This window comes from Neoarius graeffei, chromosome 9 (assembly GCF_027579695.1).
Source record: "Neoarius graeffei isolate fNeoGra1 chromosome 9, fNeoGra1.pri, whole genome shotgun sequence".
NCBI classification, from domain to species: Eukaryota; Metazoa; Chordata; class Actinopteri; order Siluriformes; family Ariidae; genus Neoarius; species Neoarius graeffei.
The window spans coordinates 68,003,821-68,126,955 of NC_083577.1; the positions used below are offsets into that span (position 1 = coordinate 68,003,821).

The following is a 123,135-nucleotide window of genomic DNA, read 5'->3' on the forward strand; positions in this document are numbered from 1 at the left end:
TAAAAACAATATTCATCTCATCTCATTATCTCTAGCTGCTTTATCCTTCTACAGGGTCGCAGGCAAGCTGGAGCCTATCCCAGCTGACTACGGGTGAAAGGCGGGGTACACCCTGGACAAGTCACCAGGTCATCACAGGGCTGACACATAGACACAGACAACCATTCACACTCACATTCACACCTACGGTCAATTTAGAGTCACCAGTTAACCTAACCTGCATGTCTTTGGACTGTGGGGGAAACCAGAGCACCCGGAGGAAACCCATGTGGACACGGGGAGAACATGCAAACTCCGCACAGAAAGGCCCTCGCCGGCCACGGGGCTCGAACCCGGACCTTCTTGCTGTGAGGCGACAGCGTTAACCACTACACCACCGTGCCGCTCAAAAACAATATTCGAACATGCAAAATATACAAAGGGATTTGGATATTTCACCCTCTACAGTGCATAATATCATTAAATGATTCAAGGAATCTGGAGGAATTTCAGTGCATAAAGGGCAAGGGCACAAGCCTAAGCTGAACACCCATGATCTCTGATCCCTCAGACTGTGCTGTGTCAAGAACCGCCATGTAGCTGCTATAATCACATGGGCTCAGGAGTACTTTGTAAACCTTTGTCAAGCACTACAATATGGCATTACATCCATAAATGCCAGTTAAAACTTTACTATGTAAAAAGGAAGCCTTATGTTAACTGTATCCAAAAGCACCATCAACTTCTCTGGGCTTGGAGGCATCTGGGATACAGATACAGTGGAAACATGGATTGTGGTCAGACGAATCAGTATTCCAGGTCTTTTTTAATGGAATGGATGCCGTGTACTCCAGATCAAAGCGCTATCGACTTCTCTGGTCTCAGAGGCATCAGGGATGGACCATCACACAATGGAAACAGGTATCGTGGTCAGACGAATCAGTATTCCAGGTCTTTTTTTTTTGGAACAAATGGATGCTGTGTGCTCTGGACCAAAGAAGAAAAGGACCATCCAGACTGTTACCAGCAACAAATCCAAAAGCCAGGGTGTGTCATGGTATGGGGTTGTGTCAGTGCCCTTGGCAAAGGTAACTTACACTTCTGTGATGGCAGCATTAATGCAGAAAAGTAAACTGAGATTTTGGAGCAACATGTGCTGCCTTAAGGATGACATCTTTTCCAGGGAGATTTCAACAAGACAATGCAAAATCACATTCTGCACATGTTATAAAGGCATGGCTGCGGAAGAAGAGGGCACCTGTCCCCTCTGTCCCCAATAGAGAATGTGTGGTCAATTTTGGGAAGATAGATAGATAGATAGATAGATAGATAGATAGATAGATAGATAGATAGATAGATAGATAGATAGATAGATAGATAGATAGATAGATAGATAGACAACCCCATATTGTTGCACACCTTAAGACCAATTTGCAGGAAGAATGGGACAAAATAACACCTGAAACACTTCATTACTTGGTGTTTTCAGTCCTTAAGCATCTTTTAAGTGTTGTGAGAAGGAATGGCAACATTACAAAGTCGTAAATGCTTTACTGTCCCAACTTTTTTCAAATGTGTTGTAAGAATCAAAATTGAATTTTTTTTTTTTAATTTAAACTTCATGAGGTTAAACATTAAATAATGAACTGTTGTATTGTTTTGAGTGCAATACAGGTCAAAGATTATATATAAATCATTGTTTTCAGTTTTAATTTTAATTTCAACATACTGTCCCAATTTTTTCTGATTTGGGGTTGTAATATCACCTATATACAGTATTATTTACATTACACTGAATAAACAGCGGGGCGGCACGGTGGTTAGCACTGTCGCCTCACAGCAAGAAGGTTCTGGGTTCGAGCCCAGCAGCCGGTGAGGGCCGTCCCGTGTGGAGTTTGCATGTTCTCCCCGTGTCCGCGTGGGTTTCCTCCGGGTGCTCCGGTTTCCCCTACAGTCCAAAGACATGCAGGTTAGGCTAACTGGTGGCTCTAAATTGACCGTAGGTGTGAATGTGAGTGTGAATGGTTGTCTGTGTCTATGTGTCAGCCCTGCGATGACCTGGCGACTTGTCCAGGGTGTACCCCGCCTTTCGCCCGTAGTCAGCTGGGATAGGCTCCAGCTTGCCTGTGACCCTGTAGAACAGGATAAGCAGCTACAGATAATGGATGGATGAATAAACAGCATATGAATGTAAATACTGTCAAAAAGTATTTTTATGAAGTGAAAACACTGTATCTGATTTTATCTGATTGCTGGTAAGTTGATAGTCAGTTAATCATAGGTTGGATAACCATATCATCTCAAGATCCTGAAATATATTTTAGATCTTATAGACAGATGTAACTAATGCATCTTAAATTAACACACAAATACCACCTCCAGCTGTAACTTCTTAAAAATGGGGACAATTGAGAATACAGTCTTTATCTTATTTGGGTCTCAGTCCATTATTTTGCTATTACACTTGGGAACCCCTTGGCCAATTCATTCATCATTATATTCTGAGTTTTTATATGCTGATGGCGTTCAGATGTAGTACGAAATGTACCAACCTTTTTACTCGGCTCCCTAATTGTACATATTTCTTGTTTAATGATCTGTGTAAATGCCAATGATAATTTGATATTTGCAGCCTAAATTCCAGGTTTCCAAATTTTGCATCAGTATTGATGATGGGCTTGTCAAACATTCACAAGTCATAATTCACAATGTCACCAAACACTCAGAGCAAACTTGCTTCTCTAGGTGTTAGGTAATTCTGTGCTATATTATTTAGGAAAGAAGTATGCAAGCATATAAGGATCTATTAAAAATGTAGTAGTAGTACTGGTGGTAGTGGTAATTAGTGCTGTAGTACTTGAGTCTCAAGGTCACTTTTTGAAGGTCTTGGTCTCGTCTCGGAATCAACCACATTTTTACTCAGTCTTGTTTCAGTCTCGAAAATAGAGGACTCAAAATTTTATTTCAAGACCGGTCAAGACCACAACTGTAGGCATATCACTAAATTGCCTGTGCATTGTTTAGTTTATTTGTTAACATTATTACCATGATTGGATGTAAAACGTCCTGCTTCAAATGCAACCAATAACATGACACATTGCTAATTTGAAATTTTTGTTACTGTTAATGGCTCTCACCCCTCCCCAGCCCCCTTCATAAGCACTCCAAGAAAGTGAAGGTGGGAGACAGGAGAAGAAGCAGTGGATGTCTGGGAGCGGGAGGACATACCAGCCAAATCTTCTGTAATAAACTTGAGAAGTGCTTATTGCATGTTCCACATCTCATCTCATCTCATCTCATCTCATTATCTGTAGCCGCTTTATCCTGTCCTACACGGTCGCAGGCAAGCTGGAGCCTATCCCAGCTGGCTACGGGTGAAAGGCAGGGTACACCCTGGACAAGTCGCCAGGTCATCACAGGGCTGACACATAGACACAGACAACCATTCACACTCACATTCACACCTACGGTCAATTTAGAGTCGCCAGTTAACCTAACCTGCATGTCTTTGGATTGTGGGGGAAACCGGAGCACCCGGAGGAAACCCACGCGGACACGGGGAGAACATGCAAACTCCGCACAGAAAGGCCCTCGCCAGCCACGGGGCTCGAACCCGGACCTTCTTGCTGTGAGGCGACAGCGCTAACCACTACACCACCTTGCCGCCCCGCATGTTCCACATCTTATCGTAAATGTGTCATGCAGTGTGGGACTCACAATGGTCTGATTGTGGTCTTGATGAAATCTTGCCCTGCGTGGGTATTGGTTTTGACTTGGTCTCAACCCCTTAACATCTTGGTCTTTTCTTGGTCATGACTTGGTCTTTATTTACGTAGGTGGTCTTGACTACAACACTGGTAGCATTACTGTAATATTAGCAGCAGTACTCATAATAGCAGTAATCATAATAGTAGTACTGTATTAGTAGTAGTAGTAGTAGTAGTCATCATAGTAATAGTATCTGGCTTGCTCATTAGGGATAAGTTTATACATTTAACATTTTTATGCAGAATTTATACATTTCAGTAAAGCTGCTTTGTGACAATGTCCATAATTAAAAGCACTATACAAAAAAAAGTTGAACTGAAATTGAATTCAATTAATAGGAACAGTTGCAGTAGTAGTCATAGTTTTAGTAGTAGTAGGTGGCAGCACGGTGGTGCAGTGGTTAGCAATGTTGCTTCTCAACAAGCAGGTTCTGGGTTTTAACCCGTCTGTTGACAGGGGCCTTCCGGTGTGGAGTTTTTATGTTCTCCCCATGCCCGCATGAGTTTCCTCCCACAGTCTAAATACATGTGGCTTTGGTCAACTGGCTACTTTAAATTGCCCATAGGTGTGAAGGAGAGTGGGAATGGCTGTCTATCTCTGTGTTAGCTCTGTGATAGATTGGTGACCTGTCCATGGTGTACCCTGCCTCTCACCCAGTCAGCTAGGATTGGCTCCAGCTCATCCATAACCCACAATGGATAAGCGGTAAAGAGAATGGAGGATAATAATAATAATAATGTTTAAGGCAGCACGGTGGTATAGTGGTTAGCACTATCACCTCACAGCAAGAAGGTTCTGGGTTCAAGCTCAGTGGCTGACGGGGGCCTTTCTGTGTGGAGTTTGCATGTTCTCTCCATGTCTGTGTGGATTTCCTCCGGGTGCTCCGGTTTTCCCCACAGTCCAAAGACATGCAGGTTAGGTTAATTGGTGGCACTAAATTGACTGTGGGTGTGAATATGAGTGTGAATGGTTGTTTGTCTCTATGTGTCAGCCCTGCGATGATCTGGCAACTTGTCCAGGGTGTACCCCACCTCTTGCCCATAGTCAACTGGGATAGGCTCCAGCTTGCCCACGACCCTGCACAGGATAAGCCGCTACGGCCAATGGATGGACGGACTACACCACTAAAGATGTATCCATTTGTCACATGAAAAAGGGTCTCTGATTTTACTGTGGACTAAACAGGCATCTCAACCATCTTCATGAATGTTTATACTAGAGTACCAGTCAAAAGTTCTGACACCCCTACTCATTCGTAGGTTTTTCTGTATTTGGACTATTTTCTACATTGTCAAACAATACTGAAGACATCAAAACTATGGAATAGCATATGGAACATACAGTATAGGGCATTGTGTGGTAAAGAACTGACCATGTAATTGAAGCTCGAAAACCTGACTTGGTGGTCTTTAAGAAGGAGCAGAAGGAATACCTGATAATTGATGTGGCAATACCAGGTGACCATAACATTGTCACCAAACAGGCAGATAAGATTACCAAGTACACACTACTGAAAGTCGAGATCTCAAAAATGTGGGACCTGCCAGAATCAAAGATCAAGGTCGTTTCATTTGTTATTGGCACCTTGGGTTCAATTCCAAGGATGTTAAAAACATACTTAGACATTCTGGATGTGAAGTATGACATTATGGCCTGACAAAAATCAGTGCTGCTCGGAACTGCCCACATATTGCGAAAGGATCTGTCTGTCTGAGGTCCTTGTTCCGACTTGACAGATAGCTGAAAACTCCAGTGCACTAATGTCACCACAATTTCGTACCATGCAACAATGCGATAATAATAATAATAATAATAATAATAATAATTATAGGGTGGCACGGTGGTGTAGTGGTTTGCACTGTCGCCTTACAGCAAGAAGGTTCTGGGTTTGAGCCCAGTGGCTGATGGGGGCCTTTCAGTGTGGGTTTCCTCCGGGTGCTCCGGTTTCGCCCAAAGACATGCAGGTTAGGCTAACTGGTGACTCTAAATTGACCATAGGTGTGAATGGTTGTTTGTCTCTATGTGGCAGCCCTGTGATGACCTGGCAACTTGTCCAGGGTGTACCCCGCCTCTCACCCATAGGCTCCAGCTGGGATAAGCTTGCCCGCGACCCTGCACAGGATACGCGGTTCACTGATTCTTGGGATTTTGGATAAAACAGGTTTTAATTTTGAAAATAAAAAGTTACTTAAATTACAAAATCTAAAGGTATATCATGATAGGACAAGGCCTTGGCTGTTCAGCAATGTACCGGTGCAAGCTCCTCATTTTGTATTTTTTTCATAAAATAGGCATTTTTTCAGCTATTACTTTGTTTTTGTCAACACCGTCAGACACAATAAAGAGCAAATTATTTTGTATATATTTGGTCTAATACAGTGGTGCTTGAAAGTTTGTGAACCCTTTAGAATTTTCTATATTTCTGCATAAATATGACCTAAACCATCATCAGATTTTCACACAAGTCCTAAAAGTAGATAAAGAGAACCCAGTTAAACAAATGAGACAAAAATATTATACTTGGTCATTTATTTATTGAGGAAAATGATCCAATATTACATATCTGTGAGTGGCAAAAGTATGTGAACCTCTAGGATTAGCATTTAATTTGAAAGTGAAATTAGAGTCAGGTGTTTTCAATCAATGGGATGACAATCAGGTGTGAGTGGGCACTCTGTTTTATTTAAAGAACAGGGATCTATCAAAGTCTGGTCTTCACAACACATGTTTGTGGAAGTGTATCATGGCACAAACAAAGGAGATTTCTGAGGACCTCAGAAAAAGCGTTGTTGATGCTCATCAGGCTGGAAAAGGTGACAAAACCATCTCTAAAGAGTTTGGACTCTGATCAGTTCTGATCAGCACACAGATTTAACGCATTGCACTTCTACCAGAACTGGACCGTACCATTTCGCAAAAGGGGGAGGGTTAAATGACTATGTTGAAGAACTCAAGAAATAGACAACCTTGTTCAATTAGCTCATTTTACCAGATGGAATATTGCATTGTTGTTATTTCAAAAGTCTTATTAAAATCATTAAAAGCATATTATCAGCCCCTTAAAGGGCCCCATGGCAGTGCTGGGCCCCTAGAATTGTTCTAACCTTTCCCCCCCTGGTGGCGCCCATGGTCACAACCATAGCATGTCAACACTGTCACTTTTGTATAAAAAATATTAGGTTAGATTATGACATAAATGTATACTTTTTAAGAAGAGGTCTGAAGTAGCTAGCAACAGAGGGAAAACAAGATGGCTATTGTGAACAACTCCTGCATATCATGTGAAAGAGTAGATTTTTGTCACCACCGTCAGACGTCATCACCGTCAGGTTTTCTGTCTGACGGTGGTGACAAAAACCTCCAAATGGCCCTCAACGGAGGCTAGAACATAATTGTTGATCACAATAAATACCAATATGACATGTGATGTTTCATTAACCTCTTTTATATTTATGTAATTCCTCCTATATTTCTTCCCTTTTGTCCAACCCTTAGGGGATGTAGTGTGCCTCTCTCTCTCTCTCTCTCTCTCTCTCTCTCAGTTCACTATTATGCCATGTTCATTTGGCTTATGTCATTTGGGATGCACCTAGGGCACCTACTACCTACCTATATAGCACATAGTATACAGTGTCCCTTCTCCAATGACTAAAGCCAAATGGAAATGGAATGACCTTTAACCAAATCCAACATTCATAACATCTCCCTCAATTTCATAGTCATTACACTCAACTTTGACTTTATGCATTTTAGGAAGTTATGGCTAGGCAGCAGCTATCAGTGGAGGAGAGAAGGAGAAGAAACAGGGAATATCAAAAAAAGCACAGAGAGAAAATACACAGTGATGCAGAGCTAAAGGAGGAATACCTCAGTATGGAAAGGCAAAGATGGAAGAAGAGAGTGGAGGAAGGGAAGATTAAAAATATCAGTGACTTGAATGAAAGGGAAAAGAGAAGTCAGAGAAAGGCTTGGAAACGTAGGCAACAAGTATCAAGAGAACGTAAGAGAAAGGTCTCAGATCACCCAGAAACTCCCCCAGACAGCCCAGTGTTTTGTGGTATTTACACAGAATTTCTTATTGAATGTTTGCTCACAATAATTTAGTTATGTTTTTAGTTAATAACAGATATAGTTTGTTCTTGTTTTTGTTGTTTTGTTATCTGTTCACGTCCAATACAGTATACAGTCCAGTTTACAGAAGAATCTAATGTATTATTTTATGAGTAGGGGGCACTAGATGACAGTTTAAGATGTTAGTGATGCACTGTACATTATTCCCATTGGTAATAATATTATTTCTTACTATGATTTTGATATTTGATGATATGGGGATGGAGTACTTTTAAAAATGATATTGCTTAATTGTACCTTAGGCCTATATTCCTTGAAAAAATGTTATTACTGTACATTGCTCAGGATTGTTATTTTTTTTGGATGAAATAGTTCGAACCCAGGACCTTCTTGCTGTGAGGCGACAGCGCTAACCACTACACCACCGTGCCGCCCTGCGTACAGTCTATGATCGCTAAATATGAAGAGTGGCTGTCAAAAACGTAAAGAAAGGCAGCTGAAAGCTGAGAGGGACCGGAGAGGCAGGCAACTGGTCACTCAGTTTTTCCCAAAGAAAGGTAGCTATCGCTCACATGTGTGTTCAAAATATTAGCGAATGGTAAATGAACAGTATGAACGTGGTTGGATTAGCCTATCAAGAGAACACTTTTACAGTTTGTACAGTGACATTTTTTCCATTTTAATAACTGAACTGACTTGTGTGATAAACAAGATGAAATATTACGTTATGCTGGTGCTAATAACTAGTAGTCTGGCTAACGCGACTCCAAAGCTCTGCGAGCATTTGGTCTGGCAAAGATATTAAGCCCAACTGTTTCCCAAAGTGCGTGGTTGACCCGCCTCCCTGAAATGCCTCAGTTTGCTACTGGTCGAAGCCAGAAAAGGCTATGACGAAGCTTAAACCAATCACATCACTCTTTCCTCTGACGTAAGTGACGCGACGGAAACTGCTTGAGTAACAGGAAGATGATAAATACCTCCAGGGCTGCTCTTTGCTCCGTTTTCAATGAGAACTTCCCGTTGAATGCTTTCAATACAGCATCTACCGCTGTGTCAGAGGCTTGCCGCTGCTCCATGTTCATAATGTTTCTAGTGAATGAAGCACTTCCGGCATAGATTCTGTAAACAATCTATGGCTTCCGGTTGCAGTTCTACTACGTCACTGCCTTGAACACACCTCTACCCAGGGCCATTGGAGATGCTCAAAGTTGATTGGCTCCCGATTTTTCGGGAGCTTGGAAGAGCTGTAGATAGCTTGCCTTGCCAGACTAAGCTCGCAACAGGCCCTCGTGTTGCGTCACGCTTAGGATGGGCGGGCCCAGGCTAAATAACTAGTGCTAATAACCAGTTTCATCACCTAATGGGGTGCCCTAAATATGCACAGATTCAGCCTCAGGGGGACCTCCGCCCTACCAAACCACTGAACCCCCCTTTGGAGAAGGAGGTAAGCAGCAATACAACCCATAAATGCTTTAGGATTGAAGTTTTTAATGAGCGAGCACCATATACAGTTTGCTAGATTAAAGTGTTGCTAATAACGGACACCAGTCAAGTGTTTGACATGGTTACGTGTGTGGAATGTTCACACGTTCTAAACCATTGGTTTCAAATTGAGGAGCTGGAGAAAGCGCAGCACACAGAAAAGAGGGATAGAGTTTTCATCTAGTCCCTGGTAGGTTAATACACAAAATGTAATAAAGTCATAAACTCAAGGTCCATGGGCTATCAAAAGTCAAATAATGACAATAGTGCAATTGTGACGAGGGTGGGCAAAGTTGGGGGGCCCAAAATTCTAATCTTTCATGGGGCCCAAAATTTCTGGCGGCGCCCCTGGTTGTGACTGTAGCAGTGTCCAAAAATATGAACAAGTTTAAGAGAAAATACCAAACTTAAAGGAGCTTCAGTAATCTCGAAGCATGCAGTAGAGCTGAAGGTTTGAAAAGAGGGTCCTCAGGAATATAGTTGACCTTGTAGTTGCCTGATTTTATTGCTTTTTGTAAATATCTGACAGTGGTGACGAATATGTGGGACACATTTTGAGCAGCCACAAAGTAACAGTAAACATTGTTCAAAACTCACTGTTTGCAGTTTTAAATACATATAGCAATGTATTCTTTCACGTAGTAAAGGTATTATTCAATTAAATTATTACTTTTTGTTTTTTTTAATCAAGTTGAAATGATTAGCTCCTATCCGAGGACAACTGATTTTGTAGGCAGTGGCCAGCATATAATCATTAAATTAATAAAAAATAAAAACAATCCTATAAAAGAACCTTACATATGTGCAAAGGACCCCCTGATTATAACTTTAATTTTTTTTTTATTTATGAAAATGTTATTAATTTCCAACAGACTTAGCACTTTCCTTCGTGGGACACGTTTTTGCCAAAGTTTCAAGAATCAGTGGGTTATGGATGATAATAATAATAATAATAATAATAATAATAAACAATACGTTAAATTTCTATAGCGCTTTTCGATATCCCAAGGTCGCTTTACAGGAAGAACAATGTAGCAGTAAGAGAGGAAGAGAAATGTTCATGGAGGAGATTTAAAAGTAGAGAAAGCAGAGCAGTCATAGAGAGATTGAGGAAGAGAATTGGGGGAGTTTGGGGGCAATGGCACTGAAGGACCCCCCCCCCAGGGTGGAAAGTCTGGTGCGTAGGACAGCAAGTAGGTTGTTGCTTGAAAACCTTAGTGAGCAAGCGGTGGTATAGGGGATCAGTCATTCCCAAAGGTAGATAGGAGCAAGATAATGCAGTAGTCATTAGGGTGCATCAGTTGCCCCCTAAAAATGAAAAGTTCCTCCGATCATGATGCATTTTTGTTTTTATGTTCCTTTTGGTAAGAAAACACACTGGGTGAAATATTTTGGCAAAATTCAAAAGTTTAATGGTGGCACCAGGAGCTCAAAGTTATGGAAAAAGCTGCTATTTTATGACTTTTATGACAAAATTTCGATCACTTTTCATGAAACATTATGGCACCTTATAGAGTATACCAAATATCTTAGATACACATTTTTCGTACATATTCTAAATATATTATCAAGCACAGTTTGAGTTTTAGCTGCTCATTGAATCATTGTTCAACCACTTTTAAACAATACAAATGTATTATGAATCACATTAATGCTTCTCAATCCCTTGCAAAGGTTCTTAACATGATCTCTGGCTCACAAGAAATCAATAAATGGAGCCCAACATTGTGATTCAAACCTTACGCGAAAACATAAAATAAGCGTTTTTTGGCAAAAAAAAAATGAACCTCATGGTGCCACCATGAGACTTTTGAATATGGTCAAAAAATTTTACAGGATGTCTTTATTGATGAAAAGGAACACCCAAACAAAAATGCATCAGATTTTATGAAAGTGAGGGCAACTGATGCACCCTAGTAGTCATAGTAGGAATGGCAGTAGTACTCAGTCATAGTTGTAGTAGTAATAGTAGTCTTTAAAGCTTTGGATTAAGAACAATTAATCAAAACCCCAAAACAAATTCCATGGGAAGTAATGCAGTGAGACAATGAGAACTCTAATATGAATATAGAGAGAAAAGTGAAATCCCAGCAGTGCCATTGTAATTCTTGATGGAGTGTCTTCTCCTGCCACGTCTTTTATTCAAGCTTTTCTCTCATTCCTTTATTTACTTTAAAACACCACCCATGTCAGCAACAAAACAAGATTTCTTAGTTAGCTCAATAGCATCTATTACACCCACACTTTGTGCAGTGTCTCATCAATCTTTTAGCAGCCGCAGCCCTTACGGCTTAATTGAATCCATCGTTCAGCACTTGTTTAAATGACAGACAGCCTGATGCAGTTTTACAACAGGTAATGGTGTGAATATTAATGCAACAACCACAAAGCCAGGGCAAAATTGAAAAGGTGAGGCATGTGGAATACATGCAGTGTATTTGCAAAAGAAAAGAAAAAAAATGTTGTTTTAATCTGTGGTATCACACTGAATTTTAAAGTAAACCATGACCATAAATGCAGATTTAAAATAAAATCATAATACTCGGCTGCACAATGTGACACATTTTAATCATATTTACAACTATAATAATGTTGTTTATTGGCCATTTATGCTTTGATACACTCATTCGTCATTTGATATATTCATTAGAATTAAACATGAGCAAAGCTGTGCAGGTTTAGGTGCCATAGATACCAGGCAATGCTTATGTAATAGCTGTACCGTGAATAAAATATTTGCAAAGCAATAAATAGGCAGTGGGCATGTGTGCAAATAGTGACATGACTTTGAGTACCATACACAGCACTATGCAAATAATCAAATATTTAATATCTGTACGGTTCAAAGTTTTATCTGGTTAATTAGAGACATTGCTTCGAAGTCATTCCAGTGTCCTTGCTGATTAATTATACACTGGGTGATGTGTATTGTATATAATTTAAACCACAGCTCTGTTGAATTTGATGGGCCAGTTGGTGGTGATTATTATTTTTTTTTATAACAGCAGCTCTGATAATAGCACTGATTGTAAGTCACAGGTTTATATTAATGTGCTTGTTTTAATATGTTATCATTGCCATAGTAACAGCTCATTCACATGATGAGGATTTGTCAGAACGATGCTCCCTATAATCTAATATGAATAATAACTTGATGAATAATGCATTATTTAATGAGAAAAAATGGATAACTGTTGATATGGTGACGCTTTCTGTAACAGGACATTTGTGTCAACAGAAGGAATTGCAAGTGTTTGGGCTTTTTAATGGTCACTAATAGTTTAGGCTTATTAAACCTATTTTTGGGGAAGCCATGGCCAAATGGTTAGAGAAACAGCTTTGGGACCAAATGGTTGTTGGTTTGATTCCCTAAACCAGCAGGACTGGCTCAAATGCCATTAAGCAAGGCGCCTAACCCCCAACTGCTCTGGCATACCTCGTGTCTGATTAGCCAGAGAAAAACTGATGTGATTATCAGTTCGGGCAAGAATGCGGCCCTAACTAACTCAACCTATTTTTAGACGTTTCTACTGAATTCAAGCTTGAAATACTCTTGTTGGCACATAATTATTCGAATTTCAAGCATGTAGTTCTTGCAAGAAGAAAATCTAAAGCTTGAAAAGTGTAAAAGTGTCTAAAAACAGGATGACTAACGTTATATTTGATTTATGATGTCAGAAGAAATATTATATAGACTCACCCCATGTAAGATATCTTCACTGTGATTTAATTTTTATGACAGAGTACGAGTTGGATGTTTAAAATGGCATTTGAAGCATTCAGTGTTAATTCATGAAACAATTTCCTCATGTGAGCACGAATCACAGATCAAATCAAGAGCTATAATGCCATGTTGTGTACATACACATCCACACACACAACTAATTCCACTGCAGATGGATGAAGTAGCCTACAGGAGTCCAGACTAAGATTATATGTCAAAAGAGAATAATGAAGTATACTTTTTATAGACATTGTGTATTTTTTGGGGGGTTAAATAAAAGGATATATGAGTCATGGTTCTGTAGGTTTTCTCCATACTGCAGTGAATAATGCCTGCATTCATTTGTTTGAGACAGTTGCGTGCTGACGGTTTGGAGTAAAACAGTGCCCTCTTGTTGCCAGCTGTAGCAGTTCAGGAATATAAAATGCCTGTTTGCCAGCCAGGTTTTTCCATCCGAGCAATTCATCCATCTATTATCCATAACCACTTATCCTGTGCAGGGTTGCAGGCAAGCTGGAGCCCATCCCAGCTGACTATGGGCGAGAGGCGGGGTACACCCTGGACAAGTTGCCAGGTCATCACAGGGCTGACACAGAGACAAAACAACCATTCACACTCACACCTACGGTCAACTTGGAGCCACCAATTAGCCTAACCTGCATGTCTTTGGACTGTAGGGGAAACCAAAGCACCCAGAAGAAACCCACGCAGACATGGGGAGAGCATGCAAATTCCACAGAAGAAGGCCCCCGTCGGCCACTCGGCTCAAACCCAGAACCTTCTTACTGTGAGGCAACAGTGCTAAACACTACACCACCGTGTCGCCCTCTAGCAATTCATTCAACATTTTAATAAATAGTTTGAGGTTTAAAAAAAAAAAAAAACCTGCAATCAAAGATTTGAAATTTTACTGTCATAAAAATGCTTATTTGACCAAAAGACCTGCCTGAATGTAAACATTTAAGAATAAATAAAAGAACAGAATGTATGCAATACATACAGTTGTGGTCAGATGTTTACATACAGTGACTGGAATGTCATGGCAATATTTGGGCTTTCAGTCATTTCTTTGAACTGTTCGTTTTCTGTAGCAGAATGATTGTACAGTATACATCTTTAATTAAAAAAAGCGCAAGAATTTGGTGCACAAGTTCTAATTTTCTTTTGGTTTTCTGAAATCAACACAGGGTCAAAATCATACATACAGGGTCAAATTTATATACGCTCACTTAGATTATTAATTCAGAGGTGCTGAAACTTCCAAAATGTCTCTTACCTTCCCATTAGTGATCATGATTGACTACAGCTGGTAGCTTCTCTGTGCCTTCATAAAAAGGGTTTGTTTACAGCACTCATTGGATTGACCAACACGCAATACAATGGGAAAGTCCAAGGAGCTCAGTGCAGATCTGAGAAAGAGGATAGCAGATATACACAACTCCGAAATGCCTCTGGAGCCATTTCTAAACAACTGTAAATTCCAAGATCAGTTCAAACAATTGTATGCAAGTTACTGTGAGGTGTAGTCACTTTGCTTCAAGAAAACCCAAACTGTCACCCTCAGCTGAAAGGAAATTGGTTTGGATGCTCAGGAACAACCTGGGAACCACCATGGCACAGCTCTGCCATGAACTGGAAGCTGATGGATCACTGTCTACAGTTCAGATCACCATGGACTAAGAGGCTGCTATCCAAGAAATAACCCCCTGCTCCAAAACTGACACCTTCAAGCTTAAAGTTTGCAACTGACCACATGGACAAAGAAAAAGCCTTCTGGAGGAAAGCTGGATGGTCAGATGAGACAAAGATTGAGTTGTTTGGCTACAATGACCACCATGTACAGAGGGACACTGTACCAGCTGGTGGTGGTGGTGGTAGGATCATCATGCTCTGGGGCTGTTTTGCTGCCAGTGGAACTGGGTCATTGAACAAAGTGGGTGGATTAATGAAGGAGGAGGACGACCTCAGAATTCTTCAGCATAAACCATCAGCAACTTGAACGTGACTTGGGAGTTACAACAGGACGATGAACCCAAACACGCATCAGAAGTGGTTGTGGAAAATAAAGCAGGCTAACGTTTAGCTTAAAACAATTCCTGACTTCAACCCTATTGCTAATATATGGACCGGGCTTAAGTTAAGTCCATGCCAAGAAAAGAAAAGGAGAAAAAACAAGATGAACCCAAACACGCATCAGAACTGGTTGTTCACGCATCAGAACAAGACCGAAAATTTACTTGAACTCTACCAGTTGTTCCATGAAGAGTTGTGAAATATCCAACCAGAATTCTGCCAGAAGCTTGTTCATCGGAAACAAAAATGTTTAAAGGTGAATCTTGCAAAAGACATTTTACCCAAATATTAGGTGTGCTGTATGTATATTTTTGACCATGTGTTGATTTCAGAAAACCCAAAGAAAATTAAAACTTGTGCACCAAATTCATGTTCTCATCTCATTATCTCCAGCTGCTTTATCCTGTTCTACAGGGTCACAGGCCAGCTGGAGCCCATCCCAGCTGACTACGGGCGAAAGGCGGGGTACACCCTGCCACAGAAAAAGAACAGTTCAAAGAAATTACTAGAAGCCCAAATATTGCCATGACATTCATGTCACTGTATGTAAACTTCTGACCACAACTGTATTTAAACCAAATTACTATAAAGTGTCCTGACGTCATTAACTTGAACACAATTATGAACTGTAAAAATGTTATGAGAATCATACACTGGGACATGTTTGCCAAGTCCAGGAAACCTCGCACAATAGAAATACCAGATAATAACAGAAAATTGCCCACAAGGGTTTCCGGGATAAAGATTGTTTCATCAGTATTGCACCTGCTTTTACAGGTTTCTGCAAGGACAGAAGAAAAGCAGGCAGACTTGCCCCATCACACACATCTAACGGCTTGCTGAATCTATCAACTAATTATTAATAAATGTAATCATTTAATACAACCCCATTTCCAAAAAAGTTGGGACAAAGTACAAACTGTAAATAAAACGGAATGCAAAAAAAATTCCATATTTTATTCAGAATAGAACATAGATGACATATCAAATGTTTAAACTGAGAAAATGTATCATTTAAAGAGAAAAATTAGGTGATTTTAAATTTCATGACAACACCACATCTCAAAAAAGCTGGGACAAGGCCATGTTTACCACTGTGAGACATCCCCTTTTCTCTTTACAACAGTCTGTAAACGTCTGGGAACTGAGGAGACAAGTTGCCCAAGTTTAGGGATAGGAATGTTAACCCATTCTTGTCTAATGTAGGATTCTAGTTGCTCAACTGTCTTAGGTCTTTTTTGTCGTATCTTCCGTTTTATGATCCGCCAAATGTTTCCTATGGGTGAAAGATCTGGACTGCAGGCTGGCCAGTTCAGTACCCGGACCCTTCTTCTACGCAGCCATGATGCTGTAATTGATGCAGTATGTGGTTTGGCATTGTCACGTTGGAAAATGCAAGGTCTTCCCTAAAAGAGATGTCGTCTGGATGGGAGCATATGTTGCTCTAGAACCTGGATATACCTTTCAGCATTGATGGTGTCTTTCCAGATGTGTAAGCTGCCCATGCCACACGCACTAATGCAACCCCATACCATCAGAGATGCAGGCTTCTGAACTGAGCGCTGATGACAACTTGGGTCGTCCTTCTCCTCTTTAGTCCGAATGACAGCGTCCCTGATTTCCATAAAGAACTTCAAATTTTGATTCGTCTGACCACAGAACAGTTTTCCACTTTGCCACAGTCCATTTTAAATGAGCCTTGGCCCAGAGAAGACGTCTGCGCTTCTGGATCATGTTTAGATACGGCTTCTTCTTTGAACTATAGAGTTTTAGCTGCCAACGGCGGATGGCACGGTGAATTGTGTTCACAGATAATGTTCTCTGGAAATATTCCTGAGCCCATTTTGTGATTTCCAATACCGAAGCATGCCTGAAATGTGATGCAGTGCCGTTTAAGGGCCTGAAGATCACGGGCACCCAGTATGGTTTTCCGGCCTTGACCCTTACGCACAGAGATTCTTCCAGATTCTCTGAATCTTTTGATGATATTATGCACTGTAGATGATATGTTCAAACTCTCTATAATTTTACACTGTCGAACTCCTTTCTGATATTGCTCCACTATTTGTCGGTGCAGAATTAGGGGGATTGGTGATCCTCTTCCCATCTTTACTTCTGAGAGCCGCTGCCACTCCAAGATGCTCTTTTTATACCCAGTCATGTTAATGACCTATTGCCAATTGACCTAATGAGTTGCAATTTGGTCCTCCAGCTGTTCCTTTTTTGTACCTTTAACTTTTCCAGCCTCTTATTGCCCCTGTCCCAACTTTTTTGAGATGTGTTGCTGTCATGAAATTTCAAATGAGCCAATATTTGGCATGAAATATCAAAATGTCTCACTTTCAACATTTGATGTTGTCTATGTTCTACTGTGAATACTATCAGTTTGAGATTTGTAAATTATTGCATTCCATTTTTATTTACAATTTGTACTTTGTCCCAACTTTTTTGGAATCGGGGTTGTAGTTACCAATAAGATTTGTTTCCTTTTCTGCCTGAATAATTTGCTTTCTATAATAACTTGAAATGAAATGCCTTGGAAAGACCAAAAGAACCAATGCATGGAAGTAGGGAAAAAAACAAACAAACAAACAAACAAAACTAATCTCACCACTGAAAAGCATTTCTCAACACTCAAAATGAATGAATGGTTTATTACGATGAAAACACAGGAGACAAGCAAATCTTATTCTTTGGTGGTTCAAGCCTTGTATACTGCAGAAATGAACTCAAATCATAAAAGGAGGGCACAATTTTGTAGAAACATTTTTTAGCCTTTATTGGAATGTTTTAGGCATCGCATTTACAAATCCAAACCTGCTGTAATTCGGTGTTCAGTGAAATATAAAAGTCCACTAGGTTAGCAATACTGGTCCGATAGTCATTCCTGTTCAAGCTCACTGTAATCCTATTATTGATAAACACATTTCCGTCCTGCTAGAGAGGAAAATGTAAATATATAATGATATGATCAGAGGTAAAAGCAGTCACATATTTAAAATTAATTTGATGAAAATGCAAGAAAAAAGTACATATTTTAAACTGATGAAAAAGCACAAGAATCAAAAGCTGTGAAACATTTTTGTTTCTTTTTTTTTTTTTAAACCTGGTCCAAGATTTCCCCCTGCTTTACCTGCTAAAGGACATGAAAATCATCCCAAGTTGCATCATACTTGAGAACAGCGGAAGAGAAGACTGGCATGGTCAACTTATTTAGGAATAAATTGCTTGAGTCGCTTTTTGCTTTAAAACATGAACACCAGCAGTCTTCTGCAGCACTACCATAATGAATGTCAATAGAATTGTTTACTCTTTTTTAATTCAATGGGGGATTGCTATTTATTTATTTAAGACACCCACAGATTGCTGAGCAAATGCAGAGAAGAGGTGGAGTCATTTTGGTGTAGTAATCGCATTTTTCCCTTGTAGTGGGAATAACATGAACAAACAAACGAACAAACATTCATCATCTGGATCCAGCAGACAGGTTTGGTGTTAACCGAAATGAGCTCTCCCCCTCTCCCTCTCTCTCTAGTGGCCTGCTTTTTTTTTTCTTTTTAAATTCCCCAGCCCCGACCACCCGAACCCCAATCCCTCCGTGTATACGCGCACGTCTGTAGGTCTGTGGACTCTAAGACATGACACCAAACACAGGGTTGTGGCGACAGATGCTGGGGCCGATTTCCTCATAATCCTTCTTGGTGTGACACACCTGGTAGAACTCAGGCTAGATGACAGAGAGGGGACACACACACACACACACGTTATAAAGCGATCTTGACTTCCCAGTGGGGAGCTGCAAAACGTGTCAGAAAGGTGTAACATAATGAATCTGCATCTTTCTCGTATTCCAAACATTCATATCTGAAATGAGCATGGAATAAAGCGAAAGGTTTTTTATTTTTTTGTGCTTGCTCCTTTACCACCCCCCCATCCAAATATGAGCATTTATCATCAACGTGCCCCATAATCACTGGAAAAATCCAGGAGGTAGAAATGTCAGCAAATTGCTATCAGGTCTTGTGAATTCTGCAGGACTGCTGCACCGGTCTGCCCTATGGTCTAATGCAGTGTTTCTCAACCACTGGGCCGCAGCCCATTAGTGGGCCACGATCCCCCGCCCCCACCTAAGTTAAATTTTATTTGTACGTAGTAGAGTACAATTGCTGGGTTGCATCTGACATCACATCCATCTCATTAAGCTACGGTCACATTACAGCTTGTGATGCTTTATCGATGAATATGAGGCATTTTGGTAGCTATATACATGTGAGCTAAAAGTTGTGGTCACTTGACTTGACGGTCATGCCTTTGCGCACTTGAACCTGGCGCAGTTCGAGTGGCCGCGTGCACTCACGGAGCACTTTGACTACGTTCAGGCTGCACCCTGAAACGACCCATATCCGATTTTTTTGCCCATATGCGACCTGTATCCTATCTGTTATTGACAATCTGAACGACACAGATCTGATTTTTTCACATGCGACCCAGGCCGCTTGGACATGTGGTCCTAAATCCGATGCATATCCGATATTTTCACATGCGACTGCAGTCTGACCGGACAGGTCGCATTCATGCGACCTACACGTCATCAACAAGAGACAAACGTCACTATTCTACGTTGGCTAATCCCGCCTCTTTGGTGGAAAACAACAACATTTATACAGTTTTCAGAATTTAAATAGACTTTTATAGAATTGATCAAGCTAATGGTGGATTTGGTAGGGACCTGGATGTTGATCTGTTAGCCTGATTAAATAAAACAGTTTCTATAACTGATTTATAACTTAAACCATCCTGTATTACAAGATTATAAGATTGTTCTGGAAATTTCCAGTAATTTGACACCTTCGGTCTCATTAGTCTGCTGCCCACATTAATCAGATTATTGTGTGAGTTCCGCCGGCGCCACAAAAACCACATCGCCAGGTCTCGCCTCATCTCCATAGCAAACTGCACTGGCGCTTATGCACCTTGAGCCAGCGCTGAGAGAAGTTGCAGAATTCAGCTGGCTATAAACAATCTAAATAAATATTTATAAAAATGTAGAAAAAAAAAGTTTATTAATATGACGAAATAAATGTGCGCAAATTATTAAGCCTGAATTAAGAGTTTGGTAATACAGCGGCCGCATCCCAAATGACTGCCTACTGAAGCTCGAGTGCACTATATAGAGTTTAAAAATCCAGTACTTCCTAGTAACATGTAGTGCACTTATATAGAAATTAGAGAGACATTTAGGAGTCAACCCTCGTTACCAGGCTACACGTTTTCAGTTCAGTTCAGAAACAAAAACACACACGAGACCTCACACTAACACTAACCAGATAAACAAACAAACAAAAAAAAAAAAATCATTAAACTTGAAGAGTGCGCTTTTTTTTTGTTTACGTATTACGTAGATGTGCTTATTACGTGTCAATTTGCGCATGCGGGACACTTTTGGGTCGTTTTCCGTTCATATTGGAGATCGCATACAAGTCTCATATAATTGGTAATGTGAACGGCCTAACAAAAAAATCGGATTTCACAACAAATCGGATATGGGTCTTTTCAGGTTGCAGTCCGAACGTAGTGTTTGTGCGCGTGCTTGGGACTCGGTCGTTATGAGAAAAACACCTGACACTGATTTGAGTGCAAACACCACGCACAGATACGGATGCTGTTTTCAGAGGCTTTGCGAATCATCATCACGTTTGTTTCTAACGCTGTTTAAATATTCTGCGTTGCTTTTGGAAATATTGCGTCTGCTAATAAAAAACTCTTCCTGCACTGAGATCCATCTACCGCCATCTATCTTGCCACATATAAAAAGTTGCGCTCCTCCATGCTCTTCCAGCTTTTCATCTGTGTGTCCGTGTAGAACAATGTCTGCAGCACCAGGTAGTTTGAGATGTCGGGGAACTCAGATGGATAATTTTCCAACTTGTAGAAAAAAAAAAAAAATCAATCCTTTTGTTAACGTGTAAGGATCCATCCCACTGAGTGGTTTCTATATCAACTGCTTGAGTGTACTGCTTGGTTTTCAGAACTTGCTTGTTTGCTGGACACAAACATGGCAATAAGTTCTTGTGTTAACGGACCAGACTCCACTTTTGGATCATTAATCCCTTTTGGCTGAGAATGCCCTGCACGCATGGTTTTATGTTGGCTCCTGGAACATCCATACAGTTTTAAATGCAATACCTGCAATTAAAAACGGTTTGTTTTACTGCATTTCGAGCGGGGAAAATAAGTATTGAAAGCATCGACATTTTTCAGTAAATATATTTCTGATGGGCTATTGACATGAAATTTTCACCAGATGTCGGTAACAACCCAAGTAATTCACACATACAAAAATCAAAACATATACGGTCATAAATTAAGCATAATAAAAGTGGAATGACACAGGGAATAAGTATTGAACACATGAAGAAAAGGTGCAAAAATGCATAGAAAGCCAAGAAACCAGCTGAAATCTATCAGTATTTAAAAAGCAATCCTGCCCCCCATCAGTGCAAATTAATATCAACTGGTTTAGTCCTAATTGATGGCCTATAAAAAGGTTTCTTATTACCCAGGTGTCACACAAGAAGCATCTCATGATGGGTAAAAGCCAAGCGCTTGTTCAAGACCTTCGCAACCTTATTGTTGCACAACATACTGATGGCATTGCTTACAGACGCATTTCTAAACTTCTGAATGGTCCAGTGAGCACCGTTGGGGCCATAATCCAGAAGTGGAAAGAACCTCATTTCGCCATAAACCAGCCACGACCAGGTGCTCCTCGCAAAATTTCTGACAGAGGAGTCAAAAGAATAAATCAGAAGAGTTGTCCAAGAGCCAAGGACCACTCGGAGAGTTTCAGAAAGACCTGGAACTAGCAGGTACAGTTTTGTTTTGCCCCCCCCCCCAAACACTACACTCAACTGCCATGGCCTCTATGCACTCACTGCACAAGATTCCATTGCTGAAGAAAACGCATGTTGAAGCTCGTTTAAAGTTTGCTGCACAACATTTGGACAAGCCTATGAAATACTGGGAGAATATAGTCTGCTTAGATGAGACCAAAATTTAACTCTTTGGATGTCCACCATGTTTGGAGGAGAAATGGCACTGCACATCAGCCCCAAAACACCATACCAATGGTGAAGTTTGAAGGTAGGAGCATCAGTGTTGGGGCTGTTTTTCAGCATATGGTACTGGCAGACTTCTTATAATTGAAGGAAGGATGAAGTGTACCAAGATATTCTTGATAAGAATCTGCCAGGATGCAACGAGGGTGGACATTTCAGCAAGACAGTGATCCCAACCACACAACCAAGGAAACTCACAACTGGTTTCAGAGAAAGAAAATAAAAGCTGCTAGAATGGCCCAGTCAATCACCCGACTTGAATCCAACTGAAAATCTATGGAAAGAACTGAAGATCAGAGTTCATAGAAGAGGCCCCCAGAACCATCACGATTTGAAGACAGTTTGTGTGGAAGAATGGGCCACAAGAGACACCCCTGAGCAATGCATGCGACTAGTTTCTCCATACAGGAGGCGTCTTGAAGCTGCCATTCCCAACAAAGGCTTTTCTACCAAGTATTAAATAAATTTCAGTAAGCATGTTCAATACTGGCAGCACGGTGGTGTAGTGGTTAGCGCTGTCGCCTCACAGCAAGAAGGTCTGGGTTCGAGCCCCGTGGCCGGTGAGGGCCTTTCTGTGCGGAGTTTGCATGTTCTCCCCGTGTCCGCGTGGGTTTCCTCCGGGTGCTCCGGTTTCCCCCACAGTCCAAAGACATGCAGGTTAGGTTAACTGGCGACTCTAAATTGACCGTAGGTGTGAATGTGAATGGTTGTCTGTGTCTATGTGTCGGCCCTGTGATGACCTGGCGACTTGTCCAGGGTGTACCCCGCCTTTCGCCCGTAGTCAGCTGGGATAGGCTCCAGCTTGCCTGCGACCCTGTAGAACAGGATAAAGCGGCTAGAGATAATGAGATGAGATGTTCAATACTTATTCCCTGCGTCATTCCACTTTATTTATGGACATACGTTTTGATTTCTTTGGGTTGTTACCGACATCTGGTGAAAATTTCATGTCAGTAGCCCCATCAGAAATATATTTACTGAGAAAAAAAAAATGTTGACGCGTTCAATACTTTTTCCCTGTTGTATTTAATTCCTGGGCTCAGGAACAGGGAGCGATGTTGCATCCCATTAATACACTACAGTAGATTATTAGATTAATAGAATAGAAGAGCCAAAATAATCGGGGATCTTTTTTAATGGGCCCCGACTTGTTACAAGTATGAACAACTGTGCCTCAAAGCAGAAAAAGGTTGAGAACCCCTGGCCTAATGAATTTGGTCGACTCCCAAAATATGAACAAACCAGTAGTGGAATATAAACCGCAGCAGCAGCCTGGCAGAGGGAGTTACTAAGGATTTTGGAAATGCATCTTTGTCCAGAACATGTTCTGTATCAGTTTAAAACCCATCGCTTTATTCTGAGTAATACATCCCTATTGTGTCGTTATGTTTGCTTAATTGGTGTGTGTAACTCACTGTTGAGGCCAGCATGGATCCTCCGAACCACACGGCATAGCGCTGCATGTGGTGAGTGATGACCTGCACATCAATAGGTTTGGGCTGCAAGAGAAAATAAATAAATAAATAAATAAATAAAAAACACCACACGATAATGAAAGCGCAACACTTCAACTTCTGTTCTTTATTCTCATGCTGGAGTTCTCCATCAGACCTTCAATTTGCCACCGCTGAGTTCTTCGCTCAATTTGAGACGAGCGTCCACGGTTCTCTTCAGATCTCTCTGCAGGCGCCGGCCGAAATCACGGAACATGGTAGAACCTCCTGACAGAACAATGTTCTACAAAAGAAACACAAAAAAAGACCCACAAAGATCAACTGCGAGCGACTGCTCACTTACGTATACCCTCTGCTCTCGCTGATATCAGAATGCAAGCAACTGGACACTTATTATGAATGCTGACTTCAAGAAATAATTAACCCTGAAACAAGGAAGTAAAGAGCAGTGTCTCTCCCCAGGGATTTCAAATAGCATCCTGGGAAACTGTCATTTTGAAAATGGCGTCAAAATCCATCCTACAGTACGTGTTTCATAAATCCATTCAGTCAGTAAACAGGAAGTCGATGTGCGACAGACCTGAAAAACGGTATACGTGGTTAGAGTTGCAAAATTCCGGGAATTTTCAAAGGTGGAAACTTTCCATGGGAATTAACGGGAAAAGACTGGGAATTTTGAAAGTGGACATCAATTAAGTAAGTAGAAAAAAATATTGTAGCATAATCTTGGTTAAAAGAGGCAGATTTATGGGAATAAAGTTGTGCATAGCACGCTGTTACTCACTCACATGGACAAAACATGTTATTTTCTCAGGAGCCATTGAAGCCAAACCCCTTACATACATTTTGTATCCCTCTATCACATGCACAATAACTTCTAGAATTCTGAAGAGCTAGAACTGTTTTAAATACAAACTGCCGAGATCACACATTACAGACAAAGGACTACATGCCATCAAGTAAGTTTTGAGGATGTTTGAGGATGATTTTTTATGTATTATGGTATTTAAGTAAAAATGAAAAGGTATAGTAGAATAAATCATGCTAATTTACTTGTAAATTAGAATTGTGCCATTTCATTGAAGTAGTTAGCTTGTGATGCTAGTTACAGCAAATTGTGCTAGCTTAATGGGAAACCAGATAAGCTAAATGAAAGCTTCCTATGAACATTTCATGTAAGAAAACTTGCATTGATATCAAAGTCTTGCATATTCAAGACTTTTTTTTTCCGAAGGGGAAAACATTTTTCATTGTACATTTTGAATTTGAGTTTTTGAGTCAGAGAGTTACATTCTGTCTGTTCTGTCCCATAAGTGGGAGCTGTAAGCAACATATTGGCAAACGTTCATGTTTTGTTCAATAAAAGAAATAAGCATTGATAAAGTTCTTCTTACAAATAAATCAGAGTCATGTGTTTTAATTGTCTCCATTTTTGCAATAATGTCTGCTGATGACAAAATAAAATGTTTATATTTTTGTTTATGACTTAATAAATGTTTATGTATATTTTATATATATATATATATATATATATATATATATATATATATATATATATATATAAAATTATTCCCCTAAATTCCTCCAGTGCTTTTTTTTTGAAAATTCCCGTACCAAAGTTTCCATGGAAACTTTCCGGAAATTTTCCGCTCCTTTGCAACCCTATACGTGGTACAGAACCCCAAGCTGAAGCTTGGTACCAAATATCAAGCAGTTGTGATTTGTAGTTGCTGAGGAAAAAAAAAAAAAAAAAAGTGTTACGAAAATTTTGTAAATACATTCAGGTCAGTAAACAGGAAGTCGACGTGCGACGGACCTGAAAACGGTCTAGAACTCCAAGCTGAAGTTTGGTACCAAGTGGCTATGATTTGTGGTTGCTGAGAAAAAGGGTGTTTTGGACTGACGGAGATCAGTATGGACAGAGGTAAACCAGTATACCCCCCTCCTTTGGAGCGGGGCTATAATGGTGGTAATAAACAACCGAGAGTGAAACTATGGCCTTGCTCAGAGTCATGGGATGAGGGAGGAGGTTCTCAAACTTTCTGGAGTCAGGTACCATTTTAACTGTAAAATATAAAAGCACAAACCGTCTCAGCACAGATTTATTTTAACAAGAGGACCTATTCAAATTGGAGGCCAAATTACATAAACATGCCGTAACATCCTGGTTTGTTATTGGGGTCATGGAGCCTTTAATCCTGAACTTTACCTCAAAAGAACGCAGTAGGTTAAATTATTTATACAGGCTACTTGTTAGAGGGTTATTGAGGTTTATATTAAAACCAGTGTTGTGGTTTCCAACACTATAAGAACAGAAAAGAAGAAGAAAGAAGGGGAGGGGAAAACCCCACACACACACACGGCCCTAGGAGGTAGCAGACCGTTGTAAACGTAGTTTTAAAAAGTAACAAAAACTCATCCAGGAACCGTGTGGTTCTTGTTCTAGCTGCTGAAAAAAAAAAAAAAAAAAAAGTTGTTTCCCCTGAGGTGCCATATGACCGTTAACAGAATGAACGTGAACGCATTGTAGCAAACAACTGCTCCTCTTCTCGACTCACCTTATAGAGGGGACGACGCACATCAATGGGACAGTTCTGAATAACCTCATCAACCACTTCCGAGATCGGCTGAGTGAAGTCCGGATTGGCAAACTGTCAGACACAGAGTAGAAGAGTAAGGTCTAATACACAGTACTGTTTTCAACGTGTGCATTTTTTCCCCCCTCAACTCCGAGTGCATCTCAATTTAATCGATTAGTCCTTGATTCCGTCATTCTTTAGCCCGTGACTCAGAAATTAACTAAATCGCCATCTTTAAGCACGTATCCAATCTTTAAATGCACTCAGAGGAATCCAGGAGAGAGAGGAGATCGGAGGCTATTGGATTATGGATACACAGGTGCTTCCTATGAGAATTTCTTTTAAAATAATTGCAACACATAAGGCAAGTGTATGGTATAAATGCTCCTCCTCTTCATCTCATCTCATTATCTCTAGCCGCTTTATCCTGTTCTACAGGGTCGCAGGCAAGCTGGAGCCTATCCCAGCTGACTACGGGCGAAAGGCGGGGTACACCCTGGACAAGTCGCCAGGTCATCACAAGGCTGACACATAGACACAGACAACCATTCACACCTACGGTCAATTTAGAGTCACCAGTTAACCTAACCTGCATGTCTTTGGACTGTGGGGGAAACCGGAGCACCCGGAGGAAACCCACGCGGACACGGGAAGAACATGCAAACTCCGCACAGAAAGGCCCTCGCCGGCCACGGGGCTCGAACCTGGACCTTCTTGCTGTGAGGCGACAGCGCCAACCACTACACCACCGTGCCGTCCCTCCTCTTCATTTAAACATTAAATTTTAATAAAATAAGCACAAATACAAACTTTGAATAAAAATCAAATATCTGGAAAAAAAAAGTGCGCATATGAGAAGTAATTTTTATAGTATAGACTATAAATGTTTGTGTGTGATGTAATGTTTTCTACCACCCCGTACATCAATAATGAAGTAATTTTACAGCAACATTTCTTTGAAAAGGATGTCTTTTCAGCAAATACATTTGCCCTCGATTCCTCCTGTTCCCGTTTCCATCCTTTCCTTACATCCTCAGAGGGAGGAGATAGAAAGCGAAAAGAGGAAATGAGGCATTTCAATTAAAGAAATGAGTCGCATGCGCGCGCGTGTGTGTGTGTGTGTTACAGACCTCAGGATGGAAGAAGATCTCTGGGCCAAGGAAGCGCTCATATCCCACATCGATGGTAAACTCTTTTTTGCTGATGGCATTGATGCCGGTGTACTGCTTTATCCATTTCGAGCCATCTGTGTCGTACTTATTAAACTCCTTCACCAGGTCGGGACACACGTAACTGAAGCGCTCCTACAGAAAGGATACACGTACAGTTGTATTGCACGGTATTTTGAGGTCTAACTCCTGAAATACATTCTCTCGCCGTCTGCCAGTGAAAGGCCGCATCAGAACTAATGGCTCATGTCAGAGTAATGACTAGAAGCCCAAGGGAACAACTTCATTATGCGAAACTAAGCGAAGCTCATCCAAGTTAAGCTCCCACACAATCTTCCAACTGCACGCACAGAAAGAAAAATATAACACCCTAGCAATTCAAGACAGACAAAATAATTGATGCTTACACAAAACGAACACCAAGGCTTCAAATGAAAAATATCAAAACATTTAAACTAAAACAGAATTCAAAGGCAAAAACATTAATACTTGCGTGAACACAAACAAAAATCACTTTCACATAAATTGCCTATTTTGGTCTACGTTTAATTTCTTCAAACTGATTTATTTATTTATACGGGAATTGCATCATTAGACCCAAAAACACGAGAAACGCGCACCAGCTTGTTTCTAGGAGCTAAATGCCCTTCAAGAGAAGAACATAAAATTTAATTCAATTATTAAAATTCGACTTGAAGTTTTAATAAAAAATAAAACCCACCCAAGATGTTCTTATTTCATTCTTTGTTTCAATTTTCATATGCAACTGTTACTTATGCAGCTATGGGATTTCTAGGTCACATTATACCCATTAAAAGCGAGATGGCCTTTCGATTTCATTAAAAAAAAAAAAAAGATTGAAATCGAGTCAGTCATTGTGATATGTTTATTTCTATAATACCTCAGAATATCAGGCCATTCAGCAGCTAGGAAGTTATTCACTTTGAGGGGATTCCTGAGCAAATAATGTGCATGAATAATGTTCACTTCGCGCAGTCAAGCAGACAGAGGAAGCCCGTGTGCGCATGCGCAGGTTTACCTTGACGGTGCACTGACAGTTGCATCATTCTGTCGCTAAACGAACAGCTGATCACACCGAGGTCCTCGCTGACCACCGATATTTATTAGTTTGGTCCTGCATTTCCTTTCCTTCGCAGCATAATGTCTTACCGCATTCCGTTACTGTAATCCGTCTTTCAGGTTTCATTCGCACGCTCGCATCCGCCATTTTTCTCTCCGGTTTCAAATTTGTATCCCACAAACGGGGAAAGCCCACAACGTGATACATGACGTAGGATCTTGAATTGGGTCACGGTGAAGCAGGAAAGGCAGGTTGGGGGAGGAGAATTTAGGGCCACAGGGCCCTAAATTCATTAATTGTTCTATTTTAAATAAACAAACCCTAATAAAACTGGAAGTATGTGACTTGAATTCAGTAGCGTTCGGTCCACTAAACAAAAATAATTGTGTGTCGGGGAAAATTCTTTTTATGACCTGAACTTGAAAAATCTGAAAGGCAGTCTAACTTTAGTCTGGCTAATGCAACTTCAAAGCTCTGCGACCATTTGGTCTGGCAAAGCTATTAAGCCCAACCGTTTCCCAAAGCGTGTGGTTGACCCGCCTCCCTGAAATGCCTCAGTTTGCTACTGGTCGAAGCCAGAAAAGGCTGTGACGAAGCTTAAACCAATCACATCACTCTTTCCTCTGACGCATGTGACGCGACGGGGCTAACCGGTAGATTAAACTCTTACCGAAGCCGGTCGGGAGCAAGGCGAAAACGTCCTTCCGTTCAATAAATACCTCCAGGGCTGCTCTTTGCTCCGTTTTCAATGAGAACTTCCCATTGAATGCTTTCAATACAGCATTCGTGAATGAAGCGCTTCCGGCATAGATTCTGTCAACAACCTACGGCTTCCGGTCGCAGTTCTACTACGTCAGTGCCTTGAACACGCCTCTACCCAGGGCCGTTGGAGATGCTCAAAGTTGATTGGCTCCCGATTTTTCGGGAGCTTGGAAAAGCTGTAGATAGCTTGCCTTGCCAGACCAAGTTCGCAACAGGTCCTCGTGTTGCGTCACACTTAGGATGGGCGGGCCCAGGCTAGTCTAACTTGAGGTTCTCCGCAGTAGTGTGTATATACACAAAAACTATTTTCTGCACTCGTTCAAGTCTTAACAAAAATACTTAAATCACAATGTTTATTGAAAACCGATTCTCCCTAAAACACAAAAATCTGTAATGCTGATAAACCTGCTATAAACGTGATACGTAAATAAACTTTTGAATACTGCCGTGTGTTCTCTCGGAAACGTTACATGACCTGATATGCAAACATTGCCGCTGATGCCAAGCTCCGTTGCAAGCGATGAGCCACTTTGCAAGTCAATACGAGTTCCATTGTGACCTGTATAATGCTGGAGCTGCCCTAAAGCGCTTTAGGAGATTTACATGAAGTTTTTTTTTTTTGCCTGAAAAAAAATCATCCACAGAATTCTCAACTAGGTTTTACAACCAAGTCTGTCCCACAGTCTAAAAGCCAGATTAGAAAACATCAAATTCAAAATGAAGGGATTTTTGTTTCAGTTGGACAGGTCTTGATAGCTCAGCTTCCCAGCGAGCCTTCAAAAAGAATATAGTAATTCAAGACTAAACTAATAAATAATTCATAGACTACAGCGACTAAAATAATTCAGTTACACAAGCGCATGCTTACCTTGACGGCTTTAGCAGTCTCGAGGGACTGCTCAGGTGGAATTCCCACCTCTCTCTCCCTCAACAGTTGCTGTGTGAAGTAGGTAATGTCACGGCCTGCAATGGGGATGTGCTTTATGCAGCTGCCAATCACATAGCCTTCTGCCTAAAATACAGAAATACAACAAGGCAAAAACACCTTAACATACAAAATCACAACCTGCTTTGCAAATCTAGCCCAGCATCATATATTTTTACACGTTTATCTTGTAATAAATGGCCATAGTGCATTAAATTACAGTCGCCATTGTTGTCACTGCTGAACCTGATCCAGGCTTGAGATGAACCATGTTTGGTTGACTTGGCCAGAATTGCAGCAGTAGGGTGACCAGTTCCTTTCTGCACGCACTCGCACACAAATTCACACCTACATGCATGTCTTTGGGGGAAACCGGAGCACCCGGAGAAAACCCACACAGACATGGGGAGAACATGCACACTCCACACAGAAAGGCCCGTCAGCCACTGGGCTCGAACCCAGAACCTTCTTGCTGTGAGGCAACAGTGCTAACCACTACACCACCATGCCGCCCTTAAATTACAATACAAACTCTAACAAGAGTGCTCTGAGAGCACAGTATCCCCCGCTGGCAACTCTACCATAACTCTGGTAAAATGTTAGCCTGGCAAGCCAGACTAAATGTGAATATTTAGTCTGGCCTCGCTCGTAGACATTTCCGAAGGGGGTGGGAGGAACAAACCGCTGTCTTTCAAGCTGTCTCTGTGCGTATAGGTCAACGCTCTGACCAATCAGCGCAACAGTGACTGGTGACGTAGTCAGAGCGACAGAAAGCAGTGGGGGGAGACCTTGAAATAAATAATTTTTCAAAATGTGTATTAATTAATAAACAGGTTCTAGATATTAAGAAGTTTGGAGATAATGACCACAAGTTTGGAGTCTGTACCACATACTTAACATGCACTTATTTTTTTCAAGGGTTTGCTTAAACTGTTTGAGAGTTTTTATTTAGTGCTGTTTGGTGAAATAATTTCCCTTAAATTTAAAATAACAGGAAAATAAGAAACAATCAAAAAGTAATGTTTCAAAGCTGTTTATTAATTCTTCGTACTGCACAAACTAGCCCCATCCTTTTGGCTACGAGCGGAGCCAGCTGGTAGATCAGACTTTTGTCATAGCCGGTCGGCAAAACAGCGAAAACGTCCTTCTTGAAAAGGAATGAGCGGAGAGCCTCTTCCTGCTCATGTTTCAACGAAAACTCCAAGTCTAATTCTTCTAAAACTGATTCCAAAGCGGAGTCAAACGCGCGCTGTTCACTAGCCGTAGCCATCTTTCCTGCTGCGCTTTCTCCAGCGTCGCGCAGCTTTGTCGTCACTCCTGCAAAAGCCCGCCCAAAGAATCCAAACAAAAACCTTGCGTTGTGATTGGCGGGCATGATTTGATGCCCGGGGTGTTTTTGTTTATACGGTGCGAGGCTAGACCCACTCGCTAGGCAAAAATATTTTTGGCCGCTAGGCGGGTGGGTCTAGTTTACTAGGCTAGTAAAATGTGACCTAATTGAACGAAATTGCAATATGCGTATTACCACAAAGAATCCTGTCAAGTTTCATGAAATTCCTCCAAAAATTGAGAGAGGAGTTGATTTCAGAAGGTGAGTACCCTTCCGGGGACAGACATCACTACGACAATCCCCCTTCGGGCCTTTCAGCCAGCAAGGGATAAAAACTGTGAGGGAAGTTGATTTCAGAAAGCAAGGACACCTTGATGAAATTGCCAAAGTACAAGTTTGTTAATAATCAAGGGCATAACTCCAGTAAAAAAAAAAAATTGCCCAGATTAAACAAAATTTCAATATGCGTATAACTGTCATAACAAAGCCTCTTGCCAAGTTTGGTGAAATTCCTCCAGAAATTGAGAGAGGAGTTGACTTCAGAAGAACAAAACACCCTTATGAAACTGTCAAATTACAAATTGTTAATGAGCAATTCCAGCGTTATGGACGCGACACTTGAACTCAAAATGGCAACAAATGACCCAGTGCATGTTTTATTGTCTCCCAGTATTTAAACAGGTGTTGCATATTTTAAGGCTGTACCATACTGGAGAAGTGATAGAACAAGAACAATTCCCATAGTACATCTAGGGCATGCCAGAAAACGCCAATAAAAGATGCGTTATGGATGCGACAGAAAAAGTATCACTTTTCTTGGGTGACTGTACATTTTTATCAAACTCTGTGAAATTGTAAACCTAATGTCGAAATGGATATATCCATTTGATAGAGGGGTCCAAGGTGAATATTAAAAAAATCTTTGTTTAAAATATTTTGTATTTCATGCAGAGCTTCGGAAGGAAAAGTCAGCGTTATGGATGTGACGAAATTCCGTTATGGATGTGACGCGTCTGAAATAGACATGGCATACGTTTAGAAAAATCAGCAATTTAACCACCATAACCCTTTGAAAAACTCTCTAAATATCAGCTAAAACTATCAAATTTCTTAAATAATATTTAGGATGGCTATTGTTTTGCTGTTTTGTGGATTTTAGCATACATTTCTGTGGCTTGTGGCAATAATATAGAATTGTACATGATCAACGTTGATTTTAGCTTGGGGTTTACATTATAAGAAAGAAAGACTGACAGTAACATTAGGTTGGTTACAAAATTGGTTCAACTTATGTACAATTCGCACGGGATAAGTATTACCTATGGACCTCTGGTAATTCGCAATCACCCCCGCACCTCTGTGTTATTGTGTGGCGCATTCGGACGGGATAAGCAAAAGTCTGTAATTCACTGAATTTACAGACATTGTGACCGGATTGTGACAATCAATACAGTTGTAGCATGTTGGAAGTGCCAACATATTACTGTAGTACATTAATGGTGCATTAATAAGGTAGGATGAAAACGCAGTAGGCATAAGAATAGCACTGTATCCAAATTAAGAGAGGGGAAACGCATATGATAGGGATGCAGTACGTTTGCTCCACACTCTCAAAATGAGAAGGCGGGGTCACTGCAAATGAAAACAGTCTCGAGATGACAAAGTAAGTGAACAGGCAGTTTATGGTGCTGTTTACACATAGCCGGGTATTTTGCTAAACGAACATTTGTCTTCCCTCCGTTGACCAAAATATCTTCGTATTGCTGTGTCATGGGGGTTAGCGTGGCTCCTTACCATATGCTGCCACACAAGCCATCCAGCTGAAGATTCTTCGTGCTTTCTTCTTGGAGCTGTTTCTGCTTATCTGGTTCAAATACGGGATAGGCCTACCACCACTTGCCCCTGAAATGCTGTTTATCAAAATTTCGCCCGTATCCTCCATTATTCACTCCAGAAAAGTACAAGAGACGCGCGTTTAATACTTACAAACACAGACATGCGCATTCACACAGGACTTGTATTACCACTGGACGTCCGTGTTTTGCCGAAACACAGTAGGTAATTCGCGGCGGAATTATTACTTGGCAAATTACAGACATGGCGCATTCGCACGGGACTAAGAACTCAGACATTCTCTGCAATTATTCCGAATTACCAAAGGTCCACAGGTAATTCTTATTCCGTGCGAATAGGGCTTTATTCACATCTGTAAAATACAGGCCTAGGTGAGATCTCTGGGAGTGGTTTTGATGCATTACATGTTGCTTTATTTTTGCATGGTGAGGTTGACATTTACATGGAATTGCCCTGATCAAGGGCTGTAACTCTGGTAAAATGCGACCGAATTTACAATACGCGTACTATCGACATAACAGAATCCTGCCAAGTTTCGTAAAATTCCTCCAAAAATTGCGAGAGGAGTTGATTTCAGAAGGCGAGTACCCTTCCCGGGATGGGCGGATGGAAATCGCTACGACATAATCCCGCGTTGGGCCTTTCAGACAGCGGGGGATAAAGACTGACTTTTTTCCTTCCTATATAAAAACTTTCTAATCTTCATTGTGAATAAGGATGAACAGGAAATCCAAGAAGTCTGTTTGTATATGCGCATGCATATATTCGACTGACCACAGGGATGACATGAGTGACTCCATCTCCACTGTCAATGACTGTACCGGTCAGAGTTCTCTCTCCAACCTGCCGAGAGGTCCAGGACGCTGCTAGAGCCAAGACTGCCTGAAAACACACACACACAAAATGTACCATTATCACAGTTAAGAAAAAGAAGGAACTCTGATCCATATATTGCTCCAAGGCCATGCAAGACAATGCAATACTTCATAATGTTCTGGCGAACAATACGAGACCAATATAATAATAATAATAATAATAATAATAAAAAACAACTTGTGTGTACCTGCACAGCAATATAAAGGCCTGGCACATTGAAGGACTCAAACATGATCTCTGCGGTGTATTCCCGGTTCTCAGGTGTGTTTAGAGGAGGCTCGGTCTGTAACAGATTCACACATCCATATAAAGACACTCGTACAAGCACACAACACTCAATATTTATTTAAAAAAATAAAATTATTTTTCACCCTACCTCCAGCACAGCACCCCAATGCACTTGTCCAACTACAAAATCTCAGTGAAACTTTCCTTGGCAATTTATACGGTCTATTTACTTACAAATGCATGAAGTCATATCACTTCATTAAAATATCAGCTTGCTAGTTAATGGGCCAAGAATCCAGTTATAAACTAGCAAGCCCAAAAATAAACCAACCCTAAATAACAAGATCAAACTTACATCATACAACTGACGGCTGTACTGTATTGCTGGGCTTCAGTCACGTGACACTTCTTAGCGGTTTTACCAGAAGTGAAACAGCTGGTGGTCTAAACGACTGCCGTAGTGCAAACAACTAGCGATAACTTATCAGAGCACGCTTGTAATCTAGAAGCCACTGCTCGCTTTAGATATATTCAGAAGATTGCTGTGTGCAATGGAATCGACCCGTACAGTCTGGGAAAGAAGGATGTGTCATACGATCTCAAAAACTACCCTTCAGTCGAGTTCCCTGACATCTCAAACTATGTGGCGTTCCAGACGTCCTTCTACACCGCAAAACAGATGAAAGCATGGAAGAGTATGGAGGCTTACAACTTTTTAATATGTGGCTGGGTAAAGGACCTCGCTATCAAGTCGCTGCTGAATGAATACTGTATTGTTCGCGTCTTTACAACAAAGCGCTGCAAGTTGAACTGAAACAGTTCACTTGATTCTCACTTGTGTTGGCTCTTATCTCTCAGCTAAATCATTCACAAAGATCATCAGAAACCCCTTTAAAGACCTGGATCTTAGTTAAACAAGACGGAGAAGTGATCACGGCGCATTGCAACTGTACGGCTGGGGAAGAATTTTGTCGTGACCTTCATGCATATGGACTTTGAGGAGTAAACAAAGAAACAGCTGGGGGCTTTAGCACTTCATAACTAAAAAAGTACCGTAAAATAACGACACATAAGAAAAGTACTTGGAAAACACTAAGGCCATAGCCGAGAGGAAGAGACAAACCTTTCACCAAGTGATCACTGCAAACTCGAGCAGGCTTCGACTCGGCTCCCTTCGATTTCAACGAGAGGTTCAAACGCCACCTTTCTCGACGTCTTTTTGTCAAATCCTGTCTTCGTTCACCTTTAATAGTTCACGGGGAACCCTGAAGAAACTTATCAGTTTCATGGTTTGATCAATTTGAACAACGCAAGTCTAAGGCATTTTTCATGTAAGCAATGCACTCTGTACAAACGCTGTCAACTGAGCTTTGGTCGACCACCAGCTTAAGTTTTGAATAACTAATGAGGTGGATGTGACATGTGAAACCCAGCAATAAAAGCCAATTTTTTCATTCATTATTCTTCTTCTGTAACTGCTTTATCCTGGTTAGAGCTGCGGTGGAATTTAGAAAATCGATTAATTCAAGTAGTATTACTCATTTCTACATTTATACAGGGTGCAAGTAAGGAATAAAATCACAACAGGGTGTGCAGTCATGAGAAAACCATCAGTGCTGTGGTGTGCCTCAAAGCAAAGTGAAATTACTGCTACTACCCAGATGCTTATTCTGGTCCCAAGATAGCACGTCCTGAAGTGTTTTACTTCTCTTGTACCACAGCAATTTGCCAATGCCAACTTTTATTTATTAAACAACAGCACTTAAACATAACACTGTTAAAATTTAATTATGTGGAAAGTCCATGAAACGAGTTAGCTTTTACACAACATCGTGACAGTCACTCATATACTAGTCTCTTATTTTAAAAGTTAAAAAGACAAATGCTGCTTAAAGAGGAAACCAGAAAGAATGACCAAAACACAACCATGTTGGAAAACGTAACAGCTTAACCTCGATTCAATTCAATTTTTTTTTTTTATTTATACAGGGCTTTTTTTTTTTTTAAAGATTTTTTTGGGGCTTTTTTCACCTTTATTGGATAGGACAGTGTAGAGACAGGAAATGAGCGGGAGAGAGAGAGAGAGACGGGGAGGGATCGGGAAATGAACTCGGGCCGGAATCGAACCCGGGTCCCTGGATTTATGGTATGGCGCCTTATCCACCTGAGCCACGACGCCCCATTTGTACAGTGCTTTTAACAGACACCGTCCCAAACAGCTTTGCAGAAGTCTGGAAATAAAATCTCTCTAATGAGCAAGGTCAGAGGCAATGGTGGCAAGGAAAAACCGCCTCAAGACAAGAAGAAACAGCCCTGAGAGGAACCAGACTCTAACAGGAACTCATCTTCACCTGGCTGATACCGGACAGAACTATTAGAAATCCTTTTTCTTCTATAGCTGTACACCAGTGTTTCTCAAACTTTTGCAGACCACTTTGTCCATTTAAAAAGAAAATAATTAAATAAGATATTTGCAGACCATCAAACCCCCTAAATATCCTGAACACCCCCCCCCCCCCAAAAAAAAAGCCTATTTCAACAGTATATTACAAATTACACACTAATGAAATGACAGTTTTACAAATAGTAGTCAACTCGCTCATTGTTATCCTTATCTTAATGGGAAGAATGGTGCCGCTTATTCTGATACATCAGTGAAGGAAGGTCTGGCTCCAAACTGGGCAGTTTTAATCTCAGTGGGGGCCACGTTGATCCGGTTGTACTGCTTTGTTTTCTCAAGCAAAGAATCATCATGCCTTTGCACTTTGTCCTTGCTCGTGTCGGAAGTTTCTTGTGCTTTTCTTTTGACCGACCCGGTCTTCAGCCGCCAATCCGTTATCTTTGACAGTTTGATGGCAAGTCTAATTTGGTTATTCATAGTTTCTCCGTATTCCACATTCCCTCCGCATTCAGAAGTGACCTTGATACAAAAGTCTAACCGAAACTGCCATCAGCAGTGTCGCAAAACCATTGGCTTGCTTAAAAGAGAACTGAAGGCAAATTTATCATCAAAATTCTCAAATAACAATAACAAAGAATTTTGATAACAAATTTTTTATTATCAAAATTCTATTTCTCTCATTTTATTAAATATCGGAATGCATTTTTGATTGCCATTTTGTCACTGCTATAGCAAGTTGAGTGTTTGAAATACGCTACGTAATACATCAGTCCATATGTCAAAGCGATGGCCGTAAATGAGATTTGCTGAGACCTGTGCAAGACTTTGTAGGACGGAAGTAAAACGTACAGCGGAAGTCAAAGTGACCGCCATCTGCCAATGTTGTCAAAAGACGCGCGTGCACTCTTTCAAATGCTGACGTAATCAAGCTGGAAGTTTTGTTTGTTTTGATAGCAATCAGGAAAGTCTGAAAAAAGTAGGCAGTAATAGTCATTTAAACTCATTTTTGTGCAATATTTCGTTTGGAAAATAGCTTTTAGAATGGCAGCAGTGACACCTGGGTGACACTTGACGTTTCGAAGTCTCGCGCAAGTCTTGTGAAGATCGCACGGATAAGCAACGCCTGCCGTCGACCAAACGAACTAAATTTAACACGGCTAATATTTAATTACAATTAGTTGCCAATACGAGCCACGATATAAGGTTACGAAAACCGAAACCGTAATTGAAAATAACATTAAGAAATAAAGCAAGTTTAAAAAATTCCTTCCGTTCCCTTTTAACGTCAGACAAATTCAAATAAGCTACTATTTGAAATTACATCGGACTTTATTCAATATAGAAAAACAACTCATCTGTGCTACTCAGAACTTTAGAGTCACATAGGTGATTTGAGAGACACTGACGAAACGTGATATTTTAAGACATGAACTCGCAGACAGACTGCACTTTGGGAAACCGTGCTGTATACTATCAAGTCAAGCAGTGCCAAGTGCGTTAAAAGGAAATTGAGTATTCAGCGGTCTCAAAAGTAGCCGGTCACCGGCGGCAAATCGCCAGCTATGGCTTGTTATGCCGCCGGCTATTGTCAGTCGAGTCACAAAATTTAATATTAAATATTTCTGACAGCAAAAAAAGTTGTGAACGTAAATTACATCCACTATGTCATGTATGTCCGTTGCCGCGTCAACTGTGTTTACATCCTCGACATGAGTGCAGCCATTACTGCTGCCTGTGTTGCCAGATTGCGCGGTTTCCCGCCCAATTTGGGCGGTTTTAAGTGCATTTTGGCAGGTTTTGAACATATTTTGGGCTGTAAAACGTCAGTAGTATCTGGCAACATATTTTTTACTTAATACAAGAAATGAATGGATGCCAACGTTTTTGCCAAAATGGTATTTTATTTTCCACTGTTGAGGCAGCTTCAGCATCATACTGTGAGATTCTGTTCAAATTGTTTTTTTTCTTCTATGAAGCCTGAGCCATTTATTTTATTAGTTTATAATTGTTTAATTTAGTCTTCAGGAGAGACTGCCTGCACACAGTACTAGTATTAATAGTTTTTTTTTCTTACATGAAAGCTGAGGCATTTATATTATATTTTAAGGGAACTTCATGTTGTGCTGTGAGGTTCTCTGCACTTTAACTTTTGAAGCAACAGGTGCATTTGGATAAGTAAAGCCCATTTTTCTGCATTTTTGTAGTCCTGGTAATCTTTTATATTGGTAAAGTTGTTTATAGGACCATTTCTCAGTGTCTTTTTTTTTTAAATCAATAGTTTTTCAGTAATAACTTAATATTTAACATATCACTCAATTTTAAACAACCCCGCGCCTCCCCCATGGCTTGCCCCCATAGTCTCCAAAATTTCTGTGGGAAACACTGGCGTGCGTAACAACGCTAATCAAGCTTAAGCTAGACGACCCGCCTCAAATACCCGTCCCAGGTAAATGTTATCCCAATTTTAGATGGCCTGTTCCAAACCATCCCGCCCCATGAAAAATTCGTACTTGCATCCATCCATCCATCTATCTATCTATCCCTGCACGCTTTGCGTGCATTATGTCTGCCGCTGGCAGACATTTTACCATTTTGCACCCTGCTGTAAATTATTTGTACCCTGCTATTCTCCCAAACTTTGAAGCGCCTGAGTATTAGCATCATTCGAGATTTAACTGTTTCTTATATCTGAAGATCTCTTGTAACTAAAAGTAACAACTGCTCAAAGATTACGACTCGAGTGTAAAACATTCATAAAATGCTGTCTTTGGGCTATCCAAGCACATTAACAGTCAGTCAGATGGTACCTCTGACTTCTTCCAGAAAAGCTAAAACAAACATACGGTGAAGGTTTCTGTGAGATATCAATGATTATATTTAACAAGGAGCATCAAAGTATCTGCACGTCATTACTACAGAAACAATATATTTGAACAAGCCCATTAACAGAAGCCTTGTCCATCTTCTTCGTCCCCTAGCCAGCAAGGTGTGTCTAGGGCATTTAAACAGTGGAGCCCATCCCTCTCCAAGCTTGATCAATGGACACTTTAGAGTCACCAGTGAACCTAACTGCATGTCTTTGGACTGTGGGAGAAACCAGAGCACCTGGAGGAAACCCACGCAGACATGGACAGAACATGCAAACTCCACACAGACAGGCGGCCGTCAGTCAGTGGGCTTGAACCCAGAGCTTTCTTGCTGTGAGGCGACAGTGCTAACCACTACACCACCATGCCGCCCCCAGGCCATCCTTAAAAAAAAAAAAAAATCCGTTTCCTGTCCACCGGGTGGGCAAAAAAAAATTTCAGTCGGGAGGGAGGGATTTATTTATTTTTTTATTATATATGGATGGATAAGAAATCGCAATGCTGTGTTTGCTTTTTCTTTCAGTACTTTTTTTTTAATTAGAAAAGCAGACATTTAATAAAATACGACAGTTAAATCAACTGAAACTTGTACAAAAACTAAGTTAGCATTTTAAATGCTGACTGCAACATTTGCAAAACTTTTACAAAGGTACTTAAAATGTCCGACACACGGACTTTTTGTAGTTCTAAATCGAGCGTTAGGCCTAGTTCGGATGAAATTACACTATTAAAATGATCACTGAATGATTTGTTTTTCTGAATCTTTACTATTTTCGTGTTCGCCAGAATACCATTTTGCGATTTCACACTTCAGCAAATGTTTGAAAACTCCAGATCTCCTTCCTTCATGGTGGCTGCCATTTTTTTTGTGCCGCACGGCGCATGCGCAGAGCTGATTCGACAGGGCTTTCCACAAGCGCCAGCTGCCGGCCACACAATTAAGTCCAGCTGGCTACTTTAATGACTATTTTTGTAGCCCACAGGCTCTAAATATTAATTTTCGATTTTAATAAAATTAACGTTTATCTAACAGACTGACAATAATGTTAAACTGAACCGTTGATCAAGGGAGAGTAACTCATCCGCGCCCCGACATGCAGTGTGCGCGCGCACTCGGCGCATGCTCAGTTGCGTGAATGTGCCATGCACCGAAAATAAGAGATTTACAAGCCAGGAACGCCTCATGATGCAATACGCAAGAAAAGAAAGAAGATTTACTGCCATTTTATTTTGTATTTGAGTAAAGTGAATAAATAAATGGTCTGTGGAAAATACATTTAACCCTGGGAACTGCGTGCACAGGAGTTTATTTTGTGTTTACCCCCCCGGCTACTTATTTGTCATGGCTGGCTAGTATGAGCCTTAGTGGAAAGCCCTGGGAACGCGTAAATGTCAAGTTCGATTTTATATTTACGAACCCGAAAAAAAGATGTCGAAAAACCGGCGTTAAAAAAAAAAAAAAATTTTCACCCGCACAAACGGCACTCACCCCGCCGGTGGACCGGAAACAGAACATTTTTTAATAATGGCCCCATGAAGTCTACATGAACATCTAAAATGGTAAAAAGTATCATTTCTATAAGTAGAAGTGGTGAGGTAAAGGCATATTGTTTTAAAAAGAGAACTAGAACTTTGTTCTGCAGGAGATAATAAATTTTCCCCCCTCATGCTGCAGTGGTGCATTACTAACCAGCAGGAAGTAGTGGTCCTCAGGCTCCGCCCTCAGATACTTAAATATGACCTGCTCCATGAACCTCTCCATGAGATCCCAATCCTCCACGATACCGTGTCTGATGGGCCACTACATGCAAAGACACAACGTTTCATTCACAACGAACACCTGATACCAGATCAGCGCCACGGTGTAGCACAGAAACGTGGATTTGTGTAGAATTACAGGTAATCACCTTGGTTGCGTAAGTGGGCTTGTCGATAGCCTCGTCTCCAATGAAGAAGTCGAGGTCATCCACGCCTTTCATCATCCTTCTCTGGGCCTGGTCTCCCACCTTCGCGGATTCTTTGATGGCAATGCCTGAGCAACAGCAGAGGATTATGGGATATAATGAAACCGGCTGAAAGCTGCAGATAACATTATTGAGAATAAAACTACCAAATCAAAACCAAGTCATACAACATTCATCGAGTCAGCAGAGAGACAGCTTTTGCTTCAAGCTCAACCTGTGTATGAGCATACAGCATTCTAATTATTTAGTAATACAATGTGTTATAAGGATATGATGCCAGCAAATTCTCCTGTAAGCAGTACATGACTTGACGCATCTGGGAAAAGGAAACGTTTCTTCATCAAACACGCCAGGATTTGTCTGTCCACTATTTTGATATGCCAAACCAACAGTTCATTTCTGTTTTCATTTCCACAATTAACATTTCATGGTCACAAAAATCACATACCAGTAAGAACTTTAATTCTAAAGTGTCCAGAAAAAGTGTATATTTCGTATACATCGTTTAATAGGATGGTTTGGAAAGTTAAAGCATACAACTGCACAAGTACCCATTCTGGACTTCTTACATCCCCATATGTTCAATGTTATCTTACCTTTCACAGTTACATAGACAGCAGTGTTTTACTGGGAAATACGCAGATTTTATTTTTTTCACGGTGCGGTTTCCATCAAATCCCGCGCTGATTGGCTGGCGAGCGGGTCCGTATCCTACAGTACGGACCCCAGTTACGGATCGCTGGCAACTCACTCGTTCACAAACATAGTAGCATTTTTTTGTCAACATTTATATTTTTTTTAAAATAAGATTTATTTATAAGATTATCAAGAAACTTATAAATTTGTGTCAGCATTTCTCAGGAAAATCGCATTAATTTTACAGCATGGATAGCGATAACAGTCTTCACAGCGAAAGCGAGTTTTACTACCCTGAGGAAGAAGAAATAAAACATTTCAGGAGAAAGCTAAAACCTGTAACTGTTGCCAACGCCAAGCAAAAACATGGCTGAATCCTGAATGACTCCTATTTGTATAAATAGGGGACTACATGGGTGGCAAAATGTAGTTTCTTTCCTGCCATGGAAGTGCACTTGTATACCGAGGAGGAAGCAATTTGCATTACAGCCGTGAATGAGGATTCAAAATGGCGGCTCGGCTCAGTTTTCCCTTTCGGGCGCTCTCGTTCTCTGTTAGAATTTGGTAAAGAAAAAAATAAAAACACGTTACTTACCAGTTTAAGGTCGGTTCGTATGGTGAAATACCGTGACCTCGGCCTTGAATACTGACCTCGACCCAGAGGGCCTCCATCAGTACTTCCCAAGACCTCGGTCACGATATTTCACAATATGGACCTCCCAGCTGATAAATAACATATGCATGTTTCATATGAGCTACATCTGGGTCATGGAGAACCAAAACAAGTGTCTAAATGTCACTCATGAGGAAAAAAGTCGATGAATTGTGATAAATTTGGTTACTTTTGGTTTGTGAATGTGTCTATATAATAAAATGGGGGGGGGGGGGGGGGAACCACACATTGGCTTGAAGATACGAAGTTTATCTTGTGTTGAAAAACCTAGATTTTTCATACAAAATGCATTGTGGATCTGACCAAAGTATTTAAATAATATTGGCTGGCTTTTTTTTGTGGTATATCAGATATATTCCATTCAGCTAGCATGATATTAAACTTATGCTAGCTGAATAGAATATATCCGATATACCACAAAAAAGCCAGCCAATATTATAATACATGCATGTTCCTTTCGAGCGTACAACGCGTCTCTCTTTCAAAATTCTCTCAAAATCTTCCGTATTTAAATAAAGCAAACTTGGCAGCCATATTTGTTTACAAATGGTCCCAGTCACTTGCTAGCGTGGAAGATTTAGGTCTCCGACACGTGACATCATGTTGGCTTGACAACCATGCAACATCGTAAACCATATTCAACGCTTGTTCTCCGTTGGGTAGAGTGACGTAATACACGTAAGATAAGCGATATGCTAACTATATTGCATGCTATCAAACCAAATGAATGAAACTCGCTAGAAGGGAAGAGAGTACGTGTTTTTATTCCATTGAAAAAGTGTCCTGGAGGTATAATAACTCCTGATATTTCACTCCGATGACGTCACTCTCAGTGTTTTCCTGCTGACGAGATACATGTTCTCAAAATGGCGAAAATTAAAATTCTTTTGATTATCTTGCATTTTTTTCCCCTTTGGTGGATGTGTCCATATAATATAAAGGACATGACGGTGTGAAGATATGAAAGGTTATCTTTTCACTCATTTGCTCTGCTTAATTGTAATACACATGTTCACCACTCCAAGATAAACTCCATATATCTCTACTATTATTAATTGTAGAGCTTTTCCAAAATGCTATAAATCCATTTTGATTGTTTTCAGAAAAATGACATTTACCCAGACCCATAAATTTTGCAAATATTTAATTTATCCTGTTATAATAGATAGTTGGTTCAGTCTGAACATTTTCAACAATAATTGACAAATCTAACAACGTTATTATAAATCCAAAGGGGTGTGTGTGTATATTTTTTTATATTATATTTTAATATATATATATATATATATATATATATATATATATATATATATATATATATATATATATATATATATATATATATATATCCCCCCAAAGCTATAAATCCATTCATTTTTTTCTATCTTTAAAATAAAACATGCTGTAGGTATATAATGTCAGGAACTTATACAATTTATAATAAAATCAAATATATTATATAAACACTTAAATAACATTCATTCATGAATAACCTTACGTTTTAAGACTGTCCACCACAGAAAACAACTTCAATTCTTCAGAACCATCAAAAAGTATTCACAACCACCATTTGCAAAAAAAAGTTATTTGTGCTCAAGAAGCTACACAAGGGCGGCACGGTGGTGTAATGGTTAGTGCTGTGGCCTCACAGCAAGGAGGTCCGGGTTCGAGCCCCGTGGCCGGCGAGGGCCTTTCTGTGCGGAGTTTGCATGTTCTCCCCGTGTCCGCGTGGGTTTCCTCCGGGTGCTCCGGTTTCCCCCACAGTCCAAAGACATGCAGGTTAGGTTAACTGGTGACTCTAAATTGACCGTAGGTGTGAATGTGTGAATGGTTGTCTGTGTCTATGTGTCAGCCCTGTGATGACCTGGCGACTTGTCCAGGGTGTACCCCGCCTTTCGCCCGTAGTCAGCTGGGATAGGCTCCAGCTTGCCTGCGACCCTGTAGAACAGGATAAAGCGGCTAGAGATAATGAGATGAGATGAGAAGCTACACAAGCAAACAAAACTCCTCGCTTCAAAGCGCCACCATGTGGGATAGTGTAGAACGCTGACCGAACTCTGATTGGTCTAGAGGAAATGTCACACTCAGCCAAAAGCCAGCTGTAGCACCTATCACGTTTTGGAGAGAAACTACAATTTGCAGCACATATAAACAAAGAAATATAGCGATTTGGCATGAAACATTAAATGGAGCAGTGAATAGGCTCAGTACACAGCAGAATAGCGCGACGAACTCGTTTTTTTAAATTTGGCGTTTATCACGTTTTGGAAAAGAGCTCTTCAATTATTTAACTTAAAACTTGAAATTATTGCGCTTTGAAGAAATATCCAACTAGACGTTACACAATGTTTTACTGTTAACCCAATAAAAACTGAAATACTAGTTACAGGAGGTTGAGGACAACACAACCGTTTATTGGACAAGGCAGTTTATCATTTGTATGAGATTTTAATTCCGGTTGTGATCCTCATTAAGAACAGCTCCAAGTTGTGTTTAAATCACCTGAACGATAGCAAACTAATTTCGTTTGGTTAATGGGTTCTACTCTAGATTTCCTGAAGTGATAAATTTGCCTGTTGTAGATGGTTCAAAATGTGGCTGCAGGGATCTTAACTAATGAAAGAGCTAATTTTATGTCCATCCTTCAAGAAAACACACTGGCTACCTGAGGCATCCATGATAACTTCTAAACATTTCAAGCTAAATCTTTAAAAAAACATTTTACGGTCATTAAGTGCAAGCGATACAGTTGTACTCACATGATGGTACGATGAACTGAGGTTCTGTGTTTCCTGCATATCCCAGTTTAGTATATCTGAAACACAGAGAGCGAGAACAAAAGCCTTTGAGTTGCAAAGCTTTCCCAACAGTCCACCACCACACATGCCCACACACTTAAAGGGGAACTAAAGGCAAATTTATCAAAATTTTATTTCTCATTTTATAAAATGTAGGAACGCATTTCTGACAGCTATTTTGTCACTGCTATAGCAAGTTATGAGTGTTTGAAATACGCTATGTAATATATCAGTCCATATGTCAAAGCAACGGCTGTAAACAAGATCCGCTGAGACCTGTGCGAGACATCGTAGGACGGAAGTAAAACGTACAGCGGAAATCAAAAGTGACCGACATCTGCCAACGTTGCCAAAAGATGCGCACGCCCCCTTTCGAATGCTGACGTAATCAAGCCGGAAGTTTTCCATGTCCGAAATCGCTCCCTACTCACTATATAGTGGAGACGCCTTTTTGTGCTGTCCAAAACCTTAGTGAGGATTATGTAGGAAATGCGCTCAGTATATGGATTTATCACAAAAATACATGCATGTATTTATTATTTTGAAAACCCACCAGCCACCTGATCTGGCACATTTTAATTGTGCGACAGTAATGATGTAAATACCTAGCCTGGCTAACGCGACTTCAAAGCTCTGCGAGCATTTGGTCTGGCCAAGCTATTAAGCCCAACCGTTTCCCAGAGCCCGTGGTTGACCTGCCTCCCTGAAATGCCTCAGTTTGCTACTGGTCGAAGCCAGAAAAGGCTGTGACGAAGCTTAAACCAATCACATCACTCTTTCCTCTGACGTATGCGACGCAGCTAGATTAAACTCTTACCGAAGCCGGTCGGGAGCAAGGCGAAAACATCCTTCCTTTCAATAAATACCTCCAGGGCTGCTCTTTGCTCCGTTTTCAATGAGAACTTCCCGTTCAATACAGCATCTACCGCTGTGTTAAAGGCTTGCCGCTGCTCCATGTTCGTGATGTGAATGAAGCGCTTCCGGCATAGATTCTGTAAACAATCTATGGCTTCCGGTCGCAGTTCTACTACGTCACTGCCTTGAACACGCCTCTACCCAGGGCCGTTGGAGATGCTCAAAGTTGATCGGTTCTCGATTTTTCGGGAGCTTGGAAATGCTGTAGATAGCCTGCCTGGCCAGACTAAGCTCGGAACAGGCCCTTGTGTTGCGTCACGCTTAGGATGGGCGGGCCCAGGCTAGTAAATACCAGCGCGACGGACTCGTCCTTATCCTGTCACCTTTCCAACTCTTCTCTACTCCACTGTGGTCGGAAGTCGTATGGAATAATCTCATCACTGATGAAGCTGGCAAATCTCGAAATGAAACTAAAATGGAATGATATGGCGATCTGGGCACTGTGTAGTTTTCAAAACGGTGGCGCTGACACTTCATGTTTGAAGTCTCGCAGAAGTCTCGTAAAGATTGCACGGATAAACAACGCCTGCTGTGGACTGAACGAACTACATTCGACATGGCTAAAAACCGAAACGCGTAATATAATACACCAATATGAGTCACTATATAAGGTTAATAAAACCGAAAACATAATTGAATAACACGTTAATTAAGAAATAAAGCAAGTTTAAAAAGGACTTCAGTTCCCCTTTAACAGCCACAAAATAAAGGCTGTGAAATGGATAATTGGACTTAAGCAATGCCATTCTGAATGCCCATTATAAGCAGCATAAATTAAAATCTCATTTATTAAAATTATATTCCGCAACTCTTTGTCTGCACTTTTGAAACTACTCTGCTTGATAGATTGCTGAGATCCACAGCGCTCATGCTTGCAGCTTTACACCCAGCTGACAACACAAGCCTCTAATTTCTCAACGCTACAACTTTACGCAACTACAATCTGCAGCGCTCTGCTCTCATTATGCTGTCTGATATACAGCAACAGCCTGTAGTTGTTCTGTCATTGCAGAGTTCGACAAAAACAATGTGCTCTCTTTCAAAAAAAATTAATTAATTAATAAATCCCACTGAGATGCTTATCAGTGTCAGATCACACAGGCTCGAGAGCATCCAGCGCTAAAAATACCATAATCATGAGGCACGAAGACATGTATACAATACACAACACTATACAGCCTAGGTTTCCTAAGAAACTGTCAGCAAAATATCAATGCTGCATTTATTAAAAAAAAAAAATTATATTTATACTTAAGTCAACAAAATTAAATTTATAAGTTATGAGCAAAAATTAAAATAATTATTAAAATTGTCCTGAAAACTTTTAAAGATTCAATATAACATTTTATCTATTCAGCTGCTTCCAGTTGGAGTTTGTAATTGTTATAAACTACCCACAATATCTCAGAAAGGTCGGACATAATTTCGCACTATATCACTAGTATATCATCATCAGTGCTCAACCATTACCATCATCAGCATGCACTTTTCCCCATAAGGCCAAGAAAAAAATAATTGTTTGTTTCCTATTACATCTTGAAGAAAAAAAAAAAAAAAAATGGGGTAGGTAGGTAGGTAGGTCTTTTTATTTTTTTATTTTTTAATCACACAAAAATACCGGGTAGGTAGTTTTTTTTTTTTAATAAATTTTAGGTGTGGGACAAACAGTGGCACATAGTGGGGAAGTGTCATTCTGTGACTCAACCATCCAGAACCAGGCCTAAGAAAACCAGTGAAGCTTGTGGAATACAGGATTCGGAGCCCATGGATAAAATATGGAGTGCTCGGACGCTTAAAGGAACTATAAACATAACTACAAATGTTGAACCTTAACTTTATTAGGAACACTATGTTGTGAACTTGTATGTTTAATATGAATGCAAAGAACATCGTGATATCAATACCGCCGTTAGCCTGGGCGCTGTGTGTATACTGTTTGCATGACTCGTCCAGCGGAGGATGATAATGCTCGTAGAGTTCTTTTACAGTTGAAAACTTATAAAATGAACTTATTGTCTTACAATCTTCCGTGTGGTCGCAACCGATCACGGTAATCGAGAACACTTCGTTGGCCGCCATGAGGCCTAGCGCTGCGTACAACACAAGCCGGAGTTTCCCGGAAAGAGGTCAAGACGTCAGATTGAGGCCGTGAGAAATCAATGAGTGTTTCTTGTCCGATATATGCGTTTTAGAATTAGTCACTTGTCAGATCGACAATATTATGCAAATCGTAATGCAGATTTTTTTTTTTTCAAAATTTATTGTTGGTCGGCGAAAATACATTTTTTTTAAACATCTAACAAAAAAGTCTAGGGTCGTGGCATTTTTTCAACGGTCAGTCGGGTAACCGGAAACAATTATTTTTTCTTGGCCTAAAGCATGCCGCACTGCCAGATTTTCGTGTGAAGCTGTGAACATGCAGGACTGCATCTTAACTAATAGAGATCAGTTTAAAGTTAGGGCCTCCGCATGCTCTTGCGACAAGGCTTTCGCAGATAGCTTTTCGCAGGCAGTTGTAATTTATCGTTGAGCGGGGAGTAATAGGCGTGCGCGATGTTATTCACAGCCACAACGCAAGGGGGCGCGAAGTCGCTAGGAGTAGTTGGTGGGTGTGGTTAGTGGAGTGTTTATCCTCCGGTTACTTATAATGACTAGAACTGGAGTCGTATAGATGTACGTACTTCCTCAATCAACCGCTCTTCATGCTGCTCCATCTTCGCTCGTGTTTTTAAAAATGGCGGTCGTGAAAACAAACCAAACCGGGAAAGTAGGGAAGCGGAAGTGCGTGTACAGCGGATGTAGAGTGGACCAATCAGAGCCCTCTTGTCTGTGACGCCGTCTGCGAGGCTTCTGCGGTGGTCATGATTTTTGGGAGGTGCGCACAGAGCGTCTGCGAAGGTGGGGGGGCTACGCAGACGCTATCTGCGACGCCATCTGCGAGGACTGGGTTGTCAGCATAAATTGGCCTTTAGACGGCCTTTCAATTTCTTTTAAAAAAAAAAAAAAGTGAACTTTAGTTCCCTCTGAAATTTGGTCATTGTGATGTTTACTTCTGTAATATCTCCCAAAAAATAAATAAAGCCCCACCCCAACCGAATCATTCTGTGGATGGACGTTATTTAATTTGAGGGGATTACTTCCCAAGCAAATAATGTACAAAAAAAAACAAAAACGCTCACTTCACACAGACAGAGGAAGTCCGTACACACAGGTTTACCACCTTCTTCTTTTGGGTTTTACAGCAGCTGGCATCTACAGTGTTGCATTACTGCCATCTACAGGTTTACCTTGACCGTGCACTGATAGTTACATCATTGTCACTAAACGAACAGCTGAGCACACCGAGGTGCTCGCTGACTGCTGATATTTATTAGTTTGGTCCTGCGTTTCCTGTCCTTCCCAACATAGCGTCTTTTCTTCTCGCTTCCCGTTACTGTAATCGGCCTTTCACGTTTCATTCGCACACTCACATCCTCCATTTTTCTCTCCTGTTTTCAGTTTGTATCCCACAATGCCTTGCGTGAACGGGGAAAGCTCACTACGTTATGCATCACGCGGCATCTTGTATTGCATATAGTGGAGACTTTAGGGCCACATGGCCCTAAATTCACCAATTGTTCCATTTAAAAAAATAAAAAGAAACTTAAGAAACTAGTAAAATTGGAAGTCTCTGATTCAAATTCAGTAGCCTTCAGTCCACTAAACAAAAAATAACTGTCAGGGGAAAATTATTTTTATGACCCAAACTTGAAAAATCTGAAAGGCAGTATAGCTTTAATAAAGCATATTTTCACACCAGTCACCTCACCATAAAGTCACATCTACTTTGGTAAAAATATTTCCTGACCACAAGATGCTGAAGTCTAGGCTAGGTGTTAAAAGTTCAGTACAGCCCCATAGTTAGTGACCAATTCAAGCGAAGAAGCAATAAAGCCTGGTTTAAAAAGGGTTGAAATGGTGATCTGCAGCCTCACTAACTAAAGCAATAATTGGACAAGGCTGAACAAAATACTGTGATTTATTAGTGGCGAGCAAGCAATTACTGATTTACCGATGCCGAAGGCAGAGGCAAATAATTGCCTGCGAGACACTAACAGACCACGATACCTTGTGAAAAAATTATTGATCTCCTGTTCATTCATCTCATCATCTGTAGCCGCTTTATCCTGTTCTACAGGGTCGCAGGTAAGCTGGAGCCTATCCCAGCTGACTATGGGCGAAAGGCGGGGTACACCCTGGACAAGTCACCAGGTCATCACAGGGCTGACACATAGACACAGACAACCATTCACACTCACATTCACACCTACGGTCAATTTAGAGTCGCCAGTTAACCTAACCTACATGTCTTTGGACTGTGGGGGAAACCGGAGCACCCGGAGGAAACCCATGCGGACACGGGGAGAACATGCAAACTCCGCACAGAAAGGCCCTCGCCAGCCACGGGGCTTGAACCCGGACCTTCTTGCTGTGGGGCGACAGCGCTAACCACTACACCACCGTGCCGCCCCCTGTTCATTCAATTTTTTTAAAATACTGATTTAAAAAAAAGTTTGCGTGAGGAGTCAAGCAATAAAGAAATCAGATGCAATCACTTCCTTGCATCTCACAGAACTCAAAATACAAAAGTGTGACATAAGTGTGCATGAGTAGAACATTATTTGTAGACCGTTATTTGCGGTTCGCTCAGCCAATCTAAACAGCATAAAAATAATTTGAATGATAGTGTACGTAGTTTTTAAATGCCTTGAATTACAAAGCCACTAGATGACTTAGTTATGTTTATCATTAAAAAGAGGAGAAAGAAGAAGAAAAAAAAAAAAAAAAAAAAAGACATTTGCACATTTTAAAAATGAGTCCAACCACTGGCATGTGTAACACGTAGCTCGAGGCGCAACTTCGTTTGGGTAACAGAATGGTGTCAGGATCCTAAAACACCCGACCACACTGCAACACGCCACAATGACTGGGAAAAATAAATAAAAACCAGATACAAACGAGAAGTGCATTTTTCCTGCTATCAGACATTCAGAAGTACAGTACGCCCATAAAAAGTCGACAGGTTTCTCCGAAAAAAAAAAAAAGAGGAAAAAAAAAAGGACAAGGCTTTACCCTGGTTGTGTGCAAGTTATTAAAATAGATGCGTATTAAAACTTTAAAAAGGTATGGATCATAACTACACTAAAAGGCATAAAAGGCATGTCTTTTCAGGCTCATTTACTGCTGCTCAAGTTAGTATCACTCAGTGTATATATGATCAGAAAGAAAGAAGATAAATATGAATACTGTAGCTTTGCCTCTCAAAGCCTTTGGACAGGCGGTGTAAAGGGAAGTCGAGTCTGCCTCAGCATGATGTGGGTTTCATGACTCCATTACATTAGGGACTGGAGATATAAAAAGCAGTTTTGCAGACTAAACCCGAAAGAAGTGCAGGTCAGCAAGTGAGAAAGGATGTGAGGTTTTCACACATACGACGCACACACACACACACACACACCCGAAGCTATGAAATGAACCACTGGTGCGCTTTGCTTTGCTCGAAGCGAAGAGGGGGAGGAGGGAAAGGTATGCACCACAGAATGTTCAAGTCCTTACATGCTAACACTTAACCACTGATTTAAACAGACCAAGTACAAGTCCGGCACATACAGCAATATCTTATTATACAGCTATATTTTTAATCAAGGGATTATGCACCGCTGATATTAAACACAATAGAGGAAGTTTTATTCAAAGATTGAAATGTACACTGGAGCATGGGAACGATTGTGGCATGGGGGGGAATATTAGTAGTACGTTTATGCATGTACTCCTGCTTCTCAAACTTCTTGCTTTACATTTTGTCAGATAAGAACCACCTACTTTCACAGGAAGAGACGATCAAGACTGCACACTTTCTGTATTTCATATGAAAACATTTAAGTTCTCATCTCATTATCTGTAGCCGCTTTATCCTTCTACAGGGTCGCAGGCAAGCTGGAGCCTATCCCAGCTGATTACGGGCGAAAGGCGGGGTACACCCTGGACAAGTCGCCAGGTCATCACAGGGCTGACACACAGACAACCATTCACACTCACATTCACACCTACGGTCAATTTAGAGTCACCAGTTAACCTAACCTGCATGTCTTTGGACTGTGGGGGAAACCGGAGCACCCGGAGGAAACCCACGCGGACACGGGGAGAACATGCAAACTCCGCACAGAAAGGCCCTCGCCGGCCACGGGGCTCGAACCCGGACCTTCTTGCTGTGAGGCGACAGCGCTAACCACTACACCACCGTGCCGCCCCCATTTAAGTTCTTTGCTTTTTTTTTTTAAAAAACATATGACTTGAAATTTGTTTCAATCCAATTTTAAAATGCCTATGCCCCAGATCATGTTTAGATATGTACGGATCCAATACCTCATGTCTTCCATCATTATGGATTTCAACCCATTTGTCCAGTCCAATCCACTGATGGAGTTTATGTCTGATCGTCACAACACTGGGCACATACTCTCTTAAGATACAAGTTCCCATCCCTGGTCCTGGAGTACAATTCGGTAATTTTCCTGCTCCAGCACACCCATTTCAACTTGGGAAGGATCTGATTAATTGGTTCTGGTGAAGCGGGAACAGGGACACTGATGTGTAAGACGGGGGTACTCGAGAACCTGTATGCTGTCAGGCATCACGAATTGTGACCAAGACTCCGAGATAATCAGATAATTACTGGATGCTTAGGGACCTGATGTCATTTCAAAAGGAAATGAGTCAAATAAATAAATTATATATATGACAGCAGATAGAGGGCTTGTTTTGCATCCAAAAGCATCATGAAAATGTTAGACGTACAGAACTGTGCAAATGTCTTGGGCACTTGCAAAGAAGTGTGAAATAAATACTTTTTTTTCCCCCCCACGGTCCGGTTTCCATCAAATCCTGCGCTCTGATTGGCTGGCAAGCGGGTCCGTATCCTATGGTACAGACCCCAGTTACGGACCTCTGGCAACTCGCTCGTTCACAGCAAACATAGTAGCAATTTTTGTCAACATTTATTTTCACATTTCTCAAGAGAACAGCATTAATTTTACAGCATGGATAGTGATAACGACAGTGTTCACAGCGAAAGCGAGTTTTACTACCCTGAAGAAGAAGAAATAAAAGAAAACATTTCAGGAGAAAGTTAAAAACCTGTAACTGTTGCTAACGCCGAGCAAAAACATGCTGAATGGCTGAACATGGCTGAATCTTGAATGACTCAATTTTGTACAAATGAGGACTACATAGGCAGCAAAATGTAGTTTTTTTTTCCTGCCATGGAAGTGCACTTGTATACTGAGGAGAAAGCAATTTGCATTACAGCCGTGAATGAGGATTCAAAATGGCGGCTCGGCTTTCCCTTTCGGGCGCTCTCGTTTTCTGTTAGAATTTGGTAAAGAAAAAAATAAATATATTATTTACCAGCTTAAGCTCGGTCCGTATGGTGAAATACCGTGACCTCGGCCTTGAATACTGACCTCAGCCCAGAGGGCCTCGCTCAGTACTTTCAAGGCCTCGGTATTTCACAATACGGACCTCCCAGCTGGTAAACAACATTTATTAGGGATAAAATTAGCTCATATTTAAAATCTTTCATTTTATGTAAAGCTGCTTTGCGACAATATTATTAAAAGCACAACACAAATAAATAAACTTGAAATACTATACAATAAAAAAAATCTATAAACAAACAGAAAAACTAAAAGGCAATATTTGGTGTCATGACCCTTTGCTTCAAAAAAAAAAAAAAGTGTAGTCTCAGGCATAGTGAGTGCAATTGGATAAAGCCCGGCGCGCACACGGGCGACTTCTCGTCACAGGCATATTGTGATTTTTGGACGCAAGTTTCCCCTCTCTCGGATAGCTGTGTGCGCACGTTATCTGCGACCAGTGATTGATTTGAGGAGGAGGATGCAAGTCACATGACTACTTCACAGGTAGGGATTGGATTAGGCTTTGGAGGTGATCGCTTTGTTATCGCAAAGACACGCACACATGGCGATATCGCTGCAAGTCAGCGACTGGCGATTTTTTGACACAGAATATCAAGCATGTTTGATACCTGCAATCTATCACAGACAAAAAAAATAAAAATATCGCAGTTGAAAATATCTGCACACAATTTTTCGCTTGCATCAAAAAAGATGCACGACCAAGTGACAGGACGAGGAGTGGGGGAAAAAAAAAAAAAAAACACGCGCGCTGGGCTTAAGGAAATGAGCTGTAGGTTTTACTGAGCATCTTACAGAACCAGCCACAGTTCTTCTGGACACTGTCCCACTCACATCTTAAATTTTGCAGCAAAACCCAGTCGCCTTCATTATGTTTTGTCTGAAAAGTGTCTCTTACATTAATATAGAAAGAAACAACTTCACCACACACTTGTGAAATTCCTCTCTGCATTTAACCCATCTGAAGCAGTGAACACACGCGCGTACCCGGCGAGCAGTTGGGAGTTAGGTGCCTCGCTCAAGGCCGTCCCATATTAACCTAACCGCATGTCTGAACTGTGGGGGAAACCGGAGCACCCAGACACAGGGAGAACATGCAAACTCCACGCAGAAAGGCCCCCGCCAGCCACTGGGCTCGAACCCAGAACCTTCTTGCTGTGAGGCGACCGTGCTAACCACTTACTGCCCATATACTACTTTCTTTACTGAAATCCAAACATTTTTAATTTTGTGCTGGAAAACTAATGTTTGGAAAACTTAAGTGTGTTTGTACTGAATAGACAATGTAGAAATCAAAAGAAAAATCTACAACAAAGTTTGCACAGGGCGGCATGGTGGTGTAGTGGTTAGCGCTGTCGCTTCACAGCAAGAAGGTCCGGGTTCGAGCCCCGTGGCCGGCGAGGGCCTTTCTGTGCAGAGTTTGCATGTTCTCCCTGTGGGTTTCCTCCGGGTGCTCTGGTTTCCCCCACAGTCCAAAGACATGCAGGTTAGGTTAACTGGTGGCTCTAAATTGACCGTAGGTGTGAATGTGAGTGTGAATGGTTGTCTGTGTCTATGTGTCAGCCCTGTGATGACCTGGCGACTTGTCCAGGGTGTACCCCGCCTTTCGCCCGTAGTCAGCTGGGATAGGCTCCGGCTTGCCTGCAGGACAGGATAAAGCGGCTAGAGATAATGAGATGAGATTGCACAAAGAAACACTGGATGGCTAAGACTTTTTCATACTACCCTGTGTGTGCGCCCCCACATATACATTGAGATATTGTAGCTTTGTCATTTGTAGTGCTTTTACTGAAATTCTGTTTGATTTCCCTAATTGAGGGAAGAAAACACCTAATGTATAGCTCACACTTCCGGTCATCACTGTGCATTTAAAGACTGCTGTGCTTCAGTTAGAAAAACACACAAAAACTACCATAAAGCTGCTTTAAGGTGGATATAATGCTCCATTTGTTCTTCCTCTCAGGAAGTGAATCGCCTGATTCTGAGACCAGCTGCAGTCTCACACTGAACATCACAAGCTGACCAAAAAAAACACCAAGTGTCCAAGTCTATTTTAAATCAACGGTTCAAACAAAGAGGAATAATATATAAAAACAAGGAAAACATAAACGCTCACTAAATACACCATGAAATACATAACACGACCATATATGGACTCAAAGACGAGAAGCAGGAAGCGGCAAGCACTGTCAATAAAATTAGGAAGTTCCAACTGCGCATGCGCACAGCGATGATTAGCATGACTTTTGCAGAATTTAGCATTGATTTATGTTTTATTTCCCCCCTTTAACATGCTGGTAATAATCCGGTTTCCACGTGTGCATCCTGTAACTGCACGTACAATATTAAAATGTGTCCCATGAACGAGATAAATGTTTCCGAAACGGAGCTAGCAAGCTAATGAAGGCAAAATACAGCCTAGCTAGCTACCCAGTCAATCACATACTATAGTATAGTATAGCCTCCACCCATACTATGCTACACTGTGCTATGGCCCCTAGCAGTATTGTTTATAAATACCTCACTGTAAAATAAATCCTCAGAGAGTGAAATAACAGGAGGTGTAAGTACACAAGAATATTTTAAAACCGAGTTGTATTCGCTAAACAGAGAACTCGCTAACGCTACACACCCCAGAGCTGACAGGAATACTGCTGCTGCTGCTGCTGCTACAACCAGAGGATCTGATTTACAAAGGAATTAAAAATACTTTACCCTGTACCGCAGTCTACAACACACGCCGGTAATCTCCCAGCCATTCCTCCTTCTTCACGGCTGAAAATGCCTGACTAAACAACAGGAAAATGCCAGAAGTGTCGGATACAGGATGAATGTAAAGGCGGAACCCTTTTCACCCGCACTGAAGTTTACAGCCACTTCCGCACTCGCTGAGCGGCGCGCGACGGGGAGAAAATGGCCGCCGCCGGTCACACAAAGGGGAGGAGTTATTATTATTATTATTATTATTATTTATGAGGAAAGAAAATCCACTGTATAAGTTGGTTAAGAAAAAAATATATATTAGAAAATAAAAAGGAAAAGAACTGTGAGGTTAGCAGTCTGAGGCAAAACTTTATAGTTTACTCTCATTTTAGCTCAAAACATTATAGCTTTACTGTAGTAGTCTGGTTCTTGGTGGCATTATTGATACTACCAGGGTGCGATTTGTCAAAAAAACAGAAAGGGGGATGTTTTGTTTTGTTTTTTAATCATGAAACGTCACAAAATTAAGGTAACAATAGGCTAACAGCTCAATAACATCCGATGATAAGTAAGTAAGAGCCTTTATTGTCTCTTCAAGAGAGAAATTTGTCTTGGGCACAAAGTCTGGCAATTCACATCGACTTATACACACAATGGACAACACAAAATACATTTAACGTTTAACATCCACACAACAGCATTCATAATAAATATTACCACACACACACACAACCCCATCACCCCCCCTCCACCCTCCCTTTCTAAGAAAATTAAAAGACCAAGGAATAAAATTACACTTAACATAATACCACTGGTGGCAAAGCCTAAAAAACCTAACCTAACACCCCAACACCCCCACACTACCTACTATTGAGTAATTTAATAGACCAAGGAACCATTGACAATTTAAACCTATTTGTCCTGCAGTTTGGCAGCCTATATCAAACACTAAATGAAAACGAACACTAAACCAGAGATAGTAAATTCATCTTCCTATCTCTCTGACTAAATACACGAACACTAACACAACAAAGTTCGCATTGCTTGTCGCGTTGCTGTGATGTTTCTCTCCCTCCGGATTAAATGGACAGTGACTCGAAAATCACTAAAATACATGAATACTAAATGAACAGTTTGCTCGGATGGCGCAGTTCACATTGTGCGCAGCTTTCCGATTTAAACTGTTTTTTTTCTCATCCTTATACTTCCTGTTTCATGGACTGTAATGGATTTGCTTATTTAGTAATTTTAATACAGAATTTACTTTGAAATTATCTTCCTATCTCTCTGACTAAATACACGAACACTAACACACAACAAAGTTCGCATTGCTTGTCGCGTTGCTGTGATGTTTCTCTCCCTCCGGATTAAATGGACAGTGACTCGAAAATCACTAAAATACATGAATACTAAATGAACAGTTTGCTCTGATGGCGCAGTTCACATTGTGCGCAGCTTTCCGATTTAAACTGTTTTTTTTTCTCATCCTTATACTTCCTGTTTCATGGACTGTAACGGATTTGCTTATTTAGTAATTTTAATACAGAATTTACTTTGAAATTATAATCAGACACTCCAACGTACCCCCTAAAAAAAAAATCGGCCGTGAAAAAGGCGGCATCCGCCAAAAGGCGTGCTGTTTGCATCCCTGCATAGAACGCAAAGATATTGTTATTATCTACAATGTATCAATTTGCTGGGGACGTTCGTGAACATCAAAGCTGCCACTCCGGGTCATTTTGAAAGTGAGTGCAATGTAGACCATAGAAAACTGTGTCACAACATGCCTGTCATGTCAACTTTTTTTTTTTTGGTTTGTTTGTTTTATTGACGGGGTTGTCCCCGAGGATTTTTTTTCAGCAGAGATAAAAACCAGAGGGGGGGATGATCCCCACCATCCCCCCCAGCAAATCGCACCCAGGATACTACTATAATCACATCACACATCACATTATCCCTAGCCGCTTTATCCTTCTACAGGGTCGCAGGCAAGCTGGAGCCTATCCCAGCTGACTACAGGCGAAAGGCAGGGTACACCCTGGACAAGTCACCAGGTCATCACAGGGCTGACACATAGACACAGACAACCATTCACACTCACATTCACACCTACGGTCAATTTAGTCACCAGTTAACCTAACCTGCATGTCTTTGGACTGTGGGGGAAACCGGAGCACCCGGAGGAAACCCACGCGGACACGGGGAGAACATGCAAACTCCGCACAGAAAGGCCCTCGCTAGCCACGGGGCTCGAACCCGGACCTCCTTGCTGTGAGGCGACAGCGCTAACCACTACACCACCGTGCCGCCCCCAAATTTTTTTCTGTAACATTTAATTTTGTGTTGAAAACTAATAGATAGATAGACTTTACTGATCCCAAGCTGTGAAATTGTTTTGTTACAGCAGCAAGTTATCAGACATGAGCAAAGAAAAAGACACACTGTACAACATAAATAGAGTTTAGAAAAAAAAAGATCCCAAGAACAAGCCGACTAGACTGAGACTTAGACCCAGACAACCTTTATTGTCATTCAGTATACAAGTGTACACAGAACAAAATTTAGTTGTATAGTATAGTATAAAGTGACCTGTGGAATTAGGAAATGTTCAAGTTATAAATAGAGAGAAGTTTGGATTTGGAGTTCAGCAGTCTGGTGACCTGGGGCAAAAAGCTGTTACAGAACCTGGTGGTCCTGCCAGGCCCTGTAGACAATCTACAGATAAAAATGATTAAAAATATATACATGTGCTTTGTACATGTGAATGTGCATTGATAGTGCTAAAAAACAAGAATTGTGAGAAATGAAGATAAAAACTGTGCAAAAGTGTCAGTATTGAATAGATAGATAGATAGATAGATAGATAGATAGATAGATAGATAGATAGATAGATAGATAGATATTTTGGAATTTGTTAATTCCTCCCAATTGTTTAAGATTTGGAAATCTATATATGTTATTTACCAGCTGGGAAGTCCGTATCGTGAAATACCGTGACCGAGGTCTTGAAAGTACTGAGCGAGGCCCTCTGGGCCGAGGTCAGTATTCAAGGCCAAGGTCACGGTATTTCACCATACGGACCGACCTTAAGCTGGTAAATAATATATTTATTTTTTTCTTTACCAAATTCTAACAGAAAATGAGAGCGCCCGAAAGGGAAAACCGAGCCAAGCCACCATTTTGAATCCTCATTCACGGCTGTAATGTAAATGGCTTCCTCCTCGGTATACAAGTGCACTTCCATGGCAGGAAAAAAACTACATTTTGCTGCCTATGTAGTCCCCTATTTATACAAATAGGAGTCATTCAGGATTCAGCCGTTTTTGCTCGGCGTTAGCAAGTTACAGGTTTTTAGCTTTCTCCTGAAATGTTTTCTTTTATTTCTTCTTCCTCAGGGTAGTAAAACTCACTTTCGCTGTGAACACTGTCGTTATCGCTATCCATGCTGTAAAATTAATGCTATTCTCCTGAGAAATGCGAAAATAAATGTTGACAAAAATTGCTACTATGTTTGTTGCTGTCGTGAACGACCGAGTCGCCAGAGGTCCGTAACCGGGGTCCGTATCGCAGGATACGGACCCGCTTGCCAGCCAATCAGAGCACAGGATTTGATGGAAACCGGACCGTGAAAAAAATAAAAAAAATTATTAAAAAGGCATAAAATAACAATCTATAGCAAAGTTTGTACGACAAAAAAGAGGTGCTTAAGACTGTGCAAAAAGTGTGTGATATTTCAAGACGCTTTGCTTATTTTAAATATATTTTTGTAGGAAATTCCTGTTGTTCAGGACCAACTTCGCTATATTTTGGACTATCTGCAACCCCAGTGTGTATGTGTCAGAAAACTCCAGTGTGAGTTTATGGACTCATTTGGGAGGAACGATAATCTACACGTCATGCAGACACCCGGAAATACTGAACTGGAACTCAGTGAATTATTATCGTACCTATATAATGAAAAACAGTTTATAACACTACACTACACATATTCCTTTCTCTAAAACGGCAGTTAAGGAAATAAAATGCTGATAATTAAACTAAAGGAACAATAATAAAAGAAAAGCTTCGTTTAGATGCATTCTGGGTAATGTAGTTCTTTACGGCTCGGATTCGAGTACATTGTAATTGAAGGATACTCCTATTGAAACTACAAATCCCAGAGGATTTGAAGTTCAATGGCAAACGAGATAAGTGAAGTCATGAGCAGCAGCAGCCTGCCTAAAAGTCATGTAAATATTTACAGCACCAGTTGAATTGTTGCCTTTTCTAACTGATAGAAGATAGTTGTTCTGCTGCAGTTTATGAAGACGAAGGATTCAGAAACAGGTAATGTGGTCGGACATAATGTGTGTTTATTTTTGAGCTGATTTGGGCTCGGTGATAGTAGCTGAATTAGTTGTTCCTGCAGTTAAAGCTTGTTGATGTTTGGAGCTCCTGAGCTGAGCTGCACTGAGACACTGGGCCTTTTACTGACCCAAAGATCAGTATCTACCCGAATCAGTGTGTGCTCATATTCCACAGTATTATATCCAGGCTAGCAAAATGACATCAAACCCAATTTGGATCAATCTGTATAAGCTATTTGGATAGTTTATTTAATTGCAGCTTTAATTTTATACAAAATTAAGTAAGGTTACTGCTAATTATGTTCACTTTGTATTGCTTATTTTCTTAATTTCCTAATTTTTCCAGATGTTTTTCCTACAGGTACTGGTGTGGGGGTAAATCAGCTTTATTTTAATTTAAACAAAATAAGGTTTATTTTATGAACATAACTATTCTCCTACTCAAGCCCTAAGCAACATTGGGCAAATATGTGAGCGTGTTTGTTTGTTTGTTTGTAGGTGTAAACTTTTTATTTCAGAACTGTGGTGTAGTGGTTAGCGCTGTCGCCCCACAGCAAGAAGGTTCTGGGTTCGAACCCAGCAGCCGGCAAGGACCTTTCTGTGTGGAGTTTGCATGTTCTCCCCATGTCTGCGTGGGTTTCCTCCGGGTGCTCTGGTTTCCCCCACAGTCCAAACACATAGAATAGAATGCCTATATTGTCACTATACACATGTACAATGAGATTAAAGCATCTCCAATAACAGTGCAAACAGTGTGTAGAGTGAGAGAGAGAGAAAGGGGGGGTAAGGTGCACAGTCCTGAGGTGTACGTGTTGTGTTACACATTATGGAGTGAGGTATTGCTCATTGCACATATAAATTATTGCATAGAGAGAGTCACATTATAAAATAAATAAAATATTACACATTTATGAAGTGTTGCAAGGTAAGGTAGGTGCACAGACTTGAGATGTATGTGTTGTGTGTAAGGTGCACAGTCCTGAGGTGAGGTGAATGTGTTGTGTTTCGCATTATGGAGTGTGGTATTGCACATTATAAAAGTATTGCACAGAGAGAGTCACCTTATAAAGTACTGCACGAGGAGAGTCACATAGTAAAATAAATAAACTATAAAGTCAGAGCATATCCAAGTTCAGGGCGGTTATGGCTTTTGGAAAGAAGCTGTTTTATGCATGCGGTTTAGGTTAGGTTAATATGGGACGGCCTTGGGCTGACATGCCCTTGAGTGAGGCACCTAACTCCCAACTGCTCCCCGGGCGCCGTTAACATGGCTGCCCACTGCTCTGGGTATGTGTGTGTGCGCATGTGTGTCAAGTCAACTTTATTGTCAAATATGCTATACATGCTCGACATACAGCACAGATGAAATTTCAGTCCTCTCTGACCCACGGTGCAAACAGGCAATGCAATAAATAGAATAACTGAAATAAACAGTATAAACACTCTAGATAAGAAATAGACATAGACTAAACACTCACACACATATATATATATATATATATATATATATGTGTGTGAGTGTTTAGTCTATGTCTATGTGTATGTGTGTATATATATATATATATATATATATATATATATATATATATATATATATATATATATAAAAATTAGAGTAAAGGACATAAACAGTCAAGGGCACTTGAGGTATAGCAGGTAAACAAGAAATAAGCAGTATAAACAGTAAACTAATAGCTATTAAGGTGAGGTAGTGCGGAATAGTGCAAATGAGCGGTAAAGTGAAATGTGCAGACCCTGAGTTCAGTGTGTGAATGAATGTTGAGAGTGTGTGTTGGGGGGAGACTGTGAGGGTGACATGATGTCAGATGCTGAAGGGGGGGTGTGCGGGCAGAATCTGGGGCGGGGGGGGCGCAGAACAGGGAGGGAGTTGAGCCTCCTGACCGCCTGGTGAAAGAAACTGTCATTGAGCCTGCTGGTTTTGGCCCGGAGACTCCGCAGTCTCCTCCCCGACGGCAGCAGGCTGAAGAGGCTGTGAGATGGGTGGGTGGGGTCACCTGCAATCCTGATGGCTTTTCGGGTAAAGTGGAAGTTATAGATCTCCATAAGAGAAGGGAGAGAGACGCCAATGATCCTTTCAGCTGCTCTTACGATGCGCTGCAGAGTCTTGTAGCAGGACACGGTGCAGGCGCCGTACCACACGGTGATGCAACTGGTCAGGATATTCTCGATGGTGCCTCTGTAGAAAGTGTGCATGATGGAGACTGGGGCTCTTGCTGTCCTCAGTTTGCGGAGGAAGTACAGACGCTGTTGGGCTTTTTTGGCCAGTGATGCTGTGTTGTTGCTCCAGGACAGGTCTTCAGAGATGTGCACACCCAGAAACTTGGTGCTGCTCACCCTCTCCACTGCAGCACCGTCGATAGATAGTGGAGCATGCTGGGTGTGCTCTCTCCTGAAATCCACAACAATCTCCTTCGTCTTCTCCACGTTCAGATGGTGATTGTTGTCCTTGCACCACATGGCCAAGCGGCTCACCTCACTCATGTAGACTGTCTCATCGCCATTGTTGATAAGACCCACCACAGTCGTGTCATCCGCAAACTTAATGAAGAGATTTGAGCTGGATGTTGGTGTGCAGTCGTGGGTCAGCAGAGTGAAGAGGAGGGGGTTCAGCACACATCCTTGGGGGGCCCCCGTGTTCAGTGTGATGGTGCTGGAGGAGTTGCTGCCGACCCGTACAGTCTGTGGTCTCCCCGTCAGGAAGTCGAGCAGCCAGTTGCACAGGGAGGTGTTGAGTCCCAGCTGGTCCAGTTTGTGAATGAGCTGCTGAGGTATGATTGTGTTGAATGCTGAGCTGAAGTCTATGAACAGCATTCTGACATGCGAGTCTTTTGTCTCCAGGTGGGTGAGGGCTGAGTGGAGGGCAGTGGAGATGGCGTTATCAGTCGAACGGTTGGACTGATATGCAAACTGGAAAGCGTCCACGGCGGGGGGAGGGCAGACTTGATATGCCTCATGACTAGCCGCTCGAAGCACTTCATGAGGATGGGAGTGAGTGCGACAGGACGGTAGTCATTGAAGCAGGAGGGAGACAGCTTCTTCGGGACCGGGATGATGGTGGTGGTTTTGAGTCACGTGGGGACAATAGCCTGGCTCAACGAGATGTTGAAGATGTCTGTAAAGACATCTTTCTCACTGAATATTCGCATCAGCTCTGATGTGTGACATCATGGAATATATATCCGATATACCATGAAAAAAAAAGCCAGCCAATCTTATTATTATACATACACACTCCTTTTGGGTGTTCAGTACGTCTTTCTCTTTCAAAATTCTCTCAAAATCTTTCGTATTTAACGACGCAAACCTGGCCGCCATGTTCGTTTACAGATTGTCACAGTCGCTCGCTAGCGCCGAAGTTTTACGTCTCTGACATGCGACATCGTGTTGTCTTGACTGTGCAAAATTGTAAACCATATTCAACACTCATTCTCCATTGGGTAGCGTGACGTAATACACATAGGATAAGCGATATGCTAACAATATTGCATGCTATCAAACCAAATGAATGAAACCTGTTCGAAGGGAATAGAATACACATTTTTATTCCATCGACAAAGTGTCCTGTATATATAATAATATGAAATTTTGAAAATTGAATATTCCTACACTGTAGACTTTCAGCGTTTAATTTGATGGTATATACTATACATCCAGGGGTGGCACGGTGGTGTAGTGGTTAGCGCTGTCGCCTCACAGCAAGAAGGTCTGGGTTCGAGCCCCGTGTCCGGCGAGGGCCTTTCTGTGCAGAGTTTGCATGTTCTCCCCGTGTCCGCGTGGGTTTCCTCCGGGTGCTCCGGTTTCCCCCACAGTCCAAAGACATGCAGGTTAGGTTAACTGGTGGCTCTAAATTGACCGTAGGTGTGAATGTGAGTGTGAATGGTTGTCTGTGTCTATGTGTCAGCCCTGTGATGACCTGGCGACTTGTCCAGGGTGTACCCCGCCTTTCGCCCGTAGTCAGCTGGGATAGGCTCCAGCTTGCCTGTGACCCTGTAGAACAGGATAAAGCGGCTACAGATAATGAGATGAGATGAGATACTATACATCCAAATCAGGTGAAAGGTGTGGGAATTACAGCATTTTGTCTAGTCCTTAAAAAGTTCCCCTTCTGATGTACCGAAAGTAGTTGAACAATCGCTGCTCAGCAGTTCCGAATAGGTTATTCCTTCATTACTGCATGACTTTGTGGAATACCTGATTCTGATTGGTCAACTGTGGCATTCTATGATCCGTTATTTCTGTATAACAGATCGTTGCTGTTGCAATGGGCCACATCATTGGTGGAAGCAATAAAATGTTTTTTAAATCAATATTTTGTGTCAAATGATTGATTTCTTTATTAAGTAGCCATGTAATAAGCAGGATAATATTCAGTGACCTGGTCATTATTGCAAAATAAACCCCTTCAGGGAGCTACAAGGACCCTTCTGCTTCATATTGATGTCCTGTAATCACCCTGTCAGGGTTTATTTCACAATAATGACCGGCTCACTGTATATTATCCCTTAATTATTTCGCTGGCACATAAGCAGATAAAAAAAAAGTCTAGAGTTGATGATAAGCGTGGCGTTTGGAGTCTGTTGTTGTTAACTCTTAATATGGCCAAATCAATTATTTGGTACGAGCGTAAAAAGAAAGAAGGCACTGGTGAGCCCAGAAACACCAAAAGGCCTGGAAAACCATCGAAAGCGACCATGTTGAATGACTGACTCATGAACAAAAACAACTTTGCAACATTTGACCAGATCAAGAACACCCTTCAGGCGGTAGGTGTACCTCTGTCAGTCAATAGTCAAGTGAACAACTCACTAGAGTAAATACAGAGGGTTTACCTCAAGATGTAAACCATTGGCAAGTCATAAAAACTGGAAGAACTGGTTAGAGTTCCAAAAACATCTTGAAAAATGTTCTGGAACAACATTCTGTGGACAGATGATCAGCTTGCACCAGAATGATTGGAAGTGAAATATATGGAGAAAAGAAGGAATTGCTCATGATCTGAAGCGTATCATCTCATCTCATGGTGTGGGTGGGTGTGGCTGCCAATGGAAACGGTTCCCTTTTGTTTATTGAATATGTGACTGCCGACAAAAGTAGCAGGATGAATTCTAAAATGTGTAGGGTTTATATTATCTGATCAGATTCAGCCATATGCTTCCAAATTGTTGGAGCGTGCTTCGCAGTGCAGATGGACAGTAAACCAAAGTGTACTTTGAATGCAATTCAAGACTTCTTTGGTTTAAAAAAAAAAAAAAAGTGTAATGTTCTGCAATGTCCAAGTCAGTCACATCACCTGAATCCAGTTGAGCATGCATTCCATGTGCTGAAGACAAAACATCCGATGAACGAGCAGGAACTGAAGACAGCTGCAGTAACGGCCTGGCAACGCATCACCAGGGAAGGAACCCAGCATCTGGTGATGTCTATGGGTGCCAGAATTCATGCAGACATTGGCTACAAAGGATTTGCAAACAAGTAGTACAAATGACAGTTTAATTTATGATCATGTTAATGGGTGGCACGGTGGTGTAGTGGTTAGCGCTGTCGCCTCACAGCAAGAAGGTCCTGGGTTCGAGCCCCGTGGCCGGCAAGGGCCTTTCTGTGTGGAGTTTGCATGTTCTCCCCGTGTCCGCGTGGGTTTCCTCCGGGTGCTCCGGTTTCCCCCACAGTCCAAAGACATGCAGGTTAGGTTAACTGGTGACTCTAAATTGACCGTAGGTGTGAATGTGAGTGTGAATGGTTGTCTGTGTCTATGTGTCAGCCCTGTGATGACCTGGCGACTTGTCCAGGGTGTACCCCGCCTTTCGCCCGTAGTCAGCTGGGATAGGCTCCAGCTTGCCTGCGACCCTGTAGAACAGGATAAAGTGGCTAGAGATAATGAGATGAGATGAGATCATGTTAACTTGTCATGAGTTTGGGACACACATAAGTGTTGACATTCCTACACTGTTCTCCTGATTTGGATGTTGCAAATTTCAAACTAGGTGATTTTTTATTTTTTATTTTTTTAAAACCTGGGTTAAAATTTTAACCTAGTTCATAATTTCCAACCTCAGTAAAATGTTGGATTATCTCGAGCTCGGCACACACAGGCAACTTCTTCTTCTGTATTGTGATTTTTGGATGCAAGTTTCCCCTTTTGGGTAGCTGTGTGTGCACGTTATCTGTGACCAGTGGGTGATTTGGGGAGGAGGATGCAAGTGACGTGGAAATCATGTGACTACTTCACAAGCAGGGATTGGCTTAGCCTTTGGAGGTGATCGCTTCGTTATCGCAAAGACGTGCACACGTGGTGATATCTCTGCAACAAGTCAGCGACTGGTGGTTTTTATTTATTTATTTATTTATTTATTTTTGGTTGCAGAATATCAAGCATGTTTGATACCGGTGATCTGTCATAAATATCCGCACACAAAGCAATTTTTCGTTTGCGTCAAAAAGTTGCACGACCAAACGCCAGAAAATCACCCGTGTGCGCCAGGCTTAAGGTTCTTAAAAGGGATTTTTTCATCACTTCTTTTGTCTCTTTTTCTTCCATCCACTTCCTCTCCGTCTACACCTACTTAGTATTTCTTCTGTCTACCTATTCCTGGGCGGCACAGTGGTGTAGTAGTTAGCATGGTCGCCTCACAGCAAGAAGGTTCTGGGTTAGAACCCAGCGGCTGGTGTAGGTGCAATCAGTTAATTATTAATATTAAGTGATCAATCTCATTAAATCAGTCTCATTAAATTTGGTTAATAATTAAAATGAATCAATCCCATTGAATCGTTTACTTTGACTCATTTGAATTGAATCATACCATAGAATCAGTCTCATTTGAAGTGAATCATTCAGTGACTCATTTAGTGAATCGTTCAATGAATCATTTAGTGAATCATACCATTAATCCTGGATAAATTACCAAACAGCTAGATTATGGTATATTTCCAAATTATTATTGATCACTTACTATATTACATAAATCTGCACCTTTTTGAATTCTTTGCAATTGGGGACTTCAGATATTGTTCACACCAACAAGATGAATACACACAGCTTTGATAATAAATGAATTTATTATACAAAGATAAAAATAATAATCAATATATACAAGCAGTGAGGTGTGTGTATATGTGTGTGTATATATGTGTGTGTGTGTGTGTGTGTTAGGCCCCTAGGCCTGAGCCAAGGTGTGCGTGTGTATGAGGGAGCTATAAAATTTGGAATGTTCTTATCTGATATTTTGGTATGTTGAGTGTGGAGGAGGGGCTTGACCATGTTTTTAGACAAAATGCTAGTTCTGTATAGCTAACCAAAATGTCTTTGAGCACGAGGTAGGCCCAGATTAGCTTCGTGTTGCTAAGCTAAGACAAAAGGGAAGCTATCTAAAGTGTATCAGGCCTGGTCAGGCCTGTTGAGCACGTGTTTTCTCAGTAACAAAAGGATTCCACACTCATAACATTACCCAACCCCTGAACTCTTAAGATCAAAATGTGTGTTAAGAGAATTATGTTAGTAAAAGAAAAACATGCACAGCCTATCAACTGAAAACAAATGAGATTAAACAAACAGACCAATTCAATTCGACATGCTGCGTGTCTAATAGTGTAATGAATAAACCTGGGTTTAAATTCACACTTTCAATAAAGCAACTTCCTAAAACTAGCTTAATTATTATGCCCAAATATATTTTACTCAATATCTTGCCTCTAGCAAAGTTCTGAGAAGATGTTCGCCGTTGCAGAGCTTCGCTGTTCATGAAGCACGTGAGTCGATTCCGTGAGTCGATTCCGTGGACAGAAAACTTCTCTTGATCCGACGCGTCGTTCGTGATGAAAGGAAAGTCTCTGATTAATGTCCACAGAACTTCAATCAGGAGGAATTCTGGTCGCTCCTAATTACAAATTAAAACTGCGTTTGAGCTGCAGTCGTGACGTCACTTCTAATACGAATAAATCGGTTGTAACTCAGGTTGAGTTTAAAGATCGCGCTATTCTGGACTTTTACCTTGGCCAGTGGTTAAGCACAGAACGCGCTGGATGGTGAATCTTGCAAGAAGGAAGTGTTTTCAGGTTTGAGAGCATGTCTTTTGTGCGTCTAGATTCCTTGGAATCCGGACACGAGAGACAAAGAGCGGAGCTTCCGCCTGGACTTATGCGCGCATGGCGGACTGACGTAGATGATCCCGCCCACGCGTGACGTAGGTCACGCGGAAGAGGACTGGGAGTTGTAGTTCTTAGAGACGAAATGGCGGCATGATACCTACACTGGCAAGGGCCTTTCTGTGTGGAGTTTGCATGTTGTCTGCGTGGGTTTCCTCCGGGTGCTCCGGTTTCCCCCACAATCCAAAGACATGCAGGTTAGGTTAATATGGGACGGCCTTGGGCTTGGGCCTTAAGCGAGGCACCTAACTCCCAACTGCTCCCCAGGCGCTGTTAGCATGGCTGCCCACTGCTCTGGGTGTGTGTGTGCTCATTGCTCACACGTGTGTGTTCACTGCTTCAGATGGGTTAAATGCAGAGTGTGTGATGAATAAAGTTGTGCTTTCTTTCTTCTTCTTTCCTATCTACCTAATTTGCATTTTTTTAAAATATCTTTTTTTCATACTTAACCATGATTCAAACTCAGAGCCTTCTGATGCCCAACACGTTAACCACTAGACCAGCAACAGTTCAACGGAAGCAGTGTTGTATATTTTGAATTTATTAATGAGTCCAGTCTTATTACGTCATCAAGTAGTTTAAAATACAAAGTCTTCCCAAATCCTAAACCTAACCCTCGATATAGTAAGTCTCCCTAATACAAGTAGCAAATTATGAACTGGGTTAAAAATTCCACCTGACCTACAATTCTGACCTGTAACGTAAATACGCTCAAATTAAAGCTGAAAGTCTGCACCTTGAGCTCATATTCATTATTTAATGTGGATTCCAATATACCGTGGTAGACAGCGAAAGTACCTTTAACCTTGTCCATGTCCATATATTTATGGACTTGTGGAATTATGTTGTTATAACTATACCAGCTTCAATTGTGGGTGTTGGGGGCGTCCACCACTGTAACATCGAAAGAAGGAAAAATTGTAGATCCTCTGTTTATGCTTTAGTTTTTTTTTCTTATCACCAGTGGAGAACGACTAGCAGGAACTGGATGGGTAGATAGAATGGAATAGAATGCCTTTATTGTCACTGCACAAATGTACAACAAAATTTAGTTCATCACAGGAGAGCAAGGCCGCTGCATACGTACGCGCCGCCATTCTTGGGCACTTCAGCCCAAGGCCGTCCCATGTTAACCTAGCTGCATGTCTTTGAACTGTGGGGGAAACCGGAGCACCCGGAGGAAACCTGCGCAGACACGGGGAGAACATGCAAACTCCACACAGAAAGGCCCTCGTCGGCTGCTGGGCTCGAACCCAGAACCTTCTTGCTGTGAGGCGACAGCGCTAACCACTACACCGCTGTGATGGATATAAAATCCCCCCCCCCCCCCCCCCCCCCCGTTGATTTGAGATGATGCAACGCTACCCAAATATACAAAATTAATTTCTGTTAGGGTAGTCCATGAATTTCAGGACCTTATTTAATTTCAGTTTTTAAAAAAACACCACACTCCTGATTTCTATATGCTATATGCTCTTGTATCATCTGTGTAGACTGCATGTAGCGACTGTGTGATGTGCATCGTGGAGAGAGAGGCTGGCAGAGACAGGCGTGTCCATTTCTAATGCGCCCAGCACGGTAAGGTCCTTTACTCCACAACTGCTGTTCATTTTTAGTTTGCATGTCTATTGTACACAGTATAATGTACACAAGTAATCCATATGATAAGCCTGTGTTGTATTTGTGAGTGTGTAGGATGAGTTTGGGACTATGTGGTGCCCAGAAGAGGAGGTTGGTGCTGGGCGTCATTGTCCTGTTGCTTGTGGACGTCATCTGGGTCGCTTCATCTGAACTCACATTCGTAAGTCCAACATGCACGAACAAAACTTAGTGCTTGTTTTCCTGCACATTTGGATTATAATACAGTTTCACAGACAGACAGGAACTCGGTGTTGTAGTCGAGTCACTAAACCTCGAGTCCAGTCTCGAGTCTCTGGTGTTCAAATCCAAGTCATTCAAGAAAATTTCGAGTCCGAGAACAAGACTCCATCCGCACCATTTGATGGTGGCTGTTGCTGCCTTTATGTGAAACCGTCCCTGCTACTGTGTTGGACTGACGTTACTGCTTGACTGCGCCATTTTAGTTAATAGACTACAGATGAAAAGCTTGTTCATTGTTCATCAAGCCCTGCCCACTATCAACAGGACAAATAACATGAGAGAGGGTTAACACTAGCTAGTTCATCGCTCAGCAAGCCCCGCTATCAACAGAGCAATGAACATAGCGTGTCACTTCCTTCTCTGGGTGGAGTCTCGCCAAATGACGATTGAAGTTCGAGGTTGTCCCCGTCGCCTCCTCGATAGTTCTTCTACATATGGAACACATAGCAGTGCTTTTTTTTCCCACTGCACGAGAAGTCTGTATAAGCAAAGCGGACAACCCTGGGGTGTTCTCTCCAGACATTTTAGCGCCATTAACGTTAGTTTGTTCCTGACCATGACATATGAACAGGTGAACGTGCATTCTCTTGCATGAAATTAGCATAAAAATTGATGCAGATATAAATATCTTCTGCCAAATTATTATAGTATGTTACAAAAAAAAATCAAGAAAAGATCCAAGTCCTCGTCTCCAATTTGTGAGTCCAATGCAGTTAATGCACGAATCCAAGTCTGAGTCACGAGTCCTTAAAATTAGGACACGAGTTGGACTCGAGTCAGAGTCCTGGACTCGATTACTACAAGCCTGCGGTAACTGCAATGAGTGTGTTCGAAACAGGGAAAATGCTGCCTCAGGAGGATGTCCAACAAGACAGCGAGGCATCAAAGACCATTCGGAACTGATGAAATTCTCGTTTCCTTTCTTCTAATATGCCTTCAAACTTCCCCGTTTGAAGGCAACATCGAGCTATCCTCAGTGCTGCCTATCGCCCATAAATCTGTGCAGCAGTTCCCTCAAGCAACGGGGGGGGGGGATGCTGGACCACATTTCACATAAAAGTGATTTCGTATATGTGTATAAGTTTTCGAGCTTTTTTTTTTTCATTCAGATTTTTTTGAAAAGATACAGAGAAATGGACATCCTACAACTCCAACTCAGAAAAAGTTGTGATGGTCTAAAAAATGCAAACAAAAAAAGAAAGCAGTAATTTCTAAGTGTACTTTGATTTGTCTTTAATTGCAGATAGTATCTCATCTCATCTCATTATCCGTAGCCGCTTTATCCTGTTCTACAGGGTCGCAGGCAAGCTGGAGCCTATCCCAGCTGACTACGGGCGAAAGGCGGGGTACACCCTGGACAAGTCGCCAGGTCATCACAGGGCTGACACATAGACACAGACAACCATTCACACTCACATTCACACCTACGCTCAATTTAGAGTCACCAGTTAACCTAACCTGCATGTCTTTGGACTGTGGGGGAAACCGGAGCACCCGGAGGAAACCCACGCGGACACGGAGAGAACATGTAAACTCCGCACAGAAAGGCCCTCGCCGGCCACGGGGCTTGAACCCGGACCTTCTTGCTGTGAGGCGACAGCGCTAACCACTACACCACCGTGCCGCGCAGACAGTATGAACCCAAGATCTTTCTTTTTTTTTTGACTGATTTAACTTCATTTTATTTGGTAATATACATCCATTCCTGTGTTTCAGGCCTGCAACACATTCCAAAAAAAAGTTGGAATGGGGCAATTTAGGGCTAGTAATGAGGTAAAACAATTAAATGATGTAATTTGAGATGGGTGATGTTAGCAGGTGATTTGTAATCATGATTTGGTACCAAATCAGTATCCAGGAAAGGCCTAGTCTTTGGGCAGCACAGATGGGCTGACGATCTTGAGTTTGTGCATGAGAAAATAATTGAAATGTTTAAGAACAATATTCCTTCAAGAAAGTCTCTCATCTACAGTGCATAATATCATTAAACAATTCAAGTAATCTGGAGGGATTTGGGTGTAAGGGCTCAAGCCTAAGCTGAACACCCATGATCGCTGAACACCCATGATCGCTGAACACCCATGATCGCTGAACACCCATGATCGCTGAACACCCATGATCGCTGAACACCCATGATCGCTGAACACCCATGATCTCTGATCCCTCAGATGGCACTGCATCAAGAACCGTCATGCAAAAAGGAAGCCCGATGTTAACTGTGTCCAGAACCGCCGTCGATTTCTCTGGGCTCAGAGGCATCTGGGACCATCGCACTGTGGAAACATGTATTTTCGTCAGACAAATCAGTATTCCAGGTCTTTTTTGTAAGAAATGGACACTCTGCTCTGGACCAAAGATGAAAAGGACCATCCAGACTGTTACCAGCAACAAGTCCAAAAGCCAGGGTCTGTCATGGTATGGGGTTGTGTCAGTGCCCTTGGCAAAGGTAACTTACACTTCTGTGATGGAGCATTAATGCAGAAAAGTACATTGAGATTTTGGAGCAACATGTGCTGCCTTCAAGACGACATCTTTTCCAGGGAGATTTCAACAAGACAATGCAAAACCACATTCTGCACACATTACAAAGGCATGGCTGTGGAAGAAGAGGGCACCTGTCCCCTCTGTCCCAATACAGAATGTGTGGTGAATTTTGAAACAAAAATGACATTGACAACTCCGTACTGTTGCACACTTTAAAGGGATAGTTCGGGATTTTTGACATGAATCTGTATGGCATCCCCATCAATAGTGTCGTGCAAACACACTGACTTACCCCTGACAGCATCCTGTGAGTCCAGTTTTGGTCCAGACGAAAGTAGTGCGGCAAGTTTGTTGGGGTCACGAAAGTAAAACGTTTTTCGTCTCAAAACAGTATGTGTTCAAAAGAGTGATATATTTGCATCACAAAACCGTTGCCAAATAAAAAGTCAGACCTCGAAATCGCTTGGCACTATTTTCTCTCCCTCGGTATCACTGCGCGCTGTCATGTTGACATCTGTGCAGGAATCAACACCTTTCCCATTGTTTGGTAGTGATTAGGAGTTCAGATCAGCGGTGCTAACAAGCTAATTTGAGAGCAAGAACAGCGACAAATTTATCACCACCTATAACCTATACAATAATATATTTGTGAAAATGGTGCGCACTTGCGACTATCCAGGCTGTAGCAACAAAGATGTGGCTGAATCTCCGCACACATTTCACCGTCATAGTCAGACATGTTGTCGCTAACTTTGCTAGCAATAAACAACGTAGTGATGTGTCGGTCGCGAACGATCCGGTTCAAAGAGCCGGCTCTTTGAAGTGAACGACGGGAGCCGGCTCTTCGGTGGGAGCCGAGTTGGGGAGCCGAATTAGTTTTTTGTCCTTAGGTGCCTCAGAGAGAGAGAGAGAGAGAGAGAGAGAGACAGAGTTCAGCTCAGCTGAAGGATGATTGTTTATTTGACAACCATGATCATTGTTTTGTTGCCGTGAATTCCTAAAGCTCATGATATAAATTGTCGCTCATAAATTGACAGGTTCGGTCGGCAACCGCCTTGGCATGGCCAGATTAATCTGCGGTATACAACGAGACAGCAGTCATTATAACAGGAGCATATTTGCTGTTCCAGCGGCTTCTCATTACTGGTGGAGCAGAGTGCGGCACTTTTTTCTCTTTTTACATGCGCTCAAGGTGCCACATATTTTGTTGCACATTGTTCTGTGTTTGTTAAAATAATTTCCAACTTTGCTTCATAGTTTGTTAGGCCTGATTTATACTTCATAATTTATTTTGTGGCATTTTGTTCAAGGTCGAGTGTGAAATAAAGCCATAAAGGATAAACAGTTGATGTCTTCTGTGTATTTTATATTGGTAATATAACACAGTTTTGCATTATGTTTGTGAGAAAATAATTTATTAATTGGTAAGTAAGTTTTATTTCTATAGCTAGAACATTGTTACACTGCTATACTTTACAAAGCTTTACAATGGCTACAAAAACTAAAAAATAAAATGGAAAACATCCTACTGATAAAATATAAATAATAATGTAATTAATTAACTAGTTAATTGCAGCAATTAAATCAAAAATAAAATCTCAGGAGCCGTTTGGGAGCCGAAAGAGCCGGCTCCTTATAGTAAGAAGAGCCAAAAGAGCCGGCTCCCGAAAAAGAGCCGAAATTCCCATCACTAAAACAATGAATGAAACAGCCGTGGCTGTCACCTGGCGGCAGCGCGCAGTGATAAGAAGGGAGAGAAAATGGTGCCAAGCGATTTCGAGGTCTGACTTTTTATTTGGCAACGGTTTTGTGATGCAAATATATCACTCTTTTGAACACATACTGTTTTGAGACGAAAAACATTTTACTTTCGTGACCCCAACAAACTTGCCGGACTACTTTCGTCTGGACCAAAACTGGACAAGAACTGGACTCACAGGATGCTGTCAGGGGTAAGTCAGTGTGTTTGCACGACACTATTGATGGGGATGCCGTACAGATTCATGTCAAATCCCGAACTATCCTTTTAAGACCTGTTTGCAGGAAGAATGGGGCAAAATAACACCTGATACAGTGCATCACTTGGTGTTTTCAGTCCCTAAACATCTATGTGTTGGGAGAAGGAATGGCAACATTACAAAGTGGTTTACCATCCCAACTTTTTTTTTTTTTAAATGTGTTGCAAGAGTCAAAACTGAAAAGGGATTATTTTTGAAAAAAATAAAATAAAGTTCATGAAGTAAAATATTAAATCATGTACTGTTGTATTATTTTGAGTGCAGTACAGGCCAAAGCCCACTTTTTAAATCGTTCCTTCTGGAGTGAGCTACACCGTCACTGATGGTGTAGTTTTCCTCTAACAGCATGTCGTGTTTTATTTCTTTAGTTGCTTCTCTCAGTCTTTAATGTTTTGGGTAAGAATAGCATATGGTAACAGGGCTCAACATTAACGGTTGTCCGCTTGTCCGGGACAAGTGATCCTTTATGTCGGACAAGTTCATCGTCTCAGTTACTTGTCCGATTGGACAAGTGCCAAAATACGCCGATATACGGGTTACATATCAAATTTATCAGTTTATTCACATGATTTCCGAAGCATCTCACTCGACATATTGTTTTGATGAATCGCCGGCTGTTTCTCTTCGGAAAGAGCGATGTGCGCATGCGCAATATTCCGCTTGCGAAACCGGCCAATACCGCTTCGTGTATTTGAGCTGAAAAGTAAACGGTCGTTTATCAGACCCTCCAGGATTTCGCGATGTTGCGATTTGCAACTTCAACGCAAATTCAACCAATCCCCGTGAATTCAGGGCGGTGTTGCAATTATATCCAATCACTGCAACTTTCCCGCAAATTTGACCAATCGTTGACGTCGTCTTGAGGTGACGTCGACAAACTACCTTCCGTCTTACTTCCGTGTATACGTTCAAGAGAAGCAGCATGTGCGAGTCAGTGTTTATATAGGCTTAAATTCTGTTACTGAAAGTGTTATGTTTACAGTGAAGGACTGTGTGCACTTTACATAATTTTTTTTACTTAATACAAGAAATTAATGGATGCCAACATTTTTGCCAAAATGGTATTTTATTTTCCATTGTTGAGGCAGCTTCAGCATCATACTGTGAGATTCTGTTCAAATTGTTTTTTTTTTCTTCTATGAAGCCTGAGCCATTTATTGTATTAGTTTATAATTATTGTTTAATTTAGTCTTCAGGAGAGACTGCCTGCACACAGTACTAGTATTAATAGTTTTTTTTTTTCTTACATGAAAGCTGAGGCATTTATATTTTATTTTTAAGGTAACTTCATGTTGTGCTGTGAGGTTCTATGCACTTTAACTTTTGAACCAACAGGTGCATTTGGATAAGTAAAGCCTATTTTTCTGCATTTTTGTAGTCCTGGTAATTGCTTATATTGGTAAAGTTGTTTATAGGACCGTTTCTCAGTGTCTTTTTGTTTTTTTAATCAATAGTTTTTCAGTAATAACTTAATATTTAACATATCACTCGATTTTAATCACAAAAAGAGAAAATCGCAACAATTTCTCGCAACTTTCACTTCCTCCCGCAATGTAATCGCAACAAAAACCTAAAAAACACCGCAACTTTTATCGCAACCATTAAATACCATACAGGAGCCACAATGAATAATTAAACAACAACAATTAATCAGTGGAGGATATATATTCAAAGTTAATTTAAAAATGAAAATATACTGTATAATTTTAATTTTCTGGTTTTCAATTTCTCATAAATAAATTGATGATTGATGGAGTCCAATTTTTTTCTGCAGTGAATAGATTGTGTTAAAGTAATTCTGGTGAAATTAGTTTATTACAAATAGTTTTTATGGTTTTTTTTTTTTCTCAAATTTTTCTTCGGACAAGTCAACTTCACATTCGGACAAGTAAATTTCCTTTCAACTTGCCCGACAGGACAAGTGGTTTCAAAAGTTAATGTAGAGCCCTGGGTAAATATATTTAGGTGTCACTGTAGTGTTTGCATTTGTGTGTGTCAGTATGTGTTTGTGCAGCAGCAGTACAACAAGCCCTTTTTCAGCACATTTGTGAAGACCTCCATGTTCATTCTGTACCTGCTGGGCTTCCTGTTCTGGAAACCATGGCGACAGCAGTGTGCAACCCAACAGCAACATGGCATATATGTGAGTTCTTCAACTGCCTCTATTTGGCTTTCAACAGCTTTATACTGTACAGCGAGGTGATATCCAGTTGCGGTTTACCTTGCAGTTAGCAGATATTAACAAATGAATAAAATGCTGAGCTTGGCATATGATGTAAACGAGGTCTGTGGATATGAATTTCTAGAGTGAGTTAAAATTTACGTTTAATTACACGGCAGACTCTCGAAACTGATTTTTCAAAATTCGCAAACAGTTAAAGGCCACTCTGATGGAACCTGATAGACTCGAGGTTGCTGCTGGAGTAGTCCGTTAGTAAGCGACGAGCCGATTTAAAACCTGAGTAGTGTAATGAAGTAAGTGCTTCTCTAAATACTAACATTATTGTGATAAAGAGGTGGGTTCAAATTTTATAATGATCGTTGGCGATTGTGCATTTATGTTTATTATTTTAAGAGGCACTTTTATTCAGAGTGACTCTTGCAAGGAGGCAGAACCCAATTCAAGCACAGAGCTGAGCAGGTAAGGGTTAAGTGTGTTGCTCTAAGGTCCAGCAATGGGTCTCAACCAGTCCCCGCATTCGTACCCAACACTAAGCTGCTTTCTTTTTGTGATTTCTCAGTGAATTACATATGTATACTTTTAAACAAATGAATTGGTACAACTTATTGCTGGTTTTCATGCACTCTTCATTGTTAGTCCATGAAGTAATGTTTGAATTCCACCAACACTTTTTCCTTTCTTCACTTTCCTCATACATGGACTTCCTCACCCTTTATCTTCTAAGTCCAGGAAGCTTTCTCACCCCGTTACTTGGCTATCCGACATGCTGTGCAGCAGTCTGAGAGATTTAAGAGCAGCAGCATGAAAGTGGAGGAAATCACAACTCGATAAGAATCTCCTCTCATTTTCCCCTTCTTTTCTGTGACGTGTTTTTTATTTTTCTCCTCTATCAGCAAGAGATCCTGCAAATCATCTAATCCCACCACCTGCCCACTGGGTCCCATCCGTTTCACAATGCACCAGACCATCTCGCCAGGCTTCCTCCCTTTCATCATCACGATCGTTAGTGACTCCTTAACATCTGCTCGTGTACCTACTGCATTCAAGATAGCACTTGTTATTCCCATCCAGAAGAAACCTACTCTGGATCCCCTCAGACATCAGCAAGTACTGACTGGTATCACTTCTTTGTAAAAAATTCTCAAACGCACCATCAACGATCAACTGTTCCTTTATTTCATCTCCAAGATTCTAGCCATAGGTGGCATCCTTCCATCTCGGGAGACAAAGGTTTAGCTCATGGTGTTCCTGGTGGAGGAACTTCGAGAGTGGCTGAAGAGGCCCACTCCAGAGTGACAATGTCTTGCACAGTTGTCGCAAGTGAAGGACAAAGGAGCCTGAAAATAAGCCATCATCATCTTCCCTCGGACCCTCTTGGCAGCTAGCTCCTCGTCTTGGGTGTTCTCTGCTGCCTGAGCCCCCTTCTGCACTGTGAGCTTTCAGGTGTCCCGGTCATCAACAGGAACCAACATCGACCCCAGCCTGCTTCACTTGCAGATATCCTTGAAGCAGAGGTGTGGTCATCTAGCTGGCCTCAGTGAGCTTAGCCTATAGTAAGACCTTGTGGATACGGTGAAGGTCCATGCACTTCACATGGCCCAGCCATCTGTGCTACCTCTGGCTGAGTTTGGTGAATTCCTCATTCTGAGGAAACCTGTAGGATGTCAGTGTTCGGCACTTTGTCCTGCCATGGGATCTGAATGAAGGCCTAATGGTTAGAGAAGCAGTTTTGAGACCAAAAGGTCGCTGGTTTGATTCCCTGGACCAGCAGGAATGGCTGAAGTGCCCTTGAGCAAGGCACCTAACCATCAACTGCTCCCCAGGCTGCTCTGGGTACGTTGTACCATACATCGCTCTGGATAAGAGCGTCTGCTAAATGCCTGTAATGTAATGAATGAATGGCAAATACTCCTTCTGAGACCGTGGAGGTGGAAGCTGTTCAGTCAGTCGTGTCCGCTAGGTTGTCCAGGCCTCTCTGCTGTAGAGGAGCGTGCTGAGCCCGGTATACGCGCACATTCCACAGAAACTGCTCTCGTGGCTGTTACCGAGAAGTTCCGTGCTGCTAGATCAGCCAAACGGTCATGAGTTCTCATCCTCCTCAACTTTTTCAGCAGCATTTGACACAATCGACCACAAGACTGTTTGTTTGTTTTGTCCATCCTCATGAGTCTGAGAATTAATTAATGGCACAGCATGGCAGTGTATGTAAATGTCACTGAATGCTGAAGTTCTTACACTGATCAGGTTCTATGTAATTTTCAGATATCTGATGCTGATTTACATGTGACTGCTGGTGACGCCGAAAACAACTATAATAATTCCCTAGTGAGTATATACACTCAACATAATACACACTCACTCTTGCCCCTTTTCCACTAAAGCAGTTCCAGGGCTGGTTCGGGGCCAGTGCTTAGTTTGGAACTGGGTTTTCTGTTTCCACTGACAAAGAACTGGCTCTGGGGCCAGAAAAACCGGTTCCAGACTAGCACCAACTCTCTGCTGGGCCAGAGGAAAGAACCGCTTACGTCAGCGGGGGGGCGGAGTTGTTAAGACCAACAACAATAACAAGACCGCGAAACATCGCCATTTTTAAACGATGAGAAGCAGCAGCTGTACAAACGCGAAGTCATCCATTATTATTATTATTGTTGCTGCTGCTGCTGCTGCTTCTTCCGTGTTGTTTTTGCTTCGATATTCACGCCAAGGTTTATGCGAACGTAGCGACATAACTGACGTATACAGCGACGTAATGACGTGGCTTCCTTTAGCACCCCGAGCTATGGAAAAGCAAACTGGTTCTCAGCTGGCTCGCTAGTTGAACGAGTTGTGAACCAGCACCAGCACTGGCTCCGAACCAGCCCTGGAACTGATTTGGTGGAAAAGGGGTAACTGTGCTGTAATTCAGTGCCTTTTTACACGCTCAGAGTTCTACACTGTTGTGTGTCTGGGCTCTCCCACTGCCAGCCCCATGTTTACTGAGAGAACACGTTTAAACCTGCATATCAAAACTCTTTTTTTTAATATAAAACATGGGTTTTACAAAAAAGTCAGCAGACTTATGAGAAATTTAGTAAGTTGGCATTAGGTGTATGACAATATTTTGCCAGTTTAAATTGTCATATTTTAAAAGATCATTAATAGAGTATCTTGGTAGCAACAGCAGCATTTTTAAAGCCAGGAATAAGACTTTGTTCTTGTGTAACTTTCTATATCCTTCAGTCCCTTGCCTTTTATACCCTTGAATTAAATACGTCCATTGTTCGAATGTATGCAGTTCAGAGTGTAGACGGACACAAAGCCGTCATACAGAAAGGGAGTGTAGACGGCGTGTGAATGTTGTGTAGTCTGTGTGCTAACAGTGTGTCGTTGCTTTCTAGAGTGAGCCTCTGTATGTGCCAGTGAAGTTTCAGGATGTTCCTGATAACAGGGTCAGTCGAGAGCCTAAGACTCGTAAGTATTTCTGCAAAAACATTATAAAGCATCGAAGGCAGTGAAATATTGTTGGTCTATATTATTGTACACTGCCTGGCCAAAAAAAGTTGCCATTTGGATTTAAATAAGCAGATACTTAAGAGCCTTTGATTGGATAATTACTGCAGTGATTAGTTTCAGCTGGCAGCAATTCTTTTAACCCTAACTGATGCAGTGAGTAGTTTCTCATTTCTTTTTTTCATGGTTTTCCAACCATAGGGGTGTTCACACAGCACATATTTGCATCAATGCTGCACCGATGTATTTTGTTGCGATATATCTTACACCGGTGTAAATTTTGTGGAGCGTTCACACGTCACAAACCTGCTTACTAGAGAGAAGCGCGTTAGCACCGGTGCAGCCCCACTTGTGTTCACACGGCAGTTTTTGTGACCGTGCTATACAATAGTAATAATGTGGAAATGAAATATGCGCATGCGTGAAAATGTACTTCCTTTTCCCAGTTGTCATGGCATCACCAAGCGCCGGGCAAACAATGTGAATGGAAACACCAGTGTTGCCAGATACTGCTGACGTTTTCCAGCCCAAAATATGTTCAAATCCGCCAAAATGCACTTAAAACCGCCCAATCTGGCAACACTGGAAGACACGCAGTTCTGTTGTTGTTGATATTCACCATTTTGGAAGCGCAAAATACCAGGATGCAAATTATGCAATGCCCGTATGTAATCAACTCTCCTTATGCGTAGCGAGTTTACCCCTGTAGCGTTCAGACATCCCATTTTATATCGGTGCTGCCCCGCAAACTAGCATTTACTCCGGAGTAACAAGCCTTGCTCTTAAGTCTTGAATACATTGAAGAGTCCAAACTGCAAAAAGCCTTGATTTGTACAGATTCTAGATCATGCCTACAGGCATTGGAGTTCTTAAAGACTGACCACCCTCTTATTGTCAACATACTTGAAAAAGTGGAATACTTAACTAAAATCAATATGGACATTATTTTTTGTTGGGTCCCTGGCCATGTGGGTTTGACTGGTAATGAAAAAGCAGATAATGCTGCTAAAGGAGCCCTGAATGAAGAGATTTCTGAATGCCAAATCCCTGTCTCTGATATCAGACCTGTTCTTTCTTCCTACATAAATGACAAATGGCAAACCGATTGGACTAACTGTGCTGGCAACAAGCTGAAAGAAATATGCACTAATGTGAAACAAGTGACTATTCAATCTTTTTCATGGAGACATGACCAAGTTGTCTACACAAGGGGTAGAATTGGACACTCTAGACTAACACATGGTTTTCTGTTAACTGGAGGTGAACCTCCACTTTGCGATCTTTGTGGTGATCTCTTATCAATTAAGCACATTTTGTCTTGCCCTGCTTTTAGAATACAAAGGCAGAAGTTTTTTAAAGAAAGCACAATGCTAGATATTTTTAATAAGGTTTCACCGTTAAAGGTTTTAAACTTTTTGAAGTGCATTGATGTGTACAAACGTATTTGATGTATTTATTTATTTTATTATTGGTTTTAATTTTATGTGATATTTATTACCTGTATTGGCCATGAAATAGCCATAGATGCTTAAATGGCAATAAATATAAACAAACAAACAAACTCCGGAGTAAGTTTCTTAAACCACCTCCCGAGCAGGGTTGGATTTGCACCGGTTTAAGCAGCTTTCAGGGGCTACACCGGTATAACTTCGTACCGTGTGAACGCTCTACCGGGGCAGCCCCGGTGCTACACCAGAGTAAAAGTTGCCGTGTGAACACCCCTCGTGACGGGTCAAATTATTGGCCTGCATCAAGCAGGCTTGTAGTACTCGAGTCCAACTCGTGCCCTAATTTTAAGGACTCGTGACTCAACTTGGACTTGAGGACTGATTACTCGGACTTGGACTCGAACTCCTGCATTAATTGCATTAGGACTCGTAAATTGGAGATAAAGACTCGGATTTTTTCTTTATTTTTTTGTAACATGCCATAATAATTTGGCATAAGATATTTATATCTACATTAATTTTTGTACTAATTTTGTGCAAGAGTGTCACACCTGCACGTCTTGGCTCATGCATCAGATAGACTCTCAGGCGCAATCCGGACAGCGCATGCACCAAGCGGACTCTTGTGTGCACCGTAAACGACTCGCACCTGCACAGGATTAAGGCACAATCAGCGTGCCTATATAAAAACTGTGAAAACGCACTTACTTTGCGAAGTATTGCGTTGCATTGCTGACACATTACCGAGCCTTATTTCCTTGTTTGGTTCCCTGATTTCCTGTTTCTCGTCTTTGATTCTGCTGAGTCTACAATAGCCTGTTTGTGCCTCGCTCGACCTATAACCTGTTTCACCGTTTTACGATTTTGCCTGCTGTTCTGGATTGTTTACCCTCTTCACTTGTATTAATAAACAGACCTTCTGCACTTGCATCCGTCTCCCAACCATCTCTGACAGAATACTTCACACTCCCTGATAAAGAGAAGCACATTCACCTGTTCATACGTCATGTTCAGGATCAAACTAATGTTAAATATAGCTGCAAGCAGCAATGCGGGGCCAAGCAGCCACATGCTAAGAGATTGATGTTATGTTGGAGAGATGGTCATAACTTGTGCTGACCTTGAAATTTTTAAATGATCTTCAATGGGGCATCCAACAGTGTGATCAGGCATTGGAATTTTGTTTCTAACCAAAACACAACGAGATATGAGCCAAAACACATTTTTACAAATTATAGCGCCCCCTATTGGTCAATTTGCACCAAATTTGGTGTGGACCCTTCTGGAGGGGTGTGGCTTTATGTCATTAAGTTTGGTTGAGATATGTCAAAGGGCTGCCGAGATATGACCTCACTTCCTGTTTGGCAACTTTTAATACGCGTTTGATTGGCTGTCACGGCCAAACAATGAAAGATATCAAAAATCCATTCATGTCTTTTGTGAGGCTCAGTCCAACGATGCTACATACCGAATTGGAAAAAAATTGGTCAAAAATTGAGGGAGGAGTATCATTTTTGTTTTTCACAAAGTTCAAAATGGCGGGAAACTATTCTGGCAGAAAATGACGTCATAGGGTGCGTTGGATTTGTCATGGCCCAAAGATTCCAGTGATGCCAAGTTTCTGAAAATCGGACGTACGGTTCAAAAGTTACAAGCAGAAATGTACTTGAAACTTTCACCTGCTGGTGGCGCTAGAGGGTTGGGGTAGGGACCTAAAATTTCTTGAAGGTAATCATGAGACTGTCTAGAATGTGAGTGCAAACCACTTTTTGGGAAAATCCGACTAAATTTGCAGAAGGAGAAGCATTTTATTGATTTTCACAAAATCCAAAATGGCGGACATTCTATTCTGGTGGACATGACGTCATAGGGTGCGTTGGATTCGTCTTGGCCCAAGGATTCTAGGGATACCAAGTTTTTGAAAATTGGACGTACGGTTCAAAAGTTACAAGCAGAAATGTACCTGCAGCTTTGACCTGCTGGTGGTGCTAGAGGGTTGGGGATGGGGACCTAAAATTTGTTGTGGAGAATCATGAGACTGTCTAGAATGTGTGTGCCAAATTTGAGCATTTTCCTACGTACGGTTCTATGGGCTGCCATAGACATCCCTAAGGAGAAAGTTGAATTGGGTATGATGATGATGATGATGATGATAATAATAATAAGAAAACCTACAAACACTTTAGGGGCCTTCGCCAGCTTCGCTGCTTGGCCCCTAATGACACTAAAACGGCCACCGTCAAATGGTGCGGTTGGAGTCTTGTACACGGACTCGACTCGGATCAATAGTGGACTCAACTTGAAATTTTTTTTTTTTAATGACTTGACTCGGACTTGAACACTGGGGACTCAAGACTGGACTCGAGGTTTAGTGGCTCGACTACAACCCTGGCATCAAGCAAAGAAAAGCAACTAAGGATGTTGCTGAAATTACTGGAATTAGATTTAAGAACTGTCCAACGCATTATTAAAATCTGGAAGAACAGTGGCGAACCGTCATCTTCGTGGGAGAAATGTGGTCAGAAAAATTTTTGACTGACCATGATCGGAGATCACTTAGACTTTTGAAGTTGAATTGTAAAAAATCAACAGTAGAACTCATGGCTGTGTTTAATAGTGAAAGTAAGATCATTTCCACACTTGCAATGCAATGAGAATTCACAGGATTGGGACTAAGATGCCGTGTGGCCACAAGAAAACCACTTGTTCGGAGGCTAAGCATAAAGATTGGACATTAGAGCAACGGAAAAAAGGTCATGTGGTCCGAGTCCAGATTTACCCTACTCCAGAACGATGGGCACATCAGGGTAAAAAGGGAAGCCCGTGAAGCAATGTGTAGCAGGCACTGTACAAGCCTCGGGAGGCAGTGTTATGATCTGCTGTTGCTTCAGTTGATCAGGTCGAGGCTCAGCAGCATTATGTGGCAATAAAATGAAGTCAGGTGACCACCTGAATGACCAGGTTATCCCATCAATTATTATTATTTTTTCTTCCCTGATGGCACGGGCATACAATTGGGATTCAAATAGTGAAAGAGTGGTTCAGGAATTGGCCACCACAAAGTCCTGACCTTAAAGTTCATATTCTGGACCAATTTCGTTTTGTTTTTTTTTTTTCTTTATATGAAAGAATGTCCTTTTACACACTCATCCAGAAGGGTAATTTTGCACAAGGCCATCTGTCTACAGCAGAAAAAAATAAAATAAAACACGTCTGGAAAAATCCCAAGGGAGTCTGGAGCCAGATTCGTGACGTCACCTGCGGAAGCGCCAGCAGGCTGCGCAAGCTTGCACAGTTTCAGTGCACAGCCTGTGTAGACCAAGTGTTCCTATTTCTCTCTCATTGTCCAGTCTTTTGGAAAACGATGAGTACTAATCCCATCATGATTGGTGTTGCTACACCTTCCTACGATACATCTCATCTCATCTCATTATCTCTAGCCGCTTTATCCTTCTACAGGGTCGCAGGCAAGCTGGAGCCTATCCCAGCTGACTACGGGCGAAAGGCGGGGTACACCCTGGACAAGTCGCCAGGTCATCACAGGGCTGACACATAGACACAGACAACCATTCACACTCCCATTCACACCTACGGTCAATTTAGAGTCACCTGTTAACCTGACCTGCATGTCTTTGGACTGTGGGGGAAACCGGAGCACCCGGAGGAAACCCACGCGGACACGGGGAGAACATGCAAACTCCACACAGAAAGGCCCTCGCCAGCCCCGGGGCTCGAACCCAGGACCTTCTTGCTGTGAGGCGACAGCGCTAACCACTACACCACCGTGCCGCCCCTACGATACATCTGTTAACCATTTTAATAATTACGTGATAACGTTGAAGAAATTTGCAGAAAACCACCAGGTCGTTTTCTCATAAACAAACCAGCGCTGACGTAGGATTCAGAGGGAGGCGTCCCGCACGCGACATCACGAAAATCAATGTTTCCCGGGAAATCCAAACGCCAAGTTTTTTCAGATGCGGACCAATTCACCTCAAATGGCTTGATTTCAACTGAATTTTTCTGGTATTGCACAAGGTAAAAAAAAAAATTGCAGAGAATGCAGAATGTTACAGATATTTGACCAAACTTTAATATAAAATAGAATTACATTGATCTTGCTCCTGAATTTATCCGTGATATGCACTTTAACCCTATTTGAAAGTATTTGGGATGTGCCGGAGAAGACATTACAGAGGGATTTGAGTCTCCCATCAGTGTCTGCAAAATATTACTGCAGCTCTGGACAGAAATAAATGTGACATTGCATAAGGTTGTTGAAACAATGCCTTATTGAATGCCTGACATAATTAACAGATAAAGGCAGTCCAACAAAATATTAGTGTGTATGACCTTTTTTTTTTTTGTGGGCCAGGCAGTATATATTTAACTCTAATTATTATTATTATTATTATTATTATTATTATTGATCGAAAATACATATTCACAGTTCTCAGCATATGCACTATATAGCCAAAAGTATGTGGACGCCTGGCCATCATATCCACATGTGGTTCTTCCCCAAGCTGTTGCTGCAAAATTGGAAGCACACAGTTGTCCAGGATGCCTTTGTACGATGTAGCGTTACAGTTTACCTGCAGTGGAACTCGGGGCCCCAAACCTGTTCCAACATGACAGTACCCCTGTACATGGAGTGATGGGTTTTTTTTTCTAAGGTTGGAGTGGAAGAACTAGAGTGACCTGCACAGAGCCCTGACCTCAACCCCACTGAACACCACTTTTGGGATGAACTGGAACACTGACTGCAACCGAGGGCCTTTTCGCTGGACATCACTGCCTGCCTGACCACACGAATGCTCCTGTGGCTGAATGGACAATCCCTACAGACATGCTCCAAAATCTAGTGCCCTCCCCAGAAGAGTGGAGGTTATTCGAGCAGCAAAGAATGGGATGTTCAAAAAGAGTGTGTTGGTCAGGTGTTCACATAATTTTGGCATATAGTGTGTAACGTGGTTATGTCATTAGTTTGTATATATGATTTACGTGATGACTGCAAGTCTTAAAACTGACCCTTTCTTGGTGTCATGGTGGATATTGTATGTTTTTTTTTTTTTGTTTGTTTGTGGGTTGATTTATTTTTTTTCTCTTTTCTCCCCCCCCCCCCCCCCCCCCCCCCCCCTTCTTCCTTTGGGCCTTTTTTTTTTTTTTTGGGTGTAGCTACAAGGAAGCAGCGTGTAAGGTTCAGTAATGTGATGGAGGTACGTGAACTCCCTCAATCTCAGGCTTTAGAAGCCAAACTGTCTCGCATGTCTCATGCTGCCACCTCACTCAGGATTATGGGAAAACTTAGCATCACTGCTGTGGCCAAAATCAGCTTCTTCTTCTGCTTTGTGGTGAGATCTCACTCATGCGTGCACACACACATCCGCTCTCATTGTCTTGTCCCTCTCACTCTCTTCCCCTCAAATTCTATCAGCTTTATTTGCAGGAATTGTAGTTCACAACTGTTGCCAAAGCATGAAGCGGAACAAAGGAAGCAAAAGAGTAAGAACAGTGACGTTATATGTAAAAAAAAAAAAAAGGGGGGGGGGGGGACATTTTAAACAGAAATAATAAAGCATGTATACATTGTGTACACTCAGAGAAATATCTTTGTGAGAGATTGTGCTGTGAAAAAGTATTTGCCCCTCCCTGATTTCCTCCATTTTTGCACATTTCTCAAAGTAAATGGTTTCAGATCCTCATATAAAATGTAACATAAGACAAGAAGAGGAGGAACTTTTTGTACGTTTTGACATTTTGTAAATAGTTTTCATTTATTGAAGGTAAAAGGTTATGTAATATGTCATTTATGTGAAAAAGTAACTGGACTGAAATATACATTTGATTTGATGTATTATACTGGTTCCAGATGTGAGGGATTGATTTTATAATCGTGTGAAAGAACAGGGTCGCAAGTGAACATTGACACATCATTTTAGGATTCTGCCTTTCTTTTCTTTTTTGAATATGGCACTGAGAGACTTCCTGACAATTTGACATTCTCCTAGGTGTGTGCAGAACAGTATCTTTCTTTTTATTTTCTGTCCTCTGACTTTGGAGTGATTTTGATAGCTTTAGTCCAGAAAAAAAAAAGAAAATGTTCAGTTTCTGTGTGTCCTGTACTATCGCTATAGCTTTTGTTCTCTCTGTCTGATTTATGAGCAATGAGTCTTATTTATTTTTAACTTGTAGTCAGGTAGGGTGTATTGTCTATTTAAGTACCTGTTATAATCTAGGTTATTCTCTCTCTCTCTCTCTCTCTCTCTCTCTCTCTCTCTCTCTCTCTCTCTCAGTGGTTCCTGGCTAATCTGGCCTATCAGGAGGCTCTAACAGACACACAGGTGGCTATTGTAAACACTGTGTCCTCCAGCTCAGGTGAGCCATTTTAAACTACAAGGCCTCGAGTTGGAGCTGAGCTTCCACAACATTTGATCAGTTATCTGTAAATATGTGTATGCGTGCATAAATGAGAATAATTGCTCAAGTCCATTGAAATCACTATACGTGTGTGTATCCTTGACTTACAACCACGTGATCAAAATGTACTACGTCATGAGCATCCGGCATGTTGGTGGATCTACAAAGCAACTCGGATGGTGGCTGCTGAAAGTGTGTCTGTAAACAATGCTGAATTTTTTTTTTTTTTCAGTATTACCACGATTTGAACGGTCAAGCGAAGATTCGATACAAAGAGAAGATAGATATGTGTGGTTTTGACCCATATTATTTAAAAAAAAGTCAGATTTTTCTGAAGATAAGGCGCTTCTACCGACCATCGAGTACCCAGATATCGCGTTTTATCTGGTTTGGCAGACTTCGTGAGTCGACAAATCTCAACTGAAGGCTTATAAGTCCGAGGAAGCCGATAACTTCTTTGTCTCTGGATGGGTTAATACCCTATTAATTAAACCAGTGATGATGATAAAGCAGTTGTATTTGCAAGGGTAAGTTAGGGCTTCTTTTGCATTTGGTTTACTTCTACAGTGGTGCTTGAAAGTTTGTGAACCCTTTAGAATGTTCTGTATTTCTGCATAAATATGACCTAAAACAACATCAGATTTTCACACAAGTCCTAAAAGTAGATAAAGAGAACCCAGTTAAACAAATGAGACAAAAATATTATACTTGGTCATTTATTTATTGAGGAAAATGATCCAATATATTACATATCTGTGAGTGGCAAAAGTATGCGAACCTCTAGGATTAGCAATTAATTTGAAGGTGAAATTAGAGTCCGGTGTTTTCAATCAATGGGATGACAATCAGGTGTGAGTGGGCACCTTGTTTTACAACCCCGATTCAAAAAAAGTTGGGACAAAGTACAAATTGTAAATAAAAACGGAATGCAATAATTTACAAATCTCAAAAACTGATATTGTATTCACAATAGAACATAGACAACATATCAAATGTCGAAAGTGAGACATTTTGAAATTTCATGCCAAATATTGGCTCATTTGAAATTTCATGACAGCAACACATCTCAAAGTTGGGACGGGGCAATAAGAGGCTGGAAAAGTTAAAGGTACAAAAAAGGAACAGCTGGAGGACCAAATTGCAACTCATTAGGTCAATTGGCAATAGGTCATTAACATGACTGGGTATAAAAAGAGCATCTTGGAGTGGCAGCGGCTCTCAGAAGTAAAGATGGGAAGAGGATCACCAATCCCCCTAATTCTGTGCCGACAAATAGTGGAGCAATATCAGAAAGGAGTTCGGCAGTGTAAAATTGCAAAGAGTTTGAACATATCATCATCTACAGTGCATAATATCATCAAAAGATTCAGAGAATCTGGAAGAATCTGTGTGCGCAAGGGTCAAGGCCGAAAAACCATACTGGGTGCCCATGATCTTCGGGCCCTTAGACGGCACTGCATCACATACAGGCATGCTTCTGTATTGGAAATCACAAAATGGGCTCAGGAATATTTCCAGAGAACATTATCTGTGAACACAATTCACCGTGCCATCCGCCGTTGCCAGCTAAAACACTATAGTTCGAAGAAGAAGCCGTATCTAAACATGATCCAGAAGCGCAGACATCTTCTCTGGGCCAAGGCTCATTTAAAATGGACTGTGGCAAAGTGGAAAACTGTTCTGTGGTCAGACGAATCAAAATTTGAAGTTCTTTATGGAAATCAGGGACACCGTGTCATTCGGACTAAAGAGGAGAAGGACGACCCAAGTTGTTATCGGCGCTCAGTTCAGAAGCCTGCATCTCTAATGGTATGGGGTTGCATTAGTGCGTGTGGCATGGGCAGCTTACACATCTGGAAAGACACCATCAATGCTGAAAGGTATATCCAGGTTCTAGAGCAGCATATGCTCCCATCCAGACGACGTCTCTTTCAGGGAAGACCTTGCATTTTCCAACATGACAATGCCAAACCACATACTGCATCAGTTACAGCATCATGGCTGCGTAGAAGAAGGGTCCGGGTACTGAACTGACCAGCCTGCAGTCCAGATCTTTCACCCATAGAAAACATTTGGCGCATCATAAAACGGAAGATACGACAAAAAAAGAAGACCTAAGACAGTTGAGCAACTAGAATCCTACATTAGACAAGAATGGGTTAACATTCCTATCCCTAAACTTGAGCAACTTGTCTCCTCAGTCCCCAGACGTTTACATACTGTTGTAAAGAGAAAAGGGGATGTCTCACAGTGGTAAACATGGCCTTGTCCCAGCTTTTTTGAGATGTGTTGTTGTCATGAAATTTAAAAGTCACCTAATTTTTCTCTTTAAATGATACATTTTCTCAGTTTAAACATTTGATATGTCATCTATGTTCTATTCTGAATAAAATATGGAATTTTGAAACTTCCACATCATTGCATTCCGTTTTTATTTACAATTTGTACTTTTGTCCCAACTTTTTTGGAATTTGGGTTGTATTTAAAGAACAGGGCTCTATCAAAGTCTGATCTTCACAACACGTTTGTGGAAGTGTATCATTGCACGAACAAAGGACATTTCTGAGGACCTCAGAAAAAGCATTGTTGATGCTCATCAGGCTGGAAAAGGTTACAAAACCATCTCTAAAAAGTTTAGACTCCACCAGTCCACAGTCAGACAAATTGTGTACAAATGGAGGAAATTCAAGACCATTGTTACCCTCCCCAGGAGTGGTCAACCAACAAAGATCACTCCAAGAGCAAGGCCTGTAATAGTCGGCAAGGTCACAAAGGACCCCAGGGTAACTTCTAAGCAACTGAAGGCCTCTCTCTCACATTGGCTAATGTTCATGACTCCATCATCAGGAGAACACTGAACAACAATGCTGTGCATGGCAGGGTTGCAAGGAGAAAGCCACTGTTCTCCAAAAAGAACATTGCTGCTCATCTGCAGTTTGCTAAAGATCACGTGGACAAGCCAGAAGGCTATTGGAAAAATGTTTTGTGGACGGATGAGACCAGAATAGAACTTTTTGGTTTAAATGAGAAGCATTATGTTGGGAGAAAGGAAAACACTGCATTCCAGCATAAGAACCTTATCCCATCTGTGAAACATGGTGGTGGTAGTATCATGGTTTGGGCCTGTTTTGCTGCATCTGGGCCAGGACGGCTTGCCATCATTGATGGAACAATGAATTCTGAATTATACCAGCGAATTCTAAAGGAAAATGTCAGGACATCTGTCCATGAACTGAATCTCAAGAGAATGTGGGTCATGCAGCAAGACAACGACCCTAAGCACACAAGTCGTTCTACCAAAGAATGGTGAAAGAAGAATAAAGTTAATGTTTTGGAATGGCCAAGTCAAAGTCCAGACCTTAATCCAATCGAAATATTGTGGAAGGACCTGAAGCGAGCAGTTCATGTGAGGAAACCCACCAACATCCCAGAGTTGAAGCTGTTCTGTACAGAGGAATGGGCTAAAATTCCTTCAAGCCGGTGTGCAGGACTGATCAACAGTTACCGGAAACGTTTAGTTGCAGTTATTGCTGCACAAGGGGGTCACACCAGATACTGAAAGCAAAGGTTCACATACTTTTGCCTCTCACATATGTAATATTGGATCATTTTCCTCAATAAATAAATGACCAAGTATAACATTTTTGTCTCATTTGTTTAACTGGGTTCTCTTTATCTACTTTTAGGACTTGTGTGAAAATCTGATCATGTTTTAGGTCATATTTATGCAGAAATATAGAACATTCTAAAGGGTTCACAAACTTTTAAGCACCACTGTATGTGTAAACAACAGACGAAGTGTGAAATTTTGATAATTCTCTAGCTTTACCATTTTCTGAGTGGGTGCCCAGTCTGGATTGCTTTTATTGTATAATTTTGCTGGTGCTCCTTGGAGTGAAATGTTAATGCACGGGTTAAAATTATAACTACGACCGAGTGAACCACAACAAGAGAACGTTCATTTTGTAGCAAAATTCTAGCAACACAAAATAAAACTCTTCCATGATATTATTTAGAAAGCTTTTAAATCTCACCTGAGATAAAATGATCACTACAAACAGCCCTGCCGATATTGTTCAGCCGTGCTCGTCTCCTCTCCGTACTAAGGGTTTTTTTTAAAGTTTCCTCGCCCTCTTTCTGAATTACGGCCGGAATTCAAAAAAAATCGGAACGTGCCACGGTCACAAGTACTGTTGTGACCACAACCATATACAGCGCAAAGATCTGGCATAGCGAAAAGAACACTTAAAGCAGTGAAAACAAAGAGAGTCGCGCACATGTGACTATATAGTGTTTTGTATGGAATGTCGCTTGACCCTGCATTTGTATATCCACCAACATGGCCGACATCCGGGTTTCTAATTGGCTTTGATATCACTTGCAAGTCAAGGATTGTGGTGTTTGTTGGTTTCAGGCGTCTTTACTTTGATCTTGGCCGCCATATTTCCCAGCAGTAGCAGTGATCGCTTCACGCTTTCCAAACTGATTGCTGTTATCCTCAGGTCAGTTCTATATTTCTCTAGATTACTGTTATTTGTATCCTAATCAGTGGGGTGATTTTGTATTTTTTCCCTCTTTTGTTAGCATGGTGGGAGTGGCTATGGTCAGTTTCTCAGGGATGGACAGTTCTGGTGGAAAAGGCACTATTGGTAACCATTAAACCAGCTCTGGTTTCTTACAAAGCCAAGTGTTAGAGCTTAGATGTATTCATACTGATCTATAATACCGAATGCTTGTCAGTGTTGTTTCTTGTTTAAAGCTGCGTTCCAGAACATGAGGGATTAAAAACCCAAAAAATAATTTTGTAAGCTGATGATTGGCAAGTCAGCATGCACCGAGTTTAATTGGCGCCAAAGGTTGTGGCATCAGTCCTTAATGCATGATATCAGAGTCTGAAAACATTTTCCCAAACCCAATGCAATGGCTCTATGATGTAATGTTTAGGTTTTCCGGTGCAACTTGCACTCATGCAAGAATTTTAGAGAGTATTTTCCTCTTTGTATGATGATGATGATGATGATGATGATAATAACTCCTTTCATGTATTTAAAATGCAGTTCAGTAAATTGTTTTACAGTGTGTTTAAAAGAATGAAAATCTGTAAAATGACACCAAATAAACGCTCTCACAAAAAGTATATTTCTATAAATTCTGCCTAAAATTATTAAGGCCATTATAAATAAATCAGAATTGATATGAAAAGAAAAAAAATGTGAATTAGGACATATACAGAAGAAGTAAAAAGCAAACTAAAAGACAGGAAATAAAAGATAAGTAAGAAATAAAGCACAACAGGAGATGCTGCTCGAGGAAAATAATTAACAACAGGGTGGTGGAATGTGAAGCAGGGGACAAAGCCACCTCAAAGTTGATTATTTTCCTGTAACAGCACGTCTTGAAATGTTTTATGTGCAGGTCAGACGGTAGGCTGCAACTAGTTTTCAACTACTTGTGTCTACCTGCGATAATGAAATCGCAGGTAGACGCAAGACTGGTCTTGCGTCGACGAATGACGACGCAGATAATGGCAGAGTGTTGTAGAGGGAGGTCGACGCAGGTGGATCACGATCTGTTCGCATTTCAGCTGCGATTCGCTCCCAATCAGTGCAAATAGGAGGTTGATGCATGTAGAAGGCAGGTCTTAATCCGGATGGCGGAGGAGTGAAGGGGAGGAGCTGATGGGAGAAATACAGGAACGGGTAATTAGGGAAAACGTGGAGATTAGAGATCAGCTGCTAAACGAGCGCTAAAGGAAAAAAGCATGATAGAGTCCAGAAACGCAGCCCCGCAATGGGAAGGAGCTCTCCGTTCAAAGAACGCAGTTCAGAAGTTCAAAGCGCTTCCGCATTGGGAAAACAACATGCTCACAGTCCCAATAAAAGATATCCACAGAAGAGCGAAATACTCCACAGCGAAGTAACAAAATAATAGAATGCAAAAATCGGGGGGGAAGGGCGAAAAACCATATCCTGAGGCGAAGACAATCCCACGCCGAATGAATATCTGAGCAGGATAATATGGACTCGTGAATGAGCTCATGAGAGACACATGTGCTGACCGCAGTGCAGGGAAAAGGGTGAAAGATCGGATAAAGGCCTAGATGTTCCCGGCTGGCTCGTGACAAGATTCAGCTTAAAAACTCTGCGTCTTGCAGTACGTCTGACCACAACGAAGGATTTGACGCAAAACGCCTGTGGTTGGTCGCCACCCGACCGACCGCAGGTCGCAAAGTGCGTCTTTCTGCCGTCTGACCTGGGCGTTATCATAACACTTTGGAACGTGCTGTCCTCATACATCATAGCCAACATACTGTAGTTTGCTAGCAATTATATTGTTTTGTTAATTAATGAATAACAAATTGTACTTTTTTAGCATTTGGTAGTTACATTTAATGTTGTGGACCATCTGCAAACAAGTTCAAGGGTACCGGTACAGCATTTAAACATTATTGATAGTACAAGCCCTAATTATAACAGTGCATACAAGTGCAGCAACACAATTAGCTATCATAAGTAGCTTTAAGTGATAAAAAGTCCAAAAGCACGTCAAGTTTTATTGCGCATGGGCAACCAATATGGGCGTCCAGGGTAGGGATCGACCGATATGTTTTTTTTCAGGGCTGATACCGATACCGATTATTCTGGAATTGGGATGCCGATAACCGATATGTGCAACCGATAAATGTAAACATTATAATTCACATGAAATTAAACGTAGCACACACTGACACAGACCTTCATATCCATGAAATGTATGTTTAATTGTAAAATTGAACAAGAAATTTTGTGCAGGGAGATGCCAGCAGCATTTGTACAATAAAGTCAAACATTAGTTAGAATAAAATGAGAAATAAAATAATAATAAAATATTCACCAATTAAAAAAAATAAATCACTCCCTACTATATTACAGCTCACCATTTTCAGTGGAAAATAAATGAAAATACACTCTGGATTCTGGATAGAGAAAGTGGCTGGATAGAGTTCTGGATAGAGAGGAGCGGCTGCTCCTTTAAGAGTATATCGTTTTCCGAATCAGAAGCGCTAGCGAGGAGAATCACTTGCGCAAGAATTATAAATACTAGTGGAGTACATTACAGCGCAATGTGAAGTAGCATAAGAACATTTAAGTCAAGAGTTTAATTGATGTATTTCGTTCATTAGCGTTTATCCAAGCAAGTGTGCATCCATGACACAATTAATTACTGAGCCCACAACAAGCGTCCTGACAAACTCCCTACAGTATTACATAGCCTACTAGCACCATATCACACCTGGCTTGTTTAAATGTTCAAATAGCGCTTTATAAAGTTACCCAACATATACAAGTGCAATGTGCTTTTTGAGCACGAGTCACGTCATGAAGTTTACTCATCACCATAACAAATAGCCGGTAGGCTTGCGCTAGCCTACAGAACACAAACACTACGTTTTATTTCATCTTCCCTTGACCACCTCTCTGTATGGCTGTCATTCTACTCAGGCCCGGCCCTTACCAATTTGACATCCTAGGCAAGATTTTAGGTGGCGCCCCCTCCCCAACACCAGTTAAAGCCACTGATTTATATATTCATATGTAAAGCCTGGTCGGACGAGAGGGGGCGCCTTGGGAAAGTAACAGGTCTATTAATGATAATAATAATAATAATTTATTATTATTATTATTATTATTTACTGAATTCCTCACCACCCGCTTGGTGAGTTGCTTTTGTATCTTCTTCCTTTACAGGAGAGAAAGTGTGCCATTTATGCTATTTGTAAAGAGAACACATCTGAGTCCTTGTTTCGTTTCCCTGCAGTCTTGACGCACTGAGATTTGTTTCGTTTTCAACGCGTTTATTATATTTTCCTCCAGGAAGCTCTTCGCAACATGGGTGCTTGTATGAGCTGCTAAACTGTCATTTCAATGAGAACACAGATCAACAAAGCAACTTTGTTTTATTTAAAAAAAAAGTGCCAGGCACCATTGGAATATCTTGCTGCGAAACGTGTTCGGTGCATAAAAGACCATTACTTCAGCCCAGACTGCTCAACGACACCGACAGACTGCTCCAAGTACAGCCATATTCAAAACAAGCAACAGATCTATGTCAGTTATCTACGTTATGCAAAAACACTCTTTAGCCAACAACACTTAGGCTATTACATGGCCAAAACAGAGAATAGCCGCGGATGCGCACTTGCGCGCCCGAAGACACACTATAGACAGGGCGAACCACTGTTGAGCGCTTGTTTCATGATTAACAACCAAACCCCACCCCACCCCGCTTTTTTTGACAAATCGCACCCTGACTACATGCTTTGCTGTACAATTAAATTAGGCCAAGACATTATAATGCTGACTCGTTTTCAGAATAGTGGAAGTCATAATTTTTCCCCCTGTTTCTGCGCCCCTGGATGGACGCAGCGCCCTTAGCATTTGCCTATATTGCCTATGCCACGGGCCGGCTCTGATTCTACTGTTCGAGTAGAACTACTGACACATTCACAACGTTTCCAGACGGGGATTTAAAAATGACTGCAGCCTACGTTATGCTGGGGACTGCTTACTATGGACAACATTACATGTAGTTTCAGCGAGACTAGTTGGTTGTAGGCTAATTCAAGTGCTTCCTTCCGTAAGCTAAGTTTGCCTGGCTACACAGATGCAAATGGACAATTTTAACGAGTAGTAGATGAAGAATGTAAACATATAATGATGTTGTGTGCTTTTGCAGCTTGTGTGTTTGTGACTTATTGCTGCAAAAGCAGCGTGTCCTTACCTTGAAGTGGGATCTGCTTCTGCCCGAGCGCCCATACGGCCGCCTTGAAACAGTTCACAGCGTTTAGCTACGCGTGTTGATTGGCTGTATCCCTTGTGCCGCTTCTGCCCGAGTGCCCGTACGGCCGCCTTGAAACAGTTCACAGCGTTTAGCTACACGTGTCGATTGGCTATATCTCTTGTGCCAAACAAATCAGATGTTGTGGTGGGCGGGACCGTGTTCTTGAACTCAGAGAGGTGAGTGCAGGAAAGGACGTGCAGTGACAGTCGCGTTAGGAACGAAATGGCTGCAAAAAGGCATGTTATCGGCATATCGGTGGAAATTATGGCCGATACCGATAACCCTAAAAATGCAGAATATCGGCCAGGCCGATTATCGGTCGACCCCTAGTCCAGGGTGTGATGTAAATTTGTTAATAGGCAGGTACTGGAAGTTAAGTGTGGCCGATGTAAACACACTTGCTAGCCTGGATTTAGTCAGATGAAAGAGTTATCTTCATGTCCGTATGGATAGTGGAGAAATCGGATATCTGTATGAACCTCGGAAAAAGGACTATCTATCCACATCTGGTAAATGATTTCAGCAGCGATTTGTCAGATGATTCTAACGATGAAATCAGTCAGGCGTTGCAAGTGCAAGGTCAGGAAGGCAGGTCAAAGGGCAGCTCTCTGGTCCCGATGTGGAAAGTCCGTCAAGCAGAAAACACACAGAATGAATGTGTTCGCTGTAAAGAGCACAAACTTTTATGCACAGTCATTGATTTTTTGTTTTTTTTGTTTTTTTTCTTTCACAAATAAACTGGTTTAGAAACATACAGTGGTGCTTGAAACCTTGAAGTGAACCCTTTAGAATTTTCTATATTTCTGCATAAATATGACCTAAAACAGCATCAGATTTTCACACAAGTCCTAAAAGTAGATAAAGAGAACCCAGTTAAACTAATGAGACAAAAATATTATACTTGGTCATTTATTTATTGAGGAAAATGATCCAATATTACATATCTGTGAGTGGCAAAAGTATGTGAACCTTTGCTTTCAGTATCTGGTGTGACCCCCTTGTGCAGCAATAACTGCAACTAAACGTTTCCGGTAACTGTTGATCAGTCCTGCACGCTGGCTTGGAGGGATTTTAGCCCGTTCCTCCGTACAGAACAGCTTCAACTCTGGGATTTTGTTGGGTTTCCTTGCATGAACTGCTTGTTCAGGTCCTTCCACAACATTTCGATTGGATTAAGGTCAGGACTTTGACTTGGCCATTACAAAACATTTAATTTTATTCTTCTTTAACCATTCTTTAGTAGAATGACTTGTGTGCTTAGGGTCGTTGTCTTGCTGCATGACCCACCTTCTCTTGAGATTCAGTTCATGGACAGATGTCCTGATATTTTCCTTTCAAACTTGCTGGTATAATTCAGAATTCATTGTTCTATCAATGATGGCAAGCCGTCCTGGCCCAGATGCAGCAAAGCAGGCCCAAACCATGATACTACCACCACCATGTTTCACAGATGGGATAAGGTTCTTATGCTGGAATGCAGTGTTTTCCTTTCTCCCAACATAACGCTTCTCATTTAAACCAAAAAGTTCTATTTTGGTCTCATCTGTCCACAAAACATTTTTCTAATAGCCTTCTGGCTTGTCCACGTGATCTTTAGCAAACTGCAGACAAGCAGCAATGTTCTTTTTGGAGAGCAGTGGCTTTCTCCTTGCAACCCTGCCATGCACACCAATGTTCAGTGTTTTCCTGATGGTGGACTCATGAACATTAACATTAGCCAATGTGAGAGAGGCCTTCAGTTGCTTAGAAGTTACCCTGGGGTCCTTTGTGACCTCACCGACTGTGACACGCCTTGCTCTTGGAGTGATCTTTGTTGATTGAACCCTCCCCAGGAGTGGAACAATGGTCTTGAATTTCCTCCATTTGTACACAATCTGTCTGACTGTGGATTGGTGGAGTCCAAACTCTTTAGAGATGGCTTTGTAACCTTTTCCAGCCTGATGAGCATCAACAACGCTTTTTCTGAGGTCCTCAGAAATCTCCTTTGCTCGTGCCATGATACACTTCCACAAACGTGTTGTGAAGATCAGACTTTGATAGATCCCTGTTCTTTAAATAAAACAGGGTGCCCACTCACACCTGATTGTCATCCCATTGATTGAAAACACATAACTGTAATGTAACCTTCAAATGAACTGCTAATCCTAGAGGTTCACATACTTTTGCCACTCACAGATATGTAATAATGGATCATTTTCCTCAATAAATTAATGACCAAGTATAATATTTTTGTCTCATTTGTTTAACTGGGTTCTCTTGATGTACTTTAAGACTTGTGTGAAAATCTGATGATGTTTTAGGTCATATTTATGCAGGAATATAGAAAATTCTAAAGGGTTCACAAACTTTCAAGCACCACTGTATGTTGTACACATGGCTGGATTAGAAATGGCCTATGGACAGACGATGATAGCCTGTGTGGAGAATATAGCATGGTAGCCTGATGATGATGATGATGATGATGATGGAGAACTCATAAATTGGTAAGCAGCCGATTAGATATACTGTAGAAACTCAGTGTGTGTATATTTACAGTATGTAGATTATGTAGTTTATGCGTCCCTTTATGATGACAGTAGAATGGTACCAGGAGCTGTGATGATAACAGCCACAGTAGGGGTACGGCAAGGCTCACCGACAAGTTGCTTCTTGTTTACAGTCTACATAGATGAGCTTGTCAGGGATTTATACTGTATATGTCCGAATGATGGATTCCTGAAATGGATAAGTTGCTTACTGTTGATGGACGATACGGTTTTATTAGCTACTACCCGAGAAGGTTGTGTCAAGAAGATAAGTGTTGGCTGATTTTTGTAGCCATTCCGGCATAGTTATTAACCAGTCGAAAACAAATTTTATGGTGATGATTGGAACTGATGCAGACAGGGCGCCTGTACGTGTATGACTTGAAGGTAGAAATTGTACAACTTGTACATATTTAGGAGTTGTATTGGGCGGCACGGTGGTGTAGTGGTTAGCACTGTCGCCTCACAGCAAGAAGGTCCGGGTTCGAGCCCCGTGGCCGGTGAGGGCCTTTCTGTGTGGAGCTTGCATGTTCTCCCCGTGTCCGCGTGGGTTTCCCCCACAGTCCAAAGACATGCAGGTTAGGTTAACTGGTGACTCTAAATTGACTGTAGGTGTGAGTGTGAATGGTTGTCTGTGATGACCTGGCGACTTGTCCAGGGTGTACCCCGCCTTTTGCTCGTAGTCAGCTGGGATAGGCTCCAGCTTGCCTGCGACCCTGTAGAACAGGATAAAGCGGCTAGAGATAATGAGATGAGATGAGAGGAGTTGTATTTATGCAGGATGGAAAAGTAGAGTCATCCGTAAAAGAACATTTACTCAGTAAGCAAAAACATCTAAGTAAATTTGCAGCCTTCGTGAAGAATTCTGATTTTCCATTTTGGGTGAAATGAAAAGTTTTGGATGGCGCCTTACTAAGTACCATTTTGTATGGTTGCGAATGCTGACTGGGATGAGGTAAGAATGCAGCCCAGTCTGTATATAATACAGCCTTGAAAACTCTCCTGGGAGTCAGACAGGCAGACGCAGAGGTGGACAAAGTACCCAACTTCAATAGTTAAGTCAAAATACAGATCCCACTGGTCAAATGTTACTCCGATCCAAGTGAAAGTTGTACAGTCACGTTTTTACTGAAAGAACCGTCTCCTTCCATTCTGCCATCAACTGATCGTGTTCAGATAATGCTGCTGAGAAATCACTGAACTTGGTTTTATACAGTCTATGGATGTGACGTGACCCTAGTGATTACTGATTGTTTTTTTTGCAGGTGACGCTGAGAAAGACAATCACGTTTTAGAACCAAAAAAAAAAAAAATCCACTTTCAAAGTTGCTTCATAGTAACGAGGACCTTGATAGAAATCTAGTGGAGTGAAAAGTACGATATTTTGTCTTTTCAAATGTAGTGAAGTTAAAGTCATAAGTTTCCAAAAAAAAAATACTCAAAGTACAGATACTCAAAATGTACTCAAGTAAATGTACTTCGTTACTGTCCACCTCTGGACAGACGACACCTAATGATCTGGTTCTTTTAGAACTGGACTGTCCAGGGTGTACCCCGCCTTTCGCCCGTAGTCAGCTGGGATAGGCTCCAGCTTGCCTACGACCCTGTAGAACAGGATAAAGCGGCTAGAGATAATGAGATGAGATGAGAGGAGTTGTATTTATGCAGGATGGAAAAGTAGAGTCATCCATAAAAGAACATTTACTAAGTAAGTAAAAACATCTAAGTAAATTTGCAGCCTTCGTGAAGAAGAATTCGGATTTTCCAATTTTGGGTGAAACGAAAAGTTTTGGATGGCGCCTTGCGAATGCTGACTGGGATCAGGTAAGAACGCAGCCCAATCTGTATATAATACAGCGAATATTCAGCGAAGATTTCTGTCACGCATGTTCAATAACCGAAGCGGGTTACCCGATGACCCGTTTTATACCATATGGAAGATTTGTAGTGATGCTAAAAGGTCTGTTGTGAGGTATCTACAAAGTCTCCTCGATGTAAATGATCATGTGATGGTGGCTATAACACGCCGCAAACATTATGACGTCAGAACGGTCGAAGTCGAAGACGTATTGTAACTTGAATCCGGGCTTATCCTCACCAGGTATATATACCTCATCTGACGTTGGAGAACACAAGGGAATAGCAACCACTAGGTTACACCTTTCAGCTCAAAATCTTGCTGTAGAGACTGGTCCATGGGCTAGAATTCCACGCCATGAACAGTCATGCCCTTGTGGTGCATTTCAAACTCCTCTCATCTCATTATCTCTAGCCGCTTTATCCTTCTACAGGGTCGCAGGCAAGCTGGAGCCTATCCCAGCTGACTACGGGCGAAAGGCGGGGTACACCCTGGACAAGTCGCCAGGTCATCACAGGGCTGACACATAGACACAGACAACCATTCACACTCACATTCACACCTACGGTCGATTTAGAGTCACCAGTTAACCTAACCTGCATGTCTTTGGACTGTGGGGGAAACCGGAGCACCCGGAGGAAACCCACGCGGACACGGGGAGAACATGCAAACTCCGCACAGAAAGGCCCTCGCCGGCCCCGGGGCTCGAACCCAGGACCTTCTTGCTGTGAGGCGACAGCGCTAACCACTACACCACCGTGCCGCCCAGCATTTCAAACTGAAGAACATATTTTTTTGTAAATGCCCATTGATTGACTGACTGGAGATATCAGATCAGAGAATTCAGATATGAACTTTTCGAACATTTATGATTTTTTTTTTTAAACTCTGATAAAGTGTGTGTAAAGGAAAAGCAAATTCCATGAAAAGGTATTAGTAGGCTTTCTTGTGATCCCAGCGTTTTCTTTTGAGTAGTAGGGCCTAAGGTTATATCTTGCTGTCTAGCCTTAAATCCTATGAAATTCTACTGTTATAGATTCATATTTGTAGCCCTTGAGATGCTTTTATTTTATTTGTGCTTATTTCCTCATCTTGGCTTGATTGATTTTTTTTTTTTCGCCCTGCTCGCTGTACATATATATGAGTGATTCCACGCTTATGGGTACTGAAATGGGGACATGAACTTATTTTTAAAAATTCACCTAAAACCATTTCTTTTTTTACCATCAGGTCACAAAACATGTAATCTTTAATGAATGATATGTTAAAAGATAACTTTAATTTTCTGAGATGTAATAAAAACATATTTATATGCCAAAGTCAAGCCTATGAGTTCCAAAATGATGTCTGTTCCATTACTTCTGTTACGATTGTCCATCTTGCGTCTGTTACAAATTAATTACAATCTAGCTATATACCATGTTAATCTTATTAAAAGAATGTGTATGTTTATTCTACTACATGTTTATTAATTATATTTGCTAAAACATCACCTTCCTATGTTTCAAAAAGTAATTCTACATTGTTAAAATTGAGAATATATATGTCCACAACACTTCTGTTACGTTCTGACTTTGGCATATAAATATGTTTTTATTACATCTCAGAAAATTAAAGTTATCTTTTAACATATCATTCATTAAAGATTACATGTTTTGTGACCTGATGGTAAAAAAATAAATGGTTTTAGGTGAATTTTTAAAAATAAGTTCATGTCCCCATTTCAGTACCCATAAGCGTGGAATCACTTTTTTATATATATATATATATATATATGATATTATAGCAATAATCTAATCTAGATGTTTGTGTCCATACTAGCTGTAAAGCCGATGGTTGATTGTGTGTGTGAATACAGGTATAGACATGCAATGTGCCACAGTAGTTTATATGGTCTAAATACAGGCTAGTGACCGCTCGAAACTACCAGACAATGAAATTTGTATTTTTATTTACATAAGAGAGATGGGTTTTTATCCAGCGCTTATTTTTAATTTGCTCTTTAACATGGGATTATTTACAAATGCATTTTGCACTCCTCGCAAGCTCCGCTTTTAGGCAGTGCCTAAATACATATATTAGCAGTGAATGTCTATACTATTATAACTAATTGGGATATTGTTGGTACAGCGTCGGGTTTGAGTCTCACGTGACCCGCGTAGCCCCAAGAGCTCGGCCTGGAGATTCCTTTCAAAGCCATCGGGCTCAAAATGGTCCTCGCAAACGATAGAATTTCTACCAAAGGAGAGAGTTTCTAAAGTGTGACCTGTTCCCAGGTTGTGTAGCCACTGTTTAGCAAGTCATTTACATTGCTCGGTTGTAGGCAATGGAACACAAAAAATGCTTTCCTTTATTATTTTTGCAACCATAGGCTTTGCACTCTGCTGTGTTTCAACAATGTTTTGTCCATCCGGCTACATCGCGGTGTCAGGAGCAGCGAGCCAATCGAGATACAGGAAACCCATCAACGATACTACATCCGACACTGCCCGCAAAATGGCAACGTGGCTTCGCCCTTGAGTGAGCAGGAATACAAAAGAATTTTAAAGCACTGCTTTATACAACACAGTGTGACTACAGAGAAGTCAGAATGCATTTATTAAAAAAAAAAAATATGTAATATTTCTAGCCTAATGTTTGTTTTTTGCTGCAGGTACCCTTTAATTCCTGTTACTGCTTAACAGTAGGCATGTAATAATTCACCCGATTCAGTTCAGTTCACAAGATTGAGTTCGTGATTTGATTTTTTTCCACAGTATTTTTGAAAAAAAAAATGAAATGAAGAAAATTCTAGGATGACAAATGCAGAATTTTTATTTTCCTATTGTTTATGAATTTGAATGTTCCTTCTGTTAAATAAAAATACTTTTATCCCAACAATAATTCTTTTACAATCATTTGTAAAATGTGGAGTAAAGTATACTAACCTATTTATCTAAAATATTCTTTTTATTAAAAATGAAAAAAACAATCAGGCCTTTTCTTAATAACCTGTTACGAACATTTGTGAAAGCTTTAGCCAGGCTTGAACATAAAACGACTACCACCGCCTCTGTTCGTTTGCTTTTAGCAGGCTGTCAAAAGATAGCACTGATTTCTTGTTGCATTTATTTGTGGAGTCAATCGCACCTCAACTCTTTCCCATTTTCTGTTTATTTGTTGTGTTGTTTTGCTGCATTCAATCTGTGTTACTTCCGCCTACAGTGAGCTCAACGTGCATTCCTTCTAGTGTATAGTTTTGCGCCCTAGGCTGTCTGAACAATGTAATTACAGTTAGGAAAATCTGCGATACCACGGCTTAATAATAATCACGGTTCTTTTATTTATTTCTTCAATTCGATTCATCATAAATTTGTACTGCAATTTATCATTGCATGATGTATCATTACATGCCTACTTATTAGGATATGAACTGTTTCCTCACCAGCCTTTTTTTTTTTTTTCCTTCCTATCTCTTGGACTCTTAGAAAGCTCACCCAAGACTACTTCTTCAATAAAAAAAAAACACGTCTGCATATAAAATAAATTGCGCATTTTTATTAGGCATTTATTATTTGATCTGATGGTGGGTCATTCAGTTCCCTGTGAATTGTGCACTAATATAAAACTGTGATTTGAATTACAGTCCACTGTAAAAACACTACTGTCAGAGCTGTGATTTTATAGAAAATTAATCAACACCACCTGACAGATTCAAGAATCCAACAGTGCTGTGGTATAAATAGTGTGAAATTATATCTTAAAAATATAACCGTATGTTTTAAGTGTTAAACCCAGGTAGAAAGTGACTGTTTTCGTGACACTGTGCTTTTTGTGTAGGCTTTCTCTGGTCACTGCTCGGCGCGATCCTATACGCTGTCTACATCGTTCTGCTAAAGAGAAAAGTTGATCGAGAGGAGAAGCTTGATATCCCACTTTTCTTCGGTGAGTAGATGATGATAACCCTAACGCACCCCCAGTAACTTTACACTCCTAGTATTCGTAACATCCATGTTCTGTGTTGTCTGTGTATGCATGTATAGGCTTTGTGGGCTTGTTTAGCCTGCTGCTGTTATGGCCTGGCTTTGTGCTGCTGCACTATTCTGGGTTGGAGCTGTTTGAGATGCCTAATCGGATGGTAATCGGCTATATCCTCATCAACGGCCTGATTGGGACCGTGCTCTCGGAGTTCCTCTGGTTATGGTACGTGACGTGGAGTTTGAAAGGGACTATGTGTTACAGTGGAATAACAGTGGCTGGTTGTCTTAAGGGTCTGTGGAGGAATTGTCCATTTCTAATATTTGTCCATATTGTGTCTGAAATGTCTGTTACTCGATATGAATTTCTTGTTCATAGAACAGTTTAAAGAAAATTAATATTGTACTCGAAGTAGTGCTGTTGTACTGAATATCAGCACAGCTATGTTTAAAATCTCTTCATGAAACACGATATACATCATATGTTGTAAAAATACTTGCAAAGCAGCAGTGTTTTTTTTTAATTTTTTTATTTTTTTTTTTAAATCTCTGGAAAAACTAGTGTTGGTTATACTCTCCAAAAAGAGGACCTGATTGATCCAGATATAGTGTATATGTGTGCGTGTATGTGTTATTTACCAGCTGGAGGTCCGTATCATGAAATGCCGAGGTCAGTATTTAAGGCCGAGGTCACAGTATTTCACCATACGGCCCGACCTTAAACTGGTAAATGATATATTTATTTTTTTCTTTACCAAATTCTAACAGAAAACGAGAGCACCCGAAAGGGAAAACCAAGCCGAGCCGCCATTTTGAATCCTCATTCACAGCTGTAATGCAAATTGCTTCCTCCTCGGTATACAAGTGCACTTCCATGGCAGGAAAAAAAAAAACTACATTTTGCCACCTATGTAGTTCCCTATTTATACAAAACTGAGTCTTTCAGGATTCAGCCATGTTTTTGCTCGGTGTTAGCAACAGTTACAGGTTTTTAGCTTTCTCCTGAAATGTTTTCTTTTATTTCTTCTTCCTCAGGGTAGTAAAACTCGCTTTCACTGTGAACACTGTCGTTATCGCTATCCATGCTGTAAAATTAATGCTATTCTCCTGAGAAATGCTGGCAAAAATTTGATTTTTGATAGTCTTATAAAAAAAAAAAAAAGATAAATGTTGACAAAAATTGCTACTATGTTTGTTGTTGTGAACCAGCGAGTCGCCCGGGGTCCGTATCGTAGGATACAGTCCCGCTCTCCAGCCAATCAGAGCGCAGGATTGGATGGAAACCGCACCGCGAAAAAAAAAATTTATTTTATTTCATGGATACAAGTGTTTAACTGAGAAATACGCTGCTCATATTTTTCATGCGAACTGCATCCGGGACATGGAGAACCAAAAACGTGACCTAAACCTCTGTCACTCGTGAGGAAATTGATGAATTGTTTTGATAAATTTGGGGGCTTTTTTTTCTTTGTGAATGTGTTTATATAATGAAAAGAAAATTACATGTTGGCTTGAAGATATGAAGTTTATCTTCTCGTGTTGAAAAACTCGCATTTTTCATGCGAAATGCATTGCGTATGTGAGTGGCGTATTTAAATAATATTGGCTGACTTTGAGTGGTTTATCAGAGATATTCCATTCAGCTAGCATGATATTGAACTTGTCTTCGACTCGTTCAATATCACGGAGAACTAAAACCCTGACATAAATCTCTCTTGTCACTCCTGTGGAAATCGATGAATTGTTTTGATAAATTTGGGGACTTTTTTTGTTTGTGAAATGTGTTTATATAATGAAAAGAGAGGCTACCAAAACTTAATTAGATATTCTTCACGCATATTTGCAAGAGAAAAACATACCAACGGACATCGAAAAACTGGAAAAAGACACATCGGAGATTGTCTTCGACTCATTCCATATCATGCTAGCTGAATAGAATATATCTGATATACTACGAAAAAAGCCATTATTATTATTATATGTACGTACATACGTATGTACTCTCTTCATATCAGCATTCTCGAAGGCCAGCGCTAACTTACCTGCAACTCGGTGCTGTTAGCGCAGCAGTCCAGTTACTTTCTAGCTGGTGTAGTGTTGGCAAAGGCCAATGCTAGCGCATTCAAGCTGAATATTATTATTTTTCCCTGTGTAATTTACTTTGTTACTTTTAAAATCAACATTGATAACTACACATAACGGAGCGACCTGGCAGCCAAAATTCTCTCAAAATCTTTTGCATTTAACGAAGCAAACCTGGCGGCCATGTTTGTTTACAAATTGTCAGTCACTCACTAGCGTGGAAGTTTTACATCGTTGACGTGTCTCTTTTCCAGTTTTTCGATGTCCGTTGGTATGTTTTTCTCTTGTAAATATGCGTGAAGAATATATAATGAAGTTTTGGTAGCCTTTCGGGTCTTCAGCGCATCTTTTAGTTTCAGTTTATTTATTTGGTGCTTAATCCGAGCAGTAGCACTGGATTAGCCTTGTCTTCTCTCTTTCCCGGCCAACAAAGAAATGATTTTGTGCAGCAGAACGTTTTGTCACTGGATCTTCGCATGAGCTCTGACGTGTGACATCGTGTTGTCTTGACAATGTGCAATATTATAACAATATTGCATGCTCATTCTCCATTGGGGAGAGTGGCGTAATACATGGAGGATAAGCAATATGATGATGTTGCATGCAGTCAATAAACCCACGAGAATGGAATAGAATAGGTTTTTATTCCATGGACAAAGTGGCCTGTATGTAGAATAATCACCGATATTTCACTCCGATGACATCACTCCCAGTGTTTTCCTGCTGACTAGATGCACGTTGTCAAAATGGTGAATCGTTTCAAAATTAAAATTTTGCGTGTTTTTTTTTTTTGTGGATGTGTCCATATAATATAAAGAACATGACAGTGGCGCGAATATATGAAGTTTATCTTCTCGTGTTGAAAATATTTCACTCGTTTGCTTTGCTCACTTGTGATGTATACATTCACCACTCGAAGGTAAACTTCATATCGTTGCGCCACTGTGTAATATCCTTTATCACAGTACTGCTGAATTCTGAATTCTACAAGGCTTAAAAATTCTACAAAGTTTTATATTAACACATTCATTCTATAAATTTCCAGAATATTTGGGATATTTTCCAAAATGCTATAAAAACAAACATCTGTGAGTTTGTTAATTTGTGTGAGCCTTTATTTAACTGACAAAGATTTTAAATAGTTTCACTGACCAACTTAATTGTATTTTAAATTTAGAATTTGATTCCTGCAACACAGTGTAGGAAAAAAAAAAAGGTGGGACAGAAGCATTATTACCGTTGTATTACTAAACGCTGACTACTTTGAAGAATCTAAAATATTAAACATTTTTGGGCGGGGGATATAGAAACGGATTCTGTCCGTCCGGTCGTGTTTTCATTTCCGGGCCATATCTTTAAAACGACTGAAGATATCTTCATGAAACTTTGTATACGTATCAAGCAACATGTGAACTGGTGCCTTTTTTTTGGGGGGGGGTGGAGTATTTTTCAAATTTTTACATAAAAAATAGAGTTTGACTTAGTTTCTAAGAGCCATGTTTGTTTCCAGAGCATATATCCAAAACTATTCATGATACGGATTTGAAACTTGGTATACATGTTAACAGGGTGATGTAGATGTGCGTTTTCATACTAAGAAATTTTAATTTTTCATGTTTCCATGGAAACAATTTCAAACTTAGTCTCTCGGGGTAGGTTTTGTTTCCGGAGCAGAACTTGAAAACTATGAGTGGTACGGTCTTGAAAGTCGGTATATGTGTTGATTAAGTAATGTCTATGTTCCTTTTGATACTAAGAAATGTGAGAAATTGTAATTTTTAGCTCACTTGGACCAAAGGTCCGGTGGGTTTATGCCATGAGCTGCTGAGGTCGGTGTAAAGAGGTCGGGTTGGTTTCCTGCAGCAGAACTTGAAAAATGTGACAAATAATATCTTGAAACTTGGTATATAGGGCGGGGCATATAGATGACTCTGTCTTCTTGTTTTAATGCTTTTTGTTGACCACCCAGTTCCATATATGTTCCATATGTTATTTCATAGTTTTGATGCCTTCAGTATTGTTCTGCAATGTAGAAAATGGTCCAAATACAAAAAAACCTATGAATGAGTTCATGCGTCAAAATGTATGACTGGTACTTTGTGTATGTTTGTGTGTTTCCAGGGGCTGTTTTCTCACTTCCTCTCTAATTGGGACACTGGCTCTGAGTTTGACAGTTCCACTGTCCATCCTGACTGATATATGCTTGCAGAAGGTGAGGTGTGTAAACTGGTCGAAAGGGTGTGTGTGTGTGTGTATATATGATACACAAATGCAAATCCAGTTTGGTCCATAAATAATTGTGTAGTTCTTTGGATTTTTTTTTGTGTGTGTTTGTTTTTGCAGCAAATTGCATTTTAAATGAAACATGGCGTACAGGGAGGTTAAAATGCAGGCTGTCGGCTTTCATTTGAGGGGATTTGCATTTATATTGAGCAAACCATCTAGGAATTGTGGCTGTTTTTTAATCTAATGAATAGAGTACAAACAACAACAATTGCTGATATATATATATATATATATATATATATATATATATATATATATATATATATTCTCAGTTCAACAGACAGTGTAACCTTGTGTGTGTGCACATGTGTTCCCAGACAAGTTTCTCCTGGTTATTCTTTGCCGGAGCAGTCCCAGTTTTCCTCTCCTTCTTCCTGACTGCACTCCTGAGCCACTACAATAACTGGGACCCGGCGATGGTGGCGCTGCGGAGAGTTTTCTCCTTTATCTGCCGCAAGCACAGGATTCACAGGTGGGGATTCCTCACTGTGAGTAGAGGTTCAGCATTAGTTTTGACTCAAATCCTACAGTTGTATGCAAAAATTTGGACACCCCTCACCAAATTTGTGTATTTTTTTTTTTTTTTTTTTTTTTTTTTTAGTTTTTTCAATTTATTATTATACCCCCTTCTCCGAAGGAGGGGGTAGGACTGGTTTTTTTTTTTTTTACCTCCATCCATCCGAAACACCCTTTTTCTCAGCAACCACAAATCATCGCCACTTGGTACCAAACTTCAGCTTGGGGTTCTGTACTGTTTTCAGGTCTGCTGCACATCGACTTCCTGTTTACCAACTGAATGTATTCACAAAACATATAGCGCGGATTTACAAAATTTTCCTATCACTTTTCTCAGCAGCTATAAATCACAACTGCTTGAGATTTGGTAGCAAGCTTCAGCTTGGGGTTCTATACCGTGTGTACCGTTTTCAGGTCCGTCACACATCGACTTCCTGTTTACCGACTGAATGTATTTGTGAAACACACAGAGTGGATTTTGACGCTATTTCAAGAAGCTAAATGCTATTTCAAAATAACAGTTTCCCAGGATGGGATTTGAAATCCCTGGGGAGACACTGCTCTTTACTTACTTGTTTCAGGGTTCATTATTTGTTGAAGTCAACGTTCATAATACAGTGGCCTATTCCTTCAATTGCTTGCGTTCTGATATCAGCGAGAGTGGGGGTGTATGAAAGTGAGCAGTAGCTCATGGTTGATCTTGTTTATACAATGAACTTTTTGGTGTTGAGCTTTTAACAGGTTGGACATTATCACAAGCCCGTTTACAAAATGCGGATGAGTCGCGGAATACAGATTCACGGAAAATAAAAAATATAGTATACAGCACAGCTCTTTTACTCACAGATATGTGATATTTTCTGTGAAATATAAATAGTTAAAATGAAAGAGTAAATTAACAAACATACAAATGCAGGTAATAAAAATATATAATTTTTATTTATTTATTTATTTGTTTGTTTATTAATGAACTTCAACAGTCCAGACGTAATTGCTCTTGACTTTTTTTTTTTTTTACTGAGTTTACAATTCTGGCATCTCGGATGGAACCATTTTCTGCATTTTGTACAATTAAACATAAATCCATATTCTGGCTTCCTACATGTCCAGTGAAGTTTTATGATGTTCCACATCTCTTATTGAAAGCCTCGTCTGCCAGTTAATTAGTATTGGCTCGACTTTCTCTGACACTTCTACCTCCGTCATGTAGCTACCGTACCATCGGCAGATAACGTCACCGTGGAGACAGTCTTTGTGACGTCTGTGTCATTGTTCCGTAGACTCGTCGCAACGTTTGTAGAATTAGCTATCCATGCTACATCATCCATATGAAATCCGTAATATATTGAAACGTCCGTGACTAATCTGTAAATTACTAGCATGCGTGATGCGTCTGTGTTAAAATCTGTAATCACTCTGTATTTTGTATCGTTTTTTTTATTTCCTTGAACCCTTTTGTCAACCAAAATATTTCTGAAGTGAAAAGGAATAAATAGAACCTCTGCAGAAAACTATTGAATAAATAACATTTGTTAATTTTATATTTGATGATATTAAAAACCAATATATATTGTGGCACGTGCAGAAGTTTGAACTGCTTGCAGATGCTTTTTGTCGCCAGCCAGGAGTCTGTCTATTCTTCTTGTTTTTAGGAATTTTTAACCACTATTCCTAGAATTTTTCTAGTTCTGAGATATTCTTTGGCTATGCACAGCATGTTTAAGACCTGCCCGGTGATTTTTCCCTGATGCTCAAGTCAGGGGACTGTGTGGGCCAGTTTGCATTTCCTGAAGTAATTTTATGGTGGATTTTGCATGCTTTTTGGAACATTGTGCTGTTGTCGAACCCAGACTGTTGTCAGATTTGCTTCCAGACTTTGAATTTGGTCGGGGTGCCCAAACTTTTCCATACAACTGTAATAAGCTGACTAAGTAATTGAATGTGTATATCTTAACCAAAGCCTATATTTCTAGTCTTAAAGTGCATATTCTGGACCAGTTTTTTTTTTTTTTTATGAAAGAATGTCCCTTTACACACTCATCCAGAAGGGTAATTTTGCACAAGGCCATCTGTCTACAGCAGAAAAAAATAAAATAACAAAACGCGTCTGGAAAAATCCCAAGGGAGTCTGGAGCCAGATTCGTGACGTCACCTGCGGAAGCGCCAGCAGGCTGCTCGAGCTTTACACGGTTTCAGTGCACATCCTGTGTAGACCAAGCGCTCCCATTTCTCTCTCATTGTCTGGTCTTTTGGAAAACGATGAGTACTAATCCCATCAAGATTGGTGTTGCTACACCCTCCTACGATACATCTGTTAACCATTTTAATAATTACGCGATAACGTTGAAGAAATTTGTAGAAAACCACCAGGTCGTTTTCTCATAAACAAACCAGCGCTGACGTAGGATTCAGAGGGAGGCGTCCCGCACGCGACGTCACGAAAATCAATGTTTCCCGGGAAATCCAAACGCCAAGTTTTTTCAGAGGCGGACCAATTCGCCTCAAATGGCTTGATTTCAACTGAATTTTTCTGGTATTGCGCACGGTAAAAAAAAAATTGCAGAGAATGCAGAATGTTACAGATATTTGACCAAAGTTTAATATAAAATAGGAGAATTACATTGATCTTGCTCCTGAATTTACTCGTGATATGCACTTTAAGACCTTTTTATATGGTTAATTAGAGGACAGGATTGTTTCTTTTTCCAGTCAGTGAAACTTGACGGCATCTAATTTCAGAAAATCTGTTTCAAACTGGTCCATTGTGCTATGGCAGGATGTATTTACACCCCCCCCCCCCTTTTCATTTTTATTTTCTTTCTTTTTTTTCCTTTTCCCCCCCCAATCCTAAACAGCTTCAGTGTGTTTGTACTGCTGGTGAAACTGAATACAGTATTCTATATGCATCAAAATATAACCCAAGGTGACAACAGGATTAGGAAATATAAAACCGTGTAAGCTTTGGCTTTTCTCCTGATTTTCACAAGCTGTAAACTGTACGTAAACGCTGATGTCTAATGGCGTTTACTCTGTTCTTTAAAACTGTAAAGATGCTCTATCTTGATTGATTACTTGGGTTGCTGTGGGGTTTTGTTGTTGTTTGTTGTTTTTCCCTAAGCAAGGAGTTGTCTTATTCTTAGCACTGAATGCTGCTTTGTTTGTTTATTTATTTATTTGGGGGGTTGCAACCCACAGATAAACTGTAGTATTTTTTTTTAAGTTATTTAGTGTAATTACATAAACTTGCTATAAGCAAGGAAAATGTTCACTAGTTGTACCAAGCATTGTGATTGGTCTCCTTTTGAATAATGCTAAAGGAGCCCTTCAGCTAGAGCAGGGGTTTTCAAAGTGTGGGAGAGTGAGCCCCCCCCCCCCCCCCCCCCCCCCCCCCCCCAGAGAGCAAATAAACAACAGCGCCCCCCCCCTACAATTTTTGTTGTTGCTATACTTAATGTTCCATTCGTATTTAAAAAAAAATGGTTGTTGTAAAAAAAAATTTTTATTTTACACATTTTAAACATCTCTGCTTTTTGAAAACCTCTTTTACACATTTTAAACATCTGTGCTTTTTAAAACATCTTTTTTTACACATTTTAAACATCTGTGCTTTTTTAAAACATCTTTTTTTACACATTTTAAACATCTGTGCTTTTTTTAAAACATCTTTTACACATTTTAAACATCTGTGCTTTTTTAAAACATCTTTTTTTACACATTTTAAACATCTGTGCTTTTTTTTAAAACATCTTGTTTTACACATTTTAAACATTTGTGCTTTTGAAAACATCTTTTTTTTTTACATGTTTTAAACATCTGTGCTTTTTTTTAAAACATCTTGTTTTACACATTTTAAACATGAGCTTTTTGAAAACATCTTTTTTACACATTTTAAACATCTGTGCTTTTTTTAAAACATCTTTTTTTACACGTTTTAAACATCTGTGTTTTTTTAAAACATCTTTTTTTACACATTTAAAACATATGAGCTTTTTGGAAACTTTTTTTTTTACACATTTTAAACATCTGTGCTTTTTTTTTTTAAACATCTTGTTTTACACATTTTAAACATCTCATAGCATCGTTAGCGAGCACCTCTTGGCAGACAGCACACTGTGGCAGTGGAGCATCTTCAGATCCAGTCCATGAAAATCCAGACTTTAAATAATCGTGGTCATACTTCCTTCTTTTTTTTGCTTGGCCCAGACTCTGTCTCCTCACTCACTGTAGCTTTAGGTACTAAAAATCGATCCATTTTGTCTCTGGCAAAGGCTAGCCGAAGTTCACTAAATGTCCGCAATAGTAACTTATTCTGGTTTATTTTTCCTCACGTTGCGCCCCCCCTGAAGAACTCTGGCGCCCCCTAGGGGAGGCGCGCCCCACACTTTGAAAAGCCCTGAGCTAGATTATTTTATTATCCCTAAATGGCTTCGACCTTTTCTTATACGCTCACCGGCCACTTTAATAGGAACTTGTTCTTGAGTCTAAGATTCCTGTTCTTGGCTGGCAGGAGTGGAACCCAATGTGGTCTTCTGCTGTTGCATGCTGAGATGCTTTTCTGCTCACCACGGATGTAAAGAGTGATTATATGAGTCGCTATATCCTTCCTGGCAGCTCAAACCAAGTTGGCCATTTTCCTCTGACCTCTCCTCACCAAGACGCTTGTTTCCACCCACAGACCTGTCGCTCACTCAGTGTTTTTTGTTTTTCGCACCATGTCATGTAAACTCTAGAGACTGTTGTGTGTGAAAACCCCAGGAGATCAGCAGTTTCTGAAATACTCAAACCAGTCCATCTGGCTCAAACCAACACCCATGCTACCGTACAGTGAAAGAAAGTCACTCTTTGAGATCACAATTTTTCCCGTTCTGATGTTTGAAGTGAACGTTAACTGAAGCGCTTGATTTGTATCTGCATGGTTTTATGCATCGCGCTGCTGTCAAGGGATCGGCTGATTTTTAGATAACAGCAGGTCTACCTAATAAAGTGGCTGGTGAGCGTACAAGTTTATAGGTCACCGAGGAGATGCGTAAAACCTGCCTGTGTATAGCTTATGCCGGTTTGTTTCAGAAAGCTGCTAGCTTAGTGCAGGAAGTAAGAGAGAGGAGAGTGGAAAGTGCCTTTTCGTCTCTGAAGTCCATCTTTATTTTGCACCTTTTGGAAAAAAAAAAAAAAACAGACAGGAGTCAAATTCCAGTTTTAAATCCAGGTACATTTTTAAAGATCTAATAAAACTCCTCAAACCTTCCCGTAGTAGTATTTGAGGCTTAGATTCAGTGCTCAATCAAGGTTCTATCTGTGAAATGTGTGTTGTATTGTGTGGGTGTTTTGTAGATTAGCAGAGGACAATGAGCAGTGTGAGAGTCTCATCCCTTTACAGAGCTCTTCCCTTGATAACCGAGGGTTTTGCTCTTGATTAACATTTCAAGAGGTAAGCTCTGACCTTTTCTACATACAGTACCAATGAAACGTTTGGACACACCGACTCATTCATAGGCTTTTCTGTATTGTGACTATTTTCTACGTTGTAGAACAATAATAAAGGCATCAAAACTATGAAATAGCATATTGAACATAGACAGAATTGTGTTCAAGAAAATACATTTCCTGTTTTAGATTCTTCAAAGTAGCCAGCGTTTACCTTGATGGCGCTTTGCACATTATTGGCATTATCTTAACCAGCTTCATGAGGTAGTCACTTAGAATGCTTTTCAATTAACAGGTGCCTCGTCAAAAGTTCATTAGTGCAATGTATTGTCTTCTGAATGCGTTTGAGATCAAACAGTAAATATTTAAATAATATTGGCTGGCGTTGAGTGGTATATCAGATGTATTCCATTCAGCTAGCATGATCTTGAACAAGTCGAAGACGAGTAGCTGAATGGAATATCGGAATCAGAAGCCCTTTATTGTCACTAGTCACATGTACCAGCGAAATTAGCCGTCAACCTGTCCGTACATATACAACATACAATTGACATAGGGTAGACAGGACAGGAAGATGGGGATAAAGATAAAAAGGAAGCACAACATGAGGAGAGATAAGGGGAAAAAAAAAAAAAGAAACCCCCCCCCCCCCCCCCCCCCCCCCCAAACTATGCTCCTGTCAGGAGTACAGTGTGGGAACATTAAAAAAACCTTTGCATAAGCACAACTACAACATAGGTACACTTTAAACACGGGACTTGAGGGGGGGAAATCAGGGGTAAGGGGGGGAGGAGGTAATCCAGCGCAAGCAAGCAGCCGTCCGCTCCTGCAGCCATGAAGGCGCTGGTCACGCACCCGCTTGTCACACTGGGGGTAAAAATGGCGACCGCGGATATACCACAAAAAAACAGCCATTATTATTATTATTATATGAGAGTGATTCCACGCTTATGGGTACTGAAATGGGGACATGAACTTATTCACCTAAAACCATTTCTTTTTTTACCATCAGGTCACAAAACATGTAATCTTTAATGAATGATATGTTAAAAGATAACTTTAATTTTCTGAGATGTAATAAAAACATATTTATATGCCAAAGTCAAGCCTATGAGTTCCAAAATGATGTCTGTTACATTACTTCTGTTACGATTGTCCATCTCGCGTCTGTTACAAATTAATTACAATCTAGCTATATACCATGTTAATCTTATTGAAAGAATGTGTATGTTTATTCTACTGCACATGTTTATTAATTATATTTGCTAAAACATCACCTTCCTATGTTTCAAAAAGTAATTCTACATTGTTAAAATTGAGAATATATATGTCCACAACACTTCTGTTACGTTCTGACTTTGGCATATAAATGTTTTTATTACATCTCAGAAAATTAAAGTTATCTTTTAACATATCATTCATTAAAGATTACATGTTTTGTGACCTGATGGTAAAAAAAAAAGAAATGGTTTTAGGTGAATTTTTAAAAATAAGTTCATGTCCCCATTTCAGTACCCATAAGTGTGGAATCACTCATATTTATTTATTTATTTGATGGAACAATTATAGATTTTACAAAAAGTTAAGAACAGGGGGGTAACTTAACAATATTGAATGCTGATTCTGATCGAATGTAATTCAATGTTCTTTCAATCCAGTGTACTGTACAAAGTCAAAGTTCTAACAATAAAAATGGTACAAGTCCAAAAAGCCTGAATAACAACCCAACTTATATACAAGCTATATACAGGTTGACGGTTCAAGTTCAGTTACTTTTGGTAGGAGTTAATTGGTACACTGCAGTTGTTCAAAACAAAAGGGCTTTGCTGAGTGAAGTCCACGAGTGACGTCCTCTTGTAAAAGTCTCCATCACTTTTCCTCACCTGCAAGTAGAACTTTGCCAATATTTCCGCTATTGCTCTCTTTTCCAGTTTCTCGATGTCCGTTGGTATGTTTTTCTCTCGTAAATATGCGTGAAGAATATCCAGTGAAGTTTTGGTCGCCTTTCGGGTGTTCAGCGCGTCTTTCTCTTTAAATCTTCCACTTTTAATGAGGCAAATCTCGCGGTCATATTTGTGTACAAACTGTCACAGTCACTCGCTAGTATAGAAGTTTTACATATCCAATTTGTGTTTCTTCCAGTTTTTCAATGCCTGTTGGTATTGTTTGTTTGTTTGTTTTTTCTCTTGTAAATATGCGTGAAGAATATATAATGAATTTTGGTAGCCTTTTGGATGTTCAGCGTGTCCTTTTAGCTTCCGTTTATTTATTTCGTGCTTAAACTGAGCACTGAATTAACCCCGTCTTCTCTCTCTCTCTCTCTCTCTCTCTCCCGGCCGACAAAGAAATGATTGTGCGCATGCGCATCAGAAAAGTTTTGTTATTGGATCTTCGCATGAGCTCTGACGTGTGACGTCGTGTTGTCTTGACTGATGTGCAATATTATAACAATGTTGCACGCTCGTTCTCCATTGGGGAGAGTGGCGTAATACATGGAGGATAAGCGATATGGTAACAAGATTGCATGCCATCAGTAAACCCACTCGAAGGGAATAGAGTACATGTTTTTATTCCATGGAACAAGTGGCCTGTATGTATAAAAAGAAATACAGTAAATAGCCCTATTTCTCAACTGTAGTAATCCATATTATGTCCAGAACCGCTCGACTAAGCAAAGAGAAACGGCACCCATTATTATTTTAAGACACGAAGTGTCTTTTAATTAATAAAAATAAAGGGAAAAAAACCATTGAATCAGGTGATGTGTCCAAATTGTTTTTGTCTGGTATTATACGTGTTCTAACAAGGCCCAAGCACGGCCAAATCATTTCGTTTTACTTTATGTGCATGTTGTTTGCCTTGATTTGCCTTGGAATTGATCTTTTTTTTATTTTTTTCCCCAAGATGCATTATTTTTCAACATAAACTGTAAACCAATGGTAAAAACAATCCAAATGAAGAGATTTCCTGCCAATATATAATATTTAGTGTAATTAGACTACATAAAAATGTCTGTGATCGCATTTTCATGTATTTTTTTTTTTTTTTTTTTTTTTTTTTTAGGATGGGTAATAATGCTATATCAAGTATGCAGATGGGACTGTAGTGCTTGTGAAGCCATTTTATAAAATTCAATGTTTTTTTCCATTTTCCCATCTGCTGTGTGTCCTAAGACACAGGCATAAACGAGAGCTGAGGAAGTCATTCTTGAACACCAGATGTTGGTGGTTTTGGAGATTTTTTTTGTTTTGTTTAGTTTGGCTTTATCTCATTCCAAAGAAAGCCAAGGCAGTCTTGTGGCCTTGGTAGCACATTACTCCTGAGTAAACTGGCCCCATGTTCATTTTATTTTGAATATGAATCAACCAGAATAACCTTATGAGTACAAACTGAGGCAAACTGCTTCTCTTCTGGGCTGTGTGTGTGTGTTTATGCTAAATTGTCAGTGAGAAAATATGAGTAACATGCCTCAGCTTGAATCACCACCCACCGAGACACACGCACACACACTGACCTCATTCTACCATTTCCCGTTGTGCAACTAGTAATGTTAAAACCTGCATTTTAAAAATTCTATTTTTTCCACCAAGATTGTGTATCAAATAACTAAAGTAAAACTTCTTCATACAGGAACAGAGAAGCAGCAAATGACAATCTGAATCCTGCCATTATGCCTCGTATCATCTCTTCCTTCTCCTGCTCCTCACGTATCCTGAAGATCCTGTGATTGACCATATTTAATCCTCATCTTGTTGGCTGTGATATCTCAGGGCTAGAAACCACGCCCAAGCAAGCAGCTTTCACCAGCCGTGATGGATGATCCAGACACACTAACTGACTTTCCAATCACGGTATCATAAAACGAGCCCTTCCCAAGCAAAATGGGTTTGTGATCTGCAGTGTGAGATCTTGCGTTAAAGTGTGTGCGCGCACACGCACGCGTGTTTATCAGTATATCACATTATGAATGATTTGTGTTAGTAAATTAATACAGGCCATACACACTTCATAATTATTGTCAAGCAAAGTGATATACATACAGATTTGCTGGTTTCAAATCACCGTTTCTCCCATGAAGTTCAAATATTATCATCTTTTTAATCTTTGTACAATAGAAGGACTCTAGCTGTCGAGGTCCTAGTGAAAACCACACGATGCTTTTCACCAGTGAAACGAGACACTAAAACCATGTAACATGGTCATGAATATTGTGTGTATGAATTACCATTACCATGTAATTAATAGTTTGAATATATTTGGTATGAATTACCAAATACAATCCAAATCCAAGTAAACACTATTGAGCATATGAGTCTAGTGTGTTCTCCTGGGTTTTTTTTTTTCTTTTCTTTACTTTAGAACAGGTTAAAAACCCTGTTCTGTCCTCTTTGAGAGCAGTGTTGTTGTGTTCTGAATTTATCACAGATCACAGTGGCTATGATGCATTATACCTTCAGTTCTTTCACCAGTTTTGAAGAAACGAGACCGGTTCATTGAGAACTGCTCTCGGATTTGGTCTGTTGTTAACTCCAAGTCTGCATTTTAAAGGAATACTTCAGCCAATACTGGCTGAAAGGCCCGAAGGGGGATTATGTCGTGGCGATGTCCGTCCATCCCAGGAAGGGTACTCACCTTCTGAAATCAACTCCTCTCTCAATTTTTGGAGGAATTTCACGAAACTTGACAGGATTCTTTCTTGTATGTCGGTAATAATATGCATATTGCAATTTCGTTCAATTCCGTCGCATTTTACCAGAGTTATGGCCCTTGATTACCAAACTTGTACTTCGACAATTTCACGAGGGTGTATTTTAAGCACTTACAGCATAGGTATAGTTGCCAGCGGGGGATATTGTGCTCTCGGAGCACACTTGTTCAAAATGTGTTCACAAACTCTATGTGGACACACACATCTGATCTTTTCAAATCAGCCGCTTTTGTCTGTGACTTAAGATCAGATAAAGATCTCGTATGTGGCATGAAAGAGAATGCTCAGCTCGGAATTCATGTGCCTGTTTCCCAATGTGCATGCAAATATCATATTTGTCTACAGTGCCGCAAAACAACAATGGAGGACAGGAACAGCACAGACGATATTCAGTGGATGGATGGGGAAATTGGTTATTAACTTGATACTTGGGGAATCGATTAGAGAAAAATCTGAGTTTTTCATGTTTGAAACAATTGCCCAGTCAATCTTTGCGCATATGTGGGGCGTTTTGGGAGACATGGGCGTTTCCATTTAAGACGGATATGGATTGCTTGCAGTTACAAATGGAGTCAAGGTTTGGACACACATACTCATTCATAGGTTTTACTGTTTTTTGACTATTTTCTACATTGTAGAACACTACTGAAGACATGAAAAACTGAAATAACATCTGGAACATACCTGAAATGATGTGGTAAACAAAAAAAAGTGTTGAAAAAAAACCCCAAGGTTTCATGTTTTGCGTTCTTCGTGGTAGCTACCGCTTTTACCTTGACGACGGTTTTACTCACTGTTGGCATCATCTTAACCAGCTTCACCTTTTAGAAATGCCAAGTCAGTTTATTTGTATAGTGCTTTTAACAACAGACATTGTCACAAAGCAGCTTTACAGAAAATTAAAGCCTTTAAACATGAGCTAATTTTATCCCTAATCTATCCCCAATGAGCATGCCTGTGGCGATGGTGGCAAGGAAAAACTCCCTCAGACAACACGAGGAAGAAACCTTGAGAGGAACCAGACTCAAAAAGGAAACCATCCTCATCTGGGTGATAACAGATGGCGTGATTTAGAAATAACTCGCTTCTATAAGAGTCTCCTATAGAGTCACAAAGTATAACTGTGTAACCAGGAAATTCATTATCGTTTTAACATGAAGTCTGTTTTGTTGAAGTTATAAACTGTCTGTTGATGGAGACTTGAGTCCAAAACTGTTCATGACAACTACAGTCCTGAAGTTAGCAAGTCAACTTAAGTCCTCAGATATAAATGTATTACTGTAAGCGTCCAGAGTGTCTTCCAAGTGTGACTTTTGACTGTCTGTGCGGGGCCGTCCTCCACAGGAGCGATGTGATGAGAATCCAGCCAGACGTAGGGCATCAGGATGGATCAGGCACGTCCAAGGAGCAGAAGAGATCAGCACCTCGATCTCAGGGTGGGTGGGTGTGTGTGTGAGAGAGAGAAAAATGCAGGTTGTTGGGTATGCCCAATGTCACCTAATGGGTAAGAACAGGATGCATTTTGCACTGAATGTAAGCAGGGACTCCAGCAAAACTAACTATGATGGCATGACTAAAAAGGGAGAGCTAGAAGGTAACCCAGACATGAGGGCACCCTGGGACATAA

General features: G+C 40.8%; 2 protein-coding genes across 4 annotated transcripts; one reads left to right on the plus strand and one right to left on the minus strand.

Moving 5' to 3' along the window:
- Window positions 1-17,850: 17,850 nt before the first annotated feature.
- On the minus strand, window positions 17,851-57,096 carry actr3 (actin related protein 3). Its single transcript, XM_060930143.1, has 12 exons — window positions 56,918-57,096; window positions 45,774-45,829; window positions 41,649-41,773; window positions 41,432-41,542; window positions 34,433-34,528; window positions 34,144-34,251; window positions 30,129-30,272; window positions 27,379-27,552; window positions 26,228-26,320; window positions 23,827-23,952; window positions 23,631-23,714; window positions 17,851-18,824 (listed from the first exon to the last, which is right to left on the minus strand). Exons 1-12 carry the CDS (start codon window positions 56,959-56,961, stop codon window positions 18,729-18,731), a joined length of 1,257 nt encoding a protein of 418 aa, XP_060786126.1. The 5' UTR covers window positions 56,962-57,096; the 3' UTR covers window positions 17,851-18,728.
- A 3,999-nt stretch (window positions 57,097-61,095) lies between these two features.
- On the plus strand, window positions 61,096-121,112 carry LOC132891965 (solute carrier family 35 member F5-like). Of its 3 annotated transcripts, XM_060930144.1 has the most exons (16): window positions 61,096-61,231; window positions 70,905-70,989; window positions 71,107-71,212; window positions 77,794-77,937; window positions 80,239-80,301; window positions 81,354-81,426; window positions 88,092-88,267; window positions 89,210-89,291; window positions 93,748-93,835; window positions 93,918-93,982; window positions 106,356-106,460; window positions 106,559-106,718; window positions 110,696-110,786; window positions 111,178-111,332; window positions 116,708-116,804; window positions 120,431-121,112. In XM_060930144.1, exons 2-15 carry the CDS (start codon window positions 70,976-70,978, stop codon window positions 116,787-116,789), a joined length of 1,404 nt encoding a protein of 467 aa, XP_060786127.1. In that variant the 5' UTR covers window positions 61,096-61,231; window positions 70,905-70,975; the 3' UTR covers window positions 116,790-116,804; window positions 120,431-121,112. The 3 variants fall into 3 exon arrangements, with proteins under 3 accessions (XP_060786127.1, XP_060786128.1, XP_060786130.1); XM_060930145.1 differs by lacking the exon at window positions 120,431-121,112 and having other exon boundaries at window positions 111,178-111,348; window positions 116,708-116,799; XM_060930147.1 differs by lacking the exons at window positions 116,708-116,804; window positions 120,431-121,112 and having other exon boundaries at window positions 110,696-110,791; window positions 111,178-111,326.
- The last annotated feature ends 2,023 nt before the right edge of the window (window positions 121,113-123,135 follow it).

Bases quoted from the DNA above. Each gene is read 5' to 3' on its own strand.
- actr3 (XM_060930143.1), bottom strand. From the start codon at position 56,961: ATGGCTGGGAGATTACCGGCGTGTGTTGTAGACTGCGGTACAGG. The intron at 26,321-27,378 runs GTCTGTAACACA...TGTGTCTGACAG, and splicing joins AGATCTTCTTCCATCCTGAG to TTTGCCAATCCGGACTTCAC. The intron at 18,825-23,630 runs GTGAGTTACACA...TCTGTCATCTAG, and splicing joins GATCCATGCTGGCCTCAACA to CCTGAGTTCTACCAGGTGTG.
- LOC132891965 (XM_060930144.1), top strand. The intron at 89,292-93,747 runs GTGAGCCATTTT...TGTTGGTTTCAG, and splicing joins CACTGTGTCCTCCAGCTCAG to GCGTCTTTACTTTGATCTTG. The intron at 106,461-106,558 runs GTGAGTAGATGA...ATGCATGTATAG, and splicing joins TGATATCCCACTTTTCTTCG to GCTTTGTGGGCTTGTTTAGC.